General features: G+C 47.5%; 7 protein-coding genes across 15 annotated transcripts; all 7 read right to left on the bottom strand.

Annotated features, from left to right (window-relative positions):
• Positions 1-527: 527 nt before the first annotated feature.
• Positions 528-37,796, bottom strand: TRIM33 (tripartite motif containing 33). 3 transcript variants are annotated; one of them, XM_064635985.1, is made up of 20 exons: positions 37,355-37,796; positions 26,356-26,474; positions 25,294-25,441; positions 23,022-23,154; positions 21,521-21,637; positions 20,536-20,650; positions 19,309-19,455; positions 18,287-18,404; positions 16,804-17,054; positions 16,415-16,579; positions 15,413-15,613; positions 13,578-13,710; positions 12,460-12,523; positions 12,005-12,164; positions 10,712-11,058; positions 9,429-9,552; positions 8,366-8,440; positions 7,361-7,513; positions 5,635-5,685; positions 528-5,552 (listed from the first exon to the last, which is right to left on the bottom strand). In XM_064635985.1, the coding sequence occupies exons 1-20, from the start codon at positions 37,779-37,781 to the stop codon at positions 5,340-5,342; spliced, it is 3,261 nt and encodes a 1,086-aa protein (XP_064492055.1). In that variant the 5' UTR covers positions 37,782-37,796; the 3' UTR covers positions 528-5,339. The 3 variants fall into 3 exon arrangements, with proteins under 3 accessions (XP_064492055.1, XP_064492057.1, XP_064492056.1); XM_064635987.1 differs by lacking the exon at positions 16,415-16,579; XM_064635986.1 differs by lacking the exon at positions 5,635-5,685.
• Positions 37,797-39,103: 1,307 nt separating this feature from the next.
• BCAS2 (BCAS2 pre-mRNA processing factor) lies at positions 39,104-42,147 on the bottom strand. The gene is made up of 7 exons (XM_064636171.1): positions 41,998-42,147; positions 41,829-41,921; positions 41,293-41,363; positions 41,036-41,197; positions 40,283-40,333; positions 39,663-39,743; positions 39,104-39,527 (listed from the first exon to the last, which is right to left on the bottom strand). The coding sequence occupies exons 1-7, from the start codon at positions 42,088-42,090 to the stop codon at positions 39,398-39,400; spliced, it is 681 nt and encodes a 226-aa protein (XP_064492241.1). The 5' UTR covers positions 42,091-42,147; the 3' UTR covers positions 39,104-39,397.
• Positions 42,148-42,436: 289 nt separating this feature from the next.
• On the bottom strand, positions 42,437-68,285 carry DENND2C (DENN domain containing 2C). 4 transcript variants are annotated; one of them, XM_064636042.1, is made up of 19 exons: positions 67,994-68,285; positions 60,322-61,221; positions 58,625-58,773; positions 57,965-58,077; positions 57,430-57,597; positions 54,560-54,656; positions 53,798-53,842; positions 51,496-51,683; positions 49,307-49,416; positions 48,765-48,834; positions 48,357-48,434; positions 47,466-47,606; positions 46,667-46,815; positions 46,108-46,285; positions 45,739-45,780; positions 44,685-44,790; positions 43,581-43,820; positions 43,215-43,301; positions 42,437-42,664 (listed from the first exon to the last, which is right to left on the bottom strand). In XM_064636042.1, the coding sequence occupies exons 1-19, from the start codon at positions 68,059-68,061 to the stop codon at positions 42,633-42,635; spliced, it is 2,961 nt and encodes a 986-aa protein (XP_064492112.1). In that variant the 5' UTR covers positions 68,062-68,285; the 3' UTR covers positions 42,437-42,632. The 4 variants fall into 4 exon arrangements, 3 of the variants coding, with proteins under 3 accessions (XP_064492112.1, XP_064492114.1, XP_064492113.1); XM_064636044.1 differs by lacking the exon at positions 67,994-68,285 and adding an exon at positions 65,737-67,913; XR_010425209.1 differs by lacking the exon at positions 42,437-42,664 and adding an exon at positions 45,168-45,184.
• Positions 68,286-68,374: 89 nt separating this feature from the next.
• AMPD1 (adenosine monophosphate deaminase 1) lies at positions 68,375-80,192 on the bottom strand. 2 transcript variants are annotated; one of them, XM_064636045.1, is made up of 16 exons: positions 80,063-80,192; positions 78,232-78,243; positions 77,052-77,220; positions 76,404-76,569; positions 74,071-74,233; positions 73,634-73,853; positions 73,142-73,271; positions 72,686-72,880; positions 72,319-72,450; positions 72,075-72,238; positions 71,827-71,953; positions 71,242-71,405; positions 70,778-70,898; positions 69,883-70,056; positions 69,396-69,506; positions 68,375-68,613 (listed from the first exon to the last, which is right to left on the bottom strand). In XM_064636045.1, exons 1-16 carry the CDS (start codon positions 80,082-80,084, stop codon positions 68,458-68,460), a joined length of 2,226 nt encoding a protein of 741 aa, XP_064492115.1. In that variant the 5' UTR covers positions 80,085-80,192; the 3' UTR covers positions 68,375-68,457. The 2 variants fall into 2 exon arrangements, with proteins under 2 accessions (XP_064492115.1, XP_064492117.1); XM_064636047.1 differs by lacking the exon at positions 78,232-78,243 and having other exon boundaries at positions 80,063-80,191.
• A 5,638-nt stretch (positions 80,193-85,830) lies between these two features.
• On the bottom strand, positions 85,831-90,729 carry NRAS (NRAS proto-oncogene, GTPase). Its single transcript, XM_064636067.1, has 5 exons — positions 90,563-90,729; positions 89,638-89,816; positions 88,531-88,690; positions 87,631-87,754; positions 85,831-86,865 (listed from the first exon to the last, which is right to left on the bottom strand). Exons 1-4 carry the CDS (start codon positions 90,671-90,673, stop codon positions 87,635-87,637), a joined length of 570 nt encoding a protein of 189 aa, XP_064492137.1. The 5' UTR covers positions 90,674-90,729; the 3' UTR covers positions 85,831-86,865; positions 87,631-87,634.
• Positions 90,730-92,796: 2,067 nt separating this feature from the next.
• Positions 92,797-113,255, bottom strand: CSDE1 (cold shock domain containing E1). 2 transcript variants are annotated; one of them, XM_064635962.1, is made up of 20 exons: positions 113,142-113,255; positions 109,369-109,802; positions 105,727-105,925; positions 104,958-105,067; positions 104,527-104,619; positions 103,915-104,012; positions 103,678-103,759; positions 103,230-103,358; positions 102,952-103,077; positions 101,962-102,174; positions 100,168-100,308; positions 99,919-100,077; positions 99,234-99,341; positions 98,445-98,620; positions 97,941-98,053; positions 97,185-97,304; positions 96,825-97,003; positions 96,019-96,182; positions 94,786-94,918; positions 92,797-94,167 (listed from the first exon to the last, which is right to left on the bottom strand). In XM_064635962.1, the coding sequence occupies exons 3-20, from the start codon at positions 105,923-105,925 to the stop codon at positions 94,120-94,122; spliced, it is 2,391 nt and encodes a 796-aa protein (XP_064492032.1). In that variant the 5' UTR covers positions 109,369-109,802; positions 113,142-113,255; the 3' UTR covers positions 92,797-94,119. The 2 variants fall into 2 exon arrangements, with proteins under 2 accessions (XP_064492032.1, XP_064492034.1); XM_064635964.1 differs by lacking the exon at positions 104,527-104,619.
• A 1,697-nt stretch (positions 113,256-114,952) lies between these two features.
• On the bottom strand, positions 114,953-119,637 carry SIKE1 (suppressor of IKBKE 1). 2 transcript variants are annotated; one of them, XM_064636000.1, is made up of 5 exons: positions 119,330-119,637; positions 119,126-119,234; positions 118,630-118,772; positions 116,702-116,815; positions 114,953-116,335 (listed from the first exon to the last, which is right to left on the bottom strand). In XM_064636000.1, the coding sequence occupies exons 1-5, from the start codon at positions 119,486-119,488 to the stop codon at positions 116,246-116,248; spliced, it is 615 nt and encodes a 204-aa protein (XP_064492070.1). In that variant the 5' UTR covers positions 119,489-119,637; the 3' UTR covers positions 114,953-116,245. The 2 variants fall into 2 exon arrangements, with proteins under 2 accessions (XP_064492070.1, XP_064492072.1); XM_064636002.1 differs by having other exon boundaries at positions 116,141-116,355; positions 119,330-119,631.
• Between the last annotated feature and the right edge of the window lie 1,989 nt (positions 119,638-121,626).

Here is a 121,626-nt window from a genome sequence, read left to right on the forward strand (position 1 = left end):
ACCCAGGTCAGCTCCCTCTTCATTCTCCTGGTGTTTACTGGGGCAGGGTCATGGGCAACAACCCCTCAAAACCACCCCCAAAAGCGTTGTCAGCTCTGTTGGGAAGCATCTCATGACATCCCACCCCATCCCATCCCACCCATCCCAACCCATCCATCCCACCCCATCCCACCCCATCCCACCCCATCCCATCCCATCCCACCCAACCCACCCCATCCATCCCATCCCACCCATCCCACCCCATCCATCCCATCCCACCCCATCCCCCCTTTGAGCTGCACACCTTGAACTGTCCCCTCCAATTTCAGGATGAGCAGCAGCACTAAAAAAACTGAGAAACCCTCAAACCCCCATGTTTCACACCAAAGTGCCAAATCATTTTGTGTCTGGATGCCACAGCCCCAGCTGGGCACATCTGAGCTCCTGCAGCCTGATTTTCACCCTGTTTTCCACACTGCAGGTGTCAGAAAAGTCTTTTGCCAGATGTGAATCTGTACCTAATGGTGTGCAAAAAAAGAAAACTCAAATTGAAAGAGTGATTTTTCGGATTTAATAGAAATAACCAAACCAAAATAGGTCTCAAACAATGCTTTAAACTGAGCTAATACAACTTCTACAGCACATTCCAGAGCACTTAACAAGAGATATTTACAGGCAGCTAAAGTATTAAATAACCAGGGAAAGAAAAATTTCATTTTTTTTTAATTACACACCAGCAAAAACCACAGGAACAGAACAATTAGAAACGATACCTTTTTTTAAAAAAAAAAAGTTAAATATGGTGATTCAGATAATACAATATCACAGAAACAGCACTTGGTTTTTTGAAGAATCATATCAAAAGATGAGCCAAGTCTACTATGTGCAAAAAAGAACCAGTTCCAATACTGGAAGCATTGAAGAATCCAAGAATGCCATGAATTTAACCCTTCCAGGAGTACGTTTACATGGAAAACAAGCTTTGAACTGCACAAATCTGTATAGGATTATATACATGTGTCATGGTGTTCTGAACCTAAAAATGGTGTTCTGAACCTAAAAATCCCCCCCTCTGCAGCCCAGCAGAGGTGTCAGGGGAGGTCACTCCAGACTGAATCCTGCAACAAGTCCAGCTTATAAAGTATTTTAGTACCTCTCCTTGTAGAAATTCCAGAAATTCCATAAATCCTAAAGACAGCAGCCTCGAGCTGTGAGATCACTCCACAGAAAAGGCCAAAACTGCATTTCAGACATTTTACAGTTCACTTATAACAAAGATTCCCAAATTAACTGTGATTTTGGAAAGATAATTCAATCCTGATACATTAGCAAGCATAGAAAGTAGGATCCCCATAAGCAAGCTGGAAGTAGATGGAAGAGTTCCTTTACCCACACTTTGAGAAGATAAAATAAATCACATACCCAAAGATGCAATCTGTATGTTCCATCTGAAATATGTCTATGCAAACTGTGGCATAAACATTTTTATTTTAAAGAAGTACCTCCATTATTTGCTCAAGCACCTACTTCTTAAAAAAAACATGGAACTTCCTCCAATTTTTAAAATAAAATGCCACGCTATACTGTCAATAACTGCTGCACACTCTGTTTTTAAAAGCTAGGCTTGGTGATATGCATACAAACTTCCCTATAAAATCACTACCCAAAGGAAAGGATTCCTGTCACGCTGACAGGCAGCAGACAAAGCACTTTTATTGCTTTTTCCAAGGAAGAGATTAAGAAAAACAATGAAAAGCCAACTGGAAAAGCCAACACCATACCCAGAGCTTCAAAATACTGCTGCCATAACCCAAACTTTTCGAGGTCAGCCAACAAACCAGGTGATGAAACAGAAATTTGGGCTCATTTTAAGGACTTGAGCTCCAGTGCCTTGCAGGAATGTTTATAAAACATTTCACTGAGCCAGCACAGTGTGTGTGACAGTCAAGTGTCACAAGGACCAGCAGTGGTGACGTCCCACACAGAGGAACAGCCTCTCCACTGAACTGAGCATTTCTGTTTGCAGAAGTTGGGGGGAACATCCTTTTTTTTGGATAATAACTCTGCCTTCTTATACCCCAGGCCACTTATTCAAGGCATATTTAAATAAAAACCCTGAGCCCACTCAGCTGGTGGAATTAGCACTAATCACCAGGAATTACATGGACACATCTGAGGTAACTGAGAAGCCCACACTGTGCACTTTTCACTCCTATTTCAAAAGCAAGTTGCCTTTTACTTCTTTGGATTAACTTAAACCTCAGGGTCATTTACAACAGAAATTGAGACATGAATTTTTACGAGTGTTTTAAACGAGAGCAGAGTCAAACCAAGGGCCAGACCCCTCCTGCCCCCCCCCTGGAGCACTGGGATCACACCAAGGGCCTGGCCCTGTCTTTTCCAAGATTTCCTGATGTAAGGTGTGCTCTAAATCCCCAGGTAAAATCACTCCCACCCCTTGCACACACAGCACCTGGCACGGGGAAGACGCTCCGAGAATCGGTGACTCATTAACACAAACCCCTTAATTTGCTCCTGAACAAGTTACACACAGTGAGGCACCAAAAACTGCTTTCACTGAGCAAACCCTTCCCAGTTCTGTGATGAACACCCAGCCTACAGGATCAGGAAATGGATTAGCAGAGCTTATCTACCCTTTCAAGTATTTTCAAACAGAATTTTGCTGCTTTCAAAACCATCATTGAATCGTTGCTTTGGGAGTTCCAAAGTGAAGGGAGGGGGGAAAGATTTATAAATAAAAGATACACTTGAGATTTCTTGCACACATTCAAAATTCCACATCATCTGTGGATCCCCACACTGGGGGCCTGGATGGAAGGAGCAGTTCTGGAGGGTTCAGTGGGATCTGTGCAGAAGAGCTCGGACTCAGTGAGGCCAAGCTCAGCTTTACTCCTGGGGGGCAGAAGCTGCTGACCTAGAGCTGGACAAGTTTCCTGGCTGTTGTAAGGAGTGAATGACTGGAGAGGCCACCCCAAAAGAGAGGCTGTCCCAAAACATGGAACATGTGCTCGAGGGTCTGGGTGGGAGGCAGAGGGTCCTGTTCCTGCAGTAGCCTCCTCCTTCCCCACTCTGCTCCCAGGGGATCCCACCGTGCCCATCCCACGCTCTGGCTCAGGCTGGGGGGCTCTGCAGGATTCAATCCATGGCTGGTGCCCAGGGAACAGTTCAAAAGCTGAGGCCTGGAGGTCCAGAACCCAAAGAGTGTAAGCGCTGTAAAAACAGGGACCCAATTGAAGAGAATTCACAAAAATCTTATTTTCATGATAATTTTAATAATATTCCTTTTGCAAAATGAAGCTGAGAAACTAAAAATGCATAAATAGGCAATACACAGAGCCATGAAATGATCCCTTGTCACTACCAGTGTCCTATTCACACATGTCAGCCTTTCTATGGGCAAAGCTTTTGCTCTCTGTCAATTTAAGATGTTGAAATGGAATTCCTTTTTCCTCTTCTTTTCACGTACAAACTGCTAAAAATTAAATTTAAACCATCACTATTGTTAATATCTGAGAAATGGAAAAAACCCCAACCAGTTTAACTGTAACATCTGAGTGAAGAAGTGAGCTTGAAGTCACAAATACCTTCAGTCCACTCATTTTTTTTTGTGAGAGAGGGGGAGTCCCAATGTACAGACTCAGTTCTCATGAAAAGCAACCAGATCTGCAGTTCTTTGCGTAAAGACTGCTGAGAGCAGAGCTCAAATCTGATATTGTGCTAAAATATTTCTCTTTACCATTATGGTAAAGTGTGTACAATGTCACAGGAGTTGCTAAGGACACCAAACCCCCAGGGATTTACCACAGAATTGTTGTATTCACACAAATTATGGCAAATTCAGAGCCTGTCAAACTCGAGCTCATCTGATCACATGAATTCTTCACCTTACTTTAGCAAGAGCGATGTGAAGGCCAGAAATGACATTCATTATTTCTGGTATTAACTTCTGTCAGGAAAGAAAACAACTATTCAAACTATAAATCCTTGTGCTGACCCTGATTTCACAGGGGTGAAGGCAGTGTCCAAGGGGAAGGCACAGCAGAGGTGCCTCAAGGCTCACTGAGGGGATTTGGGAAATTGTTCTGTTTTCACTGTTTGACCAGAAACCACTCAAAGCCAAATCCTGGTCTGTGCAAGTGGGTGGACAGATAACCCAAACTCAGACTGATTCCAATCCTTCTGGACATTTTGCTCACAAGCTGCTTCTGAAGAAAAGTTCTGAGAAGTAACTCTAAGAAAAATAAGACAGAACCTCAAAATGAATGCAATGTTAGAAATAGCATATATTACAAATCTTTTCTTGATAGGAACAATCAATAAGAATACATATTAGCTTAAAAACAGTTCAGCAAATGTTGCTGATCTGCAAGAAATCTCAATTCACTATTTACAAATAAGACAAAGTGAATACAGGAAATTTTACACATTTGGTAGTTAATATGTTATTGTTTGCCGAGTGGTCTATTAGAAACTGATATTTAGGAAGACTGGAAAAACACCCCAACCAGTTATTACCTCTTCAGTCTATATTTTAAGTACAGAAACTAGAGAATGAATACTGGAAAGAACATTCTGCCTCATCAGGGGGATCAGGGACAGATGACAACGCTGAGACTTCTGCCATGAACTCCATTAAAATGTTCTGGGTACAGGATTTTAATAAATACACCTCATCCTACTGAAAGAGATTGTTGCCACCAGCTTAGCTCCTTCTGCCTGTCAAAAAACTCACATTCCTGCACTTGCCAATTCAGAACAGTTTAATGATATTTTTCTTTTACCTTTTGCTACACATAAAATGGAGTAAAGAAAGTAAAATGTCAATAATTGATCGACACAGAAGACCAGTTATTCACAACTCTGCTGCAATGAGATGACCAAAGCAATGACCAACACACACTTGAGTTCACACAGAGAGGGGATTTCAGGGACTTTGCTCACAGTTTACACTGCAGTGTAATGCAAGATACAGTCACTGTGTTGGTCCAGTCATGCAGAACGTTCTCCTACACAGTCTCAGCTGTACATGGAACATCTCTTATCAAATCTGCTTCTCTTCAACATTTCCTCCACCTCTATCTGTGAGACCAGGATGAGTGTGTCCCCTCCATCAGGAAAAGAAAGGATCAAGGAAAAAAAAAATACAAACCACCAAAAATTTACAATACAGGTTTTTTTCCCCTTTTGATGCGAATGTTTTTCTGTACAAGTGTTTTTTGTAATCTAATACTGTTTAAAAAGCTATCAGCTTCTTCAAGATGGCCACTGCAGGCATGATAATATTCCAGGAACACTTAAATAACAGTTTTTACAATAAATTTCAGGTCCATATCATTAGATTACTTTATATGCACTGGTCTCTCATCTGATTTTAGGCGTTTTCTACGTGGTTGTATAAAATCTTCATCGGAGTCCTCAGTTATTTCACCATCATCCTCTTCCTGCTCAAATTCAGGCAAAGGCTGGAAGGTCCTGTCTGGGTAGATCTCTGAAAGTTTATCTTCAAAGTATAATGCAACTGCCTTCCCTGCCTGTGCTACTTCTGAATCAGCCTGTGGATGAAAGAAGACAGGAATATTCACCTGTTGGAAATGCACATCCCTTCACCAAGTGTGCATGGTCTGAAACGCTTACCTTCAAATTAATCTCTTGTGTTTCTGCATAAACTTGAACAACTTTCATCATCTAAAAAGGATACCAGAGTCAAAAAAAATGAAATTATAATCCTTCCTAAAGTTTACCAGCTTGCATAGGATTGGATGACTAAAGTCAGCCATAACAACACCACAGTTTGTTATGGGCTGAGCTCTTTAGTTCCCAAACTTAGAGGCAGCAGGTTTAAGACAGTCTTAGGTGGTAAATAAACCTTCAACAAAACACACAACTCTTGCACAAATAAATGGCTCCCAGTCATTTTCTACTCATGACTGCTTTCTTGGTTCTCAGTTTTCGTTGCCTAGACGTTTTTGTGGAAAGTCTCACTCTGGAGAGAAGTGCTCCAGGAAACTGCTTTCCAGGGGTCTGACCCAACTTGGATTTCTGCTTTTTAAAAGCATTTGGCTTAGAGGCACTAGATATGATGCCACTGTGAGGGGTCAGGGGGACTCAACTTTCACCATAGGCCAGACAAGCTGAAACATCTTTTCTTTTTTTTTTTTTTAGAAAGAAAAATAAGAAAAAAACCACCACATCCCTCAGTCCCTTCCTCCTTTGTTTTACTCTGGTCCCTGAGAGCTGCAGCTTGTTTTACCCTACAGTAGCTGCTTCATTAATTCCCTTGATTGAGAAGTTCACATAATTGCAACTTCTTCCCCCAGTGCTCATGAACCTCCATCTAATGCAGAGACATAAAGGAGTTGGGGCTGACCAAGTCCCAAATGCTTGTGAGCATTTACAGCATCACATCATTAACCTTGATTTTCACTAGTGGGATTTTAATTGCAGCTCTGTGCAGTCCCTTCAATTTACTTCTGCACGGAGCAAGAAGTGCAACCCAAACACTGCAAATTCAGGTTACAGTTTACAGAGAAATATTGGCCTGTTTATGCATTTCTAAGGTCAGAAGAAAGCCACTCCCTGTGATGCCTTTTGTCAGAAATTAGGAACCCTCTGAGCTCCTACTCTGTCTCACCACAGTATCACCATTTTTTTTTAATATTCAGATTATTTTTCCATTGCCCCAGTAGCAGTAACACTCAGGTAATTCATCTCCCCAAGCCACATTTCACATGTAAGGTACAAATATTTCATTATGAGATGGGATCATTGCAAAATTAGTAAAAGATATGACTCCATACCCAAGCTATCCACTGAAAACTGTTTTTTGTGAGAGCCCAGCTACCCATGAGCTAAAGCAGTAAGGTCAATACTGGCAATAACAACCTTAAAGCTTTTCTGTATTCAGCCTCTGTGAGGTACTAGAACCAGAATATTCTTCAGAAAGGCACTTCTCAGTAGAGGAAGCTCCTCCATAGAATTTACCACATTTCATGAGTGTAAAACAATTATCTGTACAGTTTGAAACAGTTTTTAAGGACTTTGTTTGTCTTTATTGCCATACTTTCTAAGCACTTCACACAGTAACGAGGTCACCCTGCCCCTCAGTCAGAGATCCATACCAGTGAAAGCACTTTAAGAGTTCCCTCTGTGAAAGCCTGAACTCCCAATTTAACTAAAAAGGAGAAATATTTCTGCAGTTGCCTTTGTTTGGTTTGGTTTTTAAGTGCCTGCTTTGGCATCTGCTCCAAAAGCAGAAGTTAAGACTGGAAGCAGAGCCTTTAACTGGAGAAGCTGCACAAGCATGCTGAGATCAATCTTTAATCTAAAGAGAGCAGAGTGCTGAGATTGGAAGTTAACATACTTCATTAAACCGGTCACAGTTCTTGAAGATCAACCGCACGTCTGCCACGAAATCCTCGGGGCTCTGGTAGTGCTGGGAATGCTTCTTCTGCAGCTTCTTCTTCACCGTGGACAGATCCATGGGTTTCTTTATGATTTTATAGTAGTTTGGTATCTGTGAAGAGCAAACAGTGGTTTATCACTGAAATCACCACAGAGCTCACGGAGGGAGTTGAGTGTTTTGAAGCTTTCGGTGAGTTGGTCTCATCACACACTTTATGTTCGGCAAAGGCAAAGAACTTCCTTCCCTCAAACTGTTTAAAAAGTTCTTTACAAGGGTATGGAGTGACAGGACAAGGAGGAATGGCTTCCCACTGCCAGAGGGCAGGGTGAGATGGGATATTGGGAAGGAATTGTTTTCCCTGTGAGGATGGGGGGCCCTGGCACAGGGTGCCCAGAGAAGCTGTGGCTGCCCCATCCCTAGAAGTGTCCAAGGCCAGGCTGGATGGAGCTCTGAGCAACCTGGGCTAGTGGAAGGTGTCCCTGCCCACAGCACGGGGTGGAATGAGATGGGCTTTAAGGTCTCTTTCAACCCAAATAATTCCATTATTCTATGTTATCACAGCATAGAAAGGCTTTTCACTACAGTTACTTCTTTTACAGTTGAAAACAGAAGAGTCAAAGCAGTTTTTTTCCTCTTTTCATTCAAAAGTTTGTCCAAAAAGAAAAAAAGAGCTCTCCCAAAGCATTTTGAATTTCATGGGTATCCTGAGACATCCTCTTCCAAGTCAATAACTGCTAATTGAAAGTATTTTTAAATATCTATTTTAAGAGACTGGAAGTGAAGCATCTGCATGGGGAAGCTACAGAATCAGCTTCTTTCAGTATCACAAAATACTGGATGACTGCCAGAACTTTTAGATTGATCAAGGGGGACATGCTTCTAGTAAAGTCAGCTCCTTCAACTCCAGACTTTCAGAGATGTTCTATCAGAAATAAACCACAAACTGTGTTCCAGGAGACTCACCGAGGCTGGGACTGGCTCCTGAAATTCAATGCTCAGCTCGTGGCAATACAGGTAAAGCAGGAGACGTTCACATTTCTATAAAGCAATAAAACAGCCTCAGATTGATACTCCTAATTTATCCTTAGCACAGAAATTCACACCTCCCTGTTTTAAATAGGTTTGTACTTCAACAGCTTAGTACTAGAAAATTTAGATGCAACTCCCAAAAGCTTAATTAGGAAAGTTACAATTTTTAGGAGGGCAGAGTTGAGAGGCAGAACACATAATGTTCACAAACTTCCTCTTTGCTTTCTTCTTCCTAAACAAAAGCCAAGGGCTAAAATTTAACATGGAGAGGGGCATGCTAATCTACTGCAAATTAAAAAAAACAAAACAAAACAAAACAAAACACAACAAACTACAGTTCCTTTTACTGCTTTTGTCCAATCACAACCACATGTAACAGGAAAGGACTGAGCTACAGATGTCTCTTTTCACCACAAGACAAAATTAAACATCTGAAACCAAACCCAGAGGTTTCTTATAAACTCCCTGTTGAAATATTTTTCTTTGCTTTGCTTGTAAATCCTTTGGAGGAATTTGGTTTGAGAACACTTTACACACAGGCTGATTGATAAAGGTAAAATGAATTCTGACTGTCAAGGCCATTATACCTTCCCCAAAAATCCACTTGCAGCAGCTCTCACAGCTTGGACTTAACACACCAAACTTCCAGAACTATTTTATGAAGGTTACATCGATGCTAAATACCAAGAATTTCTAATTAAGAAGATGTTAAATGATGCATTTAAATATAGAATATGTGTTTACATAAAATTTTAGCTACTAAGTGATTACAGTCCCAATGCAGTAGAACATTCCCACAGTCACCAACACCTGGAGATGTGGCCACATCTCACAGCAAGAAAAATCTCATTATAATCATTTTGGGTTGTTTTGCAAGAGCCAGATTCACATTTAATTTGCTGCAGCCACAGCAAAACCATCTCCAAACAGTGGGGGAGAGCTAATCTGAGAAAGCACTTTTTCCTAGGAAGTAGATTCCTGCAGATTTGAGACCTACCCTTTGGTCCACAGGACTCAGGCCTTGTGCTGTTTTCCCCTTCTTGCTGTGCTGTGAATTGTCACAATCATACTCTACTTCAGGTTTGCTCAGATCTCTGCAGAATGTACATATCCACTCTCCACTGAAGAGAAAAACCACAGTTATTGCAGATATCCAGGGGCAAATTCTCATCAGGGACTACAAAGTTTTTTTCACTCTTACAGATTCACACTCTACTGCAGTAATGACTTGAATATCCAAAGCTAAAGAATAACCCTTTATGCTCACAATAACCCTGCCAGTGCAGGCCATTTTTCCTGCCCTCATATTCCTCTCCCAATGATGTTTTAATACTTTACACCACCACTCTCATCTCACCTTAAAATAAACTCCACGTAAGAGTATCACAGTCTGAGAGATCACCTGTTTATCAGCTGAACACTGACCAGGCACAAACAATTCAGGCAGGCATTGGAAAAGTCTTTACTACAAGTCTTACTAAAAGTTTTACTCCAAGAAACCACCCAGAACCAGCTGGGGTGGAGCAAAACACAGTTTTGGCACTATGGACAATCTCCCCCCATGAATCACAGAATCAGCTGGGTTGGAAGGGACCTCAGAGATCATCAAGTCCAACCCTTGATCCAACCCCGCTGTGGTTCCCAGCCCATGGCACTGATGCCACATCCAGTCCCTTCTTAAAAACCTCCAGGGATGGAGAATCCACCACCTCCCTGGGCAGCCCATTCCAATGGCTGAGCACCCTCTCTGGAAAGAAATTCTTTCTAATATCCAACCTCAACCTCCCCTGGCACAGCTGCAGACCCAGCCCTCTTGTCTTGCTGAGAGTTGCCTGGGAAAAGAGACCAACCCCCCCCTGGCTCCCCCCTCCTGTCAGGGAGTTGCAGAGAGTGAGGAGGTCTCCCCTGAGCCTCCTCTTCTCCAGGCTGAACAGCCCCAGCTCCCTCAGCCTCTCCTCACAGCACTTGTGCTCCAGTCCCTTCCCCAGCCTCGTTGCTCTTCTCTGGACCTGCTCCAGCCCCTCCATGTCCTTCCTGAGCTGAGGGCCCAGAACTGGACACAGCACTCCAGGGGTGGCCTCACCAGTGCTGAGTCCAGGGCAAGAATCACTTCCCTGGACCTGTTGGCCACCCTGTTCCTGAGCCAGGCCAGGATCCATTGGCCTTCTTGTCCCCCTGGGCACACTCTGGCTCCAGTTCAGCTCCCTGTCCATCCCCACTCCCAGTTCCCTCTCTGCCTGGCCTCTGCCCACGTCCTCCGGGCCGACGGCGATCCCGTACCTGGGGAAGCTGAGGAGTGTTGGTACGTGACAGGTGAGGTGGAACACCTTGGGGCACTTCTCACAGCACAGCAGGTCCCCCCCGTTCTGGCACACAGCACACCAGTCCTCGTTGGGGTCGTCGTCCTTGTTGTTCCCCTCTCCCCCGGCGCGGGCCGAGCGGTGCATGAGGCTGCGCACGGGGGACTTGCCGTTCACCAGCCCGTGCCCTGACTGCTTGCAGCTCTCGCTCAGATCCGCTGGCTCTGTCTTCACGTGGTTTTCCAGGCTCCCCAACGCTTCTAACTCGCTTTCCAGGTGCAAGGTGGTGGATAGTGGTGGTGTCAAGCTGCTCTCAGGGCTGCTGAGCTGAAAGGAGAAGCGGGAGAGAGGCAATTTTAGAAGGGCACCTTCCTTCATGTGCTGGAATTCAAAAGCCATCCACTGTTTAAAGGTAGTACACTCATATCCCAAAATAAGTGGGAAAGTATTATGAAGAGCTGAGGGGCACATAATATTGAAAGCTACTTTTTCACAAGCCCTTCCTTTCAAGAACACACTCATTTCTCCTGATATACAACATGATAAACTTTCAGGCCAAATACACTGATCATAGAATCATAGAATCAGTCAGGTTGGAAGGGACCTCTGAGATCATCAAGTCCAACTCTTGATCTAACACCACCGTGGTTCCCAGCCCATGGCACTGATGCCACATCCAGTTTTATCTTAAAAACCTCCAGGGATGGAGAATCCATCACCTCCCTGGGCAGCCCATTCCAATGTCTGATTACCCTTTCTGTAAAGAATTTCTTCCTAAATGATCTTTCCTTTAATGATCATTCATTAAAAACTAACTTTCATTGACATTAGGAAAACTCCTCCAATCCACCACCCTGTTCCAAGTACACAATCCCATTAAATCAAGCATAGCTGGGTAACACCAAAAAAATATTCTCTTGGATGAATATTTTATTTATGCTCTGGCATAAGAACTTTTGACTGATTGGGAGATTTCTGAATGTAATTACATATGGGTGAATATCCAAGAACTACTATTAGTAGGTGACTTATAGCTTTTATTAACTAAGGATTAAAAGCAGCAAACACACCACACTGTGGGTATTTAACTTTAATAGCTAAAGATAAAATTTATATGACAGACTACCCTGTGCCTGGCAGAGCACTGTCAGGGAGAAAACACCTCTCAGAATGAGGGTTACGAGTAAAATTGCCTTTTTTTTTTCTTTATTTCCAAATTCTTAAACATGCTGCTAGGACAACCATGACATATTGTTACATAAACTAACTTTACCATGCAAGCACTCCTCCTGCCATCCTCTGTTTTCTCCTGTTTTACTGTTCCTGAGAAGCTGCAGATCTCTTCCTCTGTGCCTGGCTCTTGCTTTACTTTCACTTGGTCAGCCTTGAAGTTAACACCAGTTTTCTCAGCAGTTCTGCCCGAGGAGCCACAGCTAGAAAGACAGCAGCACATAAATAAGAGGAAAAATCATCAGGGCAAAGAAATTTAGGTAACTGTTTCCCAAATGAAAGGCAAAGCACGTCAGAACATTTACAAAAGCTCGAGTTTACAGCAGAGAATCACAGTGAAGGGAAAAAATAAAGAATATAAATCTCCATGTAAGCATTCTTCCATTTTTGAGTCATAATTATATTGAAGCCCTATTAATCCACTGCTAATTCTTTTTTTTTTTAATTCTTCATGTCTGAATTTCCAGCCTGGCAGTGTTAATGTGACACATCACTCACCTTCCTCTGCTCCCTGTGCTGGAGGTACTGGGTGGCCTCACTGGAGTGTGGGAGTTGGATAAACCTGCAAAGAAGCAGCACAGAAGTTGACTTGGTACAAGTTTACATTCTGAAGTATAATGACTAGTGTTGAGTAACACCAGAAATGCTGCTAAAATATCCTAATCTAATAAGTCACCTAAGTCAGCTGTTCTTTGTCATTTGATCAGATCAAATTAAATAAAAAAAAGACAACACATGGTTGGTAAGAGACCCAGTAATTATTTCAGCTAATCCAAACCATGCCCTCGAATTTTATGCTCTGATAAAGTCAAAAAAGCAGACTCTGAATGGTTTGCATGCAGGTTTTGAGAAACATTGTAAGTCCCACTGCTGCACCCCTTCACCCACACCATCTTGGAGAGAAGATCAAGAGAAACACCTATGAAATCCCAGAGTGGTTTGGGAACTTAAAGCTCATCCAGTCCCACCCCCTGCCACAGGCAGGGACACCTTCCACTAGCCCAGGTTGCTCCAAGCCCTGTCCAACCTGGCCTTGGACACTTCCAGGGATGGGGCAGCCACAGCTTCTCTGGGCAACCTGTGCCAGGGCCTCCCCACCCTCACAAGGAAAAACTTCTTCCTAGTGACTGAAATCATCTTCTTTCTAATAGGAATGGACATTTCCAATATTTAAATAACTCAGCCTTAGGTACTGGTGACTTAATTTGTTCACATCCATAATGAAATGTCTGCCATTAACTGGTTATACTCAGAATGACCCTGCTCAAATGATTGTTGGGTGTATTTCTGTGACTAAGCTATTCTATAAACTTACTTCCCAAACCTCAGAATGGTCCAGCCAGTCATCATTTGGGGACAATAACTGAACTGTGTCCTCTGATGCACAAAAACCCCAATTGTGGTAACACAGGACAAAAATATTATCTCTACATGTATCTGGAATACTTCACTCATGGGCTGGCAGTTTGTTACTATAAAAACTTTTCTGAAGGAGGGTAAAATTTAAATTTCCAAAAGAATCTATTTCTGAGCAAAATAAATTTTAAATAAATTTTGGTAAAAAATGGTAAACAATTGTTTTCAACTTAAATACCACAAATACCCATCACATTTACCTGATGACCCTGGAGACAGAGCTGAAGGTCCTGGGGAGGGATTCATGGTACTCGTGGGCTGTGGGGGGAGGTGGCTGCCTGTAATGTATCTGCTTAGCAGGTTATCTAAACTATTTGAACCAGCATCTTCAAGCTAAGAAGAAAACAACAAAAATCTGAATCACAGAGGTCTAATTCAAGTTGAACATCTTTAAACAGCAATCAGCATCTTTATGGGAATTGCTCCCTCTCCCTTAGAGGATTTGGGACACCAGCAAACATTTTCATCAGTTTTATACAGAGATGAGGCTTTCAAATAGGAAATTTAAAGTCAGATTTTTCAAAGGCTCCTAAATCAGAGTTCTTCCAGAATGGTCCCAGGCTGCACCTACTCCAGGTCATTCCAAACTTTCTGGTTCCCAGGTGCTCAGTGTTACTCACACACATGGTGTTAGTCATGAACTACCAGATCACTGATGTTGCAAGAGTTATTCCACAATTAAGGGAAACCATGAACTTGTTTGTCCTTAATGTGATGGGAAATCTCCCTCCCATTCACTTTTCACACAGATTTCAGTATCTGTTAAAGCCAAAGAAACAGGGACCCTACTGCTGTAACTGCTTAAAGCCATTAACTGCAAGAGAGCATAACTGCAAATAACATGTTTGAAACACACTGTATTCAAGTTTTAATGACTGCAAGCAGCTTGAAGGACTAACAGCTCCCTATCCACTAACTCCAACTAAAATCCACAACAACTATTGCATGAACAGGTATAAAAAAAGAGCATCTTAACAGAATTCTGCATTTTCAGTGCACCTGGAAGCTGCATGTGAATGTTCTGGACTATCCCACTAACAACTATTTCTAACTTGGTGCCTCCTGAACTTCACACATAGAAAGATGAATTAGGCACAGCCACTCACACTTGTGTTTTGTTCTAATGAGTAAGCAAAGCCTCAGCACCACAGATCACTGAGATGTGATTCTTTTTTTTCCTCCTATTCTCACACTCTATAGATTAAATGTTAGAGTTGCTGTTGGTATTAAACCAGACCATCTGCTTGGCTGGAATTTAGGTTTTGTTTCCTGTACAATGACCAGATCTCCTGTGCTTTATATGGGCATTTCAATGTACACATCTCAAGATGAAGACTCTTCCCCCTGGCCTCCCAAACACTCCTGCAGAAAACACATTACTTTTACTTTCTTTGCCTCCACATGTACATTAAATTATTCTTTTGACCTCTCCAAATGGGGTCCACTTCAAAATCTACCTCAGCTCATGTCCCCTCTCTGTGGGGCAGTGGGACACCTTCCCTCTGTGCTTCCTGCCTCTGCTACCTTTAGGAATATCACAGAGAAGCTCCAGGCAATTTTAACCCTGAATAAATCACCATTCAGGACACTCAAAATATGTAACTATTCAACTATTCCAGTGATATCTTCCATAACCATTCAACTATTCTAGTGATATCTTAACTATTCAACTGTTCTACTGATATCTTCCACAACTATTTAACTATTGTAGTGGTATTTTCCACAACTATTCTACTATTCTAGTGATATCCTTCCCACGGGATGGCCTTGTGGAAGAAAGGAAATTAACACTTGGGATTATTAAAAGTCTCAATTTTACTATCTGACACACATTAAATACTGATTAATCTACAGGTTAACAGGTGGAGCAGGTTAACAGGAGGAGAAAACAGCCCAAGTGAAGGGCTGAAGATTTTAATTTAAATTTCAAATGACAACCGTATCATTCCACGGATGCACACTGGTATCCAAATGAAAAAAATACATGGAAAGGGAAACAGATTCCAGTGCTAAGTGCCTGATGAGCACCACTGACCTGGATGGGTGGGATATCTGGCAGGGAAGGCAGGTTCTCTGGGTTTGTCACAGAGGGGATGAGCTCGATGGCCGAGACGGACGGACTCGTGGGCCCCCTGTTTGCACTGGCCATGGTTGCTGTGGTGGGGCTGGTGGGGTTTATTGTGGTGTTGTGCACAGAAACCACTGGAAAAGGCCCAGCATGCCCAGGGTTCGAGTGCTGCAGGGAGAGAGCAGAGAGCAGGGCTGTGTTACAGACAGGGCAGGCACTGCAGGGACACTGCAACACATGCACTGTGTGACAGACCTCGACCAAAACCACACCAGCTCCCATCTATCACCGTCACCTGACAGCACTGAATGCAAAGCAACTGCTGTTTCTCTTCACTTGGAAAGAAAAATACACCTTATGTGCCTAGACATTTAAATATACAGCACATCTTCCACCAAAACATTTTCTTTTTCTTTTTTTTTAAGGCAATTACTTCCTCCAAAGAGAACTTTAGAGTTCATACATCTCTCTATAAATTTTAAGAAAAAAGCGACTGTTTCAAGTAATATAAACTCACTTTTGATTTCTTAGTCACATTAACATTCATTATCAATCATTTTTATTCTTAATGGCATACAGAGCTCTGCATCATGCTTCAGGTTTGAATTTAAAACCACTTTAGAATTTAGTTCAATAAAAACCCCTCAGCTACACCACTCTGAACTTGGCTATTCCTCAGCATTCTCTACGGAAACCCAAAAGCTGAATGTCACTGAAAAGTGCCAAAGGAAACGTTCTGCTTCCCAGAACTAAAAATGCAATACAAATATCACATTTCATTTTTAAGGTTTCAGCACCAAATGTCACCTGACAGTACAGAAATGTCACCGTGCAATGGCAGAGCATATCAATGTGTGGGGCTGGGAGTTAACAGGGGTGACAGAGAGACACATTTACAGCTGGAGGTACCATCTACTGGAATGAAAGTCTGGCACAATGGCACAAATGAAGCGTGTACACAGGATATACTTGTCTTTGAAGGTGAGGTTGCATCATGGAGTATTGAGGTCCATTGTGGCGTGGGATTCCTGGTATACGAGCAGCATTCTGAGCCATTCTCATCTGATGTGCTTGGAAAGCCCCACAGTTCATGTTACCCCTCTGCATGGTCTGCATGCTGATCAACCTGGGAGGCTGCAAGGGTTTGTGTTTTTTAAAATTTTTGCTTTCAACAGGGAGAAAAGAAGCCAATCTCTTCCCACAGTAGTAGGATTACGAGTAACATAACATCAAGCAAAGCCAAGAGCCATCACATTAAAGGATGTCAAATTTCAACAGATTTTAGTTTATAAACTGCTTTCTAAGTTTATATTTGACAGGGCAATTTTGAGTGAAATAACAACATAAAAGACACTTACCTGCTGCTGGAGGACTTGTTGGCTGCTCTGCCTGGGCACTGTAGATGCAGATGATGGCTGTGCCATCCTCATCTGCTGCAGCTGCTGGTGTTTTTGGGCATAAACTTGCTGCTGCATGTGCTGGAGTCGAAGCTGTGCAAGATTGATCTGTCCTGGAGCTTTGCTGATGTGGTTTGTTGCTGGAGGGGTTTGCCCAACCACTACATTAGGAGTGTAACTAGGGGCTGGTTTATTTTCAATGACAAGGTTACCTAAACAAAACCAACCAAAAAAAAAGGAAACACTTAAAACTCCATCATCATCCAAAGGTTGATAAATGCAAAACATTCAGATGTTTCTACTGCAGTTTCCACAGTGGCAGTAAAAAAGCAATTCAAGCTTGAAATTTCCTTTTTAAGTCTCTATAACCATATATGACAGAAACAAAACGAGAACTCAGACTACAAGAAGAAATTGCAAAATTAAAAACGTGTTTTGTGAGGAAAGAGTGAAAGAACTGGAACTGCATAGTCTTAAAAGCCAAGACAGGTAGAGATGACTGCTCTGTGTTCACCACAAAAAAGATGAGAAAAAAATTTTTGAGCATAAAGTTTCTATATTTAAGGAAGCAAAGCCTGGGAAGAGATATTTGGGTGACAGTGAAGAGTGTCCCACAACTGAGTGACTAAGAACAGGTTACATAAACACAACATAAAACTGCTACAAGCAAGCCCTGCCTTCCTAAAATGTGGTGGACCATGTTACCTCTCTAAAGGGAAAAGGCAAAAATGTTATTTTTGACTGTTAACATAGATCCTTGGGATCTGCATGCCCCATTTTATAGAGAGTTTCCTGCTTCCTTCTCTGCCTGCCCTGGGGAATGAACCTCCTTGACTGAAGACAGGAACACCACAACCTGGATAGTGGACTCAGAGTAAGCAGCAAGTACACACAAAAGCTGGTATTTTTATCTGATTTTCTACTGCAGTTTTACCCAACAGAGAAGTTCACAGGCAGGTGCTAACAGGTCTCACCTCCCTCTTCTCTCATTCAAAACCAGTGCTTTACAAAGTCTAAGTGATTATATTTCAATATACTGGAACTGGCACAGGTTGCCCAAGAAGCTGTGGCTGCCCCATCCCTGGAAGTGTCCAAGGCCAGGTGGGACAGGGCTTGGAGCAACCTGGGCTAGTGGGAGGTGTCCCTGGCCATGGCAGGGGGTGGGATGAGATGAGCTTTAAGGTCCCTCCCAACCCAAACTATTCCAGGATTAGTGTCATTCCTAGAACCATTCCCACTGGTTCCCAAAACCCTTTGAGAAAGCTTTGCTACTAGAAAGAACAGAGTAGATAAAGAGGATCATCAGGACTGGATGGGTTATGTCAAGAGTTTTGGTCTCCTGCATTAACAGATGTATTGCACTCCAACTCACCCATGGTGGATGAACATCCCCAACTCAACTGAGTTTTTCAAGTAACACAGAACAAACCCACAGTTTTCTCACCTAAATTGACAACATTCTTGGCCCAGAAGGTGGGGTCACAATGGAACCGTATTGCTCCGTTGGCAGCTGGGACGGGATCACAACGGGCCTTCAAAATGTGCCGTAACTGGAATGTTATCTGATGGAAAGCAAAAACACACTTGGTGACAAAGAAATAAAGACAGAGAAGTAAGAAGTGTGCTTTTGCCTAGAGAGTTTAGGCTGTGAAACACCAACAAGGACTGCCAACAGCAAGTTTGGTTCACAGCCTTGGAAAGTTCTCAATTCACCAGGAAAATCATCTGCTGTACAACTCACTTTTTACTCCAAGGATTAAAGAGCAGCACTGTTACATCATAATAGTAATGCAATGACTCAAGTGAAACACTGAGGTGTCTTTACAGAGCTTGACCCCATTCCTTCTACAGTAATACCCCTAAATCCTTAATTCACAAATGAAAAGTAGTGTTCAAGTTGGGAAATCTATCCCATTGTTACAGAAGGGGGGTTTTAGTTTATTAAATGACATATGAACAACTCATTGCCTCTTCCTTGGATATGATCTAGTGAAGCTGCAACAATACTTAGAAATTTTTTTGACTAATCATTCTCTGAACTGTACAGTCCAGTCTGCACAGCCACACAAGGAGTGGTTGAGGTCACTTGGTCTGTTCATCTGGAGAAGAGGAGCCTGAGGTCAGAGCTCATCAGGGTCTCGAGCTTCCTCGTGAGGGACAGTTCCAATCTCTGCTCTCTGTGACTATTGACAGGTCTCGAGGGAATGGCTGGAGCTGTGTCAGGAGAGGTTTAGGTTGGATATTAGGAAAGGTCCTTCCCCCAGAGGGTGGTTGGGCACTGAACAGGCTCCCCAGGGCAGTGGGCACGGCCCCAAGGCTGCCAGAGCTCCAGGAGCATTTGGACAACACGCTCAGGAACAGGGTGAGATTTTGGGGTGTCCTGTGCAGGGCCAGGGGTGGACTGGATGATCCTGTGATCCCTTCCAGCTCAGGAGATCCCAGAGGACAGTCAGAGGGTGCCCTCACCAGCCGTTTGCTGTAGAGCAGAGCGGTGCTGCTGCCGCTCGCGATCGCCCAGTTCGTGAAGTTCATCACGTGCTTCACTTGTCGGGACAGCCCAGTGATGTCATTCTGCTGCTGTATTAACTTCATCTGTCTCTCCTTTGTTACATTCTACAAAGAAACAAAAACTTTATTACAACGGGGGGGTTTCAGGTTCAGGAGGAAAATGCAAATGGCTGTTCCAGTTCTTGGAGCAAAAGGAAAATGTCCCAAGCAATGCAGCTTTTACCAATGCTCACTCTCAGAGTGCTGGAACCATCAATAATTCTCTAATATTCCCTTCCACCATTCTTCCCAGAGATATCAAATTGCAGGGATGACTGTGGGCTCAGAGAAGAGCCTCTGCTTTATCCCAGAAAATTATCAACAAATAAAACAAGACCAGTTTCTCCCTCGATTTCTTCCAAGGCACAGCAACACAGCAAAGAAATCGAGGGAGCAATTTTCTAGCTTGTAACAAACATTAAGTAATCAAGAAAAGCCAAAATTCATGTAATTTTAAATTATTTCTTTTACTCATGATCAAATTATTTTTTTTCTTCCAGGAATATTCCATTTCCTTGCCACATAATTGTTCTTTAACCAGAAAAAAATCTATTGTAATTCACTTGATCTTAAATTTTTCATCATGGCAGACTGGCCATATGCAATTAACTATCTTCTTATGATGGATTTCCTCTCAGACAAAGGAAGTAATAATAAGTTTTATTAAAATCCATGAAAATGTAAGTCAGAATATAAATATTATTCAGGATGTGCTATCTGGAAAGGATGCCTGAAGTCTTTGTCTCCTTTATTCCAATCTCTGTAACTTTAAATACCAGCTTTACACCTTCATGTAAAAATACATAAGACTGCTGTGTCTATTCTTACATGAACCTTAAAAAACCTGTTTGAGGAAAAGGTTACATTACACACACCTTAGAGTTACACAATAATACAGAAATATGGCAAAGAGAACATGAAAAGGAGATTTTCACACACTCCTTTACAATGAGCCTGATTTTGAATATGAGGCACAGACACTAAAGGAGCCACAGGTTCTTATGAAAGGATAAACAAGAGATTTAACTCCAACACACTACTCAGAGGCAATATTAGTATTACAACACCTGCAGTCACAACAAACAAACTGTTTTCAAGTTTAAGAGGGGACTGGAAACTGAACATTCCTTGTTCTCTTAACTGTACCTCGAGGTGCTGTAAGAGAGATTTTCCCTTTTTATTGATTTCATTGATGAGGGTGAATATTGCCACTTTGATTTCCTGTTCCACTCGTTTGTTCGTTTCATTTACTTCTTTTATCCTAATAAAAAAAAAAAAAGAGAGAGAGAAATATTTGGTCAGACAGTGTAAAGACTTCCATAGAAATCAGCACATAAAAATTTCAACACTCATTGCTTCCATCATCATACATTTGCCTCTGTCATATGTTCTCCTTCCCTTACACTTTTTTTTAATGTACATGGTACCACAAAGAGGTAAAAATTTGCATCAGAACTTCTCCTTAAAGCTGTGGTCCTTCTGTACTTTCCACCTCCAGATGATGTGTCATTTTGCAAATGACCTGAAAGTTGCAGAAGGCTCAGAAAACCACCGAGAATCACAGTGGAATTCCCTGAGCTGCAGCACAACCACGTCACCAAAGGGGGTGAAAAGCCAGCAGAGATCACGTGCTCTGTCTCTATATTCACTAGTTAACATGACGTTGAATTTAAGCAAACCCTGGAAATCTTAAGTTAAGCTGCCTAAAAAACCTCAAACAAAACCCCACAAACAACCACAATTTCCTATTCAAAGTCAAACCAAGTTTTGGTACACAGTTATCAGAGGCATTCATCTGAAACATAAAAATATTGCAATATTTCAACCCTTCTGTCACCTAGAGCTGACTGAAGCAGAAACCATAAGATGGGTTTCCTTGCCTTTTTTATTCTCCCCCTCCCCCAAAGTGTAATAAATGTGTCACATCTCTGGTTCTACTCAAAGTTGCCACAGAAGACACAACCTTTGATATTTGTTTCTTTGAACAACTTGTAGAGGAAACCAAACATTATGAAAATTAAGTCCAATATAACTAAAGATACAGAATCAACTCAAATGTGTTATTCCAATCCCATCACTCATCTTGCTGTGATTCAGGCAAAGTAACAGTTAATCCTTTTGAGGAACTTACCTATTCTGAACTTGGGCAGCTGCAAAATTTACATAATTCTTCTTCTCAAGAAGTTTGGCCAAAAGATTTTCAATTGCACCCTTCTGGTTCTGAAAAGCTTCTTCCAGAAACTGGTACCTTTTGAACACGCAAGAGAAGACACCAATTACCAAGGCTGAAACCAAGGGCTCCCAATTCAGGTGTAAAACTGGAACATTTTCAAAAAATATGACAAAACACACAGAAAAATCAGACTCTGTATAGGCTGATCAGCGTGAAAAATGTTTAAGTGCTGATAAAATCCTTTTCTGGTGTCCATAAAACTGAACCTCTGTGGAAAACAACAATTCCAAGCACACAGGGATGCACTGCATCATTTCCCAGGATACCAAGCTATGGAACAGCAGCTCAAGGAGATACCAGGAACCTCAGTTTGATGAGGAACGTGCACTGATCACTTAAACACACATTAAAGGATCACATAAACAGGTAAGAAGAACAAGATCCATCTGTTAATCCATCAGCAACATGCACAAAACAGATGCAAAGAAACCACCTAGAACAAGTTAGTGAACATATCCCAGAAAATCACACTTTGTGACAAGGGTGTCTTCCAGGATATTTAGGATCAAGCCTGTGAAAGAATAAAGCAGGAACCTTTCAGGTTGTTAATATTTTAGTAATACTAATTTCAAAAGTAAAAGTTCTCCACAGGCTCCTGTAGCAGCCTGAGAATAATCAACTACTCTGGGAAAAACAATACTAAATTCAGTGTTGCACCTTTAGAGAAGAGTCACTTGTAGCCTGACTAGAAAAAGCAGTGGTGCAGTGGCTGATAAATACATATTTATCTCTAGATTCTTTATTATAACACTGACAAAATACTTGTTCAGACATTCAAACAACTATAGGAGAGAGCTCCTAAAGAGCAGGAAGTTTTACTGTATCTTAAGAGGTTCCAACTTTTTTGGGCAGCAAAGAGCCAGACTCAGCATTTCTTTTCATCTGGAATGAGGCAACAACTTTCAACCAACTAAAAGGAAACCATTTTTCCCTTCTGTAATAAAAGAATATATTCATCTATGAGGGGGAAATTCAGACTTTTCTTTACGAAACTCCCCTACACTGAAAGACTATTGCACAATAAAATGTGCCCTTTCAGAAAATGACCTCACCCATGACTCACTGTATCACTGCTGCTTCTTTACAGCACCAGGTGCTCAGGGCTGCAGGAATTTCCATTCAAGTCCTGAACAGAGTGACAGCACTGGGAAAGTTCACACCTTAACCACACCACATCTCCTCAGCCCGTGTTGTTTTGAATCTGATCTTAAGAGACTTGACAAAGCTCAAACAGCTGATCACTTCGAGTCACACTCCACACATTTTCCACTGGAAGTGATCACTTCAGTCCAACAAAGAGGAAATGCAACAGTATTTATGACACAACTGGTTTCCATCAATGCCATTCCATCCTCTGGGCCAGCACACCACAGGAATTAAGACATGGGAATATCTGTACCTGTGTTCTTTGTGCTCCAGTAACTGACAGTCTCTGCACGTCAGCCTGTCACAGGTTTCACAGAAAAGCTTTAACTGCTCTTGTTTGTGCACAGGACAGAAAACAGGACGTTGACCAGATGCTCCCACGGCCTCTGTTTTTAAAAATAAACCATTTGTGTATTTTAAAATAAAATCTGGACAATCTGAAGGGCAAAACAACTAAATCCCAAGCTAAGTAACAACCACGAACATACAAAGACAACTCCAGACCTGTTCTCACCCTAAAATTACTGTGAATACATTAGGACTTTTGAGGTCTTTTCCAACCTTAATGATTTCATGATTTACAGTGCCAGTGGTTTACAGCTGCTTCCACTTTATTCAAGGAGAAGAAGGAATTCCTCTCCCAAGCACCCAAAAGACATTGGCACCTGTAAGAATGGAAAACTGCCCACAAACACCAGGTGTACATGTGGTTAAAGATTTAATTCCATGTGATTTCAGCTCTGGCACACTCAAGGATGGATCCAACTCTCAAATCTTTATGCTGTCAAACACCCATATGTTTTCTAAGTTATCCCTTCAAAACCTTTACACACCCCATTAAGTCAAACACAACCAAGAGGTAACTGCAAAGCAAACACTGTCTGCCAGGAGTTACTTAAACCCCACCTAAATTGCTTCAATTTTCCACTTCAGCAAATAACAATGTCCAAAAATAGTTCTGAGTTTACTAAAAAGTGCTGCACGGTTTTCTAAAGATATTTGGAGCTTAGCAAAGAGGAAAGCAGCCCTGGGAAGATGCAGCAGGTAGGGTTTAAAACATGGATGTCTTCCTCAGTCTCCAATGTTTCTGAAGCTTGTTATATCATGCAAATTATTGTGAAGAAAGAGAGCTGATGAATCTACAACTGACACTCATTAAGAAAAATTTAAAGTCTCCAGGGCACATCTTTGAGTCTGAGAAGAATAAAAAAATAATGACCAGCCCTTCCACACAACCATGATAAATAGAATTTCTGATGGAAAGTTTATTTTATTGGAAGTCATTTTTCAGCACCTTCCCAGTCAGGTCATCAAAGGGAAAGCTGAGCTATAATATCACTTTAACAATCACAATTTAGCACTCCTTGGAAAAACATCAGTAATTCTTTGCCTGGCCCTGTACTTTGATTTAATTTAAGGGCTTCTCATCTAGAGATTTAATAAATTTAAGCTTAAATGGGTAATATTTCCTTTAAAAAAAATATTCATTAAGACATACAGAGAAACCTCTCCAAAAGTGAAGTTTATTTGCTAGAGCAAGGGAAATAAGTTCCTTCTCTAAAAGAACTAAGCTCAACAGCAAAGTTTTTAACTATTAATATGATTTTGACAAGTGCTGGCAGAAAGAAAAGCAGTGTTTGCTCCTGTGAAAGGATACAAAAAATAATCATGAAGATCTTAATTCATTTTAAATGGAAAGAGAGCAAAGTGAAAAGATCTCTCTTCCTCAATATGATCATTCCTCATATACATCCAGATTAGGGAGAATATACAGGTCTTTGAATCAGAACTTTTAACCCATTTACAAATCAAATTTTCTAAGTTAAAATCCAGATACCCTGGACCTGTTTTGACAACATTTTCTACATTCCCTCAATAGGCTACGAGTTATATATAATCAAACAATAATTTAAGAATTAACTTCTAATAAAGCTGGATGTCTAAACAAATCTTACACACACTTCATATGTTAAATTTTCCTAACTGAGAGATTAAACCTAAAATAAACTCAAATTCCACATTTACTCAGCAATATCAATACAACAGTATCAGACTGAATATGACTCTAAGCTTATCTGTATATACTTGTCTACTGGGACAACTATAATTGCTCCTTAGAACAAAATACAGCAAAACATGTAATTTAATTTCCTTGCCAATGGATGGGATTATCAATATGTCAGTGCTCTCCAGATTCCAACATTTTCATTTAGTTACTTGTTCTACTAAACAGGATTATTAAGAATGGATCTAAATCCTTTCCAAAGGCTGCACTCTCTTGGCTTCTACACTTAAAAGCATTTTGTCCATTGGACATGAGACTGTACAAAGTATGAACGAATAACTCAGTTAAAAATTTAGGTTTTAGAGCTACTAATTTTGCACTGGTAAACTTCTCCCAAATCCTTGGGGAAAGCCACACAGAGCTGGTTGTCAGCTAAATCCTCCTCCCTCTCTTTTATCACATGGGCCAAAGAGAAAACACTGTTAATATGGGCAGGACAAAGTGAAACCCAAACACTCACCTGAAGACACATCCTCTTTTTTCCTGATCATGTGATCTTTAGTGAACTTGACTCGCTGGTGAGCTTCTATGCAGGTCTTGCACAGCCACTCCCCACACTCCACACAGAACCCAACGGCACTGGCGTTGTCCTCGCAGCTCGTGCACACCTGTGAAGGGACACAGTCACTGGGCTCTGCAGAGGGACCTGCACAGGTTGGAGAGTTGGGCTGATTCCAAGGGGATGAGGTTCAACCAGGCCAAGGGCCGGGTCCTGCCCTTTGGCCACAACAACCCCCGGCAGCTCCAGGCTGGGCCAGAGGGGCTGGAGAGCAGCCAGGCAGGAAGGGAGCTGGGAGTGGGGATGGACAGGGAGCTGAACAGGAGCCAGAGTGTGCCCAGGGGGACAAGAAGGCCAATGGATCCTGGCCTGGCTCAGGAACAGGGTGGCCAACAGGGCCAGGGAAGTGATTCTTGGCCTGGACTCAGCACTGGTGAGGCCACCCCTGGAGTGCTGTGTCCAGTTCTGGGCCCTCAGCTCAGGAAGGCCATGGAGGGGCTGGAGCAGGGCCAGAGGAGAGCAACGAGGCTGGGGAAGGGACTGGAGCACAAGTGCTGGGAGGAGAGGCTGAGGGAGCTGGGGCTGTTCAGCCTGGAGAAGAGGAGGCTCAGGGGAGACCTCCTCACTCTCTGCAACTCCCTGACAGGAGGGGGGAGCCAGGGGGGGGTTGGTCTCTTTTCCCAGGCAACTCTCAGCAAGACAAGAGGGCTGGGTCTGCAGCTGTGCCAGGGGAGGTTTAGGTTGGATATTAGAAAAAATTTCTTTCCAGAGAGGGTGCTCAGCCATTGGAATGGGCTGCCCAGGGAAGTGGTGGATTCTCCATCCCTGGAGGTTTTTAAGAAGAGACTGGATGTGGCATCAGTGCCATGGGCTGGGAACCACAGCGGGGTTGGATCAAGGGTTGGACTTGATGATCTCGAAGGTCCCTTCCAACCCAGCTGATTCTGTGATTCTATGATTGTCCTGGGAAGCACTAAGAGGTACAGAAATAAAATGGGAATCTGGGGCAAGGCCAGTCCTTACCTGCTCTGATTTCTCATCAGAGCTGCTCGGGGTCTCCGAGGTGTCCTTCACAAAGTAGTTGTCCACCAGGTCTATCTGCCGGCACTCCTGGCGGCAGATCGGGCACCGGATCACCCCCACTGCAACACAGGAGCACAGCTCAGGACAGGGACAGCAACAGGCACGGAGCAAAGGGGACAAACAAACACAAAACCCCTCAGACTGATCCTTTCACCTGAGTAAACAAACAGATTTCACCCCCAAAAAACACCCTCAACAAAACCCACACCCCTCTTCAGGAAAGGATCCCTCCCCCAGAATGAAGCTGTGATGATTCTGACATCATACTCAGTTTTTCCTATTTATTTCTTCCCCCCAAAAGTGCACGTTTTCAGCCATTTGTTCTCCCCAAGCAAATATTTCATTTAGATTGCAAAACTAACACTTGTTAATTATTTGTTATAACAGTCTGTGGTCCATCCCATCTCAACAGGGGTGTGCCCAGAGACTGGGGTGACTTAGTGATGTCCCTGAAAATGCCATGGCAGTTGTGTATCTCAGTGTTCTCCCAGATATGACAGAGGAAGATTTCTAATAAAACCTATTTCCATGAGGTCAGGGAGGCAGATGCAGTAATAAAATTCCACTACTTTGCTTTGTTATTCTCTGTGATCACTAAATTAGTTTTATGTCCTCAGCAGAGCTGCAGAAAAGTTACTACATGAACCAAACTGATATTTAAAGATGTCTATGAACAACCTACATGAAGGTTTGAAAACCTATTTATCACTAAGGTAATGGTTCGTACTTTCTTCACAGAAGTGTCATTTGATCTTAAATCAAATTCCTATACAATTTATTGAGAATATAACTCTCAAGGAGAAGCTTTTCAAGCCATTGGGTACTTTTATACACTGAAACACCCGAAACAACTTTGAGAAGTGTAATTAAATGACACTCAACTCCTTTGTGGATATTCAATTAGGACAGCAGGACTTATTTCAGAGAGATTAATTACATTAGTAGTGAAGTAGCATTCATTTCTTCAAGTGCTAAAATTAATGATGGCTTCAGAACACAGGAGATTCACTGCAGAGCAACAATAATCCAACTAAAAATTCCCTGTCTCATCAAACCAAACACATCTCAAGAGCAGGGTGTGAAAAATAACCAGTACTGCAGCATCTACGTGTACAAAAGCTTTCACATACACAATGAAGAAGAACCTTGAGGTTTTCTTACTACTGAGAGACAAAATCCTTTAGGAAATACTGGATGAAAGCCATCTAGGAGCTGATGTATATATGCTTACAGAGCAAAAATTTCAGATATTGACCATTAAAACTGCTCCATCTAAACCAGATCACAACTAAACATTATTTTAGTGCTGTCTTGGGTCAAAGACACGAAATATTGTAAGAAAACAACAAAACAGAACAAGACCAAGATCTATAATCTTCACACAACAAGTCAAATTCCACAGATGCAAAGCTCTTCCTGCAAGGCAAGTTTTGGGTTGGTTTTAAAGTAGACAAATTAATGAAAGATGGAATAAAATCAAGCCTTTTGATACAACTGACAGTCCACAGGCTGGATTCTGCCCATGGGTAATTCCACCTTGCCCACTGCTTCTGTCAGGGAGGACACAAGGAATGGGAAGTCCCAGATCCTGCTCTCACAGTCAAACCCCCAATTTTGGCACCTCCACATTCAAACACAAGTCACACACAAGGTGCCCCCCGTGTTCTGCACATACCTCAGGAGACAACAAGGCCTTGCCATTCTCATTTAGCACATTACACTTCTTTTTCACATCTCAACATCCATTATTTCCAACAGGAGCTTGCTAATAATATATGAGCCACTAAACATCTCATATCCTGGTCTTTTAATCTAATATAAAACAAATTACTGCAGCACCATTTGTACTAGAAACTGAACTGCAGTACTGAAAAGATACAGATGTGGCTGATTTTGTGAGGGGAGAGGGAAAAGTAGACAAAATCATGCTGAAATAATACTGACATAAAAGAATAAAATCCTTAGTTGTCAAAACTTGAGATAATTTACAAGCTAACAAAGTTTATTGTAAAATTTAGTAAGAATGTGTTTTAGGACAAACTAAGGGTCAAATGTTTATATAACCTATGAAAAAAACAAGGTTTCACTACCAGTTTCAATTAAAAAAATTCTTATGTAAGAAAACAAAAGTAAAGGTTAAAGTATCATCCTTTTATATCATCCTTTTTATACCCCAGCAGAACTTACTACATTGTTTTTCTGCATCAAACAAATCAAACACATTAGTCCTGGTACACACATTTCCACTGTAACTCTGCTTCCCAAAAAGCCACGTAACCCCTTCCAAGGAACACATCAGCACACAGCAAAACTACTGGTAAAAGATCAATTTTTTTCCCCTAAATTACAGTTGAATTAGAATTAGACACATTCATATAAATTATGAAGGTCAGACTAATTTATGATCTCCTCCCAATCCTACTTATTACCATCAAGATTTCCAGTGTCCTCCCAGATGTTTCATACTCCTTTGAAGCCACAAATCGATGCTCCAGAGGTCAAGAGCAGCTCTGGAGCGAAGAGCTGAGAAAAGGGAAGTTTCTTTCAGGAAGTTCTGACCACACCACGTGAAACTCTGCACTGGGGGTCTAAAACAATTCTGTACAGCAGTTCCTCTCTCACTCACACTGTCACCAAAATACTGCCCTCAGCATTAACTGCAGGAACACAGTTATACATCAGGTGCTGAAAAAAGAACAATAAAGCACCCCCTGAACTTCACCAGGTATTCCTGGGAATATCAACACTTCCATGAAGAGATCCAAGAACAATCATCCTTTGGACCTAAGAGGGCACAGGAAATGATGAACTACTTTACAGGAGCTGCAGGTAACAGGAGTGGGTTTCCAAGCTCCTTACACTGCATTTAATAGAACTGACATTGCTGGTTTTCCACTTGTTTCTATCCCGCACCTCACGATGGTGTGTCAGACCTGTCACGACCATGAGCACAAATATTTATTACCTCTCTCCCACAGCACTCCACATACACAGCTCTGTGTACCAAATTTTGCCCTCCCTGCCATTCCCAGTGGCACTGTGGGAAATAAATTACATCCTGTTCCCAATTCATGATGCGGTTCAGAACGAGCTCTGCTGCTTCTCAGACAATTTGCTCCAGAACAGCAAAAATATTTGCAAACATACATGTTTCCTATCCCCCGTCTGCTGCTACAAACACAACACACAGCCTAAATGGAGTTTCCTAAAGCTGATTTAAGTGAGAAGCAGGAAGAGCTTCTTACCTGGAACTTTGGATTGAGAGTCCAGCAGGCAGGAAAACCCTGCCTTGCATTGCCAACCCCACTCAGAGGGAGACGGGTTTCACCTTCTCACATCATGAGCCATTCCCTCCCTACCCAGAGCTCCCACAGCCTGGAATAAGGGAGAAAAGACTCCCAGATTCCTTGGAAGACTCATATGGAGTCTCCTGACAGGGTCAGACAGAGCCATTCACCTGGGATGCTCTTTTGAGCTGAAAACCAACACAAAGGAGAAGGGTTTTGTCAGAGCAAAGAGATGCAAGGACCCAAATTTTCCTACACATGTTGCACCGTTATACAACTGCTACACTCACATCTCCTTACATTGCACATCAGATCCTCTTATTTGTCAAAGCCTTTAAGAACACTAATGAGAGTAGCATCTCTGTAATCCTTTTAACTGCTTATGATTTAGATAAAGCACGCTAAACTAGACCACAGACATCAAAGGATGGCAGAGAGCACCAAACTGAAGTAATTTGAGGATAAAAGGTAGTTTTGTTTCCATGAAAACAGAAAGGCTGCTAAAAAACCCTGCATCATAATCCAGCAGCAAATCACAATGGAACACTGCAAAGAACTTCAGATTTCAAATGGAAGATGCTTTTGATCTACCGCTCCCAACTCGAGCTGCAACACTCTTATTAACTGCAACTCATAACTCTGAGAATATCTTGTACATATTTATGTTTAAAATTCCTCAAGGCTAACTATGCTCCTCTGGGGGCTATTTGCATGCAGCTCAGAACAGGTAGTTTTTTCAACAGGTTTCATCTTGAACTAGTTTCAGCAGGAAAATTATTCAGAACCTGCTCAGAATTCATTTCTCCAGGCTGACATATTAATCCCAACTACACTAAAATACTCCCAAATTTTAAGGATGCTTGAGAGCTACAGAGATGGAAGGGGAAAGATTGATTCTCTGCACTTCCAGCCTTGTAGGATCAAACCAGAGGCACTCTGCAGAGAAAGCTCATTGGCTGCTGTACCCACTTCCAGCTCGATATTCAGGAATTCAGGCCCTGGCACTTTTAACCTCAGTTGAAATGTGCCCCCAGTCCATCTTTGTTGGGCAAAACACATTCTGCCCTGTCAGAAACTGTGTGTTCAACTCATACCCACGACTACTGCTCAAGAAAAAAAGTGGAACTTTCTGCCTCTTTTTTGCTCCCCACTCGCCCTTCTAGAATTTCCTCAGATATTCCAGGAACCTCTAGAACAACAAGGCTTCCTGAGCCACTAAGAATTAATGTTTCCCCACCAAACACAGGTACTACCATCCTCTGAATCAGGTTTTCTAGTTTTTATTTACAGACACTAAAGAAGCTGCCTGGGAACTTCCAGCCCTGGGGTTAGAGAAAGGGGAGGTGGGATGGAAAGGGAACACACAAGGAGCCATGGAAATTTATCTACTGGCTACAAACACCACAGGAACTACAGCAAAATCAGAAGCTCCACACTGAGGGATCCACATTCACTTGTTGACTCCAAGCTGACTTCAGTCAACTTAAAATAAACACATCACAGCCCAACCAAACACCATTTAAACCTAAGAGAGAACAAAAAGCAATAATGGAAAGTAAAGGCACTGAAGTTTTAGCTCCAAGAGAGTTATTGATCTGAATGAGGATCATATGGATGTGATGAGATTATGGATCTGAATGTGGGAGGGCATGGAATGCACACAGTGTAGGTGATCCAGGGATAAGACACTGCAAAAATCACTTTGCACCTCAGTAGCACCCACTGCTCACCACTGGATCCCCCCCATCACTGAGATATCACAGAGAGACTTTCCAGCAGTTCACATTTATACATTAAAAATTTATTCAAATATTGAACCCAAACACTTGCATTCCCAAATATCTCCACTTACATACTAAAATTCCTATTTTCACAAGATCCAACTCCTTCAACATCAGCTCTGGACAGTAACACAAAAACCTTTATCAATTCTTTAGTTGCTTCATAACATCCAAGAGCATAAAGAAGTAACTTTGACCTCATTTAATACCCTAAAATCCAATGTTTAAAGTATGTTCTGGACAACAAGTTGAACAGGAGCCAACAGCACATCCTTCAGCACAACAGCCCCACGTGTCCCAGGCTGTAGGGGCAGGGCATCCATCCTTCCCCTTGCTCAGCACCCTGGATGCAACCCCGGGATACTGGCCCAGTACAGGACTCCCCAGTACAGGACAGACTGACAAACTGGGGCAGGGCCAGCACTGGTGACCAAAATGATCAGGGCTGGAGCACAACACACAGGAGGAGAGCCCTCAGCACTGAGCACCTGGGACAGGGAGGCAGAGCAGGCTCTTCCCAGGGGTGCTCCACAAAAGCACTGACAGTACAAGCAGGAACAAGGCAAACCTTGCTTTGAGGTAATAAATCCTTCCCATGTCACAAGGAGGGTGGTCAAACACTGCAGCAGAGGCTCCTTGTGCCACTGCCACCCCAGCACAGTCCCCACACACTCCCTGAGGATCCTCCTCTCACCAGACCGGCTCTGAGCAGGAGGTGGAGCTGGACACACCTGGCTCTGCCACCTCACCTGTCTTAAAGAAATGGCTTAACGATACTCTAGAAACACAGGAGACATCAATTAGCACAAGCCTAAAACTCTGCCACATCACCCACTGACAATTAAGTCACCAATCTTCCACAACCCCAATCCTGTTGACAGAAGCTATTTTAGACCTCTGGTCTCACACACAGGTTTGTTTTGGGTTGCACTGTGTCAGGCTGATTCCACACACAAAGTGTCCATGTGAATACGAGATAATTAAAGTCCTGTCAGATGTTTACATTGTTACAACGATGATAAAACTTCCCAGTTCAGGAAATATTTGCAAACACTCTTGCAATTTAATAACTCCAGTTTCCGTCTGAAGTTCAAACTTGGCACAGGAATTCCCTCTCAGGAATGATTCTCTGCCAGGTCTCATTTATTGGGTGAGAACACCAATAATAGTTACTCCATGTGCATAATATTTACTTCTCTCAGCACTGCAAGGGTCCAGCAGTTTCTGCACAGCCATACATCAAACCCCTGCTCTAATTCAGTGATGAGACCTTGAAATAACCCCTCACAGGTCAAGGCAGTGACACAGTCGGATTGAAACCCGTCAGAACAAAAATACATTAAAAAAAAAATAAATTCTTTCAAGGTCCACCTCTAACTCAGCACTTTTTTTTGAACAATCCTTGCTTAAATCACAACTGTACAACACATTACATTTAATAAGAAAACACAACTTATAGCAATCACAGATATTAATTCTTACAAAAATAAAACATGCCTAAATGTTCTCAGACAGAAATATCTTAAAATACACTATTAATTTAGACTGAAATTTAAGTTTCACAATAAGATTTTTAGGAAGCCCAGAATACGAACTGACCATTTTCAGCTCCAGCAAATCTTCACGACCCTCACTTATTAACAGAGGAGAAAACTAAAGATTCAAGAGAGTTCAAGTGATTGTTCCAACCCACTTGGTGCAGAGAGGCGAAGTTTGCCTCGGTCCGAAAATGCAGAGAGGAGTTAAGTTTGAAAATTCCTGGCACAAACGAAGCCAGATGTTGGATTCCAAAACAATAATTCAACTTTATTTTCTAAAACAAAAAGAGAGGAGGGAAAGAAGAGAAATAGAAAAGTAGGAAAAGCCAAGAGAAATTGCTAGAAGCACAGAAAAGGGGTTCCCACCACCATGGGCTCAGTGCTGGCTTGTAGGGTCTGTCCTTGGTGGTGGGCTCCAGCCCTGGAGACAGATCCTTCTGTCTTCCATCCCTGGGATCCTCTCAGGCTCCTGGATCTCTCATCCCCATCCATGATCTCCCACTGCACCGTACTGGGCACTTGAACAGTGGTTTAATTACATCCACAGTAGGCTCAGGGCTGCTCTGTTTGCATCCAACAAAATTCACCTGCTAGACCTGACTTGGGAGGGCGAGGTGAGCTGAAGCCCTTACCATGTAACAGTTTTTAAATTAAACCCACTCTTTTTAATTAAACAACTTGTCTTTTTGCAACTTGTCTTTAGCAGTTTTCAATTAAAGCAACTTGCCTTTCGCAACTCTTCAATTAAAGGTTTTTGCTTCAAGTCTGAGGCAACGGCGAAGCCCAGATTGCTTTCCACCAGTTCTTTTAAGTGATAAGTACTCACATCCACTGGAATTAAGATACTGCATTTACACAGCTTAAAAAGTCTGCTTGATGCAGGAATTTTCATTATTCTTCTAGACTGAAAATACAGTAACTACCACCAAACTGAATGGCACATGCTCATACACATCAGACCATTTATGTCCCCCTTTCACAGTAAATTAAAAACAGTTACTGTATAACTTAAGATGTGATTAATACACATTTCTAAATACACAAACACTGAGTTTAAGAGTTGAATTCAGCATATCCAACTAATTTATGGTACTACACATCACAGCACTCAGTAGTAAACACGTTGTTCCTCAGTTTCCACACACAACCAACTGTGGATGTTTCCCCTTGGCTCTCTGAAAGCATCTTGCAACTCCTGTTTAGCTTTTCAGCCCAATGAAAACTGTGACATTCCCAAGGAGCTGGGAGAGCCACACATTCTCTGTACTGAGATAATCTTCTTAAGAGAGATTGTAAATATCTCAGCCAGGCAGTGAAACCACAAAACAACGTATCTTCCAGGAGCAGAAGCAGCAGTGGATGCAGGAAAAGTTGTTTTACAGTATCTGTAACTCTTAACTTAGAAATAAGCATTTTTCAGAATACTGGGATACAAATACAAGAAGGCATTTTTCCTCATAACCTATTCGGTCTGAAAGTAAGAGTCCAGTTGGACAGGTGAAACACCAGGCATTAAGAAATCATCTATCCACCAAATAAAATTCACATTCCAATGACCAATTAAGACATTAAACTGAATATGAGATGCTACTTTTCATGTTGAACAAACAGCATAAAAGAATATATATGTCGAAAATACATAAACCAGGAAACTTCTATTTTTTTCCCCAACAAATATGCAAACAAGAGCAAAACCAATTCTTTTACCAGTGCAACAGATATGAACCAACTTGCAGCAGTTAAGTGTAACTTGCTTCAGGTATAGCTACAGGTACCACTTCTCATTAACTCTTCCTCCAAGAAAAGCACCTGCTCGTGGGGAGGGAGACCAGGGAAGCAGCAGAAGTGGAAGTAACACTTGGTGACTACCAGAACAGGGAAGGAACCTGCATGACTAAGCACTGTGGTACTTCTCTGTAGGCTGAGAATGTCCATTTTCTATCTGATTTACTGGTAACTGTCCCATGTGCCACACTGACTCCACTCACAAGGTGCAGAGAGAACTGTCCACAAAACTGCGTTTGCTGGTCCATGCTGGTTCTTTCCTGCCCTGCTGGCCAATTCCTGTGCTCAGGCAGGCTCAGGTACCACTGCAGATGGATCACACACGTCCTTACCACAACCCTCTCCCAGACCCTACACAGAATCCCAGAATAGCTGGGGTTGGAAAGGACCTCTGGAGAACACCCAGCCCATCCCCTGCCAAGGCCGGGTCACCTGGAGCAGGTGCCACAGGACCTTGTCCGGGTTGGTTTGGAATGTCTCCAGAGAGTCCACACCTCCCTGGGCAGCTGTTCCAGTGCTCTGCCACCTCCATGGGAAGAAGTTCTTCCTCATTTTGAGGTGGAACTTGTGTTTAAGTTCATGGCCATTGCTCCTCGTCCTGTCACTGAAAAGAGTCTGGCACCATCCTCTGACACCCCTGGAGATAATTCTGTGCATTAATGAGATCCCCTCTCAGTCTCCTCCAGACTAACCAGGCCCAGCTCCCACGGTCTCTCCTCACAACAGAGATGCTCCAGAGCCCACATCTTAATCACATGATCTAAAACTTTTTGCTGCAGCAGCCCAAACATGAACTCTTCCTACACCAAAGCACACCAACAAGCACTCCTAAAAATGTACAACAAGAAGTGATATTCCAGTCTATATACAGTGCAGGAGCTGTGCCTCGTGTTGTTCCCACACCTGTGTCCTACAGTGGGACCTGGATAATCCTGTAATTGCTAATAAAATAGACCCAGCTTCCCAAGTTCTGTGTCTTCCACTGGCATATCACTTCCCTGGGAGGGTGGGAAGGCCCTGGCACAGGTTGCCCAGAGAAGCTGTGGCTGCCCCATCCCTGGAAGTGTCCAGGGCCAGGTTGGACAGGGCTTGGAGCAACCTGGGCTAGTGGAAGGTGTCCCTGCCCATGGCAGGGGGTGGGACAAAATGATCTTTAAGGTCCTTTCCAACCCAAACCATTCTGGGATTCTATGATATAATGCAAAATTTGGAACTTAAAAAGATGGATCACAAGACCATCTCAGTACTCTAGAGAGTGTATTTGCAAACTACATTTAATACAGCATCTTTTTAAAACTAATGAATTTTCTAAGAGCACTTCCTAGATGAACTTCTGAACAGTTTGGATGAACAAATCACTACCAAGCCAGGTTTTAATTCCTTCACTGAGCAACACAGGATACACCTGAGTCCAAAGATGTCACCAAACAAGGTCTCTCTGACCAGAGGGTCCAATTAAGACCTGTAAAACCACTTACCAAGGCCCTAAATTGGTCTGTACACCACAGCACGTGAGTCACCCCATCTACAGCTCCAGAAGCTTTTCAATTCCATCCCTGAATGTATAATATATTAAAAAAAATAAAACTCAAGCCGTGGTTTTGATAGGAACACCTGGAAGGAGCAGGGTACTCTTCTTTCCTGGCACAAGTTGGGTATGTACAGAGCAACTCAAGTGACAGACAGCACTGCAAGGTTTTATCTCAGTCACAGTAAAGCAGGTGCAGTGGACACACAATTCCCACCTAGGCAGGTAGTTTGCACTTAATTAGATATGCTTTACCCCAGTGCTGTAGAACTGAGGCTGCCCAGTCCCTCCCTGAGAGGCAAAACAGAACAGTTTGGGTTTCAAGGAGCCTTTAAAGCTCATCCAGTCTGATCCCCCTGGAACGAGCAGGGATCTTCAACAGGTTGCTCAGAGCCTGGTCCAGCCTGACCCTGAATGATTCCAGGACAGAGGCATCCACCACCTCTCTGGGCAACCTGTACCAGTGTTTTAACACCCTCGTTGTAAAAAACTTCCTTAAATCTAATCTAAACCGATCCTCCTTCAGTTTAAAACCACTACCCCCTGCCCTGTCACAACAGTCCCTGATAAGAAGTCTGTCCCCATCTTTCTTACAGTACTCGTTACAGCAGTCTTACACAGCACCCCTTTAGGTACTACAGGGCTGCAATAACGTGTCCCCGGAGCCTTCTCTCCTGCAGGGTGAACCACCCCAATTCTCCAGCCTTTCCTCACAGCAGAGCTGCTCCATCCCTCTGATCATCCTGGTTCCTCCTCAGGGCCCTGTCCAACAGCTCCATTCCTTCCACGTGTGTTGAAAACCCACGGAACGCGATTCACACTCTGGATCCCAGCAACTTCCCAACTTCCAGCGGCCGCTCGCAAACACGGAACACCCCCCGAGCAGCACCGGGGCACCGGCAGCTCCTGCGGCCGCGGCCGGACCTGCCGCGCGGGGACCGGGAAAACCCCGCGCTCCTTCCCGGGACAACCCGCTGCCGGCGGGGCGCTCCCCGCGGGGAAAGCCCCCCCGGTGCTCACCTTGCTGCACGTCGCCGTTGGCCCCGCCGGGCACGGGCACGCTGAGCTGGCGCTCGGGCTCGGGCAGGCAGCGGCGGCAGAAGGAGTGCAGGCAGGGCAGCAGCTTGGGCTCTGCCTCCCGCCGGCTCTGCAGGCTCTGCGCGCACACGGCGCACGTGTCGAGCAGCGAGAACGGCCCCGGCGCCGCGGGCGTCAGCGGCGGCACCGGGCTGGGGCCGGGCCCCGCCGCCGCGCCGGGCCCCGCCGCCGCCTCCGCCTCGGCCTCGCCGGCGCCGCGCTCGGCCGCCGCCGCGCCGGGGCTGTCGCGCTCCTCGGGCGGCGCGGCGGCGGACGGGGAGGCGCAGGGCGGGTCCAGGCCGCCGCCGCCGCCCGGCGCGGCCTCGGCGGCCGCGTCCCCTCCACCGCCGCCTCCTTTGTTTTCCGCCATGTTTCCTCCTTTGAACCCGACCCCGCTCCGCGCACGCTCCGCGTCACCGCGCGCCGCCGCCGCGCACGCGCGCCCCCTCCGCGCGCTCCCGCGGCCGCGGTGACGCGGAGGTGGGGAGGTGGCCGGTGACGTCACGAGGGGCGGGCACAGCACCCCCCGGGGTGAGACGCCATTGGACGGTGGGGGTGGTCTCGCAGCCAATCGGCGAAGGGGGGCGGGGCCAGCAGAGGAAGGGCCGCGCCCACAGGGAACGCCCCCGGGAGAGCGCGAACAGGGATAGGGAACGATGGACCGGGATAGGGAACAGAGCACCGGGATGGGGAACGATGGACCGGGATAGGGAACAGAGCACCGGGATGGGGAACGATGGACCGGGATAGGGAACAGGGAACCGGGATGGGGAACGATGGACCGGGATAGGGAACAGAGCACCGGGATGGGGAACGATGGACCGGGAGAGGGAACAGAGCACCGGGATGGGGAACGATGGACCGGGATAGGGAACAGGAAACCGGGATGGGGAACGATGGACCGGGATAGGGAACAGAGCACGGGGATGGGGAACGATGGACCGGGAGAGGGAACAGAGCACCGGGATGGGGAACGATGGACCGGGAGAGGGAACAGAGCACCGGGATAGGGGATAATGGACCGGGATAGGGAACAGAGCACCGGGATAGGGGATAATGGACCGGGATAGGGAACAGAGCACCGGGATGGGGAACGATGGACCGGGATAGGGAACAGAGCACCGGGATAGGGGATAATGGACCGGGATAGGGAACAGAGCACCGGGATAGGGGATAATGGACCGGGATAGGGAACAGAGCACCGGGATAGGGAATGATGGACAGGAATGGGGAATGATGGACCGGGATAGGGGATAATGGACTGGGATAGGGAACAGAGCATCGAGAAAGGGAATGATGGACCAGGATAGCAGACAATGGAGCAGGATAGGGAACAGAGCACCAGGATGGGGAATGACAGACCAGGATGGGGAATGATGGACCAGCATAGGGGATAATGGACTGGCATAGGGAACAGAGCACTGGGATGGGGGATAATGAACCAGGATGAGGAACAGAGCACTGGGATAGGGAACAGAGCACTGAGATGGGGAACAGAGCACTGAGATGGGGAACAGAGGACTGGGATGGGGGATGAGGGACTGGGATAGGGAACAGAGCACCAGGATAGGGCCCCTGGTTTGGCTCATTCCCATTAGCCCCAAATTCCAGCTCACACCCACCCCTTTCCCAGGGCGATGTGGGGGTTCCCCTGGCTCAGCCCCCCTTGGAATGTGGAGCACAAACCACAAATAGCAAACCAAGATTTATTAAAGGCACAGGGGAAACGCAAAAACATGGACCAGCTTTCTGAAGAGCCCCTACTCTGGGTATATGAACACTGAAACAATTCACAGTACATTTAACTGTGCCTACAAGTCATTTAAATGGGACACTTTGAGTCCACTCTACCTCCTCCTAGAATTTAAAACAAGGAAAAGAAACAATGAGAACAGAAACTTGTGTAACCTCACACAACTGCCAAAAACACAGCATCTTCAAACTGTTTTTTTTAACACATGCTGCAGTGAGACAGTCAGGATTAAGTCACTGGAAGTCTTGCTGGATATTCTCCTTGTTTGCTTCCCCGTGCTGCTGTTTGATCTGTGAGATTTCATTTTCCAGCTGCACAATAGTTCGTTCAATCTCATAATTTTTACTGACAAGAGACACCCACCTGGAAGGGAAAGGAAATAAAAAAAAAGCCTTTAAGTGTTATTCAACAGTCCTCTGGTTTAAAAGTCAAAGACAACTAAGAAAGCAGAGAGACATCAACAGGAACAGGTTTAACAGAAGAATTCTCAACACTCACGTGGATTCCATTTCCCGTAGCTTGGCCCCAGCTGTGAGCTGCATGTTCTTTCTTTGCCAGTTCAGATCTTGGATGTTTTTCCTGGGGAGAGAAAGATCTATGTAGTTTTTTCCTCATTTCTTTAAAATCATTACTATCTGTTGCTAATTTCTAAATATACTTAATCCTTAGAAGTACTACCAGAAAACACTCGTGCAGCCAGGACTGTAATGACAACACACAAATGGATAAATCCCAGTACAGGGTTCACAGAAAATAAATAAAATAAGAGATAAATAAAAGGCCAAGTCCAACATGAGGGAACATGTCTTTGCAGAGACAACTGCACACTAAACAGAAATCTACCAGTAAAGAAACCATTACAATTCCACAATCCAGAGCAGAAGTTCAGACATCATAAGATAAAGCCAACCAAACCAAATGAAACACAGAATTTTGAGTAGAACAGGCATTATGAATGTAACTGCTTGGGGAGGGCAGGGTCACATTTCTTAATTATTGATATTACTGAGTCTTTTTTCCTGTGATCATGGCAGCAGCACATACACCAGCCTTTGTAAAGCTTGGGAGAAGAATTTCAGTATGAATCCAATTTCAGCATGGAAACATGAGTGACTCACCTCAACTTCTGAAGCTCTTTCTGGGCTTGTTCTATCATATGAACCAGGTGTCTGATGGCAGAATGCAAGCAAAGCGTTAGAAAACCACACAGTTGCTGAGTTAAAATGTCATTTAACCTGACATTTAACCCTCCAGAGTTAAGGATACAACAAGCCAGTGCAACCCAAACACACTGTTCTGGATAACAGACCCTCTACCTGCTCCCTCTCTCCTGAGCTAAGCAACCCTCTGCCTTCTCTCAGAGCTGGGTTTTGCATTCCTTCTGCCTACTCCTTTATCTCAGGTTGAGCCAACCCTTCTCAAAACAAACATTAACATTCTCTGCCTGAAACAGCCCTGGTGTTTCCTGCAGCAATACCCCTACAACCTTTTTATGGCTTTTGCAGCAGCTTTATTATGCTCCAGGCTGAGCAAGTTCATCTTTACGAGTAGTAAGTTCATTTTTATTTCCACTACTGAATTATTCTTTCTCTGTCTTTAGTCCCTTTAGTTCTCCTCAGTTTAAAGTCCATTATCACCAATAGTCACAAAATTCAAGACTGGGATGTATCAGAACACGGGCTGTTCCTTGGCCACAGAGAGGGCTGCTTCTCCCTCAGATCAGCCTCCTCTTGCACTCACAGCTCTCACAAGGAGATTATGTCCCAAAACTATTCCAGATCATACTCCAAAGACCCTGCAGGACTCACACAGGAAAACACAACAAACACACAGCAGTTCAGCTCAGAACTGGGTTCAGCTGAGGGCCTTACTCGTTGTACACCTTCCAGGCGTTGCAGCCGTGCTGGGACATGAGCTCCAGGTTCTCGATGCGCACGGCCTGGTGCTCCAGCTGGGCCATGGAGTTGTTCACGCACTCCTGCCACGCCGTGATGTCGTTCTTCTGCCCCGAGGACGGGGCTGGCAGCTCGTACCTGCAACGGGCACCGCTCACCTGGGGGCATTCCCCACCCCGGGGCACCGCTCCTGTGCCAGCACCGCTCACCTGGGGCGGGCACCGCTCACTCACCTCTTCATGCTGAGCAGCTCCAGGGGCTGCCGGGCCGCCAGGCGCTCGAACTCGTTCCGCATGATCTCCGTCTGGGGGGAGGCAGAGGGCAAGGGGGATCCAGTCAGGATAGGGGGGAGACACGAGAGGGGTTTGGGGGAGGACACGAGAGGGGTTGGGGGGGAGGACACGAGAGGGGTGTGAGGGGAGGACACGAGAGGGGTGTGAGGGGAGGACACGAGAGGGGTTGGGGGGGAGGACACGAGAGGGGTTTGGGGGAGGACACGAGAGGGGTTGGGGGGGAGGACACGAGAGGGGTGTGAGGGGAGGACACGAGAGGGGTTGCGGGGGAGGACACGAGAGGGGCTGGGGGGGAGGACACGAGAGGGGTTGGGGGGGAGGACACGAGAGGGGTTGGGGGGGAGGACACGAGAGGGGCTTCGGTGAGACAAGAGGGGTTTAGGGGAAGAACATGAGAGGGGTATAGGAGGGGACATAGGGTACGGGGTGGGAGGGACAGGCGGCACATAGGGAGCCGCCGGGCCGCCTCAGCTCACCTCAAAGGCGCTGTAGTCGTGCGCGGGCAGGTAGCTGAGGTAGTTCTTGGTCGGTCGGTACCGCCGCGTCTCCTCCTCCACCAGCGCCGCGGCCTAGCGCACACGGGGCGTCAGCCGGGGCGGCCCGCCCGCCCCACCACCGCGCCCACCGCCCCAGCCCCGCACGCACCGCCTCCCGCACTCCCGGCGCCTCGTATCCCTGGTCGAAGTAGGGCAGCGCATCCACCACCACGTCCCCGGCCACCAGCCCCGGGCCCGACATCTTGGCCGCGGCCGCGCGCGCTCTGCGCGTGCGCGGGGCCCGCCCTCGGCTCCGTCAGCAGGCCACGCCCCCTCCAGTCCGGCCACGCCCCTCCAGGCTCAGACCACGCCCCTCCTGATTCTGACTCAGACCACGCCCCTTCTCAAGTCAGATCCCCGCCCCTCTCGGTCCTAGGTCCCAGGCCCCGCCTCCCCAGCCCGGCTCCGCCCCTTCCCTCCCGGTTTTACTCCAGCCCTGACCCCGCCCACCCCGGCTCGGCCCCGCCCCTCCCGCCCCATCCTTGGCCCCGCCCCGCTCCCTGGCCCCGCCCCGCCCGGCCCCGCAAAGAACGGAGAGACGGGAAGGATTTGGATCCGTGAGCTGGTTATTGATCCACGCGCTGGATCTCGATCCGTCAGTTGGATCTCGATCCATGAGATGATTGTTAACCCTGCACAAACACACACACACGGAGCCCCCGCCCCGCACAGGGAGCCCGGCCCCGGGCAGGGCCCGGCGGCTCCCCCGCCCCGGTCCCGCCGCTGTCCCGCAGCAGCGCCCGGTCACTTCTTCTGGAGAAATTTCATCTTGTTGCCTGCGGGAAAAAAAACAGCTCTAGGAGATTTATGTGAGGGTGGGGAGAAGCTGTGGCTGCCCCATCCCTGGAAGTGTCCAAGGCCAGGTTGGACGGGGCTTGGAGCAACCTGGGCTAGTGGAAGGTGTCCCTGCCCATGGCAGAGGGTGGAATGAGATGATCTTTAAGGTCCCTCCCAACCCAAACCATTCCATGATTCTGTGAGCTGGAGACATGCCAGGAGCATCTGGCTGAGTCACACATGGCCACACTCTGCTACAGACACAACTTCTGAGTGTGTCCTCAGCCAGGATTACAGTAAGGATCAAGCCTGGGCATCCCCCAGAGCAGCACCTCTCACAAACTTTAGATAAAGATGCAAAAGCTTAAAAATAAAAGAAAAATCTTGCACAGTGTTCGGCATCTCCTGAAGGGGCAAATCTAAACAAAGGAACACAAGTGCACAAGGCAAAGAAGGGGCCCTGCTCTCCTTTGCATCAAATTAATTATTCAATAGCTAAAATTAATTAAAAAAATTAAAAATCAACAAAAATCAAGGGTCTCCCTTTACCAAGGCTGCGAAGGATTTTGTTCATTCCAGTTCGTTCCGTCTCTGGAATACTCTCCAAATACTCCAAGGCACGGACCTCAAAAAGGCCTAAAGAGAAAAAAATCCGAAAAAATTAAAAATCACTCATCTACATGAGCTACTCCACGCTTTACCATGTGGCATCTTCTGTGCTTAACAAGGTTATGAAAGGAAAATCCTGCATGTAGTGTCTGTAACCTGCAGGATCGAGCCCAGAAAGGAGAGATGCAACAACTCTTTGCTTCATAAGATGAATTTTGTTGAGTAACTGGAAGAGAACGGGGCTATCCCATATGCCAAAATCCCAACAGGACAACTTTCCAGGACAAGAAGAAAGATCAGACCTACCTTTGACCACGTTCTTGCTCAGCTCCCGGTCCTGGATGAACCCTGCAAACATCTGTGTTTCCATGAAGAAGTGCAGGAAGTGGCGCACGTTGCGGGACACGTGGGATTTGCGGAAGGGCTCCCGCTGGAACACCCGCTCCCCCTTCTCCGTGACGTTCATGTGCAGGGAGTAGTGCCCAACAATCTCCACAAAGAACTGCACAAAAGCCTCAGAGACCAGCGAGTTCAGAGTCATGTCCCCTGTGAGGAGGACACAGAGGGATTTCCCATCACTTTGGTCATTCCTCTTCTAAAGGAGAAGCAGCTCTTAGGTCCTTCTTAGCTCTTAGGAGAGCAGTGACCTCAGTTATTTTTCGGGCTGGCTGTCTCAGACTATGAAATCTCAGATGACTCTTTGATATCAAACAGGTCACAGCTCAAATATTCAATTTCCCATGTCAGCTTTGTGCTGCAGCTGGGACAGGTTCAATTCTAAAGCCTTTCCAGTAGTTAAAGCATTCAGAATTCCATTTTTCCTGCCAAACATCTCGTGTCTAATATGCTGACAGCTCATAACAGGCTAAGTTTAATTCTCTTAAAGAATTAGACAAACTACAGAACACAGACCCACTGGAAAACTAACTTTGTTACTTCTCATGTGTATGGAATTACATCATTTGACAATGCCATTCTCTGCAGCCATCCAATGCTTTTTAAAACTCTCACACTTCCTTATCTGATGGATTATGTATAAATCAGTCCAGCTTTGAAAATGATCTGTCAGAGCACCTTCTAAAGTACAGAAACTCTCTGTTTGAGAAAAGCATCGTCTCTGCCACTTAAGAAAAATCAAAAAAACCTCAAAGCACAGGAAGTGATGCCCTTGGCCCAAGGAAAACTACAGCTCTGCACATACTGATTGTGAAAAGAGGAACAACTGTCAGCACACCAAACTTCTCACACGTTCACAAGCAAGATGTCCTCAGTGGGATCACAGGGAAACAGCTAAAATGTCCCTTCTTAATGTTTATTCCCATTTTCTCATTTTTATACCAACTCCACAGCAGCCATAAAGATCTGCTAATGGGAAAACACTTTTCCACAGAAAATTTTCCACAGAAGTACCTTGTGTGTCACTCTGCCCATGTGACAGGATTTCACTTCGTTCTTCCAAGACTTGTACAAGTGCAGCCTGGAGTTTATGAGGCAGGATCTCATCCTCATCTGATACCTACAGACAAAAATTGGCCAATTGTGTTAGATCCATCATCAGCAGAACCAGGGAACAGATGAGAAATACCCATAACGTGCCTAAAGGAGTTGGAGGGGAGTTACTCTGGGATATGGTGGATCTTGGTGGAGCAATGTATTTGTTTTGTAGCCACAGAAATGAAAAATATTTGCTCAGCACCCTCCAGACACGTTCTGTTAAAGTCACACACACAGCTGGCCAACACAGAACACGTGCTACAGCCACCACACAGACTCAGGCTCATTTCAGCAGTGAAAAAACACACAGCAACAAACAACAACAAGTCTGTTGAGAAAATATGACAAGTCTCAACCCTCAAAAATTGGGGTTTTAAAAAAAACCCAATCCTTTAATACCTTTCTCCAGTTGCAGGCTGCAATGCAAAACAGGACAGTGAGGTGAGGGAAAGGAGAAGCAAATATCCTCCTGAACTAGTAATAAATATCCCAGTTTGTAGGTCCTTGTCTGGTGATGCAGAAGCACTTTAGGTGGAGTTCAGCAAAGAAGCACAAGTGAACTGTGATAATTTGTTCCCTAGATTATCACTCCTGGGGAAAACAACAACCCAAACCAACAAACACACCTCACCTAGATGAGAGAGGACAAAGTATTTTACAGAACAAGTACAGGGAGAGACAGCCAGAAGGCAGCAGAGAACCTTAGTGATCTCCTTCACATAATAAACCAGGTATCCATTTTTAAATTCAGCTCAGACAAGCAGCATCTTTGGCTATGCAGAGCTCTCCATATCATGCAAATGGGATTTTTAAGCCTGTTCCCTTCTCTGTCAGTCCAAAGGGATTACAAGGTATTTCTTCAGCCACTGGAGTCTACATACAAACACCAGCTTATCCTGAGTGCTTGTTTTTCTTTCTTTCATTGATGCCTTTTCCTGGCATGAGTGACTGGCACTGTTATTTCACTCACCTCTTGCAAGAACTTGTCGGCACAAAGATCAACAATGAGAACCTGAGGAAAGATGTACAAAACACACTGACTCGTAACCAGGTATGTTGCTGGACAGAAAATAAACCCAACTTTTTTTTTGTTGTTTTTTTAAATGTCCTGTCACACAAGTTCTGCCTAACTGCAGCCTGTGTCTAAGAACAGTGAATATTCCTGTCTCTAAGAACAGTGAACATTATTTATCTTTGATAACACTGGAACACCCTGACCGGTGTCTGCCAAGTTCACCAACTTCTCAAAATGTTTGAGTTTATATTAAGACAGAATCCAGAGATTATTCCAGAGGGGGCAACCTCATCCCACTGACACTGTCCCTCACCCCATTCTCACCTCTTCTATGGGCAGGTCCTGGAGCTGTGGTAAGGAGCAGGAGAGAATGCCAATAAGGAATGGGGTCGGAGAGCACACGATATCGATCATAGAGGCTGGCAGGACTGGGATGTAGGTGTGCTGCCAGGTGAAGGGGTAAAGTGTTGCAACAGCAGCGTGGCCACACTTAGACAGAGTGCTGGAAAGGTGAGAGAGGCACAGGGTGGATTGTCAGTGTTTCCTTCAGGTCTCAGCTCCAGCCACAGGTTAGAAACGCTCAGGGCAAGTGTTTGTGTGCAGCAGCAGAAGTCCCGTGCACCCACTTTTAAAGTCAGTTATGGGGAGCTAAAACAGCATCAACCCAGACTAAAAAGGCAAAGTAGACATATTTCCTCTTGTGTAAACAGCATACTCCAAAATCTAAGCATGCACATGTTGTGTGGCAAGTGCAAAAGGTTTTCAAATGCAACTAATTACAAAAAGAGGCTTGCACATGGAACAGGCCCAAACGCAGAAGAAATAACAGTATCCAACAACAGTATCCTTCAGAATGAACTACTCCCTCACATTCAGTTGTTACCTTAAGTTGTCAGCCACAAAGATGACCCTCCTTTCCAGCAGGAGAGAGGCAAAGACCCGAATGGTGTGGGGGACACTGAGACACTGGAAGAGGCACTCGAAGTCAACGTGTTCGAGCCGAGAGTCCAAGGGGCGGCAGAGCTCCATCACCTGAGGGGTGAGGGAGACACAGAGTGCTGGGGGAGCCCAGAGCTGCTGCCCCTCAGCCTGCAGAAAGGAGCCCGAGGTCAGAGCTCATCAGGGTCTGCAGCTTCCTCACGAGGGGCAGCTCTGATCTCTGCTCTCTGTGATCAGAGACAGGACACAAGGGAACGGCTGGAACATAACCAGGGAGGGTTATGTTGGATATCAGGGAAAGATTCTCCCCCCAGAGGGTGGTTGGGCACTGAACAGGCTCCCCAGGGCAGTGGGCACGGCCCCAGGGCTGCCAGAGCTCAAGGGGTGTTTGGACAATGCTTTGGGGACAGGATGGGATTTTGGGGTGTCCTGTGCAGGGCCAGGGGTTGGACTGGATGATTCTTGTGGGTCCTTTGAGCTCAGGATATTTTATGATCCTAACTAGGGCCCAGGCAGTTGGTGCAGCACAGAGGATTCCCCAACAGCTCCTCCTTAAAAAGCAGGGAATCACTTCCAATGTAGGGGATTCCACAGAGAGCTGGTTTCTGTAACAACCTCCCTCGCGACTTCAGGGCATTTTCCTCAGATTAAATATTTACAGGCAGCATCACTGCAGTTTGCAAAGAGGCTCTGTGTCCCAGAGACCCCACTAACAGAGGGAAGCCCATCCTGATCCCTGTTACCTCATCCCCTGCTCCAGGCAGGAAGCTCCTGACGGTGATGGTGCGTCCCGGGGCAGGGAACGGAGCCTCCATCACGCTGCGCATGAACGGGTGCACCAGGGCTGGGGACATCTCTCTCCTCTTCTCCACTTCATCCAAAATCTGCAAGAAAACACATGGGGCACCGGTTCACTGCTGCTGGTGAGCCAGGGGAGGTGGGAGCCCCTCTTTGAGCATCCCAGGCTATGGGGAAGCTCTTCCCCCTCGCTTGGGACCCTGTGAGAGCCCCTCTCAAGTGCCTGAACAACCAAACAGGAACAGCTTCCTGTGAGCACAACTCTCCATTCCCCAGCCTCCTGCTACTGGAAGGAAATGTCTTGTGTGTAGCAATAAGTTCTCATTATTTAGAGGAGTAAGAGGAGCAACATGCCACCACCCTCCCCAAGAAACCTTCCTGGAACATTGTTCTAGAAACTCTCTGCTCCAACAATCACAATCAGCTTTCATCAAAGTTTACCCCTGTATTCTGCCCTTTACCTGCAGCACTTTTCCCCATTCTTCACCTCTTTATCTCCCCTCCTCATGGTGCTACAAGAAACAAGGTGAGATCTACCCCATTCCCAAAATGATTTTCCATTTCCAAGTCATGGAAGAAGAGGATGAAGGGGCACCCTCAACAACACCAGGTATCAGAAGCCACTTCCTGACAGTAATTGCTGAAGGACCTGTGTATTGGCTCACAGGTCTCTGCACTAGTATCGTTTTATTTTCCCTCACAAAGCAAAGGCAGCAAGAAACCCCCACTCTCAGGGGATGAGCTGCAATCACTAAGCAATTCTAGGCTTGACAGAAGCATCCTCCTGGAGCTTGCAGGCTGTCAGAGACTCGGGTGACAGGCTGTCCCCAGCTCACCTTGGAGAAGAGGTTGAAGCAGCCCAGGCGGCTCACGATGCAATAAACCTCGGGCAGGCGCTTCCCCTTCCCTTCTGGCTGAAAGGCAACAGCAACAGCTCTGCTGAGAACAGGGGTGCAATGAACAACCCAGCCCTCACACTGCAGCTCATTCACAGAATTCCTTCTGCTGCACTTCCCTCTACACTTATAAGATTCCTGAGGAATGCCCAGTTTCAGGAGCTGTTTCATGCCCAGAGCCTGTTTCACTGTTTCTGGGGATCACCATGACCCTTCCCGCTGCATTTAAAGGGTTGGTACCTCCACAGCAGCACAGGCTGCTGGAAAACCACCTCTGATTCATGTCCTGCACCTGACTGTGCCTGTGCAATGCATTCTGTACCCTCCAGCCCACACACAGACCCTTACCAGGAGCTTCTTGCAGTACCCAAACCAGCGGCTGCCGTCCTCACCCGTCAGCACGAAGGAGAACGTTTCACTGGGGAACAAAAGGCAGGGTTAAATCAGGGTTAACTCACCACACAGCTCAGAGAAGACACTGACAAAGCACACAAAATAAAGCCATTCTCCTTCTGGTCATGTTGAAGATCCCTGGCTGTGGTTAGCAAGGACTCCAGGCTCTGTTCAGGAGGAAAGCCTGCAGCCCATGGGCTCTCACTGAGCTATTCCAGCTCTCCTCCTTCCCAGCTGCTTCTCCATTCAGCCAAGGAGAGCAGAAGCACTTCCAGCCCCAGCAGCTGGTTTTGGACAGATGTCACAAACTTCCCTAAAGGAAAGACAGTGCTTGGGCAGAAGCAGAACTCTGAGCCCACGTCCCCACCTCATCTTCCCCTGCACAGGGGATTCAGCCTTTCCCATTTTCCCTTGCTCTGGCTGCAGTTCCTCTGGCACACACCAAAGCTCTCAGCAGTGCCTGTTTCAGGCACAAGCATTCAAAACCAAGTCTTTACCTTTTAAGGTCTGATGCAGGAAACCAGTCTTTGGGATCTGGAAAGCAGAATCTGGGAATGACCTTTAGCCTCTCTTCAGTATCCTTTGACTGTCTGAAGGGATGTTCAGGCTGGAGGGGTAACACATGCATTTGAAGTCACTGAAGTTGGTGCACAGCTGCAGCATTTAAAACAACAGAGAAAGCATCTTCCTGACACTTCCAAATGCTGATCCATCAGATAACTAATGCACAGGTACAGGAGAATATATTCTGAATATAAGAGATTCCCACTTCCCTCTTGCATTTTTCCTGCTGACTGGACCTTTGTAAAACGACCCAGCTGGTCTTGGTAAGAACACAGTAAGGATTTACAAGCACTCAAGTTTATTGGGGAATGAAGCCAGAACTGACCCCCCAGATGATGGCTGGGTCAGCCTGCCTTGGTTCTATCCCTAGGAGATTTGAAAACACTAACAGGAACAGGAATGTGTTCAGTCTGTGATGTGCAGAGATCACTCATAACTCGAGTGCAACAACAGTCTCTGAATCACACAATCCAGCTACACCACGTGTGGGTTCAAATCAAATCCCTCAAAGACTAGAGGCCAACTCTCCATACTCAAAACTGCCCAGAAAGGGCAAAAGGAAGGTGTTCAAATAAGAGAGATCACATTTAAGCAGGAAATGCCCCCGAGAAGTGAAAAGTTTATGGTGTAAAGCTGGTTTTAGACACTCAGCACATCCAGGCTATTCCAGTGTCCCAAGCTGTGACAGCTCAAAGGAACATTAGGAAAACAGAACAGCATTTTCACAGAGTAACAGTTGTACAAAAGCTTTGATGTCCTTGGGCACACAGCCCAAAGAAGAGGGTGACAGCAGATTACTTGGAAGCAAGGCTAATATTAGAAGGGAGGCAAGTCTGTAATCAGAACACCTCCATAATTACTTGGCAATCTTTCCTGCAAAATCCCAGTATGACAGTGTCCCATCATAAGCCACTCATCAAAACACTTTAACTTGAGCAGAAAATAAATAAATACTGAGAAAGTAATTTGTTGTGTCAGTGCACTTACAAAAGCCAGTAAAGAGCCACATGGCAGAGCTGGGTTGTCTGCTGGGGCAGCAGGAGAGGAGCCCTGCAGTGCCCTTCCCAAAGGCAGTGGACAGACTGAAAGGTTGCAGCTAAATCTGCCACATTCCTTCTTTTCCCCTAACACCCTCAAGTTTGCACTTTTAGCAAGTATTATTTATGTATTTTCAATTTTAGCCACTAAATTAACACTGTGCACTCTTTCTGGCTGTAGTTCCTTATCCATCTTGTGAATCCAGAGCATTCACACATTTAAGACACGGGAGTTACTAGTCCATAAATCCTTCAGGCAGCTGGAAGTGGGACACTGTGGGTCCTGCTGGGGTCCCACATAACCCCCCCTCAAGGAATCTGACATCTCCTATTTGGATGACATGCAGATTCCTTAATGATCTCTGGCTCTCTCCTGGCAGCACAGCCAGAATTCCTATCTTTGTCCTGGTTTCAGTGGAAGGCAGCAGTACAAGCCTAGGCAGTGACAGCTGAATATTCATTTCAATCTGGAACCACAGAAGCATCAAGGCTCCATCTCAGCCTCATTACCGTGTACACTGAGCCATAACTCAGAGTCACACACTGATTTTGTCACCCACCTGGGCTGAACAGCTTATTTCAAATGGCTCGTGGTAGCTACAGCACTTCAACTTCCACAGCTCTCCCCTGGTTGGGGGGTTGGTACACATAGCTTTGCCTTTTTATTGTTATTTTTCTCAAAATAGCGTCAATAAGCATAAAAGCCCTGGGATTCCAGTTCCTGTGCACCACCAAACTGCTTCACTCCCTGCTGACAGATCAGACTGCCAAGATGAGATCCTGCCAGCTTTGGGAATAGAGCAATGCACTCCCTTCCTCTCCCTCACCTGCCTCAGCAGGTATCACAATCCTGTGTGGATTTATGATACTTCCAGGAAATTTGAATTAAATAGGAGCCTTCCTAGTTCCTAGTTCCAAAAAAGACAATAAGCTCATTACCAAGAAATATATTCAACAACCTCCCAGTGCCATACATTAGGTCTGTAACAGAGCAAGGTGCTTCACATTCCAAGCCTGTATCCCATCCTTAGGAGGGGAAACGCTGCTGAGTGTGTTTTGTGGGCAGGTTTCCAAGCAGCTCCTACCTTGCTGGGGAACTGCTGGATGATCTGTGGTGTGTAGGTCACCTCAGATGGCTTCCTGAGCAGGGACACCACCACAAAGAGCTCAAACAGCCGCTGCTCCTGCAGCTCTATGAGATCCCTCTCCAAGGTCTGGTAGTGCGGGTTCCTCTTGGAGGCTGCCTGGACCTGCCGTGGGCACCTGTGGTGACCTGGAGGGAGGAATAAATCCCAAATCAGCCCGTGGGTGTCACTGCCACACACCTGCAGGTCACAGAAGAGGACTCATCATCATCTCTAGAGGGGGAAAAGAGATGGGTGGATTTGCCTGACATCCCTCCTTCTCTCCAGGGATATGGGACACCTCAAGCTCCTCAAGCACAGAGCTGCCCTTCTCCCTGGTGACAAGTGACAGGATGACAGGAAAGATTTCCTCACAGGAAGGGTTGTAAAGCATTGGCACAGGCTGCCCAGGGCAGTGGGGGAGTCACCATCCCTGGAGGTGTTCATCAAACGTGTGGATGTGGCACCTGGGGACGTGGGTTAGTGGTGAACGTGGTGGTGGCACTGGGTTGATGGTTGGACTTGATGACCTCAGAGGTCTTTTCCAACCTCAACAGTTCCATGACTCAGACAGGGAGCAGCTCTGCAAATCCCTCCTGACCAATACCCAGCATTCTCCTGCTGCCCCTGATGTCCTTCCCATGCACCTCGGAGTGATGTGCTGTGGTAATGGCTCCAGTAAACACCAGTAACTGCCAGGCAGCGACTCTAAAGCAGCACTGGCACTCAGGAAAGGCAGAGCCAGTTTCCTGGCCAAGAAACCTCCAGGCTGGGGTGTCCTGACAGGCAGTACAGACTCACAAGCACAGGCACAGCACTCTGACGTCAGAAATTCCTGTGGCCCAGGCACCGTGACACATTCTAGACACTTTCAAACAACTCTCAAACCAGGCAGTGACTCAATCACTGCATTTCTGCAGAGATTCTTCACTCTCCATTACTCTCCTAACCATAAAAAAGTGGAACTTCATTATTTGTTCCAAGTTAAGGCCTTTTGTGTGTTTCCCTCCAAGCAAATGAAACTCCTAAAACAATTCACAGAATTCCAGAAGGGTTTGGGTTGGAAGGGACCTTAAAGATAATTTTGTTCCACCCCCTGCCATGGGCAGAGACACCTTCCACTAGCCCAGGTTGCTCCAAGCCCTGTCCAACCTGGCCTTGGACACTTCCAGGGATCCAGGGGCAGCCACAGCTTCTCTGGGCAACCTGTGCCAGGGCATCACCACATCAACCAAAACCAAGGAGGTGTTTCAAGTCTGTAGTTTGGGTCTGTGATCAAACTCAGGACTGTGGAACCAGACAAACACCCAAGTGACTTCTCCCCAGAGAAAAGGGCATTTCACAGCACTGTATAAAACAGAACAAAGGGAAGGAATTAGGGGGGGAATAATCTCAAGTGTTGGCAGCAAAGCTGACCAAGGACCATCTCCCAGAAGACACATTTTAGTTAAGTGTGACTCTACCAACCCCAAAATTAATCTGTCTCTTGTGACAGGCAGATTAATGGCATTAAACCTCCAGCACTCATGGGAAGTGGCAGAAATAGAGGTTGGTTTGTGATGCCTTAAAAATCTATATTATGTAAGGTTTTAGTAGAGCTCATTATGACTTTTAGCTGGCTAAGTACCTTCGTACAAGATTTCTGAAAACGCTGTTTAACATTCCTTGTGAAGAATTTCAAGATTTTAGCAAGGTGAAGAGCTACTCATCTGTAGAAATGTACTAAAAAAGACACATAACAGAGTCCCACTACTTTATATAAGTAGTCAAAGCTACCCAGAGGCCTTGAATCCATTGCAGGGAGGACAGAGATGACGAGGAAGACCAAGAGGAAGATGAAGGAGTGGTCATTTCAGGACCACTGACTCAAATTCGGGAGGTGTGTCAGGGGTGGGGCAAAGGTGGTATTGTAGGAGATTTGGGAAGTGGGTGTAACAGATGATGTAATGTCTAGATATTGCAGTATAAAAACTGCAGAACCTCTGTAATTCCCTCCTTTGGGAATGATTCCTGAGCACCCAGCCTGCTGTAAATAAATGAGTGCTTTTTGTTTCTAATACTCAGAAGAGTTTCAAAGAGTTATTTTCTGGTGTTCAGGCATCATTTGTCACAGCAGCAGCTCCCAGCCTTGGAGCTGGGAAGCTCTCAGAGGTTCCCTTTCTCTGTCTCAGCAGAAGTCACCACTAATTGTGCTCATCCCATCAGAGCCTTAGCCAAGGGTGCAGTGCTGTGGGGACAGGACCAGCCCCTGTGATTCACTCACTTTTTGGCTGATTTTCCGTATCGCTTTCATTCCCACTGGTTTCACCTGAAACACACATAGTTTTCACTTATTAGCCATGCAGAAGGAAGATGGGCAACACCCAGTGTTGGGAAAGAGAGACAACTCGAGACTCATCAGATCAACATCCCTCAGGGCTGCCCACCAATCCTGCCCAAAGCACCAGCAAAGGGCAGCTGGTGCTGCCAAATGTGTTACAACAGTGAATTTCAAAAAGCAGAGCTGATATCAAGTCACTGTTGTCAGTAAATGACCTGAAGGTCAGCTGAACACAGGCAAAGAGCAGAAACCAGGGGCTTGTTTGATACTGCTATAGAACTTTGCAGAGCTGCTGAACAGAATGTACTATAAATAAAGACCACACTACGGCTACAAAACCAGAACAACACAGGAATATCACTTTAGAGGCACAAAAGCAGTGAGTGGAGTAGTCAGAGGTAGTTCTTGTGCCAAGTGGTTTTCTGAGGAATTTTTGGCTTTACTCTGCTCCTTTGAAAAAGCATTTTTATCCAGTAGCTCAGCTCTTCAGGCTCAGAAACTTCCACTTGTGACAGTGTTAAACCTGGGTTAGGCAAGTGTTGCCAATCCTAGTGATGCTGAAAGCTCAATTCCAGCCACAAGACGTGGGGTTTAGCACTGCTGTGTCAGCCCAGCACGGGGTGGTGGTGCCAGGCCAGGGTGTACAGGAATTGTGCCACTCAAGAGGTTTTATAGCACAGACAGTGGTGCTGGAGACCCCAATACCTTTCACTGGAGGTGCTTCTCTCCCAGCAGGACTGAGCAGCTTCACCTTCTTCTTTCCACGCTTGGAATCAAAGATCTCCTGGATTTTCAGTACCAGCTGAAATCCAAAGCAGAATCAGAGGTTAATGTGAGGGTTCAGAAAAGGGTCTGGGGGTCAACCAGATGGAGCCCAACAGCCCTAATCCAGCACCACGACACTTGGGAAAAGCTGCCCAAATCCTGGCAGGAACCCTGGCTCAGAGGCTGGAGCACTTCTGGCCCAGCTCACTGCAGAATAAAGGAGCACAGATTTCTGCTGCAGCAGAGGGGTTCCTGTGAGCACAACCCAAAGCTGACACCAAACTGTGCAACATTCTGGAAACTGTCACACTTCCTTTACCAAACAGCAGAAGTGACAAACTGTCTGGCATCACATCTCCATTTTCTATTAAAAGCCAACTGCAAAGGCACTTACAAGAGCATCTTAAAAACCCTGCACCACAGAGGACTCGGAATTCCACACATTCTCCAGCATCCCAATTCTTTCCAAGCCCAGAAAGAGCAGGGCTCTCTCACTGTACCTTGGAGCCTTTTTTTGGGGGGTTGTTTTTTAAGTTTGCTGCTGCATTTGGATGTCAGCTCAAAGAAGTTTCCCAAAGCACAAGTCAGGCACAGAACAAGGCTGCTCCAAGCACAGTCCTTGTTCCAGGGTAGTTTGTTAAAATGACAGGATTGGAGCAACCTGGTCTAGTGGAAAGTCCCTGCTCATGGCAGGGGGTGGAATGAGAATGAGCTTTTGGAGCCTTTCCACCCAAACCATTCTGGGATTCTGTGATTTTTGCATGGGTGAAGACAGAGAGTGGGACATAATAACGGGTTTGTGCTGCAGGGACACCACAGACCTGATCCACTGGAAGAAAAAGGTTGGAAGAAACCATAGCCCAATGCAGACTAAGCTACAGCCATGAAAGAAGGGTCAGCATTTAGACACTTGGAGTTGACTCTGTTAATCTTCCTCTACTGGTCACAGCACCCCTAAAACCAGAGTCCTGACAAGTTTTGTGACCCTGTCACAGGCTGCCCTGGACCTGCCCCTCACCTGCCAGGAATGCAGTGCCACAGGGGCTCCCTGGCTCCCAACATCAAAGGCGGCTCTTGCTTCATGTGAAGAAGGATTTTCACTGGGTGCAGGGAGCAGGTCAAGTTCATTCTTGTCTCAAGTTAAGAATTCGTTAAACTGAATGTAGGAGGGTGGGGCCCAGCCATTTGTCACCACAAATACTACATAAAAAGGAAGATATTCCAGAGAACCTGTTTTTCAGCTCAAGCCTTCATCCCCAGCACAGCAAACCAGGCTTAAGCTCTTCTTTTCCAGTCGATTTCTCCCCATTTTCTGCCTCAGCCAGCCCTCCCAGCACAAGGAGGCAGCAAGGAACAAAGAGCCCACAGCACAAAGCAGTGCTTCTCCTGCCAAATCTGCCTTCTTTCCCCTTTCATCCAGCCTTACCTAGAGAATTTCCATTTCTGTTCTGATTTTTGTGCAGCTGAGTCACCAGTACAAGACCCTGGGTGTGTTTAGGGCAACCATATGTTTCTCAAGCAAAAAGTAAGTTTTTCTCTATTTAGACTCCAGTCCTTTTCTCAATCTCTCAAGCAATCTTGGCTCAATTCCTCAGGAGCAAAGAGAATCAAATGCTCTTCCTGCATGTGAATTGTTACCAGATTTTTGGAATAGGTTTGCTTCTGGAGAATGTTTTATTTTCCCTCTCCAAATGAAAGATACTCTCCATCACAGCATTTTAGTAATCTTGCCATCTCCTTCCTGATTTTCCAGACCTACAGTTTGTTTAGAAGCACAGACAGGAGTTACTTGATACTCCAAAGCACTTTAAAGGTTTGAAAAGGCTTTTGCAGCTGTCCAACTCTACCTCACAGTCCTGGGCAATCTGAGCAAAGACACGTGATTTTCACAAGAAAAAAAGATCTGCAGAAGTGAAATGATTTTACCATGGTAAAATTAAGTCCTTGCCACTACCACAAGTGGGATTTGAGTCCCATGCACAAAGTGCCACCACAGTGGAAGCTGCAGTTCTCCTACAGCACATGCTGCATTTTATCACTGAGGGACACAAGCTGGTAACCAATCCAAGTATCTACAAAGGTTCCCAAGGCATCAAATGAGAATTACAACAGTCCTCTATGTGAAGATGGATTTAAAGCCTTCCTCAGTCCTCTGGCCTTTGCAGCCAGGCAGGAGGGAGAGGCCAGAGGGGACAACTGTATGAAGGCTTTGTGAAATGCACTTATCCCTGTTTGCTCCTCTTCACCTTTAGACCATGGAACAGCTGTTCTTGATGCCAAGTCAAGAGCTCCAAGCCAACATGCCAAGGAACCAAGGGCCCAGCTTCCCAGAGCTATCCAATAACTCAGGGCCTGCAGTGAGAACTTAAGGATGAGTCTGAGCAGTCACTGGGAGCAGGGAACATCCACACACCATGGTACAGGACTGCCCCTTCAGCTCCCAGAGAGCACAAAACCAGCATCCTTACACTCCATGGAAACACTGGGAACAAGGCTTAGATGACAAAGCAGGAGGAAGAGCCTGTAGTCACACACAGCCCTGATTTCCAGGTCAACACTGAGTACTCTGTCAATTCTTGGCCAACAAATCCACCACTGTCCCAGCTAGAACCGGCCCTCTGACCCCCCAACACCTGCCCTGCCACTTGGAGAGGGAATGGGATGAGCAGAGTCACTGGTCCACACACACAGCAGCACCCAGCAGCACCCACCTGCCAGGCAAACAGCTCTGTGACCACTCACAGAGCACTTGCAATGCAGCAGGAGTTTGAAATGCCACACAAGAACAACATTTCACGCTTAAATCTCACCCAGGGCAAGTTCTTTCTCCTGCTGGCAGCCTCCACTGCTCGGAACAGCTTCCACTCAGACAGGGTGACGGGCAGAGAGGTGTCCTTCACCACCCTCCCTTGGAAACTTGGCTGGGAGGGCTTCAGCTCAAGAGACTTGCGGCTGAGGAAGGCAGGTTTTGGGGGAGGCTGGAAAACAGAGTCAGAAGAGATGGTAAAGCAGGAGATCAAGCTTTGGTCCAGGGTCAGAGTCAAAGGAGTCAGATTACAGGTGGCAAATCTGCTCTACCAAACCCTGCACCCCACCCCACCCACTGAAGTATCTCACCAACACTCTCTTGTTCCTATTCTTTTGCTCTCTGGCAGCTTCATCAACTGCCCCTGCCATGCCTGTTCATTATTTACATTACATATCATTTACATTAATAACAAACAATAAAAAATAAGGAAAACCAATGACTGGCAGTGGAGAATGTGGGGCTGGGGGTGAGCACAAAGTAGGGCCCTTATGAGGATGGCTCTGCAAACATCTGACCATTTAATGCCCCCACCCTACCTTGGGAGCCCTGCTGATGCTCCGGGGAGGGGGCAGCTTCCAGACAGATGGGACCTTCCAGAGGGGTAAGGGCAGTGCTCCAATATCTTCATAAGGGTTCTCTTTTGCAGGACCTGGAAGAAACATTGGATGGGGGATTTATGAAAGGAAATAAAGCCATGTATTCCTGCAAGGAATATTAGCAGGGAAAGTGTGTAGTTATGAGCCAAGCTTTAACAGGTCTGAGAGACCTGTTTTAAGATGGGTTCCCACCACTCAAATATCCTTCTAACCCACTGCCATCAACTTGGTAAACTGTACATGGACACAGCAGAACAAAACACTTCCACCCCTGCAGAGAAAGCAGCTCTATTGCAAAGCAGCTAATTTGGCAGTGTTCACACTGATCTCTGGGCAGCACTCGAGCAAAGCATCCAAAGAGCTAATAAAGACATCAGTGTAGCACAGACCAACCCCAGTGACCTTCCAGGACACCTGAAATCAGGCTCTTCACATGCAGATAGTTACTAACACCAACAAAGAACCCCAGATGGGGAAGGACTTAAAAAGCCACAGAGCTGGAAAGGGCTGGAAAGGATCCTCATCCTCACTCCTCCCTCCCCAGCAAAACTGCAACCCTTAAATAAAGTGAGGGCATCCCCCAGAAGCACGGGCACATACAGATGATGTCCTCGTAGATGTTGTCCTCTGACTGTGCGTAGACCAGCCTGGATCCTGTGGTGCCATTTGTCTCCTCCCGAGGTCTGTGGGAGCTGGTGGCTGCCCTCCGGCTGCGGAAGCCCTGGATGTCCTCAAACTCAAAGGATTTCCTGGAGGAAAACCGGTGTAACTTCTCCTAAAGGCACCTGCCTGTACCAGTGAGTTGCTGTCTCCAGTCCACACATGGTGTGGTCCCTCCTTGGGGCCACCCAGCACATGGATGCCCCACTCTGGACTCTGATTTCCAAGTGTTGAGGTTTAACCCCTCAGCCCCACGCAGCCACTTGCTCCCACCCACGGGATGGGGCAGAGAATCAGAGGGTAAAAGTGGGAAAACACATGCATGGGTCGAGATAAAGACAGTTTAAAAGGTAAAGCAAAAGCTGCACATGCAAGCAAAGCAAAACAAGGGATTCATTCCCTATTTTCCATGGCAGGGAGGTGTTTGGTATCTCCAGGAGAGCAGGGCTCCATCACATACAACAGTGACATCACTCCAAATGTCTCCCCCTTTCCTCCTTCTTTCCCTAATTTTTATTGCTGAGCACAACATCTCACAGTCTGGAATATCCCTTGGGTCACTTGGGGTCAGCTGTCCCTGCTGTGTCCCCTCCCAACTCTGGGTAAGCACAGCTCAGCAGTGACTGACACACTGCTGTGTTATCAGTATTTTCATCACAAACCCAAAACACAGCACCACACAAGCTGCTAGGAAGAAAATTAACTCCATCCCAGCCCAAACCAGCACATCAAGTGAGTCCTACTCACTTACTCTGGAAGGTTTTTAAGTTAAAACTGAAGCTGGAGGCTCCATGGCCAAGCAGGGTCCAAGTGAGTCCCATCCTGTCAGAGGCAAGAACCCAAAACACGTTTTGCAGACTTGCAGCAGCACTCAGAATCAGGGCACTGCTTTCTACTGGACCTCTCCTACTCATGCTCAGGGTGTTCATGCATTTGTGAGCTGGCATTTCAAAATCATGGCACAGAGGTCACAAAGGAGCTGGCAGGGATTCAGCCCGGAAAACTTGGGTTGTTGCCACACACTTTGCCACTGTGAAAGGTTTCAGGACCTCGAGCCTCTTCCCTGATGGTCACGTGCACACTTCTCTAGCACAGCTGCCCCAATTCTGTAAGCAGAACTAGCATTAAGCTACCTCAGAGGTTTTTTACACCCAGGAAAGAGGGAAAAACAGCCAAACTTATTGCAACAGGGGAACCCACGCTCTTCAACTTTAAGCAGCAAGAGAATCCTTCACTCCCAGGAAAGCCAAATACTCAGCAGCCACAGTGCCCCAGCAGAAAGCCAGTCTGCAATCCACAAACTGCAGCTGAGGGCAAGCTCAGGGCAGAGCAGCAGGCAGGGAGCAGGCAGGTGTCTCCCTGGGGCCAGCATATTGTCACTCCACTCTGTTCTAAGGTGTGGGGCTGACACCTGTTTGGAGCCTGTAGCCTTCTTTGCAAGATTATCAGCAGCAAAAGCAGTGCACACACAATGCTGGAAAGGGGATACTTTCATCCAGGAATATCCTCTCCCCTTCAGCAGAGGCATCAGCAGCAGTAGCACCTCCACAAGGGTATCGTGGCAAGCAAGCTGCTTAAACCCATCGAGAAACTGAGGTAAGGAAACACGTTTCAGACATGAGAGATGAATTATGTACCTCTGGGCTCTCCCTCTGATCCTCCTGCTGTCCGTTCTCTTCTCAGGATTGTTGGAGGATGACACCAGGTCCCTTCCACACTGCTTTTGCAGGGGAACTTCCCTGGTAGCACTGGAATCTCTACAACCACCAGCACCCTTTTCTGCCAGGTAGCGGAAAGTCCTACAGGGTTTGGGTGGTGGGACAGGAGCTGGCTCCTCCTCTTGCCCCTCAACCTCAGAGTAAATGTTTTTCAAGCTCCTCTCTGCCCCGCAGAGAGAGTCCACTCCTTTGATTTTCAGTTCTTTTTCCGTGGAGCCGGAGCCCCCTCGCTTCCTCTGAAGGTCCAGGGGAACAGGAGGGGCTTTGCCAGGCAGAGGGGGATCTGCTCTCCTCCACAGAGCTTGTGAGGTATAGAAGTTCCCTGGGGGCAGTGTCACCCCTGGGTCCAGGAAGCCTGTTTGCCCCTGTCCTTTCCCCTTGGCTTGGGAAGCTGGGCCATCACAGCCACCAGTCTGCAAGCAGGTCCGTGCACCTTCCCTGAAGTCCAACCCCAGGCTCTTTGGATCTTTGGACCTGCCCTTCTCTGTGTGCTCTGGCTTCACGTTGGATACAGCATTGCAGCTGGGATCATACTTCACCCCAAAGTCCTTTGGCTGCTGCCTCTCCTTGCCGGGGCAGCCCCGTGTCCTCCCCTCCCACTGGGAGATCTTCTGCTTGATGTTGCGGCAGTGGCTGCGGGAGAGGGTCTGCACGGCCGAGCGGGAGAAGGTGCCGTCCACAGAGCTCGTTGGGTGCATGGCAGGTGCCACTGTGCTCACAAACACCCCATCTCCAGCCTTGGCCAGGTCCTGCAGTGTCCTGCTCACACCCAGCGGTGTGGGAGAGCCCCCGGGCGTCAGCGCTGCCTCCTCGCACGACCTGGGGACAAAAGGGACACAGGAACCATCAGCTGCGCTCCAGCCATGAACTTCAGGACTTCCAGCCCCCCCTGAACTTCAGAACTTCCAGCCCCCATGAACTTCAGAACTTCCAGCTGCTCCCTGGCAATTGCTGAAGAACATTCCAACCCAAATCACATGCTCGGGACGGGCTTCCAGGGCGCGCTCCCCACAAAGCCTGTTTGTGCAGCGCACATTTGGGAGGGTTAATGAAAGGAAGTTGAGGCCTCACCGGCTAAAAAAAACAAACAAAACACCACAACAGGAACAAAACACAGTTAGGGATCCCAAGGGTCCAAACCCAAGGAAATTATTTCATGGAAGAGGAACACAGCAGCGTGGATCTGAGCCAGCCCCTCTGCTTGGACCGGCACAGCCCGGGCAGTTCCTCCTGATGCTCTGCACTGCTCAGAGCACCTCAGGCAGCACAAACCCCTGCAGCACTGTGAGCTCTCCACTCAGCAGAGACACAGCAGGACATGAAACACCACCTCTCTAGAAAGGGAACCACATCTACTTCTCCAGAGAGGCAGCAGCAGCAGGACCCTGCAGCTTCACACAGGACAAGAACAGCTGTGATGGCTGGAGAAGAGCCTGACTCTGGAGGAGTGCACCCTCCTCCCAGAACTGCTCTCCTGCTGCACAACACAAGTAAAAACCTGCCTGATGTTCTGTTTGTCAACACCTGACCTACATTTGCCGTCAGAGAGACGGGAGGGCAGTGGTGCCCAGCCTGTGGTTTGCAGCCAGGAAAGTTTTAACAAGCAGAAGAAATTGGTGAGTTCTCATGCTTAGGAGAAAAATTGCCCTGTGTTAAGATCAGCAGAAGAGAAGACACTCTAAAGGAACACTCTGGCTTCTTCTACCCAAGCAGAGCCTGCACAAACAGGAGCTGTGATGTTTGAGACTATCCCAGTGTATAATCCAGAGGATACAGCAAACATCCTCCAGATATTCCAGCAAGGATGGCAGGTGAAACCACCAGGGAGAACTGTGGTGGCTGTACAGACCCAGCACCTACAGGTCCAGGATGGCCTCAGCACAGACATTTCACGTGTGGATCCTCAGCCTCAGAGCCCTTTGGCTCTACCTGTAGCTCACAAGGCATCCCCCATAACCTCAGATATGCCAGCACAGTTGAAAACTCATCCTGGACAGAAGATAGCAGCCCTTAGGCTCTAACAAGCTCTGTTCCTCCCTTTCTCTGGGCAATTATCCCATCTCAGAAGTCCCAGCCCTCCAGGTCTATTTAACATTCCCCATTTGTGTTAGGAGACAAGCTCAGCAAAGCTGGGCTCAGGCCAGGGCAGCAAGCCTGGCCACTCTGGTTTTGGTAACATTCCCCTGGCACCAAGAAGTCTCGCTGCAAAAGGCAGAACAAGCAGCAAGCAGTGCCCATTCCACACATGCACAAAACCAGAGGATCTCAGCAGAAAGCAATCCAGAGTCACTCCAGGTGGGAACAGGGGCTAAAGTCACACCAGACCTGTACTCAGGTTCCACCTGACAGACCCAGCCAGCTCCCACTGCCACACACATGTCCTTCAAAGCTGCTGTTTCAACACTCAGCCTGCACTGACTCACCAGAGCCTGTAGGAGTGGGCAGAGCCAAGGATGGGTAGCAAACCAGGCTGGGAGACAGAGGAGCTTAAACCTGCCTGACAAGGATGCCCCATGCACCAGGCTGGGTGTGGAGAGTCCCCACCACAGCACAGACCTGCATCCTTCCCACTGCTGGCACCACACCTCAGATTCCAGGCTCCAGTGCTGTCCCTGGCACTGCTGACCCGCTTGACTGAGGCATTTGTGGTGCAGTTAAAAGCAAAACACCAGCCTTGGTACACCTACTCGACATCACCAGTGAAACAGCTCACTGGTGAAGGACATCCCAGGGCTCCCCAAGCAGTTCAGGGATGGTTTGGGCACGCAGGGCACCAAGCCTTGGCTCTCTGCTGCCCTGTCACCCTCCCCCAAAGCAGCACTGCTCGCTGTGGGAAGCAGCTCCCACACTGTGGGTTCCTGCAGTCTGGCATTGCTCACCACACTGTCCCAGACAGCTGCCAGTAACTCTCCCACTCAGCAGTGAGCAGGATAAACTTGGACAATCTGGGTAAGCACAGAGCTGGGGATATTTGCTCCATCATCAGCATTCCAGCCTGCCCTCAACGCTTCCGTAGCCAGGCCGCTGTGAGACCCCTTCCTGCAGGGCAGCGAGGGGCCCCTGCCCTCTCCTATAAATAGGCATTGTTGCCAAAACATCCTGAGCCAGAGCAGAGCCATCCTTCCTCCATCCCTGTCTGCACAGCCCTGATTAGCAGACAGGAAAGCAGCTTTCCCTTTTCCTGTGCCACTGCAATCACTCTGCAGCAGCAGCTCTCCAGGATGCTCCCGAGGACTGGAGGCACAGGCGGAGAAGGAAAGGCTCTGTCGGGGTCAGCCAGGTGAGGAGAGGGGTGAAACAGCCTCCTGAGCCAGTGCAGCTTCACACCAGGCTCCTTCACTGCCCTCCAGGTCTTCAAACACGGGATTGTTGGATGCAGAAATAGCACTGGGAGAGGCCGTGAAGGACACTACAGTGCAGAGCAACAGGTTTATCCACAGGACTAAGCACTTCCAGACCAGAATTCATGGAGCATGGGCAGCCCATGCCCTCAGCAAGCCCACACGCTGCACCAACAGCTCCCTTGTTTCCCAAGGGAATATTGAGAGGGAATTCCTCTCCGAATCCTCCAGCTGGCAGCTCCTCTGGGAGCAGCCTGGCAAAACATCTGCATGGAATCACAGAACATGCTGAGTTGGAAGGGACCCACAAGGATCATTGAGGGCAGCTCCTGCCCCTGCACAGGACACCCCAAAATCCCACCATGTGCCTGAGAGTGTCATCCAGCTCTGGCAGCCTCGGGGCCGTGACCACTGCCCTGGGGAGCCTGTTCAGTGCCCCACCACCCTCTGGGGGAAGAACCTTTTCCTGCTATCCAGCATCCACGAGGACAAATCACTGCACAGAGCAGGTTGAGTAGCCCTGCACAGCTTTCCAGCTGGGTCCATCCCTGCTGTGCCCAAGCAGGGCAGCTCTGCCAGCCTGCCCAGTGTCCTTCCTCCCATGACTCACGTTGGTGAGGGTGCAACACAAACTGCCTGTGCTGCAGCTTCCTCAGCCAGACAGACACATTCCTGCTTCCTCATATCGAGCCATGGCCCAAGTCAGCCCAGTGCTCCTGCCCTCTCCCACTGCCCACATCTCTGCTTCCACAACAGGGTCACCTTCCACTAGACCAGGTTGCTCCAAGCCCCATCCAAGCTGGCCTTGAACATCTGCAGAACAGGACCCACACTGAGCTTATTCCCTCTCCTTCACCATAAACCTACCACAGAATGTTACTTCCCCAGCCCATGCAGCTCCACACACCAGCTAGAGAAGTACTATTACTGAGAAGGTGAAGCAACAAGCTTCACTCACCTGAAAAGCCAAAAAGTTTTGAGTGCAAAGCAAAGATCTTTCCAAGGCACATCACTGATCTCAGAACTACCAGATACAGCCAGACACACACAGCTCCTGGCTCATCTTAAACACAGACAGTAGAGCACAAGCTCAAAGCTTCTCCCCTGCTCAGTGCTCTGCCAGACACAGCCCTGAACTGCCTTTTCCAAAATAACCATAATAAGGGGGAGAGGAATTCAGCCCTTCACCTGCCCAGGCTTGCAAGGCAGTGGCTGGTATCAAGAACCAGGCATTTAATCTCTTGTGAGCTTGGGCAAGGGTAGAGACTGATCCTTGGAGAAGAAAGAGCACACTGGGGTGGTGGGATCCAAGCAAAGACACCCCCAGATGCAGCCCAGGACAGGCTAAAACAGCTCAGGGACATAGAACTGGCAGAGACCACCTGGGTCTGGCAGCCAGCACTCGTATCAGGCACGACACACATCATTCCCATCACAAACTAACCAGATTTGTGATGCTTCTCTCCTGAGATCTCCCAAACTCCTTCAGCGGCTCTCATGTGCTTCCCAGTATTTCCAGAGAAGCCAAATTCATCATCCTTACTGCATCAGGACTTTACAGCAGGTCAGCGTAGTCAAGAATACTGAATTATTTCACTGAAAGCAGCAGTTTGGGGGAAAATGCTATAATTTCTAGACTAAGTGTCACACATTTCTCCCTAACTGCCTCTCTGATCCCAGCTGCATGAAGACAGCTTCCAAGCCTTTATCCAAAGGAGAAGAATGAGGCACGTTCACAGCACATGACAGGTAGCCCTGACTCTTTTTCCAGTCCTGAATGCCAGAGAGCACATTACACATTTTCCATGCAAAGTCTCGAGACAATTCCGTTTCCTGAAACCGCATTCTCACGGAGAGAAAGCTGCCAGTGCTTTTCAAGAGTAAAATACTGCCTAGTGCTGAGGTCAAGCCCACCCACTGCAGGTGCTGCTGGAACCCCACAGCCCCCTGCCCACGCCAGCAGCTGAACAAAGGCACTGACACAGCTCCTTACCTTGTCCTGCTCCACAAAAGGCACAGGAACACACAAATCACCGACTCGGCGAGTCTGTGCAGCTCTGAAGCAATTTCCTTTTATGAGAGCTGTGCAGTCCCAAACCACCCAAGAGACCTGCTTGTCACCAAGCCTGCTGTGTTAGTAGCCAAATAAAAGACAGTTTCTGTTCTTCTGCAGTCTAGGGAAGCTGCCAGCTCGTTCCTGGAGGGATGAGGGCACTTCCAGCACCGCAGGGACCCCTTCCAGAGCTCCCAGCTGCTCCCATTCTGTTCAGCTCCAGAACAAACATGAAGCTCCTCTGAGCAACTCTGCCATGCTGATGCCTGACAGACATGGGCAGTACCAAAGCAGCAGATTTTATATCAAAATAAGTAACACTTCAGGAATGCAGTGTGCTTAGTCATTTCCATCTTGATACAAAGCAACTCTAACCACGAGGTATTAACTCGTTCCATGCTGCTGCATCTCACACTGAGGAACAGTTCTGCCTCATTAGATCCATGGCCACGTAGAGCACAGCCCCTGGACACAGAAAGCATGATGCTAATCCTAATTACACTGTAAAAAGATATTAAGTCTGACCTCTGCCATGAGGTCGAAGTCTTTTGTACTGATGAGAAAGATATATCTGGATCTTTCAACTTACAATCTTTTTCTAAAGTAAGTTTTTACCCATGCTAAAAGAAAAACAAAAAAAAAACCCAAAACCAGAACCTTTTAAACATGTAAGCCCTGAAGGCTTTTATACCAGAGGACACAGAACCCACACTGTACTATTTTTACAGTCGTGGGGTTTGAACCTGACTCACAGTATCTGAATGCCCAGGGCAGCAATACTGACAACAGCAGTTGACTCAGCCCCTACACCACGGGCTGGCTCCCATCCCAGGAATGCTGCAGCTGCACACAAGGACTAAGACCCAAGGTGGGCACAGAGTTAAAAATCAAACACAATTTATCCTGGAGCCATTCCTTAGTGCCACCACCAGAGGTGAGATTCCAGCTTCCCCCAGGGCTGACATCACCATAAAGCCACGACCACCTTTGTGGTCCACAGAGCCCCTGTGGATTTACATGGGCCACCCCAGACAGGCTGTGTGGGGCCACCACAACCACCCATTCCTTTGGGAAAGTCTCAGCAGCACCATGCAGCTGCCCCAGGAAGCTCAGAGGGTGCAGAGCAAGGTAACACCATAAAACCTCTCAGACATCATCTAGATAATGTGTTCCAGAGCTGCAGAGAGTGAGTCACATCCACACTGGAAGACTGAGATAAGAACTTTGCCAGGCAGCAATGGGCAGCACTAGGACTCAGCATTCCAGGTCAGAGCAGAAACCACAGCCACCACTGCCCAAATACACATTTCCAGGGGCTGCTTATCCTGCAACTGCTCTTCTGCTTCTCTTCCATCACTTGCTGATACAAGTCACGGCTGTGAAAGAATTGCTCCCACCACTGCCTGGGCTCTACCACACTCGTATCAGCCCGGTGCCCTCTCAGACAGGCTGTGTTCAGCCGTGGCAACTGGAACAGAGGGAGCAGTGAACTGGGAGAGGCAAGGGGAGGCTGGTCCAGCGTGCCAGCCCACACCCTGAGCCCAAGGACTCTGCAACCACTCGGGCCTGAGCACCTCAGTGCAGCACAGCACAAACACTTAATGCCACCGCAAAAAATCACACAGCAGTACGTTCTTTGCCCTAAATAAACTCAGTGCAGAATCACAGCGTGGTTGAGGTGGAAGAGACCCAGGCTGGAGCACCGACAGCAGGGTGTCTCCAGGACGGCTTTTGGATATCCCAAAGGACGGGAATACGCTGCAGGATCCCTGGGGAGCCTCCCCCCCATAGTGAATATGTGTTTCCTGGGGTTCAGAGGTGTTTCCCGGGGTTCACCTCCCGCGTGTCAGGCTGAGCCCATCCCCGGACACCACCGGCAGGAGCCTGGATGGATCCCCCGGCACCCTCCCTGCACGTAGGGACGAGACAACCCCCCCGGGCTCCCCTTCCCAGGCCGAGGGGGTGGCTCTCCCCCAGGACAGCCGGTGGCTGGATCTGTCACCTGCTCCCTCCCGCCCGTTCGCCCGCTGCCCAGGGTGAAGATGCTGCACCGGCCGCTCGCCGCCTGTCCCGGGCCGGGGACACGGGGACCCCTCGGGGCCGGCAGCCGCGAGCCCGGCAGTGACTGCGGGAAGCCCCGAACCCCCTGGTCCCGCAGCCCCCGCCCGTTCCCGCCCGCGCCCCCCGCTCGTCTCACCGCGGCCTCGGCCCGCTCCGCCACCGCTCCCGCACGGCGCGCCCGCCGCGCACGGAGCCGCCGCCCATTGGCTGGAGTACCCGTCACTCATGTGAAAATCCCGCCCACGGGTGCACGCAACCGTCTACCATTGGCTGGCGCGGCCGTCACTCACACGGTAACCCCGCCCTATATCACAGAGACCTCTCCCCGTCCCGCTCCCGCAGGACGCGCCCAACGCGCACGGAGCCGCCGTCCATTGGCTGGAGTAGCTGTCACTCAGGGGAGACCTCGCTCTTACCCCGCCCCCACGATGACGACACCGTCTCCCATTGGTTGGCGCAGCCGTCACTCAACCATTGGCCCCGCCCTCCCCTCTCCCCTGAGGGTGATCGGAGCCGCTTCTCAGACTGGGTTTTACTGCGCGGCCGCCCCGGTGCCCTCAGAGTCCGGCACAACCCCGGCCCCGCTCTCCCACCCTCTGCCTATTCGTTCTTCATCCCCTCGGCGATGAGGTTGAGCTCGTAGCACCAGGTCTCGTAGCGATAGGCCACGCGGATCTGGGCCACGTTCGTCTTCCGGATGTCGTTGCCTTCAGGCCCCTCTTCCCGGTAGTTTTCGCCCAGGAATTTGACTTTCTCCTGCCAGGGGAATAGACAGGGGTGCCAAGCTCAGAATTCCTTGTTCGGAAAGGCTGGGGAGAAGCCCTGAGCCCACGGACGGCGCTGGTCCCAGGGATCACCGTGGGCAGGGACATTTTCCTAAGAAGTTATGTTCATTGATGTTTGATCTTTATGTACGTTCACGCCTAATCAGCAAGAAGGGAGATTTAATCCTGTGAAACAGCAGCCAACAAGCTCTGAAGTGACGTCCAGGTGTTAGAAAAATTACGTGTGGGTAGAATTGCCTTGTTAAGGTTTAGGGCTGGGATGCTTTGAGCATCCCAGACCTACGGGGAGGTTAAAGACTGGAGAGAAGGATGTACCAGTGACAGTGGACACGGGGAATGCAGAATTTGTGGGCTACAAGGACATTCGGGAAAAACTCCAAGGTAAGGAAGAATATAACAAAGCCAACTCAGCAATTGTGCTGAAATCAGCTCCAGTTGGGTAAAAGATAATTCTGGCAGGGGCAGATCACAACCAGTGACTCACAGACCATCAACCCTAAAGAAGAGGAAGACTGAGCATGGGACTAATTAGCATGAGAAGTGAGAGAATCATTAGCCTATAGAAGCTAATTAATAAGGTAACTATGTAACTTGTAACCAATGAACGCTAATTCCTTTGTTTGCTAAAATGTATAAAAAGTTTCGATATCTGGTGTGCTGGATTTGTGCAATCCCACCGAGCACCCAGGGTTGTGCAGCTCTGAAATAAATAATAATTAGTAACAAATCCCAGTTTTTGTGGACAGCACCCACCTCGTGGGACAGGCCACACTGCAGGACGCTGTTCCTGGCGATCTCACACATGTCACAGGTGCTGAGCTTGAAGACCTGGGCGGCGATGGCATATTCCTCCATGAGGGGCTCCTGCAGCACAGGTGGGATTAGGGGCCAGCAGCTCTGCATGGGCTCTCCCACAGCTCACAGAACCACTGAATCACTGGGCTTGGAAAAGATCTCCAAGATCAAGTCCAACCTTCAACCCCCGTTGCCCACTAAATATCACAAAGTGGTGGTTTGAACACTTCCAGGGATGGTGACTCCACCCCTGCCAGCCCATTCCAATGTTTAACCACTCTTTCAGTGAAGAAGTTTTTCCTGATGTTCAACCTGAACCACCCCTGGTAGAGGGGCAGATGGCCCAGCATATGATGGACCTTTGGCAGGTGCCACTGGCTTCCCAAAAAATCGAGGCCCACACACTCCCAGCCCCCCAGTGCCAGCCCCAGCGCTCACACGGTACCTTGGTGAAGTGGAACTGCATGGGGTCATCTGTAGAAAGGGACACCATGAGCCCTTTCTGGTGGAAGTCAAGTAATGGATTCTTGGCATACTCCAGGAAGAGGCTGTTGTTGCTGAGTGGGGACATGGCGATGGGGATTTGGGCGAGGAAGTACAGATACTGCAGCACTGGGCTCTGCAAAGGTGAGCAGAGGTACCGGGTTAGGGATAAAGTTACTGCACCTTGCACCTCTTTGGGGTCACTCCTCACATCAGGTCAGGCCCCAGGCAGGGAATACAGTGCAGAGAATCACAGAATCGTAGAATCAACCAGGTTGGAAAAGACTTCTGAGATCATCAAGTCCAACCCTTGATCCAACACCGCCGTGGTTACCAGACCATGGCACTGATGCCACATCCAGTCTCATCTTAAAAACCTCCAGGGATGGTGAATCCACCACCTCCCTTGGCAGCCCATTCCAATATCTGATCACTCTCTCTGTAAAAAATTTCTTCCTAATATCCAACCTAAACCTCCCCTGGCAGAGCTTAAGGCCGAGAGCTCACGTGTGCAAGGAAAGAGAGGGGCAAGCCAGCAATCAATCCTTCAGAGTCCACACGGAGCGTGAGAGGACACGGAGCTCAAACCTGTTTGATGTCAGAATGCAGCTGGCTCGATGATAACAGATGTATCCTACAACAGGCCTGTGGGGCTGAACCCTCAAAATCCAACAGGTTTCTCAGCCAGATCCCCAAACATGCCTGGAGAGCCCCAGAGAAGTGACATCTGCCTGAAGCCAGGCTGTGTCAGCGTAAAGCAGAGGCACAACCGACTGTCAGCTGCATGGAGGCAGCTGTGAACGTGTTCTGCTGCCCTGCCACGCCTGGGCTGCTCGTGACAGACTAACTCCACTTACCTTCTTGAGGTTGAGGCCGTGGGAGATGTTATCTGCTGTCATGAAGGCTGCAAGCAGGTGTGTGATGGCCCCGGCCTCGCCGCAGTGCGGGCGGAACAGGAACGTGTTCATCCCACGCTGCCTGAGCGCAGGGAAGGAGGGCAGGCAGCAGGGTCAGGGGGCTGGACCTGACTTCAGGCCCAGCTCTGCCCCTACCCATGAATCCAGCCTGGCCCAGGAGCACATCACTCATTCTCTTTTCTCCTCTGCATAAGCAATAGATGCATCTCTGCGATCCCTAATTTTCACCCCAGTCTGTCACGCTTCCTACTGAGAAGCTTCTGGATTGCTCTGGGATATGAAGCTCCAAACTACACTGGGGGCAGAGCAAGGTGGCCCCCATTTCTCCCACATCAATAACGAGCTGAGATAACTCACGAGGCAGCCCCTTGTGCCACCTCATGGTGGCAGATCCCGGGCCTCACCTGCGCAGGTTGTTCAGCACCAGGATGTTGCTGTACATGTAGTAGATGTAGTAGGTGTAGGATGGGTTCTTCTCAGAAGTCCACTGCTCTGGCTTTGGGCTTTTGGTGCTGAACATGTGTCCACTGTGCTTGGATTCATCATCCACACTGTCGAAGCCAGTGATCTGCTCGGCAAGGTAACAAGAAAGGTGCATCTCAAGGCTCCCCACCTCACCATGCCCAGCTGGGCTGGCTCACCCTGCCCCCCTGCAGCTCACCAGAACCCACACCCCTGTCCTCCTCAAGAGCAGAGTCCAGCAAGGCTGCAGACCTCGCTCCTCACAACCCCCCAAGCTCTGTCAGTAACCAGGAATAAAGCTCACACCTTCCCCAGGAGGTGAGGATTTCCCACAGCCCCACAGCAGCCAGCTCAGGGAGTCTGAGCCCTCCCTACACTTCTGGCCACACACCCACTTCCAAGAATGTTGCAGAAGGGCCACAAGCCCACTGGTGATATCTTCCACATCAGCCAATACCCCATTTCTTGTGCACAAACAGGACTGTGAGTTCTCACCACACCTGACAACACCATCAGGTGACACTCACGTGGCGCAGAAAGACACTCAGCTCTTTGTGGGCTTGAGGATTGACAGTTGCCTCAAACACAGGAACAAAGATATTTTCCAGCATTTTCCCAAAGCTGGGCAGGAAATTCTTAGACCTGAACACATCACTGTGGACAGAGACAGGGATTAGCTGCTACCAGTGGGACCACACAGCCCACTGTCCCCACAACCCCCCCAGGGATGAGGTATCTGTAAGGCACAGTGGCCCCTCAGACCCACAGCACATACTAAATCCTGGGTACTTGGATCATCCACTTCATGTTGGGGGAATAGACCCGGTGGGTGTTGAACCACCTGGCCAGCTTGGCCCACTCGTCCTTTGACCGCCCGTAGATCGAGAGCCGGGGCTCCGTGTGCTGGTACTTGGCATCCTCCAGGTCGGAGCCAACCTCCTGCAAACCAGAGCAGACCGTGGCACAGGGACCCACAGCAGCACCAAAGCTTCACTTCTTCCCCTCCCCTCTCTCCTCACCTTGATGATGGTGGCAAAGTACTCGCCGTTGATGGCGTTCTCTGTCTTCAGGTAGAGATCCCTCAGCTCGCTGGCCCCCACGGGGTTGTACTTGTCGTTGAACTTGTCAAAGCGCTGGAATGTCTGTCGGCCCTGGAAGAGGCAGGATCAGGGTCAAATCCTGCACTCACACACTCAGGCCAGGTGTGGCAGTAAGCAGGGACTGATCCAAACCACTCAAAACGGGAAAACCAGGAGCTGTGACACCCTGCCACGAATATTAACACACACAATATGTCGTGGGTGCGCAGGGAAGGGAAAAACTGTGCCTATGGAGGAGATGAGAGTGCCTCAAGAGTGATTTTACACTAAATGTCCAACCACTTACAGCATGGACATCCAGGGAATCCACTGTCAGGTCGTAGGGGTGCAGATTGAGCTGCTCGAAGAGCTGTTTCAGGGTGAGCTGTTTGCCCTTGGCGTTGTAGACCACGCGGTCGGCGTCCACGTGGTAGGATTTCTTGATGAAACGCAGCAGATGCTTCTGGTTCATGCAGGCTGCAGCATGGATGTGCGTGTCCACCTGGGAAGCAAGAGGGACAGATCTCCAGCTTCGAGTTGGGATGCTCAGGTACCATCCCAGGGAGGCCCAGGGGAGCAAGTTGTGTGGGGAGCAGGGCTCAGTGGTGTGAACATGATGGGCCAAGAGCAGCCCAGCCAGCACATTCCCACTTGTGGGAACAATGCCAGTGGACCTGGACTCTAAAATCCAGTTCCCAGGGAGGGGAAGGCACCAAGACATTTCCTCCTCAGGGTCACCAGAGCTGTAAGCCTTGCCCTTTACCTTCCGGCAGTTGTAGAAGTCCCGGTGCGGGTTGTTCTTCAGCTCCTTCGTCTCCTCCATCTCATTGAGCATTTCATGCACTTGGAACTTGGACAAGAGGAACCTGAGGCGCCGGTGAGTGTAGGTCTTACTAGTGAAAGCAAAGGGCAGAACAGTGGCTGGGCTTCTCACCCCTCAGCACAGGGCTGCAGCTTTCACCCGAGGTGGAGCAGCTCATGCTGGCCAGCCCTGCTTCCCTCAGGTGCTTCTCCTGCCTCTATTACAGAGCTTCAAAGGAAGGCTGGGCAGGTGGGAGTGTATCTGCAGCCCTGTCTCCAGTCCCTGAATGCTGGCTTTGCTGAAGACCCCAATCAAGAGGGCTGACAAGGGCCAAGTACAGCTGGGCAGCCAGGTACGTCATCAGCAGGTTTCTCCCTCCTCCCAGGAAGGGGAGGGGGCTGCCCTGACCTCCCTCTGCCCACTGAGGCAGGACCTGTTGGGTTGTGCACTTACACAGGCCCCTTTGCAATCAGGACCAAGAGGAAGTTCATGTCATCCACAAAGTCCCCAAGGCTGGGGTAGGGCAGGTCCTTTGGCTCGTTTCTCTCAGCTGCCGCCTTGTCGGCATAGACATAAACTACCCCTTCCTTCATCTGGACGTGGTATCCCAGGTCCTCGGGGAGACTCCCAGTTTCAAAGGGATCCTGTCCATCCTTCACTGGCGGGTTGAACACTGGACCAAAAGGAGAATTCCACAATGCACAGGCTGCCAGCCAGTAGCCCCCAAACCTGCCATGCTCCCCCAGCCTGGGCAGTGGGCAGGGACACCCCACCACTGGGACACCCAAGAGGAGACCTGGGCAAGCAACTCCCCCGTGGAGCACTTCCACAATCCTTCCCTGCCCCACGCTGAGGCCAGAGGGGAAGCCCTTCCAGGATCCTGGGTGTACCTGGGCCAGTGTCACTCGGCCTCCAGGCCTCGCCCTCGATGGCACGCAGGTACTGGGCCGGGGTCTTGGGGAACCTCTGCAGAGAGCGCTGCATGTTCTTCTCCCGGATGCACAGGGCACGGTACAAACCTCTGCAGACAACCTCAAAATCTTCCACTGTCACCTGCAAGGGGGTTGTTGCTGAAGGCAAACACACAACTGGAACTCAGATGTCCGAGAGAGACACCCTGGTGAACCCAGATGGAGAGAGAACAATTTTGGTGTGCTGGTTTAAAAGTAAACTGATGGGAGAAATGAACCCAGCTCAAGAGAGATTACAAGTCAGAGGTACAATTTACTAAAAAAGATTACAATAAATGCAATGATATGGAGAAAAACTGGTTTTAACCCGCAAAAACAGATGAATAACCCAGCACCCTGGGACAAGAACAGAACAGTGCTCATCAGCCCTGTGCTGAGCACCACGTGGGCCCCCTGGGGGCAAAGTGAAAGGAAAGGAAACCTCGATGATGGTCATAGTTCTGTTAAAGTTCTGGTCCTCCTCTGGATCCCAGAAGTGACACCAGAAGTCCCAAAACTCGTAGATATATATGCTCAAGTTCAGGTGGGAATGCTCGGTACCTCCCCCGGGATACTGAGGGTGATTTAACTCTGTGAGCCATGGGATAGTTTTGGAATCTTTGGTGGTCTAGGTGGTTGCAGCTGCCCATTATGCCAGTCCAAGGTGGCCCATTAGCAGAGATGACCCCTCAGGCTGGGTGTGAAGGTGTTAATACCTTTCCAGAGGGGAGTTATCTCAGCTGAGTCGTTTGTGTGAAAACAAAAGAACACTCCCCTGCCTGGCAGGGTTCTTTAACACCCACCTTGTAGCCTGAGGTGTCAGTGTGCCCTGGGAGGCTGCTGCCTGCTGCAAACAACCCATCAGTCCATCAGAAATGACAGAGAGGGTATAGAATACACCCACATAGTGATAAACTGGTCCCAGCCCCTGTAACTGGGATGTCTGGTCAAAGCGAGATAAATATCACAGAATCATAGAATGGCCTGGGTTGGAAGGGACCTTAAAGATCATCCAGTTCCAACCCCCTGCCATGGGCAGAGACATCTTCCACTAGCCCAGGTTGTTCCAAGCCCTGCCTTGGACACTTCCAGGGATGGAGCAGCCACAGCTTCTCTGGGCAACCTGTGCCAGGGCCTCACCACCCTCAGGGGGAGGAATTTCTTCCCAGTATTGAGTCTAAACCTACTCTCTGTTAGTTTGAAGTCATTCCCCCTTGTCCTGTCACTGCATGTTCTTGTAAAAGGTTCCTCTCTAGCTTTCTTGTCATACCATATCATAACCAAAATCATAATCATAATCATATGATAATCATATCATATCAATCATCCCCTCCCTCCCGCTGCTCTGCCTGGGCAGGGCAAGGAAGGGATGACAGGCAGAGTCCCAGATATGGCAAAGGGAAGCTCCTGGTGCCAGAATCAGTGAATTCCAATGCTACCCCCTCTTACATTCCTCACTGTAATCTGTAGATGGCCCTGAAATGGTCAGGCTGGGGCAAAACACTAAAAGCTATTTTTGGAGCCCAGGCTGAAACTGAAGCAGGAACATGAAACACCAAACAGTGACCAGGACTATTTTTGATTTACTGCTCTGACAAGTGTTTTGGGCAATCAGAAGTGGCTCAAAGGAGTGGAGCAGGGTGAGAAAACACCACTACGACAGTCACGGCAGGGGGAACGTGCCTAAACAAGGAGGGATTTTCAGATTCCCCAGTTGTTGTTCTGCTGTGCAGCTCCAAGCTGAGCTTAGATCCACCAGCACGATCCCAGGGGCAGCACAGATGTAATAGGAGGCTGAGGAGAAGGAGGAGGGATTAGCATAGGAGGTGATAACAGTCCTGGTCAACTGGCTCTAGGTGACCCTGCCTGTGCAGGGGGCTTGGAATGCATGACCTCCCTCAGCCATTCTGGGATTCTGGGATATGCACAGATCCTGCACAGGCATAGCTGTGTGCAAGCAGAGAGGATGTGACCGAATGAGCACAGCCTGCTCAGCCATATCCTCCCTGGAGAATCCCATGGGAACCATGGAGCAACCCACAGACTCCTGCCAAGGAATTCAGCTATGGATCCCCCAGGAATGCAGCAGGGCACCACCAGAGGCCTGTGAGGCACACTGTTCTGGGAGACACAGACTGATCTGGGAGGCACAGACTGTCCTGGGAGACACTGCAGCTGGAACAGGCTCCTGTGACACTGGGCACTGCTGAGGGACAGGCAGGGACCAGAGGTGGTGGCCAGCATGGGAGGGGAACAGCCATGGAAGTACCTACCCCAGAGGCATAATCCCCACTGATCTGGACCCTCTGGAAGGTAGGCACAGTCTGGTACAGGGGGGAGGTGGAGATGACCTCATCCATGGCAGACAGGCTGCTGACAGACTTCTGAACCAAGGGCAGTGCCAACGCCACTGTCTTCAAGCGGAGATGGTGCTTCTTCCTGCCGGGGAGGAAAACCTCAGGCAAACAGCCCCATTCCGGGGTCACACGCAGGCACAGGGACAGGGGTACTTCCCACAGCCATGTTCTAACTGTGCTCAACACAAATCAGCTCCCTGGTGCCTTCTGAGCACCTGAAACAGCCGCTGCCAAGAGCAGAGGGCACAGATCACAAAGTAGCCACAGACTTGGGGAGTCTCATCTTTCCAGAGAACGGTCTCCAAGTCTCCCTCTCCACCAGCTCTGAGACCATTGCTGTCCCTAACACCCAGGGAGTAGGGTGTCTTTCTGTCTAACAGTGGGAACACTTGGAGAGGAAACCCTGGATACCTGACAGATGCCTTGGGATTAGCAAGGATTAATCCCACAGGTGTGATGAGCTGTTCCCCTTCCCATGGGCTTTGATTTACATCCCCCCTGCTCCGGCCAAGGGTGTGCAGACCGTGTTCCTCTCCTTTCCCAGGATCCCTGGCTGTTGCTCACCGCTTCTCCGTGGTGCCACTTCTCTCCTGCAGCATCATGTGCACCTTCATTTCCTGCCGGGAGATGGGGCAGATCTCCTCCACATCGAAGATTTCTCCCTTGACCTCGTCATCTTTCACCTCGGAGGCAAAGATCTTCTCGGCGAAGGAGCGCATGGACTCGTCCATCTCTGCAGGGAGAGGGAGCAGAGCTCAGGCTCCCACAGGCAGCTGGTTCCCAGCCACTGGAACAGGCAGGTGTCCCTTGGAGGCAGCTCAGTGCTCAGCTGCCGTTTCCTCGTGGCCCCCACCCCCCCTAAAAGACTAGGGGTGACCTCCCAGATTTGCCACGAGGCTGGGACACACCTGGTGGGCTGGAGACATACCTTGATACCCCCAGTACAGCAGGAAAGGCACCAAGAGTGGTGCAAAAAGGCCCAGGAAGAAGCAAATCCTTGGGAAGGGCAATTATGGGAGCATGCACTGGCGGGGAGAGAGGAAGATTGGCAGAGCCCTTACAGCTTTAGGAAGTCCAAGCCCCACTTGCTCCACAAGGCATCCAGTCAGGAGGAAGACAGAGGTATGGATGGAGGGGGGGCAGAGCCAGCAGCCCAAGCACTCAGCTCCCACCATCCCAGTGCAGCTGGAGAGCCCCAGCCACAGCTGGACCCCCCTCACCCACCACGTGCATCGTGCTGCCAAGGTCACCACTGACACAGGGTTGGATGGGGCTTTATGAAGGAGGAGAAGGATGGTTAAAAGCCCTTCCACTGCCAACAAAACACCATCAAAAGTCCCCCAGAAGCACAGGTTTGCACGGCAGCACAGGAACAGTCATGGAGCAGGCTTTGCCAGCAGCTGGCAGCTCAGCACAAAGCTCGGCAAGCATCGATGCTGAAGGACGGACCTCACCATCAACATGTCACACAGGACATGGTCAGCACATGAGGGCCAAAGCAGAACAGCCAGAGGGTTCTCACCAGGGTGCCAGCATAACATTTAAAAATTGCAGTTTCCTATACTAAAGGGCCAAAAAGCTGGGACCATTCCGTGTAACAGCGAGGGGCACAGCTGGCACTGCCAGGAAATAGCATTTCTGCAGCTGCTGAAAGATCACCATGATCATGTAACAGCTGTTGGGTTCCACTGATCATGTCCAGGCAGTAACACAGCAGAGCATAGAGAAACCCAGCAATACTCACGTTTGTCTTCTGCTGTTTAAGATAAAACAGAGACAAAATGAAAGCTGTTGTGATCAGCCCTTGAAAATCTGAGCCTTTTTGCCTTGTCTTCTCATCAGTCATTAAAAAGGGATTAGCAAAGTACAAGTTTAGCCAAAGCCTTCCACTGACAAAAGAATTATAGAAACACAGAATGGATTGGGTTGAAAGGGACCTTAAAGCTCATCTTGTTCCACCCCCTGCCATGGGCAGGGACACCTTCCACTAGCCCAGGTTGCTCCAAGCCCCGTCCAACCTGGCCTTGGACACTTCCAGGGATGGGGCAGCCACAGCTTCTCTGGGCAACCTGTGCCAGGGCCTCACCACCCTCACAGGGAACAATTTCTTCTGTATATCTAATCCAAACCCACCCTCCTTCAGCTTAAAGCCATTCCCCCTTGTCCTGTCACTCCATGCCCTTGTGAAAAGCCCCTCCAGCTTTCTTGTTGCCCCTTTAGGTAGTGGAAAGAAAACCCCAGAGCAGCAGCTGCCACTTTGAGCAACACAAAGATGTGAGTTTGGCATTGCCTGTTCCCAACAGAGCCTCGTTGGTGCCTCGGTGTGGAACCAAACCCCCCTGCAGGTCCCATCCAACCCGAGGCTCTGGCAGAGCTTCTGCCTGCCACAGTCTGTTTTCCCTGCAGCTGTCCAAGATGAAACATTTGCCAGAGCCCAGATCACCTCAGTCAACACTACAAGAGACTAACAGGCACCCAGCCACGTGGGCAGACTGGGCTGTCCTGGGAGGTCTCTCCCTACCCCTGTGTCCAGGTGCAGGGATGCAGCAGGACCAGAAGGAGGGCAGGACAGCCTTCTCCTGCTGGACAAGCAGGCAGATATTTTAGTGACTCAGAGCACCAGGCTTGGCTATTTTTTGCCCATGACTCGCCCTCCTTTGTGGAGATCAGGGTGGATGGGCATTTCAGAGTTCCATCCCCCTGTGTCACATCTCCATTTATTCCCTAACAGGAGCAGACAGCTGAGGCACTGCACTTCCACAGATCCTCACTCCTGGTCATACAGGGTGGCAGCAACATTTTGAGGGTGCAACTCCTGCCCTTTCCATCTGACCCAGCAGTTCAGGCTGCAGCTCTAACATCACTCACTTCCCAAATCCCAGTCTGGGGAACTCACACCCCTGACATTCTAATTCCAAGTATTCATTTGCAAATGAAGCATCCCAGAAATGCCTCCACTGACCTTTCATCCCTTTACTGGATGAAAACTACACTCAGGAAGGTTTACAACCTCCCACCGGTGGTGCAGGGCCACGTTTTAACACCAGGCTCAGGCAGGAGGACACTGTCTGTCACACCACAGCCCTGCAATTCCAAACTCGCTCTTATCAGAGCAGCTTGGGGCTGATATCACTCAGGGCTCTGCAGCCACCTGTCACATGTCCCTCTGCACTGCTCTACAGAGCCTGGCTGGCCCTATTCCAGCTGCTCAGCTTGTGCTCCCCATGCCCTCAGGAATGCAGCTCCCCACATCTTCTGAGCTTTGCCAAGCTCAGAGTTGGTGCTTTGCCAAGCACCAGAGACTCCTGAAATCCCTCTGACCCACATCCACAGGGATTCAGTGCTGTCATTACAGGACACATCACACTGCAGGAGGGACAATATTTTTCATCAGTCCAAGCAGAGCAAGATTTAAACTACTTCTTTAAACTATTTAAAATATCCCGAAAAATGTCTCCAAGCAGGAAGAAAAATGCCCAAAGGCCCCAGTGAGGTCCTGTGGACCATCCAAATCTCCAAGGCTGTGAGCTGAGAGCCTGCCCAGTGGCTCCTTGGCTCACTGCTTTCAGACCTACCTGGAATTCTCCCCTGGGACATCGTTGCAGCAGAGTCTGCAGAGCCTCAGTAACACCCCACTGTCCCCGAGCACAAGGGGCCGAGTGAGAGCCCAACACTAATTTTACAGCTTTCCCTTCCCTGTAATCAGACTCTCCCACTCTAAAAGGAGAGTAAAGATCAACTGGGGACCTATTTAAAGTGCAGCCACAAGCACTTCCACTGAAACAGGTGAACCAAGGCTCAAATGTAATGATTTTTCTTCTCTAAGTCAGGCTTCATCCTTACATTTCATGGAGATTCACCTGTTGCCTGGTCAGATTTCTGCTTCCCAGGGCAGCTGCACCTCTCTAAAGTGGACTGTGGAAGTCAGTTTTTTAAGAGAGACTAAACCTGACACCTTCTGTGCTGAACCAAAGGTTTAAAGGAAATTCCCAAGGCAGAGCCTTGGTGTTTCCATCAGAACAGGGGCTGTGGGTAGATCCAAACTATTTGCTCTCACCTGTGCTGTTCAGGGAGAGGGATCTACCTGAAAGCCTGGATTTTAGCACAGATGTCCTCACATCTTCCCAGCTGAATCCAACAAACAAAAGGAAGGTGGTTCAAGGAACTCCTCCCTTAAGCTACACACGTGGCTTGGGCCTGGCAGAGCAGACATAAGGTTGGGAAGTACCTCTTGCCTTGATTTAAGCAGATTGTTCCCAGCATACTGGCACTGAGGGCTGTACCCTCCTTTAGGGTAACCTCAAACCTACTTCAGGTCTCACCTGAAGCTGAGAAACAGCTCCTGCCTGAAGAAAAAGGCCGGAATTTGTCATGCCCTGCATGTTGCCAGATAACTCTGAGCTTCTGACCCAGATTCTGGTGGGAAGTGGTGAACCAGAACGGGTCAGAAGGGTAAAATAGTTCTGATGCGAAACAGAATCTTTTCCTGTTTGTTTATACTTCAGTTCTTGATGGTGTTGAAAAACTGCCCTGGAATAGGACAAATCAAGCAAAGCATCTGGGCTGCAGCAGCACAGTCTGGCTCTGATTTAATAAAGGGAGGCTTCGGTCACAGCCTTGAAGGGAACAGAAAAACCACCTGGAAAAGCCAACATTGTTTGGAATTTTATGTGCAGGTAAGGGCTTCCTGTGCCACACTTTGCAGGAACAGCTATGGAAAGGCCTTGTCCCAGGAGAAGGCTGGAAAAAGTGACAATTACATGCATAAAATACAGAGCTGGAAACAACAAGCCAAGGGTTTTGTTTGTAGGTGCACGGGAATCTTGTGGCACAACTGGTCAGTGAAGCTGGGTGAGCTGACAGCATCTCCAGCTGAGACAATTCCCAAAGCATCCAGAAACTCTCTGGAAGAGATGTGCCCATTCTTTGACGGGCACAACTTCAAAACATGCTGGGTGACAATCAAGAAATTCTCCAGATTTCAGGGGATTGTATCCCCACTTCCCAGTTATTCCCCAAGAATATGAACTGATTTCCCTCCCTGCAACCTGCAGAGGTGCAGCAACAGGGCAAAGCTGGAGTGCTGTTACACCTTGGCCTCCCCTCATGCTGATGCAGTTTTCAGTTCCTGAGTTCTTCTTGTTCTTACCCATCTCTGAGTTTGAGAGTCCCCGACACATTATTGTTTAACCATTTCATTCACGGTCCATAAAAACTGGCTCCTGCTTGTTTTGCTCTCCCACAAGGACTACACCCGTCCTTAACCTTCCTGGATGCATCAGGATCTTGGGATTCACATCTGACACCAAAAATGACCTTTAGGGTACAAGGGTCATCTTCCTCTTGATGCCTCAGCTTTTTTAATCACAGGGTCAATTTGAGTGGGATCATGGTGGAAATCTGAGTAAAGCCTGGGCATGCTGTGCTAAAATTAGATCCATGGCCTCTGCAAACTCAGGGGCTGGCACAAACAACCCATCTTCCCACTCTTTTTCAGCTGGAAAACGAGTGATTCACACCCAGGGGCTTCAGAGTGGCTCTAACCCCCCCACACTTTTAGCTCTTAGTTGCCTTCACTCCACCGAGGTCTAAGTCAAAGGAAGATGGCTGGACATGCCAGAAATTTGGCATTTTAGGGTGTTCTTCTAGGAGGATCTTCCTCTAGCTCACCTGGCAGAGCATCCATAGCACAGGGGCAGCTGTCCAAATAGAAGCCATGAGGCAGGTTTTGCTAGAAAATGCTTTAAATTGCTGAAGGAGAGGAGTATGAACAGAGAGGGGGTAACGTGGATCTCACCAGGGCCCTCCTGGCTGTGCTGGGCCTTTGATCAACTCACCCAGCACTGAGAAAACCTTCAGCAAGTTCTTCCCTCCCCTGCACGGATTCCTCCAGGGCTGGTGCAACCAAAATCAGCCCTTCAGGTGGGAAGCAGTTTGTAGGATCAGGCTGCTCCAGAGAACACCCACATTGCAAGAAAACTTTCCCAATAAGCCAAGAAACCCCTGGATTTGAGCACCCACCTGTACTCATGTTCTGAATCCTTTAGGGACAGGCAGTGACTGTTGAAGCTACACAGTGCCAGGAGTGGGTGGCCCTGGCACTGGGGGTCTGTTCCTTAATTCCTGGCACAAAAAACCAGGTTGGACTCCGGGTTCCAAAGTCCTGACACAATGTCTGAGGAGAAACAGTCTGAAAGCACATTTACTTATGTGTGGACTGACACAATCTGCAGGAGGAAAGCCAAGGGGGAAGTATTTTAGGAGACTGAATTAAGCAAGTTAAAAACCTAACAGAGAGCACGAGTTGGACACAGCAGTGACTCCATGGCTGATTTCACTCCCCCTTTTTTTGACACAGCAAGGACAAAGTCAGCAAAAATATTATGAGGAACCCCACTGCAAACAGAGACTCGACAAGATGCACAGATTGCTGAAGTCATTAAAACTGGACTCTGGACCAAGCCTGTGGCAGGTCTCAAGGCCACTCTCACTGCTAATTGATGCTCCAGGGCACATCTGTGATCCAGCTGCCCATGCCCCACGACAGAAATGACAATTGGAGTAAATCTCATCCCCCAGGGAAAGCAGAGCACTGCTGATAAACTTTCCATAATCTACTCATGGCTCCTGTGCCCAGATCACAAAAGAAACAAGCAAAGAATTCGAAGTTTATTCTTTAAAAAAGTTATTTAAGAAGCAAAATAATTTACTTCAATTCAAACCAAAAGAGATGCATTACTGAAAGCAAATAATTAAACAAAGTAACAACAAATTAGCCCTTGGGTTAAAAGTCCAGATCCCAACAGTTCCCAACGATCCTGGAGGTTAATCACAGGCAGACACTCAAGGTTTGGGGTGTAAAGGAGAACATACAGGTCAGAATGTAATTCATCTTCCACTGCTCTCCTTCCCCCACGGGCCTGAGGTTGCTTGAAATCCAATTCTAAGTCACTGAGCTGTGCTAAAAATTATAACACCTTAAACATCCTGGTTAATACCCAAAGTCCTACCAAGGACAAGAACTAAATCTGAGCAGTTGTTTGAACAAGACCACGGAGTGGGGACACAAGGAGGAACTACCACAGAGTTACACTGGTTCCTGTTCTCAGCCTCAGCAACAGAAACGTTTATTACAGTTATTGGCACTTGTAATTTTTGAACAAGAGCTTTACCCTTTTTTAATATTTTACCTCTAAGTTGTTTTTCTTCCCAGTCAGGACAGTAAAATCAGCTTGGCACTAAGATGGTGTTGTGCTGTTAGTTGTAAATAACATTTAGAGTAAATCTACCAAACCACCTTTTCCAGGGACTGTCTTGTGCAAAACCTCCTGTGCTTATCTTCTAAATAATTCCCCCAAAAGTTCCTGGGGTTTTTGTCCTTCCACAGTTCTCAGCTGCCACCAAACCCAGGGTTCTCTACAAAAAGCTGGAAATGAAGAACAACCATTTACTTCACACTCCTGACTAGTGCAACACCCTGATTTTGTAGTATCTGCTGGATTTGGAACTAAACCACCTGCATAGGTCACCTCTGCAGTATCCTAAAACCTGATACAGCCCCTTGTGAAGGTTCCAAAGGTGACATAAATGCAGACCTATCCTTACCAGGGCTTCTTCCCTTTTATAGAGCCCAGGAGAAAGGGAACAGCAAAGAGAAAGCGGGTGCATTTGCCAGTCAGTTCCCCCACATTTCTGAGAATTCCCTGCCTTTGGAGTTACAGCTGAATGTACCAGAACACGCTGTGCAATGTGGAGCATCATGATGAACCTCCATCCAAAAGGAATCGTCTTCCATACCTGACCAAACAGACTCCAAACATCAAAGGCTCCCTGCCAAAGGTTTCCCATGGCCACAGGCAGCCCTGCTCTGAACAATCCTGCTTCCTACATTTCCCAAACAATCAAAACCCAGACAGGACCTGGATGATGGGACCTCACCCTTCAAAACTTCTTGCAAACTCCTCATTGCTCTTTCCCAAGTGCTGCCTCCACGTGACCAGATGTGTATCCCAAAATCACCTTTTTCCAGGGGTAATTTTATTAACTGGACAACAGTGTGTCCCTTTGGAAGCAGACAGTCAGCTCCTGCCACACAGAATGCTTTCACAAAAAAAACTTTTCTTGACAAAACTTTCTTGGCCCTGAGAGCCTGCACTGATGGCAGTTCTGCCACGTTTAACCTGCAGCATGAGACCAGTCATGGACTGGTTTGGGGTGGAAAGGACCTTAAAGCTCATCCAGTTCCACCCCCTGCCACGGGCAGGGACACCTTCCACTAGCCCAGGTTATTCCAACCTGGCTTTGAACACTTCCAGGGATGGGGCAGCCTCAGCTTCTCTGGGAAACATCTTCAAACAAACTCAACTCGAGCCACAGCCAATGGTATCCACAATTCTCCCACCACCGTGTGCACATTGCTGGAAAATAATGTTTTCTGTAAAAATATCATGGGTTTAATTCTTATCAGCGTCACATCAGTCAGAGGTAAAATAAACTGCAAAAAGTACTCATAAGGATTATCAGAGAGAAAGAAAACGTGACGCAGATCGATCCTCTTCATTCCAAGAAGAGAATTAAGAATGTAAGCAGTGAAGGAAGCAACATAAAGAGGAAAAAAATCTTTTCTCTCTGTTTACTGATTTCTAATTTCCACTGGAAACTGAGAACTCCAAATGAAGATGTTTGACTGACACCAACAAACTGAAATGAAGCCTCTCACAATTTCCCTGCTCCCCTGGGCCGGCACTGACCAAACGCTCCCTCTGTTGGCTGAAGGCTCCTTCCTCCTGCATCAGAGGGACTGGGAATTCAGCTGTGCTGGGGGATACACTGCCTGACCCCACGGAATCCAGCACCAGCAGCACAAGAACTAGGGAAGGACAGAGCATTGCAAGGAACACAGGTCTGGCAGCAGTGACCACCCTCGGACACCCGGTTACGGGGGAAGAACTCACAGAGCTCACGCAGCTCTGCCCTCCTACTCGGGGGCTGGGAGTTAGAGCAGGCCCAGAATTCCCATCAGTCTGTCCCACACCTTCTGTGAAGTCATCACTGAACTCATTTCCTTCCTCATTTTGCAAGGATGCTGCAATCAGAAGCTGGCTCAGATCTCTGTGGCAGCTCACTGCCTTCTCCCCTCCATCACAGAATCCCAGGATGGTTTGGGTGGGAAGGGACCTTAAAGATCATCTCATTCCATGCCCTGCCATGGGCAGGGACACCTTCCACCAGACCAGGTTGCTCCAAGCCCTGTCCAACCTGGCCTTGGACACTCCCAGGGATGGAGCAACCAGTCTGTGACAGTCAACCCAAAACCCCCTGATAAGGAAACTCTCCAACTACATTTCACAGTCTAGAGACATTTTGAAGAGACTCTTTACAGTCTGGTGGTAAGAAAATAATTCAAAATAAAACAATTTGCAAGTTACACAGAGAGCTGAGGAACAGCTGTCCAAACTAACCTCCAGTTACCAGATTAACTAGTGAGAAGCTGCCCAGAAGTGTTGGCAGTTCATGTTAAAAACGAGCAGCAGAATGATTTGGTCCAGCTTGGAAGAGATCTGAGTGCTGCAGGAAAACAAGACAGAGTATAAACTGTTCCACCCACAAAGAAAGTAAAACACAGGTGCAGTGTGTCCCCTGCCTTGTTCAAGAGTCTCACAAGTGCCTGCTGGACCTTCCAGCCTACAAATTCCTGCTGCAGTGTCCTGTCAGGCACAGATCACCCACACCACACTTGCCTGCTTAAGACAATGAGCTCCCAAGAAATTCCAGTCCTTGGGGTTTTCCTCAACCCAAGGGACAACTTCTAATCTTCTTAGCAAACAGGCACTTAATTAGGAAAGGTTTTCCTCTTTATTACAGAAATCAGGGATCAGGCAGGTGGCACTCCTGGCACAATGGAGATGTTGCACTTTGCTGCCCAGAGAGCAGACACCCATCTGACAGGGGACAGGGGCATTCCTGGTGACACAACCACGGGTGACATCACTCTGTGCCACTCCTCTGACAGCACTGCACGGAATCCAACAGACAGGGGACACACAGCACTTCTAGAGGTAAAGTGTCATCTTTTTCACAGCATTTAGTCTCTATAGTTCACTTTTGTGACTGGTTTTCTTCTTGGACAAACCCAGGTAACACAGTGAGAAAAGAATCCCAGTACATCCAGAGATGCTGCTGCTCTGGGAGCTGAGCAGGGAGGTAGATGCCACGGATGTTCTCTTCAGATGGAGCACGGAAAAGGACCTTGTGCTAATTAACTGGTGCCCAGAGTCTGCCACTGGCACCAAAACACTGCAGGGCATCAGCATGAGATGCAGCACAGGAGCATTGAGACTCGTTCAGCAGCTGCACCTGAACCACATTTTCCTGGCATCTGGAACAGAAAGGCACCTCCAATTAGCACCTAATTAGCTGCTGGGCAACTCTGGGATGGACTGCAGTGCCACAGTGCAGCAGTGCAAGCCCTGAACTGGTCTGTCTGTGTTCACAGTGATGAGCAACATCTTTTAGGGAACTGCTGAAAGGGATTTCACTCAGCTGGGAGCTCAAATTGTGTTACTTGCACCATTTTATTTGGTTAATCCTGGAACTGAGCACATTCCAGAGGAACTCAGCTCAAGGTGAGCTGAGTCAATCAATCAATCAGGTGAGTCAGTCAATCAGCAGCACACGGGGACTGCACAACTGTGCCCACTCCTTTCCAGTTCAGGTGTTTCTTGTGTGCACACAGAAACCACACACCCTCCAGAGTCCAAATGGTTTCCCAAAGGAAGGAGACACTGCCAGGGATGACACAGAAAATCACACCATCGAAATCAGTGGAAATCCCAGAATCATGGAATGGTTTGGGTTGGAAGGGGCCTTAAAGATCATCTTGTTCCATCCACCCACACAACAGCCAAAATGCTGTGGATGAAATTTCCTTTTCTTAAGCTTTATCATCAACTTAGAGGGGAACTTATTTTTTTTTTTTCCTGAGCAGTAATTAATTGTGGGATCCAAATCTCTGGGAATCAACAGGTTGTACAGAAGGGGAAAAAAACCCCACCTATGGCAACCAGCGTTTCTAAGCCACGTTTATCAACTGCTGGAAGGCAAAAAGACAAGGAGCCAGTGGAAAACTGAAGTGCCAGCTCACCTTTTCACATCACAACACAGGACAATCCCATGCAGCCTTGGTTCCCATCCTCACTGCTGTTGAGCTTCTTCATCCGGTACTGCCGGATCTCCCTCACCAGTGTGTAAAAAGCATCTTCCACGCCCTGAAGGCAAAGGGAAGGTCAAGCATTTTCTTTCCTGGAGCTTCTGAAATCACTGATCTTTCCATCCCAGGAGCCCTTAATGCATTTGAAAGACACACTTCTACAGGAAGAGCAGCACCCAGCTCATCCCAGGGCTCGTGAGTGGATAAAACTTCCACGTCCCAAACTCTCCCCTCACACTCCTGACTCTCCCTGGGGCAACAGCCCTTAAAAGAAACACAGAAAACTGAAACTGTAAGGAGGTTACATTCAGGAAACAAGCTACTTCTTGCCTAATCACCTTCATTTTCGAATTCCTGGAATTTAATTCCTTAGAATTTTCTGGCTACTGCTTAATAATTGCACCTTTTCTGGTTCATCCCTCCTGCTGCAGACTGGGCAGAGCCACGTGTTCAAGGCAGCTCTGGAGAAGCCCATTAGTCCAGTCTGGGGGAATTCTGTCTGTAAACATAATCTTGTAATTGGCTTTCATTAAGAAGCCAAGAAAACTGAACAGGTCTGGGATGATGAACTGCAGCGAGAGCAGGTGAAGCTCTGCTCTTCTTCTTCTTCTTCCAGCCACAACACACTGAACAGGGAGTCAGGACAAGTCTGAAGTGATTCCTGTCCTGGCCCTGCCCAGTGATAAACACAAAACTCTCTCAAGCTGAGAAATGAAAGCTAAAAACTGTAAAAAAAATGCTTCTCCTGTAGGTAAGGCCCAAGCACAGGGGGAGATGTCAGAGCAGCCAGTGTTTCACAGCAGGGAGGAGTCAGGTCCCAGGGGAGCACCTCACCTGTCTCGTTTTTGCAGAGGTCTCTATGAAGGGGATTCCGTAGCTTTTTGCTAATTCTTGAGCCTGTTTTGTGTCTACTGTTCTCGTGGGCAGGTCACACTTGTTCCCAACAAGCACCATGGGCACGTCATCCGAGTCCTTCACTCTCTTGATCTGTTCTCTTTAGGAAGACAAATTTAAAAGATAAGTTAGGAACTATTTTCTAAATATAAAAACTGGTTTAGTTCGGTGTTCAAACCACCTTGTGCTACAAAAATATACATTAAAGCTGGGCAGGACCTCAGGGGTTCAACCTACAGCAGGCTGGCCAAGAACCACGTACACGTCATTTTCTAGTCCAACTCTGTTTTTCTCACCCATTTTCTTAGAGATGATGTTCTGTACCCTCTGAATATCATCTGATTCACTGAATCACAGAATTGCTGAGGTTGGAAGGGACCTCTGGAGATCATCCAGTCCAACCCCCCTGCCAAGGCAGGGTCACCTGGAGCAGGGACTGTCCGGGTGGGTCTGGAATGTCTCCAGACAGGGATCTCCACGCCCTCCCTGGGCAGCTGCTCCAGTGCTCTGCCACCCTCAGTGTAAAGAAGTCCTTCCTCATGTTGAGGTGGAACTTCTTGTGTTTTAGTTTATGGCCATTGCTCCTTGTCCCGTCACTGGGCACCACTGGGAAAAGTCTGGCACCATCCTCTGACACCCTGTGGAGACATTTGTATTGATTGATGGTATGATTAATGCTTAACACAACAACCCCCAACTGTGCCATTCTAATTGACTAAAGATGGTGGTGAGGGCCTGGCAGGGGTTGCCCAGAGAAGCTGTGGCTGCCCCACCCCTGGAAGTGTCCAAGGCCAGGTTGGACAGGGCTTGGAGCAACCTGGGCTAGTGGAAGGTGTCCCTGCCCATGGCAGGGCATGGGATGAGATGAGCTTTAACATCCCAACCTGCCTGTGATTCCATGTATCGGCACAAAACACTTGAAAAACTTCCTGACAGCAGTGGAAGATTTAATATTTGTCTGTTAATTAGTCTTCACTGAGTCACTTCCCCGCTTCACTTCAACCAACGGACCTGGTGCCTTTCCCGGTGTTCCCTCCCCAGCCTTACCTGTAAAGGTTGATATCAGCGAAGGATTTGCTGTTGTTGATGGCAAAGACACAGAGGAATCCCTCCCCAGTCCTCATGTACTGGTCCCTCATGGCACTGTACTCCTCCTGCCCCGCCGTGTCCAGGATGTCCAGCAGACACGTCTCGCCGTCGATCACCACCTGCTTTCGGTACGAGTCCTGCAGGACAAACACGGGCACTTCCCATCACAAACACGGCACTGCTGCTTCCCACCTCGGCCATCACGAGTGAAAAACAAAAATGTTAATGAAAAGATGGGTATGAGGGAGAGAGGAGCTTTTCCAGCTCCTCCAGGGGAGGTTGTGGCTTCCCCGTCCCTGGAAGTGTCCAAGGCCAGGTTGGACAGGGCTTGGAGCAACCTGGGATAGTGGAAGGTGGAAAAAAACAAGCTTTAATGTCCCTTCCAACCCAAACCATCCTGGGATTCTGGGATTCTTGCCTCTCTCTAATAAAAAACTACCAGTATCTGAAACTATTTCATTTTAAACGTTACTCAAACCATCCCATTTTAATTGTTACTCAAACCATCCCATTTTAAATGTTACTCTAAGCCCCCCCCACCTTTCTTACAAAACAGCCAAGTCCTGTTGTTTTAAAGAAATTCCTCAATTAATAAGCCGAGGGAAAAAAAGGGTCTTATAAACACCATCACCGTGCCAGGGATCTCCGCCCTGCACAGACCAGCGGTGGCTTTTTTTTGGTTGCCTTTGGCTGCTTTAGGAAGCCCGAGGCAGAACGGGGGAGGAATCGCCCCCAGAACCCCGGGCTGGCTTGGGCCGGGCCGAAAGGACCCCAGGGCCCACGGGGGCACGGGCAGGGACCTCGGCAAGAGTTTTCCCAGCGTTTCTCACCCCCCGCTCCGCTCCCGCAGCGGGTCCCGCACCCCGGCCCGGCCCCGCCGCACCTCGATGGTGGGGTCGTACTCGTCCACGAAGTGGTTCTGGATGAGCTGGATGGTCAGCGCGCTCTTGCCGACGCCGCCCGCGCCCACCACGACCAGCTTGTACTCGGTCATGGCCCCGCGGCCCCGGCCCGGCCCCGCCGCGATCGCCCCGCGCCGCTTCCGCCTCCCGCCCGCGCGTCACCGCCCGCGCCGCTTCCGCACACGCGGCACCGGAGCGACAGCGGGGACCGGACACGGGGGGACAGCGGGGATACCGGGGAATGGGGGGACACGGGGGGACAGCGGGGACGGGACACGGGGGGACAGCGGGGATACCGGGGAATGGGGGACACGGGGGGACAGCGGGGACGGGACACGGGGGGACAGCGGGGATACCGGGGAATGGGGGACACGGGGGGACAGCGGGGATACCGGGGAATGGGGGACACGGGGGGACAGCGGGGATACCGGGGACAGGGGGACACGGGGGGACAGCGGGGAATGGGGGGACACGGGGGGACACCGGGGATACCGGGGACAGGGGGACACGGGGGGACACTGGGGGGTACCGGGGACAGGGGGACAGGGAGCGACAGCAGGGACCGGGACACGGGGGGACAGCGGGGGGTACCGGGGACAGGGGGACACGGGGGGACACCGGGGACAGGGGGACACGGGGGGACAGCGGGGATACCGGGGAATGGGGGGACACGGGGTTACACGGGGGGACACCGGGGAATGGGGACAAGGCGGGACACGGGGGGACACCGGGAACGGGGACAAGGGGGGACACATGGGGATACCAGGGACAGGGGTACACGGGGAGACACAGAGCGACACCGGGGACCGGGGGACACGGGGGACACCGGGGACGGGGGACAGGGAGCGACACGGGGGACGAGGGGACACGAGGGGCAGGGAGAGACACAGGGGACGGGGGGACAGGGCAGGGAGAGGGAGCGACACCGGGGGACGGGGGAACACGGGAGCGACATGGGGAGATGGGGGACATGGGAGAGACGGGGGATGGAGGGAACACGGGGGGAACCGGGAGGGACACGGGGGAGAGATGAGGGGACGGGGGGGGAAGACACGGGAGGGACAGGGTGGGACACGGGGGGACGTGGGGAGGAGAGGGGGGAACACGGGGGGGAACCGGGAGAGACATGGGGGGGACGAGGGGGACACGGGGTGATATGGGAGGGGACACGGGGGGAACCGGGGGGGATATGGGGGCTGGCACGGGAGAGACAGACACCCACCTGCATCCCGTACAGGGGAATGACACCGACTCGCATCCCAGAGCCTTAAAGAAGGGGAATGAGCCCCGTATCCCGAAATTTTAAAGAAGAGAACTGTAGTTTTAAAGAGGGAATGACACCGACCCTGCATCCTCTAAAGGGGGAATGGAACCGACCCCACATCCCAGAGCTTTAAAGAAGGGGAATGACACTGACCCCACAACCCCTGTAGGGGGAATGACACCGACCCCACATCCCGTGGTTTTAAAGGTTTCAAAGTGTGAAATGAACCCAAGCTCCTCATCCCGGAGCTTTAAAGGGGTAATGACACCAATCCCAGAGTGTTAAAGGGGGGAATGACACAGAGCCCCCCATCCCAGAGTTCTAAAGAGAGGAATGAGCCCCTCGAGATTTGAACAGGGGTTTGAGTCGAACTTCAACAACCTGAAGTGCAATCAGGAGCTGGAGCTGGACAGTTCTGACTGAGGGATTGCACTGTGAGCATCACATGCTTGGCTGATCGTTGGTTTAAAGGGTAAGAGAAGACAATCCCAAGGCTGTCTGGATTAGAAACACCAGGAATGAGGTGAGCAGGGCTGAGCAGTAACTGGGGGAAAGGCAACTCCAGCAGTGGGGACCCACTGACCACCTCCTCAAAACAGACCCCAGTGAAGACTCAAATGAAGAACTGCACCTGGGGACTAATTAGCACGAGAAATGAGAGCTGTAACTTGCAAATAGGGGGTTAAGTACTAATTAATAGAAAAGCTGTGTAATTTGTAACCAATTAATGCTTCTGTGTTAGTTAAAATGTACAAATAGTGTAAAGTTTTGATGATCAGGGAGCCTTTTGTGGGAGCCACCAGCTCCCTGCTTTGTGCAAACTAGAATAAAACACTGAAATCCCTCACCTTGGTGTGTGAATTGGATGGCACTGGGAATGAGCCCATGGCTGGGATGACACGGATCTAACACATCCCCCACCGTGGAAGGAAGAGGCAGAGCACAGTGAGGCTTTTTTCAAAATCAGTAAAACTTTATTCTATTTCCATTCTTTGCCATTAACAGAAAAAAAATTGGAGAAAGCAATGTTTTGTTTTACAAAGATAATGCATCTCCCAGAGAAGAAAACCCTAAATTGAGAATAGAGGTAACATGAAAAAACAAAACAAAACAAAAAAAAAACCACAGTACTGCCCTCTATTCCAAAAAGTAACTCCTGATCTTTTTGGTTAAAGTAATACTTAGACCAATCATTCAGTTTTCTTGCTTGATAAAAGTGTGACTGGGGAAATGGAGGGAGGGGGCAAGGGGAGGGGAGGGAAAAAAAACCCAAAAAAAGAAAAAAAAAAAAACCAAAACAAAAAAATAAATCAAAACAAAACAATAAACCAAAAAAAAAAAAAAAAAAAAAAAAAGCACACAGACATCAACTATTCACCTTGATGAAAGTCTCAATACAGCTATGGAAAGCCTAAGTATTTATTCTCTTACAGTACACTGGGTGCCGGCTGCAAAAAGAACAAAAAAAATGTATTCACTTCAGGCACAACTTCTTTCTTTTTAAATTTAAATCAGTAAAAGAAACTGGGTTTAGAAGCTGCAGTGTTCTAAGCAGCAGCAGATTTGTGCATTGTTTTAAATATATTTAAATTACCACACTGATGGCACACCTCAGCCTTATGAAATTCTGCACTGTCTGTTCCAGAACACCACAAAATCCACCGACCCTGGGAGAGACTTGCACTGAGCTCTAACGACTGGCTAAAAGGAGTCAAGTTAAATGAACTAGGAAAACACTATAACATTTGGCCATCAACTCAAGGTATCTGAATGTTCATCGAGATCTGATATAAACTGAACTTATTCCACCCTCACATGGTCCTCAGAATTTGAGCAGAGTGAGCTGAAGTGAGCCTTCCCCTCCACTCGGGGGGGAATATAATGCAACTGAGCACTAAGGCATAATAAACCTTGGCCAAAAACAAGGATAAAGCATAATAACTGTAGTGCAGAATTCCACAAGGTCTGCCCGAGCAGAGCTGTCTATGTTTACTCACAGAGGCAATGGAGATTGCAGTTACCAGTTGCGTTAAATGCACCATTCAAAACAAGCTTCTAAAATGTGATACTATAAGGCGCCACCTTAAAGTTCTCCAGAATGCAACTGTGCAGAAATTTAAAATGGTTTCGTAAATTTAATTTTAAACATAACATGAGAAGGTGTTAAAACCGGTGGAATAGCTTCTGAGAATTTGGAGGAAGGGATGAACAGGGAGATATTCAGTACCCTTCGCCAGCCCCACCGCGCGGCCCAACGTCGCCGTGGGGTTGGGATCAGTCTATAACACCAGCCTGGCGGATCTTTCTCTCTGCACCAAATCCCTGCAAAGGAAAACAAAGCAAACTTTTAGCTCCAGCATCGTGGAATCATGAAATCATCTTGACTGGGGAAGATCTTTAGGATCATCAAGTCCGACCCCCGGGCTCTGAGGCAAAGCCGATCCGTTCCACCAAAGCACAGCGTTAGCACGTTTCTAATCAGTCATATCTGTCTTCAGAAACAGGTTCTGTGGGGTGTTCTTTACAGTCCTAGACACTGCACAGATTCCAGACAGTTTGCTCTTCAGATCCCAGACACGTCACTCCTGTTTATCACATGGTGGCAAACCTTAAGTGAAAGCCAAATTTGGGTAGAGGGATTTCACTTACTGCCTCTGAGAAGGGCAGCAGGTTTATAACCAAGATAACCATTGTGGGCTAGAAAGCAAGCAGCAGTTGGTGGCTTCTCTAGTGTGTGCTGCTCTGAAACCCCAGCACACATCACTGACACAGGGACACAGCACCCTGGGTGCTAAAAAACCCCAACCTCACACAGCAGGTGAGTAGTTCAGCACCAGATGGAAGCAGACACAGGTATGTGACAGCTCCCGCTCTACCAGAGGAAGCAGTGCTGTGCTCCCCAGAGCAAGGCACCCCTGCAGTGCCCCTGGCAGTCTGTACCTTTGAGTTATCGGGCCCCCGGGGCTGGCGGAGCACTGTGAGACGCGGGGCGTTGGCATCGTCCAGGTTGATGCTCTTTAAACGGTTCACGAGTCTATCGGGACGCGGAGCAGCAACAGCCTTGGCGCCTTCGCTGTAACACAGGCACACACAGGGCACTGGTGACTTCCCACAGCTGCTGCCAGAGGCCTCATTCATACCCAGCCCTTTACTGCAGTACTTTATAGCAATTTAGATTGTCCCCATGAAGCACTAGTGAAATTTATCCTGGCTGACATCAGGACTCTGCCCCAAAGCTTCACCTTCCACACAGGACTCTGAAATAGCAGCAGCTCAGTGTTCTCCAAAAGCTGTTCTTTAGTGACTTGAGCTGTTGCATTTACTCTCACACTTATATAAGTAGTATTTCCTACGTTTCTGTTACCCAGAGAAGCTGTGGCCGCCCCATTCCTGCAAGTGTCCAAAGCCAGGCTGGACAGGTCTTGGAGCAACCTGTGCCAGTGGAAGGTGTCCCTGCCCATGGTTGAGGGTGGAACGAGATGGCTTTTAAGGTCTCTTCCAACCCAAACAATTCTGGAATTCTATAATTTAACTGCAATAATAAAAGCTTTTGAGCTGCCAGTGGCAGAGCATTAACATCTCTGAAGATGATGGGAACAGAGAACTCTGAGAAAAAAAATCACACATTAGCTTTGTGTCACTGCAGAAGTGCTACCTCAAGCTTAAACAAAATCCAAACTGTGCAGTTTTCTACAAGTAGCTCAAAAGCAAAAAAACACCCATAAGCCTTAAGAAATGCCATACCAAAAAGAGGAGTCCCTAACAACATGGGTTTTCTACTTAAAAATAAAAGTTGCTCTTCAGAAAACAGGTGGCAGCACTATGGAATGTGCTGGCTAGAGGCCAGCATCCACACAGGAATACTATCAGTTTTCTTATCATTAACTTCTACTTCCAAGGCTGTACCCTAATTCCTGCTACAGGGGGAGTTTTTAAGAATAGATTAAGAAGGGAACAAGCTATCTGTAACTAGGAGCTGGGAGTCCTGCTGCTGCCCTGCACTGCATCCCCCTCTGAGTGCTGCCAGCTCTCAGGTGAGGCTCTCCCTGAAGGCAGCTGGAATCCAGAGCTCCTGCTCCAGGAGCAGCCCAGCTCAGGCTGAAGCAGCCTGCAGGGCACTGCTGTGATGCAGACACTGTGCCAGGTTCAATCCCTGTCGTTCCCAAGCCTCACCAGACACGCCACACGTTACAGGCACTGCATTTTCCTGTGCGCTGGTTCAGGATTACGGAGAACTCCACTTCATCCCCAGCCTGGAGCTCCACACCATCCTGCACTTCTTTGACATGGAAGAAGAGCTTTTTGCTGTCACCAACTTCGTAGTTAATGAAACCAAACTGAAAAGCAACACATCACAAGGTTATTGATTCCCTCTTGACCCAAACAGAGGCAGTAACTTACTCATCACTGCAGTTCAACTACATCTACAAACCCTCCAAAACTCTCTGGTGCCTAAGGGAAGTGGAAATGCAATTTCTACACTGAATAGAACATTCTGTCTAGAAACAACACTTCTGGAAATCCAGGTACTCTTCTTGGATTTGTAAACTCAAACCTAAATTCCAAAGTCTATAGAACAAGTTCTGAAAACTGCCCAAGTCCTGGCAGCTGTATTAAACTAAGATGAGCACTGCTGCAAGCTCTAGGACTCCCTGAAAGGTTTCTTTGGTCTGTCACTGGGATAAGAAGCCAGTTACTTCCATTTGCCACTCTACTCATGTGTAAACCAGCAAAACTCACTCAGCCTCTCCATAAATGACTAGAGATTAGTGCTGCACAATAACTATAAACCCAGAAAACATTCACAGCACTGAACTTGCTAACCATTCTGAAATGCAGCTAATGAGGGCCATAATCAGCCTTTGCACTTCAGGTGTCTGTCACCACTGACTGCTGGATGCTGTGAAGAAGCTCCCTCAGAGCATGTGAAGCTTTATTTTCCTACCAACATGCCCCTTGTGCTCCCAGCAGCCCCTCACCTGGTCCTTGACACACTCCACGGTGGCTCTGCGGAACGGGGTGATGTTCACAGCCATCGTCTGCCCGTTCTGCCCGAGGACACAGAGCTGGAACTTCACTGTCTCCCCCTTCTGCAGACAGTCACCTTTGTTTGCCATTCCAACAATTCCAAAGGGATAGACCTCTCCTTTCATCTCACCTAGGGGGGGAAAGCACAAGGCAGAACTGAGAGGCCTTTCCCACTGAGTTCAGACTTCCAATATTAAAAATGCAACTTTTACTGCCAGCTTAGCAGTGTCCATATAATCCTCAACACCTTGTGCAACTTGTGCACTTCTTGTACACTTGTGAAATGAACACTTAAAAGTAACAAATCTTACCATCTTCCATGACTTCAATCATGCCCTGGTACTCAGTCTGTGTGGGATCTACACTCCTCAAAGGACGAATTACTTTACCAGAGTAAACAGTTGGATCAGCTTCTTCAGTGATACCATTCACTGAAAAGAGACAGGCAGTGGAAGAATAGGACATTCTAACCATAGTTTATTTCAAAGTTAATTAAATTAAGTGATTCAGATTGACCAGGAGCCAACAGTTTGCAACTGCCTGACACCCTAATCAAAACTACAGTGACATTTCATATGTGGAAGTAGAAAAATATTGTTTTTTCAAGAAACTCAAGGCCATGGAGATTGAAAAGCAAATCAAAGTATTTCACTTCTCTTCCCCTGCACTCCCTGCTTTAAGCATCCAATATAAGTGGGCATTTCCCCCCCTCCCAAGTTTTTAATACCCTCATCTGCCTCCCTCCTGCAACCTTCCCTCTGTGAAGCACAGCACAAGTAATGCAGTTACTAATTTGGCCAGTTCTGCCACTCTGTCTCTCCTTATAACCCCCCAGCTGAAGGGTTCAGAGCACAATAAAGATCCAAAGAATTGCTACTGTTTCCAGAACTGCTGCTCTGTGCTTTCCTGTTCTCTGGAAACACACGCAGCAGCTTTCAGGAAACCAACAACCACCTCACATTAAGCATCTTCTTGATCTAAGTTCCAGCCATAAACAGATTATTAACCTTTACCCATCATCACCTGCCAAGAGCCCTGTCAGCAGAAAACACCAGGTACAGCCTTACCTGCATGTGTTTTGTTCACCTTCTCTGCACTAACTTTGTTTCCTTTGCCTTTTGACAAGCTGTATTCCACAGTGTCTCCAAGTTCCAGGCTATCAATATCTCCACAGTATTCACTGCAGGAACAGAATGAGGCACAGTTTTCCTTTAGTTAACATGACAACAGTGATGCTCACCCAACATCCACATCAGTTGATCAGAAACTATTTAAATCGCTCAACACTTCACATTTTTAAGAAATCTTTATTAAGGAAAGTGAAGCATTTTCAAATATACACAACTGGATTTGGGATTCAGGGGCACAGAACACCAGGACTGCTGACTAATAAAAAAGCCTGAACCAGTCCAGTTGAGACAATAAATGGAACTGTAGATATCTAAGCATATATATATATATGTGTGTGTGTGTGAAGTGACAATGAGTTTAACAGTCAACCAAACAAAACTCCACACTCTCCCACCCCCACAACAGACAAACAATCAAATAATATTAAAATTCTCATTCACCTGTAGTGGAAGAAGATCTCCTTATCATGATTGGCTGTTTCAATAAATCCAAAGTTATCTTTCAGGGCTGCCACATATCCCAAAAGCCTCTTAGAGCTGTAATTGCGTCCCAGCATTCTGACAGAAACAGCTGTTTGCAGACCAGTTCTCTTCACTTCACACACACAGAACTCGACCTGTTGAAGAGGTGTTAATCAACACTAGACAGAAAAACCCAAATAAACCATGACCACCAACAAAGAACACCCAAATCAACTAATTTCAAAGCCGTGCAGCTCTGAATCAGTTCCTAGGGTCTCCAGGAAAGTAGTTTCCTAGTCAATAATTTCCCATAAACATGTCAGTCATGGACATCTCCTATATTCCAGAGAGCAGCAGTCACACCTGGGATACCTGTAAGGCAGGCCAGCCTCCAGCACTCAGCTTTTTATCACTTAAAAAGACAAACTCTCTGTTTATGTGGAGAGAAACTCTCCTTTTCCCACACCAGTGACCCACATTAAGAGGTACCTTGCTTCACTTGCTTCAGTTTTTAAAAAATTCCTCTTTTAAAAAGCATCCTTTACAAACAAGACACTATTTTCATCTATGTATCACCAGGCTGGAGGATACTTTTTAGTTATACAGAAGATTAAGCCACTCAAAACCAGTATTCCAGGTCATATTACACAGGTGCCTTGTCCATTGTTTGTTCCAAGAGGAAGAAAAATCCAGGAATAAGGCAAAGAGAAGCTCACACCTCACAATACACAGAACAATATTTCCCAAGAGCACACTTAGTTACATCACCTTATCTCCTATCTGGGGATTAGTAGATCCTTCCACATCCTTGGCCTGGTAAGGAATGGTCAGTTTTACTCCACAGTCATCATACACAATTATTCCATCTTCAGCTTCCTGAAAACAAGAGGTCAGAATTCAGCAATCAGTGTCTCATTTGTAAGCAAAGAAGTTTCCCACACACACTTCAAGCTCTGCTCATTGGAGTCTCAGAGGTTTTACAATAATTGCTCAAAACCACAACCAAACTGAGTAAGAAGCTTTAAATGATGACAGACAATATCTTTAAAGGAAATAAAAGTATTAGCACCAGTTCCAGGAAGTATTTACTGGAACCTTAAATATTTTGGGGTTGTTTAAAAAGCATGACAAAACAATAAGAGGTTCCCTTCCAGCTCTAGAAACTTAATTTTTAAACAATTCTATCTAGTATCTTGTGTAGTGAGAGGTAGAAAGAAACTTCCCATCAAGTTTCTGGAATTTATGCTCAACAACATGATAACAGAAGTATTGTTTATGATCCTGTTCACCCAAGTTAGTTTTCACTGACTGCTGTCATCAGCTATTCAGTGTCATTCACATTTATACAGGATAAATGGTACATCAAAACCAGTGGAATTACAGGTTTTAAGGAAGCAGCCCCAGTCTCCAATGCCAGGAATGCAGAACAGGTATTCTAGGAGAGCAGCATTACCTTCTCTTTGCCTTTATTTGGGCTAGTGGCTTTGGCTGGAGTGGCTTCTTTGTCTATAGTGCCCACAAAACGATGTTCTGATTGGGTGTGGAAAGAAACTGTGCCCTTGGGAAGCTTTTTAATCCTTATGGCATGGTTCCTTTGGGCAGACAACATATCCTGAAAAAGATGATCCATCAGATGTTAGACAGACTGCACATAAGTTCTTTAAACACTAAGAGTTTTTATAGAAGTATTAATCTCACTCACAGGAACGACAGTGAACTCCACTTCATCAGAAATATGGAGCTGATTCCCATCCATGATTTCACTGAAGTGGAAGAACATCCGAGCATCCCTGTCCACACACTTAATGAAGCCAAAGCCATCCCTCATCGCTGCAATCACACCCTGAGAACAGGAAAATCAGCAATTACAGTGTTATTCCTGCTGTGTGACACCTGTCTGCAGGTGCTCCACCTGTCTGGAGTTTGCAATAGGGCCTCAATCCTGTGAAAACACTTCATTTTTGCAATGTGCTTCCTTGCAAACCTAATGCTAATGGTTATGGTCAACCCAAAATGCAAACAAGGCCTACTAACCCAGTTCCTCTACTTAATTTCTTATAAAGAGTGGAGAAGATTAATTTAAGCCACTAACAAGAAGGACTGTGGTTAAAATTCTGTCAGTACTACTACACAGAGAACACAATCTTGAAAGGGGTAACTCTATAAATACTACATCATCTACAGGAGTATATACAACATGCATAAACACAAAGAAAATATAGAAGAACCTACATAAAAAGAAAACAAAATTAGAGGGAAGTTTAAGAGAAAAAAACATCTAATTTTCAGACACAAATGAAGGAACTATGAAGAAGCTGTTTAACAACACTACCCTATCCATGGGTGTATGTTATGGTAAGCATGTTCCATAATATTTTAGTGGCCTTCCTGATAACCACCAGAAATGGAATGCTGAATGGTAAACAGAAAATACTGTTAACAAAACAAACCCTAGTGCCAGATCACAGCAGAACTGAGAAAGGATTTATTTACATATTCCATTCAACCCAGTTACTCCAGAGCCTTTAGCAGGTCTCAGAGGATCTGAATGACTGAATGGCAAAGGTACTTCCCACCTTTAGGAACATTCTGCTCTTAAACAGCTTTCACAAACTCCAGCAAACCAGTCAACCTTTCTGGAAGCTGCCAACACTTGTCACCTCAATGACAGCTCAATTCAGGCAGGCAGATGTTTCAAGCAGAGTAGAAATATAAGAATTCTATAGGACAGAATCCCCAAAACTCAGAGGCTGAAGTCAAAGTTCAGGGTTTTTTTAAAGCAAAGGGTCATAATTCACAGCACATTGATGTTACAACACTGTAATTGGACTTCAATTGAAAATGAAGGCAAAGTTACAGTCTGGTTGGAACAGAACCAACATTCCAAGTTACAGGAATGAAAGATATTCTATAATACTCATTAGCACACCCATCTTAGTCCCTGTAATCCACAAAGAGGTTTTGTATGTGAGAGAACTCCCTGCTCTTTACCATCCTTCTGCTTGAGCCTCAGAAAGAGATTGGCCCAAACCCACAAAATCCAAAAGCTGCACACAGTTCCTCCTCCAGTTATTAAGATTTTTCACTATGTGAACCAGAGAAGGCCCAGGTTCTTCCAGTCTTCCTAAGGAACATGAGTAAGTTACCTACCTATGACTCAAAGTATATGAATTTTTAAACTAACAGTTCAAGACTGCATTACTATAACCACCAATCCCCTCCAAGAGGGCCAACTAAGGTCTCATTTTCTAATATGGTTTCCTTTAAATGTTAAAAAAAAGCTAATTTTTTATTCTTTTCAGGCAAAGATGTAGAGGATTGATTCTGAATTTTCTACCATTTAAACACTTGGTTTGGACTGCACATCTGAGGACTGGATTTCAAAGAAGGCAATGCAAGACATCACTGATTTTTACATTTTTGTTTACAACTCCCTCCACGTTCTGCTTTCATTTTCCCTCAAAAATCAAACAATTTTTAGAAGACAGATACTTGCCATTTCTCTAGTTTCATTGGTAAACTGGAAAGTGTTGGGGAGAACCTCGATGTTGGTGGCACGTTCCAGTTTGTCACGTCTGTCTGTGGAAATGTTGAACCGCACGTGGTCGCTTTCCAGCAAGGTCACCTTGGATTTGGTGTCTTTGTCTCCAAAGGGAAGTTCTTTAGGAATCACAAAGTCCACCTTGATGCGGCCGGGTAAAGGATCGCTCTGGAGACACAAAAACCCCCCAGGAAAGGGGAGTTTACCCACAGGACTCAGCTTAACTGCAGAGAACACGATATTTCTGCCAAATGCCTGCTGGACTCAGAGCTGGGCTTCATTCCTGCCACTCCTCAGGGGGAATTTACTGGTCACAGCCAAACACAAGGTGGGGTTTGTTGTTGTTGTTTGGTTTGGAGTTTTTTTTAAGCACCCAGCATGTGCTGATAGAGAAATTAAGCCTATTTCAAGAATTAAATTTATAACCATACTCACTCCACTTCCGAAAGTTCTTTCTTGTCAAACAAACACACAATTTCTTACTCAAAACACACAAAAGCAACAAAACACCCCAAACCTTCCCACAGCAACAACAGAGACCCACCTAAAACCTTAAAGGAAGTGCTTATGAACACTCTTACCCCTAAGTCAAACATTACAGATTAAAAGCTGCATTAACTGTTAATGCTCACAGGAATCCATAGATCTGGCTTATCCCAGCAAATACTTTTCCCCTTTTCCCTACTCTTTTGCCTTAAAGATATGTCCTAAATGCACAAAATTCAGCTGTAAGTATCTGAAATGTTAAAGAACACACACACTCCCCAGTGTCCCACTACCATAACTCTTTGGATATGAAATAAAAAAACAGAATAAATCCTTTCCTGTGACATGATGCTTATGCAGCTGACAGGTACAGGGAAAGGGGAACACTTTAACTGTTTGGCTGGAATTCAACATAATCAAAGCACCACTTCACAAACTGAAGTAACCACTGACATTCACCTGGTTTTTGCTGGGTACTTTTGGAATTACTTTGGTTACAGTTCCTTCAAAATGTTCAATGCTGATGTCTTCAAAAATGACAGTTCCTTGAGGCAGCAGTCTAACATCTGTTGCAACTTCTTTACCCTAAGAACACAAAACCAGTCAAATACCCCAAAAAGAAGAGAGACAGCAACAGACATTCCCCAGTGAACCTCCTCCCCCTTTCCAAAGCTGGAGCAAACAGTGCAGTTCATGCCCTAAGATCTTGGCTCCCGTTTTACTGGATTTCGTCTTACATTTCTGTCTTTGATTGTAAACTCCACATCATCACCAGGCTGTAAGGTTTCTAGGTCACCTTTAAATTCACTATAGTGAAAGAATATCTCCTTCACGACATCACCTCTCTCAATAAATCCAAAGGCTTCCTATGAACAGAAAAAAAGTGTTTAATAAATTGTCCGTTATCGTAACACACCAAGAAATAATTTTACAGGTTCTATCAAACACAATAACAGATTATGAATCCCAGTGGTGCACACAGCTAACAGGCTACCACAAAATATAGAAAAGCAGAAGTAAATGGGACTTTCTTTTTTAAGAAGAGCTGTTTAAACCGTTTCACACAATTTACACCCACAGCTCAAACTGTCAGTAGCTCTTACTAACTTCAGTGTATTACTTTTAAAAGTGCTTTTTTTTTTCAAAACAGCATTTTATTTTCAAATGAAACTTAAAATCACTCACTTTCATGGCACAGACTACTCCTTGACAGCGGGCTTGTTTCTTTTTTAATAGCATAATGTTACGAGCACTTACAGCACCAGTACTAGAGGGGGAAAAAAAACAGGGCAAAACTTAAACAATTAAAAACTGAAACAAAAACGAAGGTTCTATTTCATGTAATTTCATTTCTCAGAACAGGTATGAATTCTGCCTGACCACTAAAACCAATATGAAGCCAGAAAAGCAAGACCAACTTACTGTTTGTTTGTATCAATTATAAAGTTTATTTTATCTCCTGTTTCCAGCTGTACATTTCCTTCAACATCCTCTGGGGTGTAAGTCAGGTAAAATACTTCCTGTAAATTAACATTAACTAAAGTTACTCTATTTGCAGCACAGCTGTCTCAAAGAAAGATTAACACAATTTTGTTTAATAACAATATCTGCTTGATTTAGTGAGAAAACTGGCAATGATCAAACATGGCATGCAAAACATTCTTTTTTCCATCGTGCTGTTTTGATGGGTCTGTGACAAGCAACTTAAGTTGACAGGTTTGTACGTGGCCATCTTTAAAATTCAATTTCTAAACTTTAGAAGTTCAAGATAAGGATACATGAACTCCATGAAGTTTTAAAGGAGAACAACTATTTGGCTCAGTAAAAAGTTCTCCATAGACATAAGCAAGCAAACTGTCAAAAATAACATTACTGTTTGTGGTAATTACCAAAGCATGCTTTTTTTTTTTTTTTTGGCCAAGAACTGCACAGTTGAGTGCAATTTAATGTCTACATTAAATTGAATCTTTTATTTTGCTCATAGACCACAGTGATGGATCAGTGAAGAGTTCAAGTAAAATGCACAAGCTTTACCCCATTACGTTCGTAGCAAACACTCCCTGTTGGACTTTGACCCGGGGCAGCTGGAGATTTACTCTCTAAATTGTGAGGAACAGCACACACAACCTACCAGTCAAAAAAAAAAAAATAAAAAAAAATCCATTGCTAGTCATTTCAGGAGTGGCATTTTTGTTGAACACAAAATGAATCTCAGTACCCTCTACTACACACTCAACAGGGAATGCCACGCTGCAAAGTTTCAATCTCACAGAACCTCTCGGCTCCAAGAAGTGTTTGGAGCCAAGGAAGAGCTCAAACTGAACCTCTGAATTTTTACCAGAACACACTGAAATGTGTTTCAGTGAACTACACTGCATGTAGTTAATATGCATGCTAAATGAACCCAGCCTTCTGTACTGGAGTAAGGGATGGAAATTATGCAGGGATAGAAAATAGACACTAACTTGTCCATTTATTCGTTCTTCAGGTAATATTTCTGGTTTTATCTTCACCAATTTAATAGCAATGGGTTTTCCAGTTCGGCGATCAGAAGACACTTCAAACTCAACGTCATCTGCAAGACAATCAAACATGACAATGAGAGAGTTCTGGTTGGGTCTGTTTGTTTGTATTTTTTGATAAAAATCACTAAATGGCTGTGTTTGCCAATTCACTGCTTGTAGCCAAACACAACGAAGTAGAACTCAGGTGCTTTTGTTACCAAGGAAGGACACACTATTTGCATATATTTCTCTGGTTATTCTGTTCTTTCTCTCCTGTTGCTAATGAATATTCTACTATAATTCCATGGTAATTCCCTCCCTCTGCCCTGCTCACTATGCAGCAGGCTCCACACTGAAGTTCACACAACATAACACAGGCCATTAATCAGTTTAGAAACTTCACTGCCACGCTAATTATCAGCATGAAGTCGCAGCCTCCCCATGCCGAAAAACAACTCATTCTAAACAACTCATGCTTAAAAAAGAAACAGGGAGGACGAGAGGTAAATTCTCCCACAGTCTGAGTACTTGTCTGCATCTCAGCTAGACAAGTTTGACCTAACAGTGTGTACCACAGGCTGCACAAAGTGCTGGGAAGGGCTCCCACCAGGAGTGGTGGGTTATTTGTTAAACCGCCAGAAGCCACAACAACTGCTGGTGTCACGGGATAAAAAGGGTATTTTGTGGCAAGTGAAAGAGGCTGCTCTGCACTCCGAGCTGCTGCCTTTACCTCCTACTTTGAGCTCCTGCAGGTTGCCGTTGTACTGGGAGCAGTGGAAGAAGAGCCTGGCCTGCCGCTCCGAGCACTGGATGAACCCATACGAGGTCAGCAGCTTCTCTATCACCCCAGTCTCGCGCAGCGCCGCCGAAGTACCGTTGGGGTACCCGTTGTGTCCATTGTTGTGGAGCAGGTTTGGATCAAAGCTCATCTGGTGGGAAGGAAGCACAGGAAAAAACAAACAAACAAATAGTTTAAATCAGTTTTTCCATGTCTTTGTAACATAATAACTGACAGAGAGCTTGTGGAAGTTACTGACACAAGTAAACGTTAATAATTTCTAAATTAGGGTAAACCCACCAAAACAGTGATGTTTCTGTAATGCAGGAAGCCTTAACATTTAAACAGGCAAGGTATTTATAAAATAAGCCAGAACTCTAACACCCAAATAAAGCTTGCTTAGAGCAAACCAAACTTCTGACATTTTTAGAGTAAGTATTCCACCTCACATTCCCACGCTCCCACATTCACTATTTCACATGAAAGCCTGAAAATATCTCAAATATCTGCTCTTTCTAATCACCTGTTTAATTTGGAAAATGCAACAGTTGTGAGCCAATGCAATTAGGTTCACATCCCTGCATAGTTTGTCCCTAGTTTGGGTTCAGTCTTTCATACTAAAAAAAATGGTATTAATGAAACAGTTTTGTAGAGTTATGGAATTAATACTCAGAATTAAAACCTAAATTGACATTCCTGGGGCACAGAAGCTCAAGTGCTAGAAAGACTGAGAAAATCTGAAAATAGCATGAAACTAAAGTTAAATCTATAATGAATTAACTTACATACATTAAAACTTTTTTTCCTAAATGGGGTTTTTCCTTTTTAAGCCACAGGTTCAACCTTGAAATATTTCCCATCCCTTTACTAACCCACTGGTTTTTTGATGTACAAGTCCCATTTTTTAAGTAAGCCACTTGGACTTACAGGTTAGCAATTAAATCAGATGAAATGTATTACACCTCACTAAACACTGTAATTCAAGAGAGGCAACTGAGGCAACCCTTCCTCCCTCCCAACAGCCCATATGCATCTTAAAATACAGAATTATTTGTTAGTTTCCAGAGTATTTAATCTGGAAGCAGAATGAGACTGTATCTGTTCTCTGCTTTCTTGCTGCAACAAGCAGAAGAGATTAAAAATTAGTCAGCAATGTGTTTAGTGGAGATAAAGGACACCTGAGCAACTTGTAAAACAGTCACACTTCTTACTGTAACACAGCCACTGAGTTACTCAATGTATCAGAAAGAACAGATACAGCTTGTCTTCTTATGATGTTTGGAAATCAGTTTAAAAGTGATCAGAGAGCACCAAAAAACATCTGCTGTGAAGTTCTTGGGCAGAAATCTTTGCTCTTTGAGACTGACATGAAAAAAAAACCAAAGTGGGAACAACCACACAAAGTGAGGATTGACAGAGTTTTGGCCTCCAAGAGGGGGAGGTGTTCTCCTCCCTTCTGGTTCACACTCACGTGGGGTAGAAGTAGGTGAAGAAAAATACAAATAACAGAAGGTGGGGGGGTGATATGAGGGGGAAAAGGATCCCATGACACTGTGTAATGGTGTCCATCCCACAGAGCTGTGACAGCACAGTGCAGAGCTGGGGGACCACGGTCCTGGTCAGCACTTACAAAGTACAGTGTTACCACCCCAAGCACTTTGAAATTCAGTGAATTAGCAAATCTGCTACAATTTCTGTAATATCCACTGCTTGTTTTCTTGTTCTACATCTCATTTTCCTTTCCTTTAACAACTAGTAGAAATATCTGACTTTCAATCAATACTGCCCACTTATTCTTACCCTACCAACCTGCAATAACTGGCATCAATCAATACCCTTAAGATGTTCAAGTCAGGGAACACTGGCATGCCAGCAAACAGTGAATTAGGAACATGACCCCAGCAGAGACCCCCAGAACTCCAGCCCATCCTCCTCCTCCTCAAAGGCCTCTGGCCAACAAAGGCAGACAGGGCTTTGTCCAGCTGAGTCTTGGAAACTTCCAAACAGAGGTTCCACCACCTCTCTGGGGCAGCTGTTGCTCCCAGCAAAGATCTCTTTCCACTCATGTCCAGCCCAAACAGCACAAAGGATAAAAGCCACAGGAGTTGCACCCTTCTTATGCACTGGATTATGTTTAAAGGGACACATTTTCTCAGAGTTATCTAACAAGAAAGCACTTGACAAAGCTGCTGAGATTTACTGACTAGTTCCTGCCAGCATCATTCCAAGATAAGAATCCTCATCTTTCGAGGAAGGCAATCCCAGGACATTCCACACACAGGAAGATGCCCTTGTGGGAAGGCCACAGCTGAAATGTTTTAAGTCATCCTAGAGTTTAAAATACTTGTCAAAAATAAACTGGTCCTGCAAGTAGGGTGGCTGGGGGAAGGGCAAATGATATGTTATTATACCTTCTCCCAGGAGAATTACAGGCCAGACCATTAACCCATTCTGGAAGCTGAACTGAGCTCCTGTGAGTCACAAAATGGCCACTTCATCTCTGATACAACACAGACACCCTGCCTCAGATGAGCCAACAGACTAAAGGCAATGCTACTGAAGACACATCAGATAATGACAAAAATCTACCTAACAATCAGGTTCAGAACAGCCTTTCCCAGGCCTAGAAAGCCACAGTGCTGTAACCTCTTGCTCAGACACCATTTGAACAGTTTGAGTTTAAAGGAGCATTAGCAGCACAGCACAAAACTCCCCATCCATCCTCTAAAGCCTGACAACTTCAGTTCAAAGATTCCTCAGGTGGCACTAAAACTTGCTGTACAGAGAAAGATAACATAAAGCACCAGCAGCCTTTCCAGATCATTGTCAAACTCCTACATCTGTTCAAACAATTTTATAACAGAGCATAACCAATATCAAATAACAGCTATTTATATGTATCACCAAGTCTTGGCATACAACTGTTCCTTAAGAAACTTCTAGCAACAGGCTACAACCTATTAATGTACAAACAAGACTTTCTTGGACCTGAAATATAAGTTATATACTGGACCAAGATGACTACCTGGCTCTGCTGTCCACTGCCAACAGCTGACTTAGTTTACAAAAATATGAACTATGAACCCACCAGTACAAGTTCTCAGAGGAAGTAAAAAAACCCTGTGCAGGAAGATTAAAACATTAAACACAGGTTATTTGAAAATAGGGATTGGAACCACGAACCTACTGTTACTAGAAGAGAGGAACATCAATAATCAGCTCTCCAGGGTTATAAGTATTGTTCAATAGAACCATACTGCAGGGACTATTAATTCATCATATTACTACTAAATCAACAGCAAAAATCACAGAGTGGTTTGGGTTGGAAGGGACCTTTAGGATCATCTTGTTCTACCCCCTGCCATGGGCAGGGACACCTTCCACTAGCCCAGGTTGCTCCAAGCCCCGTCCAACCTGGCCTTGGACACTTCCAGGGATGAAGCAGCCACAGCTTCTCTGTGCCAGGGCCTCACTATTAAAAGAATTTTTATTAAGAACTACTAAAAAGAACTAAAAGACCCCACACCATTCTGTCAATAAATTGGTTCTCATTAAGCTTAAAAACACATCTGTAACTCTTTACACAGCACCAACCTCGCAGTGATATTCAAATATTGCACTTTCAGTAGTATTTGCCGATTCTTCTGTTTCAGCACAAGTTTCTAAGGATGAAGACTGCTATTATTTTAAAAAAAGGAACGAAAGGAGGAGAGACAAAAAGAGAAAGAAAAAAAGATAGCAAAAGAAGGTGATCTATCAAGCTATAGAGAACACAAGTGCTGCTGCCCTGGGCAGTTTCACTACAGCACTGGAGAAAACAAAGACTATTAGCAGCGTCGGGACGTGCTCTTTTGAAGCTGTTGAGTAGGCACAAACTTCTTGTTTCAGATCAAGCCTTGTATCTTCTTCAGTGTAAGTTGCCTCTTCTTTGGTCTTGAGTTGTTGTTACTGATGTGGTTTATTCTTTTCCTGATCTGAACTTGAAGCAGCAGTTTCAGGTGGTAAATTCTGTTCTGTTCCACTTCATACTGGAGGAAGGGAAAAGACACACACTGAATATCACTTGAAAGGAAATCCTCCCAGAATCACAGAATGGATTGGTTTGGAAGGGACCTTAAAGACCATCCAGTTCCAACCCTTATAAATCAGTTCTAAGTGTTCCTACAAACAGGTGCATTTCCTCTACCTTAGATCTGTAAGTTTGGGAAAGGCTGTTTTAGGGACATATTTGGAATTGCCATTTCCAGTTTTCTTTTCCAAAAAACTACCTCCAAGCAGGGAGATAGTATTTCCAACTTTAAACCCTTTGGACACAGTTACGCATTTCAGGAAAAGTCCCAGGTTGTAGCATTTAAAATGATAACTTACCATTAATATTTCACTCATTAGTCCTCCTATCAATAATTTTATATGTGTGCTCATTAATTAAAATATGACATAATTTAACAAGTGCTTGCACAGGTTCTCAGAGTAGCAACAGGGTGTATGCATGCATGGGAATTAGAATTTCCTGACATTTCTGTTCCAAGAGGCAAGTTAAGGATTAGCAATACCTGAAGCACATTTAGAATTGTATAAAAATTAACAAATTTCTCAATTATATGTCCAGATGCTGCATGTAAAATAACTGCAGAGCCATTCTCTAGGCTTGTAAAAGTTTTTGCAAAATGTTGATTGCATATACATGATATTTGGGCAGATGACACCACAGAGAAACCTTTCTGCAACAATAACTAGTTAGTAATTAATTCCCCCCTAAAGTTTTCCAGTCCCACTTTGTGTTTTCGTGAGAAAAGCAGTTCCAGCAAACTGCCACCTACCACACAAAACAAAACCTGATGGAAACAGCAGCTTTTCTTGAGAAGAAATCAAATCAAGTTTTGAGTTTGTTGCTTATTCAGTAAATAGATAAAAAAAAAGGAGGATCTTTTTGTGGACAAAAGCAACACAGCTACGACTCCATGGATCCACTGGCATATTCTGCAGGAATCCAAAGGTATGAAGCACCAACACAACTCTCCCCCAAGTTGTTCCACAAGTCCCACACCAAAAGAGAAAAAAATAAGGACAAAGCCTATTTCTCTACTGTAGCAGGAAAGCGAATTTCACAATTGACACTGAGCTTTGAACTCCCTTCAGTGAACTTGAAAGAGGCAACTGAAGTGCCTCAAACTGAATTCAGGGAAACTTGAACCCTCACCCCAGTGAAAATGCAGCCTGCAGCCACCTACTGCAAGAGCTCCAAACCCCAAATGTGTGCAAACTCAGCCCCACTTTCACACAAGTTTGGATTTCAGGGATCTCCCCCGGCAGAAGCATCTCCTTCAGCCACCACTCTGAAAACTTCCAGCTGAAATGAGTTTTCCTGCCAGACCATTGCACGAAAGAGAATAAAGAAACTGGGTGAGGGCTGTGCAAACCAGTACCTGGTGTGAGAGGTTTGCAGTGAAAGATTCAATTCTCAAATATTATCAACAAGAAGACAGGAAGTTATTGCAATAATAACAGTATCACCAGGCTTCCCCCACACCTCAGCATTACATCCAGGCAACTGTTGCCACAATCTCCTGCAGGACAGTGTTATTTTTGGGCAGCATTTCAGCTCTCAAATGAGCATCCCCTTGGCCAAGTTCAGGAGAAATGAAGCAGGCACACACTGCATCCCAGGAACTGAGCACTTGGAATCTTCCTACTCATGTACTTCTCTCATTTAATAGCCTAATATGATTAGAGTTCTCCTAGAGCTGTAACTTGTATCACATTACATTTATCATTTTTCTGGGCATAGAATATACCATATTTTCACGTAATAATCAAAACTCCTCTTCTGATCAAATATGACTACAGATAATTTTATTAATAATCGAGTAAGGCATAAACCTTTCCATTAAAAGCCAATTCAACTTGATAATAAGATGGGTTTACTACACTGAAGTTCTTTTAAAAAGAGCTTACCAAGCAAGCATAACTTAAGCAAAAAGAAAAAAATATCTCACTGTGCTCGTCAACCTCAAATTCTTTACTTTTAATTCAGCTACTATAAATACTCCTCCAAATGGTAAACACCCTGAGCAGCTGCCCAGCCCCCAAGTCTTGCTGCCTCCTGCATTTGTGTATTTACAGCTGAAAGGTTTAATGCAAAGACAGGGAAGAGCTGAGCCCTGTTCTTAAGGCCTTTCATGTGCAGACTCTGCTAAATGACAGTAAAGTCACATGAAGCTGTTCAGCCAGAAAGCACCTATAGAGCCCCACATGGAACCTGCCCGATGACAGCATTGTTCTGCTTCCCATTTTCTTCACAAAAACAGGCAACTGCAAGAACCTGCATTCTATGGATCGGGACATGTGCTTCTAGAAACAGCCCTCTCTGACGTGATCAAGATACAATTTAATGAAGGCAAAACTTTGTATTCTCAGAGTGCACGCACAACACAGCCATCAGACACTCGGAGATCAGGCCACTCCACATCTTTCCGGGGGGATACTGGAAGGCAGCACTGAACGCTGGCACCCCAACCAGCACGTGACAGCTACGAGTCCAGCCACCACCAGGGCAGCCAAGTCCGAAAAATACATATATGGGGGAGGAAGGGGAGGAAAAGAGTTAAAGAACTGCCAAGGACATCTGTAATTTAAAAAAAAAAAAATCGAAGTCGTTAAAACAAAAATCGGGGGTTTTAGAGGGTGTGCGCGGCCCGGGGCAGAGTCCCGCGCCGGGTCCCGATGCGGGCGGCGGAGAAGCGGCCCCGGAGCTCCGGAGCCGCCCGGGCCCGGTGCCGGCGCCCGGCGGGTCCGCGCTCACTGCGCTGCACCAAGATGGAGGCGGCGGAGCGAGGGGCGGCCGCGCCGAGGGGCGGCGCCGGGGCCGCGGCCAGCGGGGCCCGCGTTGCGCGGGCGGGCCGGGCCGGTGACAGCGGCAGCGGCGGGGCCGTGCGGGCCGGCCGGGCCGGGGGGCGATGCACACAAAGGGGGGCGATGGCGGCCGCTCCCCGCACACAAAGGGCCGCGGCCGCGCTGCGCCGGGCGGGGCCGCGCGCGGCACGCCGGGAGCCGCCGCCGCCCCTCCGCCCGCACGGCCCGGCCGCTCCGCCGCGGCCCGGAGCCCCCGACGAGCCGCCCCCGCCCGCTAAGGCCGCCTGCGGCCCGCGACGCGGCGAGTCCCGGCGCGGCCGCCGCCGCCGCCCCGCACCGCCGGCCTAGTAGGCCGCACCCCCACACACCCCCCCCATCAACCACCACCGCACACACACACGCTCCGGGCGCGCTGCCCCCGGTGCGGCGGGAGGTGCGCGGGTGGCGCGCTGGGCGGAGCGGCCCCCCCCCGGTGCCGTGAGGGGGTCGCGGAGCCCCCCCGGGCCCGCACTCACCCCAACAGCTCAGCGCCCCCGCTCCAGCGCCGCCATGAGCAGCACGGCCCGGCACGTAGGACTGAGACCGCGGCGCTCTCGCGAGAGCCGCCCGCCAGCGGGGGGAGGGGGACGAGGGGGCGGGGCCGCGCATGCGCACCGGGAGCGCGCGGGGGCTGCGCGCGCTGAAGGGCTCCGTGGGGGGGGTGGCAGCGCCCCCTGGCGGCCGCGGGGAGGGAGAGGGGCTGAGGGCGGGGCGGGGGAAGAGGGAGAAGAACCTGTTAGAGTTTTATCTCTTTCGAATTAACGGCGTCCGAAATGCCCGTGAGGCGTTTTAATCTTCGCTGTCCCAGTGCGGGTTAACGTCCCTCCAACTGAGTCGTTTGCGTGCATTCGGAAAAAAACCCAGAAACTAAATAGAAGTTGTTTGATTGAGGGGAGAGAGAAAACCCCGGCTGAGGGGAGGAGAGCTCCGGTTGAGGGGAGAGAGAAAACCCCGGCTGAGGGGAGGAGAGCTCCGGCTGAGGGGAGAGAGAAAACCCTGGCTGAGGGGAGGAGAGCTCCGGTTGAGGGGAGAGAGAAAACCCCGGCTGAGGGGAGGAGAGCTCCGGTTGAGGGGAGAGAACGAGTGCTCAGCTGAGGGGAGAGATGGAGCCCAGTCTGTGGGGGACACTGAAGGGAGAAGGAGAACTTGTTATAGTGACCGAAAATGTTGTATTTTGTCTCTTTTAAATAATGTCGTCTGAAACGCCTGTGAGGCGCTTTTATATTCACTGTCCCAGTGCAGGTGAACATTCCTCCAAACTGGGTCGTTGCCGTGCAGCCAGAAGGAACCCAGAAACTAAATAGCACTTGGTTTGATTGAGGGGAGAGAGGAAAGCCCGGCTGAGGGGAGAAGACCCCCGGCTGGGGGCAGAGGACGAGGGCTCGACTGAGGGGAAGAGAGAGGGAGCCCAGGCTGAGGGGGGACAGAAAACTCCGGCTGAGGGGGAAGGAGCTCGGCTCGGGGTCAGGGCGGGCTCCGAGCCTTACCCTTGTTGAAGCCCCCACTGAGCTGAAGGATCAGGGGGTGACATTTTGTGTCTGGACTCCCAACCACAGGCAGAGGATTTCCAGTCCTGGAGCTCTGGTCCAGTTTCCAACAGTGAAGCCAATTCTGAAAATGCCCAGCAGCGCTCAGGAACTGTGTATGACTGGGCATTTACAGCCACAGACTCCTCATTTACAGATCCAGAATGGGACAGGAGTGAATGGGACGTGCGGCTGTGTCACGGGAGGTTTAGGCTGGACACTGGGGAAAGGTTCTTCCCCAGGGTGGTCGGGCACTGAACAGACTCCCCAGGGCAAAGGGCACGGCCCCAAGGCTGCCAGAGCTCAAGGAGTGTTTGGACAACGCTCTGAGGGACAGGGTGGGATTTTGGGGTGTCCAGTGCAGGGCCAGCAGTTGGACTGGATGATCCTTGTGGGTGTCTTCCAGCTCAGGATGTTCCACGACTCTATGAACATATTTAAACTTCCCTTGCCAATTCTGGCCCACTACTAATCAACAATAAACTCACTCAAAGCAATTGCTGTTCAGTTTCTGGCTTTTCTAAATGCACAGCAATGACCAAATTGGAGGGATGTTAAATCTACCCTGGGATAGCATAGATAAAAATGCATCACAGGCATTTAGGATGATGTTAATTTAAAAGAGATAAAATGCAACATTTCAGTTATTATAATATTTCACTCAGGCAAGGTAAAAACTAGAGGGAGTGAAAAAGGCTTGGGAACATGCAGAACACATGGAATTCCCCCCAGGACTCACAAACAGAACACACTTGAGAAAATTACTTCTGAGTTTTTTTATTCCCTCCTAAACAATTCCTAATAGAAAAGGATTGTATGCAAGAACACTCCTGTACAGAAATCCCTTGTATCTACCAGTCTTGCTGGATATTCCAGATGTTCACAAGGAAATGTCTCTTAATAAGCACAGGAACAAGTCGCCTTCTGCATCTATCAAAAGTCTCACTTGGGAAAAAGTGGCATAAAAATTTAAACTAATATTGGAAATTAGATGTTTATTGTTCTTGGGGGATTTTTCTTTGATCACAGGTCAGACAGATCTTTATACAAAAGTGTTAATAAAAATATCACCATGTTGATAAATTCCTACAACGCTGCAACTCTAATTTCACTCAATGCAGTAACTATGGAACACCTGTCACTACACTCACCTGTGAAGTGACATTAAAAATCTGTGTGTGTGGTCAGGTTTGGTTATTTTTGAGGCAGACCTGAGCTCGCTCTTCCTGAGTCCAAAGTGGTGGGAGGACAAAGAGCTTTGGTCTGAAGGTGCTGAGCTCTGGGCAGGGTCTGAGCACACCAACAGACCAGGGCTGGCCAGTACCCACACCCCTGGGAGCACTGGTAAGGCTGGGACAGGGCTATCCACTGAAAAACAAAACAGTCAAATATGCAGAGTCCTTCAAAAACGCCCAGGTTTGTGTCAGGAAAGGTTGTCCCCTGATTGTCACCCCTAAAACAAGGTAAAGTTTGCTCTGAATAGGAGAGACTGCTTCAAGTGCCCTTCTGGCACCTGCTGTTCTCTTACCTGCTCCTAAGTGTCCAGGTAACAGAGTCAACCCAGGCAACAAAGTCAGTCCAGGTAGCAAAGCCAACCCATCCAAACCCTGAGGGGTCACTCTGCAAAGCAAAACTGCTCCGTGCAGCCAGAGCAAAGCAGGTCCCTGCCATTTACAACGTGGTTTTTGGATAATCTCTTATTCCCTCTATCAAGCACAATAATCACAACCTGCATTATGTTCTCGAGCTACAGACGAGGTGGATCTAAAAGCCAACTGCACAGCTGGAATTAAATTACCTAAAGCTCATAAAAAAATGACAAAGGGAGAGGAAATGAACGATCACAAGGGAGGACACATCAAATACTTCGGTGTCAAGCATCCTAAGACAGAGCAACAAGCCTCTGCCATCAACATTCCAGGAAAGCGCAGAGAAAACAGCCCACACACTTGAAAGATAAAACAAATATACAAGGAAACAACCTGAAAGAGCAAATCCTTGTCAGGCAGTTTCAAAATAGTCTCTGGAGGTTTGGAGGTGAGGTTTTTTGTGGCCTAAGCTTCACAGTCTGGCAGATCTTCTCTCTCCACCTCGAAAGATTCTTTGCTGATTGACAACAGTTCACGCAGCTCTTTGTTTTCAAGCTGCAAAATCAATATTTTTGCTGAAATAGAAACGAGCTAATTCACAATTAAAGGATGACAAACTTTCAGTAGCCCCACTCCTTCACAGATAGACAAAACACATACTTTGTAATACAAGCATTAATACGGTGCTGACACAAGGGGAACCACGTCATTTAAAGTGTATCTTTTGCTTCTGGCTTCACATATATAAATCTACACATATAAGGACCATCAAGACTTGAGAACAAACAGATCATATTCTGTTTCCTGACCCCACCCCCAAATTTTTGATTATTATGAATCCTTGACACAAACAGAAAATCCAGAGTAAGTCTCTAAATCCCCAAAGCTCGATTTATCCTCAACAGTTGGATCTGCTCTTACCTCCAGCTGAGCCAGTTTCTCCTGAACTTTAAAGAACTGATCATCATCCACTTGAACAGCTTTTCTCATCACCTCTCCCATCTCACATATTCTGTCTATTTGATTTTCAATTTCCTGAAAGACACAAAACATTCAACATGTTCAGGCAAAAGCAACAGTCATAACCTATCCCCTCTAAATGACTTACTTCCATTGTCCCAATTTTGGATTCTTTCCATGTTTTGAATTTTAATCCTTTCCTCCCAAGCATTTGCAATCCTTTCTATCTTGTACACTCAGGGATAAGAACATGCACCTCATTGTCCTTTATCATGAGTCATCATGAAAACAGTGAATAGAATCACAGCAGTCAGCAAGATAAGGCACCCTGACTTGCTAAGAGGGAAAGAATTTCAAGTGTGACAAGGACTGAGGTAACAGATTCGGGGTCACGTGAATGCAATTACTAGGCAGTAAATTTTATATTGCTTTATAAAGACATCAAATACAAAAGCAAAGAAGATTTCAAGTAACAGTGTGCAGTAAACAGGCTCATCTCAGAGGGCAATGAAACCAAAGCAAACAAGACCAGAGCCTCCTGAGGCAGATTTTACAGAATCTGACTGGAGACAGCTCTAATCCTTCTGAAGAAGCATTTTGTTGAATCTCAGAAATGCACATAGACCAAACACTGAAAATTCCAACATGGAATGCAGCAGCTCCTGTTTGAAGAGCAATATATCAGATAATTTGACAGGGTGGGGTTTCTCTAAATGCCCACAGTACTTCCACTGGCTCTGGAAGATAAATGTATCACAGAGCAGAGAATTCAGTTTTGAATTCCATTATTCATAAAGTATGTAAACAAATCAGAGCATCTAGAGGAGAGCTGCAGGAACGAGACAGACTTCTGGGAAAAAAAAAAGATTATTAATCTTCTAAATAGTATTATTTTTCTAAACAGGAAGATGGTTATGATAAAAAAATGGATCTTTAAAAGATATTAAAATGTTGTGACTGTTCTCCAAGTGGTGGGTAGGTGAAAACTCATGGACTTCAGTATGGAAGACTCTGCCTAGACATTGAGACAGTCATATCCCATCAGAGGTTCCTCCTGAGCCTTTTCAGCTTTGCACTTCCAACTTTTGTTCAAATGTAAAGTCTTGATAAGCAGTTTGTGCACCCACTGGAAACCAGCCATTGCTACACCACTTACCTTCAGAGGAGCCAAGCAACCCACAAAAGAGAAGTGGTTTGCTGCCACATATCAGTGCCAAGACACACGTGCAAAGAGTTAGGCTGCCTCCAGTTCCAAAGGAAAACCCAAGATATGAGATGTCAGTTGGTTGAACCAACTTGCTGTTCTCCAATCACATAAAAATGCCTTTTAACAAATGCCTAACACAATTTGTAAGTCTTAAATAGAGATTTAATGTTATTCTGTTTTTATTAGACACCTAACATAAAACAGGCCACAGTTATCAGCAGCCACCACATCCCATCAGCTCTAAAGTCACCGAGTCCAGCATGGATAAAGGGACACTTTTAGGCCACTGCAGAGAGTATCTGGATTTAAAAACACTTGGAAGTGAAAATCTCTTAAGAATTAAACATATACAGTTCACAGAGATTTAGGAGGTTCTTTTCCCTGTGTTACAGTTACTGAACAGGAATGATAACAACTCAGGTATTTTGATTTTACTGCAGAGGATCAGAAATGTTAATTCTTAACCCAGGGAATTCACCACCTGGTCAAAAGAACAAGACTCCACCTGGGCTGTGAAGGGGTTGTATTCTGAAAGGAATAGAGGGAAAAATACCAGCAGAGAGAGACAAGAGTAGGAGAAAATGTATTTTGTAGCAGAGACATTGCAGGACTGGAAACAAAGGTTGTATGACAGGAGCAAGTGAGGGGTCTTGGGCACTGCCCTGTCCCCATTCCACCTTACCACGGAATTCGCCTGATGGACTTTCAAGACCGGTTCTGCATCTTCACGTTTTCTCCCTTCCAAAAGCTGCAACATCTGCTTCCTGTATTTGCTCATGATGAGCTCCAGCGCATCTTGGTGCTCCTCCAGCGAGACCCACAGCTCTGCAGGACACAGCCCGTCAGTGCCACGAACGGAAGAGCGGGAGACCTCCCACAGCAGCGGCAGCAAGTGCCCGGAGGTGCTGGGTACCAGCTGATGGTGGGATCGCGCAGCCCACGACAGCTCAGGCCTGGCACTGCCGTGGGGCTGCCCGGACCCCCCTCGGCCGAGGAGCCACCCGGGACATCCAGCGACTCTGCCACGGGCAACACAGATCCACCCCCACTCTCCCCGACATGACCCTCCCGCCGGCACCACCGGGCGCGCATCTCCCGCGGCACATCCCCGGGGCCCCTCTGACATCACCCACCAGGACCCACCCCCCGATCCCCAGCACCCCCCGGGCCCCGCTCACCCCTGTTCTCCTGCTGCAGGTCGCGGATCTGCGTGTTCTCCTGCGCCAGCACCACGTGCGGCCGCAGCCGGGACGGGTCGGGCCGCTCCGCCGCGACGCCTCCCGGGCCCTGCCGAGACACGGCGGGGGTCGGTCCGGCCGCCCCTCCCGGACCGGGCCGACACGCGGGGGTCGCTCCGCCCGCACCCCCCGCCCCGCGCTCACCTGGTCGGCGCAGCCCGCGCCCGCCTCCCGCATGGCGGCCACGCGGCGGTGCAGCACGGCCGACTGGTCGATGAGCGACTCGGCCGCCGTGTCGTGCTCCTTCAGCCGCTCCAGCAGCGTGCGCGCGTCCGTCAGGATCTTGTCGATGTTGCAGCTCATGGCGGGCGGCGCGGCTCACCGCCGCGGCGGACCCATGTCCCTCCCGGCCGCTCCCTGCCCCTCACACCCCCGGCCCCTCAGCCCCTCACGGCCCCGCCGGGCGCGGGCGGACGCGAACCCGCGGGCCCGGGGGCGCCGCTTCCGCCCGCGGCCACAGCGCCGCCAGTGCGCAGGCGCGGGCCGGCGCGGGAACGCCGCTCCCACAAGGGGCCGCCGGGCGGCGCCAGAGCGCCACGGGCAGAGAGAGGGGCGGGGCCAACAGGCGGGGCAGGGTCAGCGGGCGGGAATGGGGTCACGGAGGGGGCGGGGCCACATCGAGGGGCGGATCTACTGTGGGCGCGGCCGGCGCGAGGGGCGTGGCCAGGGGCGGGGTGCGGTTCCCCCGTCCCGTTCCCGAAGGGAAGCTCGAATCCCCGGAGCTCGCTTTGGTTTTGGGGCGTTTTAGGGGGTTTTGGGGCAAGGGGACACTGCCCCCACCGGCACACTGTTACCGAGCCGCCTGCCCCGGTGAATGCCCCCCCCTCGCACGTTCGTTTCCACGCCGCGGTTCCTCGTGCCCGAGCCCCCGCACCGAACCCCCCGATCCCATCGGCGGCAGAAGCTGCCGGAGGAGCCGGGAAGGGCCCTGGCTGCGGGCGGGCGCTGCTCGGCACAGCCTGTTTGCACAGGGCCGGTCCTTGACCCCGGGTCCCGTTATCTCCGGGGCTGCTCCTCGCACAGCGCGATCAATCCCGCGGGGATCTGTGGGGCTGCCGTCTTATCTGATACTCCTGTTTGTCCCTCCCCACAGTAAACATCCGCCACTCAAAATAACAAGCTCTGCACTGCTGACTTGCTGCTTTGATTCTTGTTTGCTTACTGAAGCTACTGCTGCTGATCCGTGGTGTCCTTGAGGCTTTGCCCGACTTTGTGCCACAAATTTGTTTAGTATCACTGACTTCATTACAATGTTTTCAACAATAATATTTTAACAGGACTCCCTCTGACTTGAATCATCTTTCAAGCTAAAATCCCCATTCACACAGACACATGAGTAAACTCCAGGATGCTTTCTCAGAGGAAGGATCCCTTGTGATCCCAGAGATAATCAAGAAGTGCTGAATGGGATCATTTCATATAAGCAACAATCTCTAAACATGCACTCAATGCAGCAGAGAATGGAGTAAGCAGCTGCATTTGGAATATTTCATCAGAATCAGATTAATTAGTGAAGTATGAGAGCTATTCTGCAAATTTGGGAACTGTAATCCTGCTTTATAGCAACTTGTGTGGAGCTAAAGGTCCAGCCTGTGCTTTATGGCACGTTGCACCTTGTGGTCCTTCCCTACTTTTCGTCTTATTAGAGAATATTAAAAAATTAAGACAACTTGTTATCAGAATTCTCTTTTCCTAATGGGCAATTCCTGAACATTTGGAAAACTGACAAATATTGCTGTGTTTCCCATTCTGGTTAGGGGGTGAGTTGGTCACAGCTTGCCCTGCCCAAGATGGACACGACATCCCCAAGTTTTAGCCAGGGCTTGTTTCCCTGTCCCACTTTCACATCCCCACGTGACCCCAGGTGTGCAGTTCAGCAGCTCCTGTCGCTCCCCTCCGCTTGCACTCCCAGCTCCGTGTCCACCTTCCGAGCCTCTCCCAGTACATCCATTTCTCCCAGAGCCTCTGTGGCTCAGGGAGCAGGCCCGACACAGCTCCGTGGGACGATCTGTGTGTTCCAGAGCCACCTTCCTGTTGGTCACTTTATTCAGCAAAAGGAGTTTCAAAGTGAAATCAAACCTGCAGCCCCTGAGGTTCCACTTAACTCAGGCACCCAAGGAGCCATTTAGAAATGCAGCACTGGGAGTTCCAGTTCACAGCCACAAGAAGGCAGCTGGAGGAAGGATCATTTCACCTCTGCAGGAGCTGTACTGGGATGTGTCTGAACCTCTGCCCTGTTCTGTTCCCTGTGTTTATACTCCTGATTTAACCCTCCCCTCTCCCTGGTGGCAGGGATGCCACCCTGCCCTTCCACGCCAGCTGCTGTACCAGAGTATAATCCCAGGATCAGTTCATTCCCTCTGTAGCATTCTGGCTGCTTGGAATAAAATTCCAGAATGAGGGAGATGGGAGACCATGACACCACCCCCACCCCCAGGGAT

The sequence above is a fragment of the Pseudopipra pipra genome, chromosome 25 (assembly GCF_036250125.1).
Source record: "Pseudopipra pipra isolate bDixPip1 chromosome 25, bDixPip1.hap1, whole genome shotgun sequence".
NCBI lineage: Eukaryota > Metazoa > Chordata > Aves > Passeriformes > Pipridae > Pseudopipra > Pseudopipra pipra.

Coding starts and splice junctions, on each gene's coding strand:
- TRIM33 (XM_064635985.1), bottom strand. CDS start 37,781: ATGGCGGAAAACAAAGGAGGCGGCGGTGGAGGGGACGCGGCCGCCGAG. Junction 18,405..19,308: donor TGCTCTACAGCAAACGGCTG/GTGAGGGCACCC, acceptor GCTTTCCATCAG/ATAACATTCCAGTTACGGCA. Junction 12,165..12,459: donor AGCACAGGGAGCAGAGGAAG/GTGAGTGATGTG, acceptor CTGTCTTTCTAG/CTGTGGCTCCTCGGGCAGAA.
- BCAS2 (XM_064636171.1), bottom strand. CDS start 42,090: ATGTCGGGCCCGGGGCTGGTGGCCGGGGACGTGGTGGTGGATGCGCTG. Junction 41,922..41,997: donor CGCCGGGAGTGCGGGAGGCG/GTGCGTGCGGGG, acceptor CGTGTGCGCTAG/GCCGCGGCGCTGGTGGAGGA. Junction 41,364..41,828: donor ACGACTACAGCGCCTTTGAG/GTGAGCTGAGGC, acceptor GCCTCCCCCCAG/ACGGAGATCATGCGGAACGA.
- DENND2C (XM_064636042.1), bottom strand. CDS start 68,061: ATGGGCGGCGGCTCCGTGCGCGGCGGGCGCGCCGTGCGGGAGCGGTGG. Junction 47,607..48,356: donor GCTTCAACCTCTTCTCCAAG/GTGAGCTGGGGA, acceptor GTTTTCTTGCAG/ATTTTGGATGAAGTGGAGAA. Junction 45,781..46,107: donor AGGACCTGCCCATAGAAGAG/GTGAGAATGGGG, acceptor ATCTTTCCTCAG/GTTCTCATTGTTGATCTTTG.
- AMPD1 (XM_064636045.1), bottom strand. CDS start 80,084: ATGTCCCAGGGGAGAATTCCAG. Junction 71,406..71,826: donor TGAGTGTCTTTCTGCGCCAC/GTGAGTGTCACC, acceptor CTTGCCGAGCAG/ATCACTGGCTTCGACAGTGT. Junction 70,899..71,241: donor GTGCTGAACAACCTGCGCAG/GTGAGGCCCGGG, acceptor CCCTGCGCTCAG/GCAGCGTGGGATGAACACGT.
- NRAS (XM_064636067.1), bottom strand. CDS start 90,673: ATGACCGAGTACAAGCTGGTCGTGGTGGGCGCGGGCGGCGTCGGCAAG. Junction 88,691..89,637: donor GCTGATATCAACCTTTACAG/GTAAGGCTGGGG, acceptor GTCTTCCTAAAG/AGAACAGATCAAGAGAGTGA. Junction 87,755..88,530: donor CCTCTGCAAAAACGAGACAG/GTGAGGTGCTCC, acceptor CTTTGCCTTCAG/GGCGTGGAAGATGCTTTTTA.
- CSDE1 (XM_064635962.1), bottom strand. CDS start 105,925: ATGAGCTTTGATCCAAACCTGCTCCACAACAATGGACACAACGGGTAC. Junction 104,013..104,526: donor TTTGCTACGAACGTAATGGG/GTAAAGCTTGTG, acceptor GTTAATTTACAG/GAAGTATTTTACCTGACTTA. Junction 94,168..94,785: donor GGGGGCCCGATAACTCAAAG/GTACAGACTGCC, acceptor TTTCCTTTGCAG/GGATTTGGTGCAGAGAGAAA.
- SIKE1 (XM_064636000.1), bottom strand. CDS start 119,488: ATGAGCTGCAACATCGACAAGATCCTGACGGACGCGCGCACGCTGCTG. Junction 116,816..118,629: donor TCCATCAGGCGAATTCCGTG/GTAAGGTGGAAT, acceptor TGTGTCTTTCAG/GAAATTGAAAATCAAATAGA. Junction 116,336..116,701: donor AGAAACTGGCTCAGCTGGAG/GTAAGAGCAGAT, acceptor TTGATTTTGCAG/CTTGAAAACAAAGAGCTGCG.